This window comes from Enhydra lutris, unplaced genomic scaffold (genome assembly GCF_002288905.1).
Source record: "Enhydra lutris kenyoni isolate GAN:26980312 unplaced genomic scaffold, ASM228890v2 scaffoldscaffold13, whole genome shotgun sequence".
Taxonomy (NCBI): Eukaryota; Metazoa; Chordata; class Mammalia; order Carnivora; family Mustelidae; genus Enhydra; species Enhydra lutris.
The window spans coordinates 1,489,232-1,633,410 of NW_019154097.1; the positions used below are offsets into that span (position 1 = coordinate 1,489,232).

Below are 144,179 nucleotides of genomic sequence, written 5' to 3' on the forward strand. Positions count from 1 at the left end.
ACTTACCCTTTGACCCATGAATACCTCTTTTAGTACTCCATGCAAAAAGATACATGGTCTAGGATTTTCTTCGAAGTGCTATCAGTAACAGCAAAGACTGGAAACAAAAATGTGTGCCAATCGTACATGCACATAACAGAGTATTAGATAATCATAAAAAGAAACGGGAAAGGCTCTGTGTACTGCTACAGAGTGATCTCCATGGTAAGTGGTTAGGTTAAAAAAAATGGGGGAGAAAATAGGCATAAGAAACACCCCTGTTTGTCTACAAAAGAAAAAATTAAAAGCATATTCACATATTTCCTTTTGTTAAATTAAACTGATGGATAAACAAAAAAAAAAATACAGGATGCCTGTGTGGCTGTTAAGCATCTGCCTTCAGTTCAGGTCATGATCCCAGGGTCCTGGTATCTAGTCCCACATCAGGCTCCTTGCTTAGTGGGGAGTCTGCTTCTCCTTCTCCTTCTGCCCCTCCCCCTAGCTTGTGCTCTCTCTTGCTCACTCTCTCAAATAAATAAATAAAATCTTTGAAAAATAATACATAAGAGGTAGGAAAAAACAGGATGAAGATTGGGATAGAAGCTAGACATCTCTGAATATACTTTGTTTTACAGATTTGACTTTGAAAGGTTCTGATACCAATTCCAACATGGGATGGTGTGTGTGGTAGTTGGGGAGGGAGGTTCCCACACCAGCAAACAATTTTCAGACAACAGCTGGGTATCCCACAATTTAACTCAATTCTGACACTAACTACCTGGAGATAACATCAAACCTCACAGGTTAAGGGCTGAGTCCAACAAGACTGCCCTTCACCCCCATTTCAGATGCCGGTCACAAGTCCAGGTTGTCACCTGTGCTTCTGACTGGCTAGCTATATAGACTGGAGGTTCTAACAACCCCCTTCTTGGGTTCAATTAATTTGCTAGAGCACATAAAATTTAAAGAAAAATTTGACTTGCTAGATCACTGGTTTATTATAAAAGGATATTAATAATACCCTCAGGAAGAGCCAGATGGAATAAAACATAGAACAAGTTATGTGGAAAGGCTGCAGAGCTTCCATGTCCTTTCCAGACATACCACTCTTTCCAAATCTCCACACTTCACCAACTCTGAAGCTCTCCGAACCCTTCCTTTGGGGTTTTATAGAGGCTACATTATACCGGCATGACTGATTAAACCACTGGTGGAAATTGATTCAACCTTCAGTCCCTCTCCTGCTCCCAGGCCTGCAAGTTCCAACCTTAATCACAAGGTTGGCTCCTCTGGCAACCAACTCCCATCCTTAGCTGCTTTCCAAAAGCTGCCTCATTAACATAACAAAAGACACCTTTATTGCTCTTATCGTCCCGTATATTCCAAGGGTATTAGGAGCTCCGTGCCAAAAACTGGACAAAGACCAAATACATATTCCTCATCTCAAATCACAATATCACAGCTTTGAAACTAAAAATAATTTACACAATTGGGACACCTGGGTGGCTCAGTGGGTTAAGCCTCTGCCTTCAGCTCAGGTCATGATCTCAAAGTCCTGGGATCGAGCCCCACATTGGGCTCTCTGCCCAGCAGGGAGCCTGCTTCCTCGTCTCTCTCTGCCTGCCTCTGCCTACTTGTGATCTCTCTCTCTCTGTCAAATAAATAAATAAAATCTTAAAAAAAAATAATTTACACAATTGTAAATCACATTCACAAATAAAATTAGAAATTTCTAAATGATGTATTTTATAAACAAAAACTCCATTCACTGAAAAGACATTGTTTCTACTAAGACCAACTCCACAGCCATGAGCATCCCTATGGGCAGATTATGTCTCTAAATACAACTTCATAATAACAGGAACCGGGTTCTAGGTCTGGGACAGAAAATATACAAAGTGAATGAGGAATCTCTTACTATAACAGATTATATATTCTGGTGTATGCTTATACCAGAAAGCAAGGAAGCTATCAAAGACAGCTAGGTTATGTCAAAAAAAAAGGCTCAAGAGCCAACCTGAAGATACTCTATTAGAATATCTTCATTTCCATCTCCTAATGATTAGTGAGTCTAGGAAATAATCATCAGTGCCTGCTAACATAAAAAAAAAAAAAAAAGAAAAGAGAGAAACAGATGTTATGTACCTTCTAATAAGAGTATAGAACATCATCTATGAAGCGTTCTCATGCAAAACACACAAGCATCATCTAATCAAGCTTCAAGATACATGTACCTATTTGCAGAGGATAGAAGAACATATTAAATGACACCAAGGAAATGCAATTAGCAAAATCCAGGCCGTAGAACACTACAGGACAATTATTTCCTCAACAAATCAACTACAAGAAAAAAAGAGAATGTGTATATTTGTAAATTAATAGAGAACAAGTAGTAAGCCCAGTTTAAACAAATAAACCATTTAAAAATTTTATGAGACAGGGTGCCTGAGTGGCTCAGTGGGTTAAGCCTCTGCCTTCAGCTCAGGTCCTGATCCCAGGGTCCTGAGATCCAGCCCCACATTGGGCTCTCTGCTCAGCGGGGAGCCTGCTTCCCCCACCCCCCTGCCTGTTTCTCTGCCTACTTGTGATCTCTGTCAAATAAATAAATAAAATTTTTTAAAAAAATTTTTATGAAACAATTGGGGAAATTTTAATATAGGCAGCATATTTATGATATTTTGGGAGTAGTGTATTGTTAACCTTGTTAACATAATAGTGACATTGTGGTTACATTTTTAAAACAAAATATATGACATATGAAATTGTATAAAGTCAGGTATTTGCTTCCAAATTATCAACTGTGGGAAGAATTAGGTGAGGATATAGTAAAAACAATATTGCCCAAGACTTTATAATTGGAGAGTCTGGGTCATAGGTACATGGGGTTCATTATATAATTCTTTTTACTTTTTCATATGATACTTCCATAATAAAAAGTCCATTTAAATTCAAAATTAGGGGTGCCGGGGTCGCTCCCTCAGTTAAATGTCTACCTTCAATTCAAGTCATTATCAGTCCCAGGCCAGTCTCCCTGCTGGGGGCGGGGGAGAGCCTGAGCTAACATTTTTGGATCTAATTCTTCGATAACTTTTCCTATTACTTGCATGATTATTGCACTAGCTTAGTTTTCCATTTTTTCTAGAGTCCATTTTTGGTAATTTATATGTGATGTTGTGAACAAAAAATTTACTCATTAGAATTTTTCTTAGAGAATAAAATAAGTAAGACTACTCTGAAGAGTGTACGACTACAGGCAAACCTGACCTTGAGAAGTACAGTCATGCCTGATAAGAAAAGAAAGGAAAGGAAAGGAAAGGAAAAAGAAAAGAAAAGAAAAAAAAATGAAGAAGAAGAAGAAGAGGAAGAAGAAGAAGAAGAAGAAGAAGAAGAAGAAGAAGAAGAAGAAGAAGAAAGAAGAAGAAGAAGAAGAAGAAAAGGAAAGGAAGAAGAAAAGGTGAGGAATTTCTTGGTTACATCTGAAAGAACATGAGGAGAAGAGAGAAAAAAGAGAGTAGGGGTAAAAAGGAGAAAGCAGATGGCTAAGCAATATGTGATTGAATCCAATGAACAGAAATAGTCTATATGAAATTAAACGCTTAATAATAACATCCAACAACCAGTGAGTGTGCACAATGTGCCAGTTTTCTAAGCACGGTACACATATTAGCTAGTTCCATTTTCATCACAACTCTGAAGACTATAACTCTGTTATTACCACTGTTTTCAAAATGAGGAAAATGAGGCATGGAGAGATTCAATACTTTTCCCATGTTGACACAACCAGGAAAAGGTAGAGTCGGGATTAAACCCAGAAGCGAAGGCAATATGGCTACCCGGCCTGCATTCTGTAGCCATTATACTTCAGGGCAGGGTTGAGAAAACTACCGACTACGGCCAAACACAACCAGTAGCCAGATTTTGTACCTCTTCCCCTCCCCCGACGGGGGGGTGTGGGGTGGCCGCAGGGATGCAGAGTGCCCACCGCGCCCTCCGTGCCTGGCTGGCTGGTAAGCCAGGGTGGCGGGGTTCACCCGGGGAGCTGCTGGGTGACGCCAGGGCTCACCTGCAACAGAAGGGCCATCCTCCACAGCCACTGGTGGCCGTCCAAGCAATGGGCCGCTGTCAGGGTCCCCTACGCAGGGAAAAGGCGATGATTCACTGCTCAGAAGGAACAGGAGGAGGAAGCGGGACTTTAAGCCCCGCCCCGTGCTGCCTGCAGCCCCGCCCACCGCACCCTTGCCCTAGGAGCCGGGGTAACTCCAAGGTCTGAACACTGGGTACACTGGGTACAGGTGACCCGACCATCCAGCCTCTCGTCTGTCCGCCAGGGAAGCCATAATAAGTGCAACTCCCCCCACCCCCCATACACCTTGAGAGCTAAGAAAAGTTATGCGGTTTTTTCAAAGGTTGTAAACTAAGAGGAGGAAGAAGGACAAGGAGAAGTAATGTATGCGCCCACGAAGACTGAAATATTTGCTGTCTAGCCTGTTACAGAAAAACTGACCAACCCTTTCTGTGATCTGAATGGTTTCCATGTGGAAAATTGAAAGGGCAGATTGACTCATGTTAGATGATGCTGGGAAAAGAGGTACAGTCTACGTGGATGCAGGAGTAAGGATATTTAGCAAACTACGGAGCAGTAGCCAAATCCCAAAGTATGAGCAGGTTTTTGGACTATTTGAACCAAAGTCAAACATATCTCTGAGGGATGGAAGCTACAACTGTTACAGATTTTATATATTTGGTCAGAAGTTTTCTTTATGAGTTTCAAAATTATTGGCATAGAATATCTTACAGTATTATATTATTTTAATATCTCTATTTGTAGTTATGTATCTTAATAAATATTTGCATATTTTATCTCATTTTTTTAATTTGTCAGAGATTTGTATTTTTATTTTTTCAAAGATACAGTTCTCCCAAGTATTCAGTTCTAAATATTATAAAACTCATTAATATTTTGTTACTCACTTATATTTTCTTTATTTTCTTTTTCTAACTTCACTAATTTCTTTCGTTGTTGTTGTTGTTGTTGTTTTAAAATATTTTATTTGTTTATTTTTCAGGGAAAGAGTGCACAAGCTGGGGGAGTAACAGGCAAAGGCAGAAGCAGACTCCCCACTGACAAGGAGCCAGATGTAGGTAGGACTCCATCAGGACTCTGGGATCATGATCTGAGCTGAAGGCAGACACTTAATCGACTGAGCCACCCAGGCATTCCCCTTTTTTACTGTTTTAATAACAACAGACCTTAGGTTGTATATTTGGTACTCTGTATAGCTTTGGTTACATCCAAAGTATTTCAGGGTCAGGGAGAGAGAGAGTTGTGATGCCTTTTAAAAAATTATTATTGGGTTAGGGATAGGGTGGCTGGGTGATGGACATTGGGGAGGGTATGTGCTATTGTGAGTGCTGTGAATTGTGTAAGACTGATGATTCACAGACCCATACCTGAAGCAAATAATACATTATATGTTAATAAAAAATAAAAATAAAAATAAATAAATAAATAATCATTATTAATGGAACAATATACTCTCCATTCACGAAATAGTTCTTTACAAATAAAACAAATATGCTATAAAACAAAGCAAATTCCAGTCAATGATTTTAAATCGGAATATATTACAAAGGGAATCATATAATTTTATAAATGTGCTACAAAATCATTGGGAATGGGAGGCAGATATAGAAGTAACAAGGTCAAGGTGGCTCCGTGGCGCAATGGATAGCGCATTGGACTTCTAGAGGCTGAGGACATTCATAGAAGTAACAAGGTCAGCCATGAGTTGATAATTGCTGAAGCTAAGTGATGTCTATGTGGGAGCTCATTACACTAGTCTCATTAATTTTGTAACTGGATGACATTATTCATAATTTTAAAATTTTAAATAAATCTTAAAAAGTGACTAATGAAAATGTTCCAAATTTCCAGCTTGGCACAATCTGGAGCAGATTGTCTTGTCTTGTCGCAAGACAAGTCTACCAAACTGATTTTTTTTTCTCTCAATATGAAAACAAAATTATACAACTGAATTTGTGCCTGGTGATGTCAACCAGACATCATAGCATCCCCCACTCCCTACAAAACCATATAGATACTGACAGGGTCTGGAGATTTATTCTACTTTCAAGCTCATAGGATCCTGTTACTATTTTATAAATACTGGAGGATGACACAAAATTCCTAAGTCCCAGAAAAGGACTTTATTACTCGTGGCACGGTAAGCAGCATGAGCATTGCCCCAGATCCCATGGGGGTAAGTGGAGTACCCAGAGGACATACTACATACAATGGGTTTGGATTGCTGATGAGGAACACAGCTTGGGAATCCACTGTTTTTTGGGTTTTGGGTTTTTTTTTAAGATTTTGTTTATTTATTTGAGAGAGAAAGAGAGAGAGAGAGAATGAGAGGGGAGAGGTCAGTGGGAGAAGCAGACTCCCTGCTGAGCAGGGAGCCTGATGTGGGACTTGATCCTGGGACTCCAGGATAATGACCTGAGCCAAAGGCAGTTGCTTAATCAACTGAGCCACCCAGGCACCCAAGAATCTACCGTTTTTAAAGTAAGTGGTAAGAAAGCCTGTACTCTGAACCCACATGGACCTGTGACCCAGATTCAACAATTATAATCTTTTAGATGATACGGTTCATTTATATTCTCACTCAATTCCTCCCCCAACCCAATCAGTTTGAAGCAATATCTGACCTACATGTAATTTCAACCCACAAAGCTGTACACTATAAACACAACCCTGGGAAATGGCATTAGGAAACAACAGTCAGGAAGGAACTTAACATTCTTGGCATACCCAACAAACAGGTGCGGGGATGTTCAGGGTCTGTAGAAGATTGTTTTCCCCATCAATCCACTTTTGTCCCTACCTGTCCTGGCTTCTGGCAAACTGTCACCGAAATATTTCACTCTGTTGGCCACTCTGATTAATTTAACCAACAGAAGCTAGAACTAAATCTGTTCAATTGGTCTCCCACAGCACCTAATTAAGGCTACTATCATCAGGACTCCAAACAATGAGATGAAGTTAACCTTCAGTACTGACCTCAAATAGGTCTTCCGGGGTCCTGACCAGGCAACTGTCCCAGGGGAGAACAGAGGACTTAATTTCAGACAGTCGGGTTATAGTCTAGCCTAAGGCCCATTCATTATCCATTTCACTAACCTGCTCATCTTTGGCGTCATCGCCAGTAATTACAGGAGGCAATAGAGGGGCTAAAAACCCACCTCTTTCCCTAACAAAAGAGATATTTCATGGCCCGTTTCCCGCCATTGACAAGCATATAACCCAAACAGGCACATGTAACTCCTATCAGGATTTGTCATTAAACTTGATTTGGATCAGCCTCAGATTGGTTTGATTAGATCACATGGGCAGTGTCCCGGAATGGTTCTAACTTCCTTTCCTATCTGTGGCATATCCCTCTCAAACGTCAGAGAAGCATGTGAATCTGTAACCTTGTAAACGAATGGGGTGAGATGGTGCCAGTCCCTGGGTTTGTGCCTGTTTAAAGGGGCTCCGGGTTGAGAGCGGCTACTGATGGTGGCTCAGGCACCACAGTGTAATTTACCACCAGCCACGCTGACGGATTGTCTGCTGCCTTTTCTGTTTGCCTTGTGACGGTGTTGGATCCAGGCGACAAAGAGAATATTTATTGCCTCCACCCTTGTACATCTAGAGTCTAAGGTGTTCCTACCACAGCTGCCAGGGCTGTTTAATCCCAAGGTCTATGGTCTTCCAAGGGGTGGACCAGATAACGGACCAGACAGCTAAGTCATTGGTACTATCCCAAGAGTCATAATCAGCATAGGGAATGTTGATCAGAGTTGTGAACGTGGCCTTGAATTCTGTGCACTGAGTGAACAAGGCCAATTTTTAGTACGGCATATATGGAGGAATTGTTGAACAGCCACAAGACCCCAGGGGACACTAACAGGTTTGCACTTAGCCAAACCCATCCCATGAACCAGGCCCCAACGTTAAGGGGAGCCTGGGTGAAGAGAGGGCCCCATCACACCAGTGGCTTTACTTCAGGGGCTATAATGTGAATCTAGTTTCCCCACAGTAGCAGCTGCCGCTTTTCCGTATCAACGGAGATGCTGCTGGAGCCAGGCTACTAGGTCCTTGAAGATCCAATTTCCAAGTGTGGGGAAAAAATTTCCAGTTTGACAAGTGAGGTATATCGGGGCTTTTCCTTATTCGTTGTCAAGCCCGCTCTAACTCAAGCCCAAATGGGGACATTTTGCAAAGACACACGTCTTTATGGGTCAGGCTTTCCTGTAACAGGTCAGTAGCCATACACCCTCCCCAACCTTCAACCTCCCACCTCCCCTCCGGCAAGCCGTTTTTATAAAAGAGCACTTGGAGCCTGGAACAGCAGGTGGCGATGTTGCACTAGGGAATTGCCTCTTTGACTTTTGAAATTGTTAACTAAAGCTGTGATTTCCATTTCTTCTCAGATTTTATATTCTTTTTTCTAGACCACCACTAAGAGGACAGAGATTACCTCTCTACATGCCACCGTCCTTGAATGAAAGAATCCTTTCTGGACTTCACACAAGTATTCATATATAACAAGCACGTAGAACGTAAATATCAATTATACAGTTGGCAGTAACAGACAGTAGTACATTGAATCAGTCCAAAAAGCCCTCCCTACCAGATCACTTGAATTTTCCTACTTCACAGAAAATGTTACCCAAACCACATCAGCTGATTTTTGGATGCCCCCCACCCGTCCTCCAGCAAGGATCCCATCCTTGGCATTACTAACATTTGGGGCTCGATAATTATTTGTTTGGGGAGCTCTCCGTGCACTCTAAGATGTTTAGCAGCATGTCCTTGCTTCTACCCACTACATGCCAGTAGAACACACCCTCCCTCCTCCAGTTATGACAACCCAAGGTATCTCTAGACATTGTCAAATGCCACAGAGTTGGAAGCGAGGACTAAATCACCTGGTTGAGAACCACCAGCCCATGGAACATGGACCAATGGACCAATGAGTCTAATAGGCATATAAAGGGTTACAGCTGTTGGAAGTCTAGAAGGTGGGAGGACAGAGGAGGAGGAAGGTAAGCTTTGGAGGATGGCTTTTTTTTTTTTTTTTTTTTTTAATCCTTTGTCTCTTCAAGCCAGGCTCCACCATATTCTTGCACATATTCTTGCAGCTTTCTCCTGAGTCCTGGGTGCCTTCAGCTACCCTGGCACCTAGCACCCCAACCCCCTCCACTAACTGGGAAGGATTCCAGCCTGGGCACCTGGATACAACAAAGCTAAAAATATTTGAGTTTCTTTGTCCTTGAAGTTCCTCAAACACACTTAGCTTTCTCCTTAAAGCAGCTAAAGTTGGGGTGTGGGGGAAGGGAGGAATCAGGAAGTTCGAGGAACAGAGCAATCCCTCGCCAGTAAGCAAGGCTTCTTACCAACCTCCAGGTTCAAGCGGCTGCCAGCAGCCTGGGCTCATCCAAACCAACGCCCGTTTCAGATCCACTTAAGTTTCCATCCCCATACTGCCGACATCATTAATCTAAACTTTGGGAATCCCCTGACTCAGCCGCTTTTGACTGCCCCACTGTCATATAACATCCCATTCTATTCCTACTCTTGAGGAGAGAGAGCACAATCAAAACATCATTAGGGTAAATTGGGTTGTTTTTTTTTTTAATTTTTATCTATTCATTTGACAGAGATCACAAGTAGGCAGAGAGACAGGCAGGGGGGCATGGGAAGCAGGCTCCCTGCTGAGCAGACCGCCTGATACGGGGCTGGATCCCAGGACGCTGGGATCATGATCTGCGCCAAAGGCAGAGGCTTTAACCCACTGAGCCACCCAGGTGCCGCTGGGTAAGTTGTTTCAATCCTGCTTTTTATCACTTATCCTCTAAATGTACATTAACAGGGTCAGGGGAGGGCATACTTTGCACCTTGTTCACAATTTGAGTAAAACCATCTGCTACTAGATCCTGGAGGGTCTTCTCTTGCCCACTAACACAGCCCATAGGGTCTTCCAGAAAGGCATATCTCTGCCAGCATCCCATCCTGTCACCAAAACTGTCAGAAACTAAGATTTTACCTTACATATGCTAATAATTTAGCCTGTTACTGTTTTCGTGGATGTTGGCAGAAGACACAAGATTCTTGGGCCAGAGATAAAGTACTTTATTACTCACACACAGCAAGTAGCATGAAAATAATGTCACATCAGTTGCCTGTGGGGACAAGGTGTAGAGGGCCCAGGTGTTGCTATGCATACATGGAGTCTGCTTTGTAGCTTAGGAAAAATGAGTTTGGGGAATCCAGTGCTTTTAGAGTAACTGCAAGACAGGCAGAAAGAAATACCCAGAATGAACAAAGAGAATGAGGAGACCATAGGAGCATAGAGGCTGTAGTAAGATTTTTGAAAAGTGGTTACCCTAATATACGAAAACAGTATCCTCATAAACTGGAAATGAAATGAGTCCAATTAGTGACAAATTTGCTATTTTTCTAACTCTCATTTGTCAATGTTAGCAAATAAGTTTCTTGGAAAAAAATGAAATAAGTCAGTAGCAGCTGTCTCAGAATAACGATGTTACTGGTCCTGACTTCCAACATCTCCATCCCCCAGGACGAGGAGCATTTTTACCTGTGTACACCTAAGTTATAGGGCTGTATCAGGGATCTTTGGACTATAATCAGGGAGAAGTCTTGAAAATAAATGAATAAGGAATTCTGGACTAAATGGTGTTGGACCAAAGTTCCCTCCCAGAACACGCAAGTTCCTCTTCTTTTCTGAGAAGGATAATTTATAACCTCAGATCATCCAATGATTTCACTTAAATAAAATTATACTTCGTTGCATAGAGGTTAAAAGCACAGGCTCTAGAGTTAAATCAGCCTTTGTTCAACCCCAACATCACAATTTGTCAGTTTGGGCACCAGAAGTAAGTTATAAAATCACTCTGGATCTGTTTCCTTATTGGTGAAATGGTAACAATGTCACCAAGCCTCAAAGGGTGGTTGTGAAGATTCAGTGGGACATTTAATCACATTTGGCTTTTATCAGTAGTTATGTTGAGGGGGTGATGTTTAAAGCAGATGACCCGTTGTTCCTAGTTCCTTGGGAAAGCAGCTTAAGGATTCAGGCACTGAGGCAATAAGAAAGGGAGCACAAAAACTAAGTATATGACAGGTGTGGAAGGGGGTGACAGTTGGGTATTTGTGGGGGGCCAAGATAAGGCTAATCACTACCTTTCTTTACTATGAATAGAGCTTTTTTTTTTTAAGATTTTATTTATTTATTTGACAGAGAGACAGCAAGAGAGGGAACACAAGCAGGGAGGCTGGGAGAGGGAGAAGCAGGCTCCCTGTAGAATAGGGAGCCCGATGCAGGGCTTGATGGATGGGGGGGCTCAATCCCAGGGCCTGAGTAGAAAGCGTAGACGCACTGAGCCACCCAGGTGCCCCTGAATAGAGCATTTTTTAAAGGAACGGAAAACATTTCATTTCAAACTTCCTCAAGTATGAGGAAGATATACATTTAGTGATGAACACAGGTATTCTAGAGTTCCCTCAAAAAAGAATTTCAGGAAGGACCACCTTATACTTTATGCATTGCCAAGCAATGTTTCTGCTGTGTGCCATGCTAGAGAACATGGAACAAAGTATAATAAAGGGGGCAGGAAGAAAGTGACATGGTCTCATCCTCATGGGCATATATTTCAGACAGCTGCTCCCTGGTGCCAATCTGCGGACATGCTAAAGTGGAATCACCTGCAGGGTTTAGATTCCTCTGACCCTGAGCACTGATCCCACCCCTGACCTGATGAATCAACATTTTAGGTGGTGGGAGACATAGGAGGCGGTGTTCTTTTCTTTTGGGGGGTGGGGAGGGGCAGAAGGAGACAATGAGAGAGAGAGAGACTCTTAAGTAGGCTCCACACCCAGGATAGAGTCTCATGCGGGGCTTAATTTCAACACCCTGAGATCAATTTCATCAGCCTCAGCTGAAATCCAGGGTCAGACGCTTAACCAACTGAGCCACCCAGGTGTCGCAAGGAGGCACTATTCTTAATAAGTGCCCTCTCGTGATTCCAAGTAACAGTCTGGGAACCACCACTGGTGTTTCTCAAAAGATGGTCAGACTCTCAAATTCAATCTGCAAGAGAATGGCATGTGAATGTATGTTTTCAATGCACCAGGAGATATGAGAGATGTGCTCTCAGACTGCCTTTCTCTGACACCATTTCCTTTTTATTAAATGATATGTGTTAAAGTACATTATAAATTCAAAAGTGTGATACTAAGTTAGTTGGGTACAGTTTTTAGGACCTTTCTATAAACTGAGGAAGACCAGTTTACACAAGTAACTGAAGTCAGTGTAGAGTACAACAGGGCACTTCTCAGAACCTAACAGGTCTCTGACCACATCTTCATGGTTCTTCTTATGGCAGCAGAAACTTCTGGCAGGTGAGACTGCTAGAACAGTGCAGTGGCCTCAACTGAAGAACCTTCTGCACTAGCCCCTGGAGTCATCTGCGGTCCCTGAGCAGCTCCACACCTGGATGACTTCTTCGCAGAAGGTCCATAAAGTCTATATACTCCTCTAGGCCACTTGCAGTCTTTTGTGCCACGACAGAAATATTTATCAGGCGAACCCTGTATCAGTCTAGTAACATGGTTCTAAACCCCATCAATGTTTAGCTTTCTTAATGCACCATGAGATCCAAGTTCAAGAAGTGAGATTCAGAATGAGGAAGACACTAGACAGGAAGGAGAGGACAGATTGAGGGTTAGAGAAGACACTAAATTCCCATTTTAGATGCGAAGAATGGCAGGTGCCTTTGGAATATCTGGGTGGTGCTACCCCACAAATGGCTGAAAATAAAGTATATGGAGATCTGAAGACGGGTAAGAACAGTGACAGAGACCTGACAGGCTTCCACTAGATGTTGCACGGAGTTTGCGTGGAGAGAAAATAAATTAAGAAAAACTCACCAGCATATGGAGTCACATGTAAAAGGAGAGGAGAATAAGTGCTGTAAAGGAGCCTATGAAAGAGGGATCAAAGACAGATGCAGTGATCACCAGAGCCAAGAGCTCTGAAGCCAAAAGGAGGTTAAAATTTCAAGGAAAGACTAGTCACCAGTGTCAAATAACACGGAGCAGTCAGTGAGGACAAGAACAAAAGACAGGCCAAGTGGATTTGCAATCTGCATGTCACTGGTGACTTTCCTGAGAGCAATGGAGCCCCGTGATATGGGTACTACAGGTTTCTCCCTCTCCTAAAGTGGAGCGTTCCTAGGAAACAGAAATGGCAGAAAGCAAAGAAGCAATCACCATTAACTTCTGTGGAAAATTTTTTGAGCGTTCTGAGACTTAAAAAAATAACTTCTTGGGTGCCTGGGTGGCTCAGCGGGTTGAGCCTCTGTCTTCAGCTCAGGTCATGGTCCCAGAGTCCTGGGATCGAGTCCCGCATCGGGCTCTCTGCTCAGCGGGGAGCCTGCTTCCCCTTCCCTCTCTGTCTCTCTGCCTACTTGTGATCTCTCTCTCTGTCAAATAAATAAATAAAATCTTAAAAAAAAATAACTTCTTTTAAGCTTTTCTGGTACCTTAGGACACATCTTGCTAAGGGATGCACAAAATCAATCGAGATAAAGCACAGATGCTCACAGACACGGTCCAAAGTTATGGTGGCTTGATGTTGGGTAGCTGACTGAGTGTAGTTCTGGGAGAAGGAGCTTGGCAGGGCCACTCTCCTCATATAACAGCTTGCTGCAAAACAAACATTGGGGGCACCTGGGTGGCTCAGTGGGTAAAGCCTCTGCCTTCGGCTCAGGTTATGATCCCAGGGTCCTGGGATCGAGCCCCACATCGGGCTCTCTGCTCTGCATGGAGCCTGCTTCCCCCCTCTCTCTCTGCCTGCCTCTCTGCCTACTTGTGATCTCTCTCTCTCTGTCAAATAAATAAGTAATTAATTTTTTAAAAAATGAATGCTATTTTCACTTTTGTCTTTTTTGTAAAATTCATTTAAGATTTCTTTCAGTTAGCGAAAAAAGGTAGGAATATAGGTCTTTCATAAAATTGAAGTGGTGGAATACCGACTCTTAAAAAGTAAGAGATATCTGAATTTTCTTCATGGTTTGGGCCAATGTTTTACTAATAAATTCCAATTTCCTTTAGAGTTTTGATTTTATTATTTTCTGTCAAGGATTATCAGTTATCATATTAGATGTCTGTTATCATTGAACATTATCACCCTAACTTCCAAGGGAACTCTATTATTATTTTTCAGGGTTTGTGGTGGAACTCTGGCATACGGTAGACACTCAGGAAAGTTTGTTCAATGAATGTCCATAAGAAGAACGGGTGAATGCGAATTTAGGAAGCATGTGGGAAGAAAGTCTTCCATATTGGAAATACAGTAAATATCTCATCTTTCAAAGTTAAATATAACCCTTTATATTTAAAAATTAGATGCAGGGCACCTGGCTGGCTCATTCGTCGGACATCTGCCTTCGGCTCAGGTCATGATCACAAGGTCCTAGGATCGAGCACCACATGGGGCTCCCTGCTCAGCAGGAAGCCTGCATCTCCCTCTCCCACTCCCCCTGCTTGCGTTCCCTCTCCCGCTCTGTCAGATAAATGAATAAAATCCTTAAAAAAAAAATTAGATGCAATTAGGGGATAGCTGTAGCTTGGAAGACAGACAGGCATGAAGACTGAATCCCAGCTATGGGGCATTCTGTATCTGCAAAATGGGGTAATACTCTTCACTTCACAGGACAGATGGAGGAGTTTAATTAAATAAGACACGTAAAGATCCAACCATAGGATCCTGCACAGAGGAGCAGAGTGGTAACTAACCGGTAGCAGTGTTAGTATTAGCTATTAGCTATTAGTCCTACAGGCTGTTTATTCAGACGCTCAAGACAGAAAACTACAGTAATCTTCGATATAAGTTGGCAGGAAAACCTCGCCACTTTCGACCTAAAGGTCTAATCACTTCTTTGTACTTATATTTGCTGAAGAAGAAGGCAACCCCAACCAACCTATCGATTGATAAAAAGCGGATCTTGTGACGAAGGCGCACACAGTGTCAACTCTCAGCCATTTCTCTGATATCCGACCAGTGATCAGCCTGCATTATAAAGTGTTGTCACACGTTTAAAAAAATTTTTTTTACACTAGAAATTCTGCATTCATAACCATGGAAACGTCGAAGTCCTATGATGTTAGCATAATTCTGATGCCCATCTGGTACGTTTTGCAAGGAATTCAGGAGGGAGTAGGCGTAGGGGGTGGACACGAGAAGGTGAAAGGGGGCGAGTCGGTGGGGAGAGGGGTAACGTGACTACAAGTACCAGAGCAGCCAAAGAATAAAGTCTCCAACCTTTACGGCCAAGTCATTTTTAAAAGCAAAAAAAGAAAAATGACTGCATTTCTTCCCCACCCCTTCGGCTCACTTCCTAGCGGGAACCGGACAGTCGCACCCTATATCTCAGAGTGAGCGAAAGCCACCCGCGTCCCAGGCTGTGGGCCCGCAGGGGTGGACCTAGCCGAGCACGCGGCGGCCCGCTTCCTGCTGCGGAGCCCTTAGCCACCGCCCCCTGCCGCCGAGGGCGAGGTCGCCGGAGCCGGGAGGGGCGGGGCAGCCGGGACAGACTCCGCCCCGCCCCTCCAGCCGTGGCCGGGCTGCGCCCGAGCCCGGCATCCCCCGCTCCGCCCCTGCTCCGCCCACCCGCCGGTGGCCCCGGGGGACGCAGGGGGAGGGGCGCGGAGGTGGCGGCCCCTGGAACCGCGCAGCGTAGGGAAGCGCGCTCTGCACTTGGAGCCTGCCCGCGGGTCAGATCCTGGCTGTGCATTCAGCGGTGAGTACCGGCCCGGCCCGACGGATGTCCCGGGGCGGGAGCGCCCGCCGCCCTGTCCCTGGGGCAGTCGGCGCGAGCCTCTTCCGCCGCGCCCGAGGCTCCCTCCCCGAGAGGGACTGACGTGCGCAGAGCCGCCCGGGGCTGGAGAGAAGCCGGGAAGGCCCAGGGGAGAATCGGGGAGGGGACTAGCTCCGGGCAATCGACCTCTCCGCTCGTCTCCAGCCTGTGCCGCGCGGGCGACAGGATTCAGGGACTGGAAATGGCTTTCCTCGTCCCTCCTTGCCTTGACTGTGCATGCCGCTGGAGAGTCCTCGCCGAGGTTGTGCGGGCCTCAGAGGGAGTCCTCACCCAGGCTCTGCAGGCCGGCCGAACTGGCGAATCCTAACCTAGAAGAGGGTGTGCGGGCCTCGCTGGGGTGTCCTAACCCCAGGAGGGTGTGCGGGCCTCACTAAGGAGTTCCCACCGCGCCCGGGCTTACGGAATAGGGAAATCCTCACTGAGCCGGCAGGTCGGGGAATCCACACCGAGTGATAAGGGGCAAATGGGGTGAGGTGGAAGGGTTGAGCACAGAGCCTACCTTCATAGATTCAGAGATCCCGGAAGGAGCATGGGCTGCCTTTCCTAATTGAGCCAGACATCAGAATGGAACATCTTTCCTGCAACACACATAACCCTCCTCACAGGCTTGGGGGCGGGGAGACACAGCCTCTAGGACAGCAGTGCTTAAACTTTTGGGGCGCTCAAAAACCCCTTTACACTCATGAAAATTCCTATACCAAAGAGCTTTTGTTTATGTGGGCTGTATTTTTTATATTTACCATATATATAAAACAAAATTTACCGTATTTAATAATCCATTTTTTAAAATAGTGGACCTATTATATATTAACATAGCATTTTATGAAAATATCCGTATTTTCCAAAACAGAATGTTACTGAGAAGAGTGGCATTGTTTTATATTTTTACGCATATCTTTGATGTCAGGTTTATTAGAAGGCACCTGGATTCTTATATCTGCTTCTTCATTCAGTCTTGCAATATCCCATCATGTTGCTTCTGGAAAACTCTACTGTATACTCCTGAACACATGATGGTGAAAAAGACAAATTGCATCTTGGTGTTATAATGAAAGTTGTTTTGATCTTGTGGATACCAGCTCCACACTTTGAGAACCACTGGTGTAGGAAATGCTTTGGAGGCTTAAGTCATTTGTCCTCCCTCTTGCTTGGGTTGCTTGCTCTAAATGGAAACACACACCACCCCATGCATGGACAATGTTAACCTCTGGAATTTGGGACCAAGCTTGATCTCACTTTGGAAACTAAGTACTAGGTTCCCACAAAAGAGATGATGAACCCCAGTAGCCTCCTGAAAACTCAGCAAGGCTCACAGATGGCTTTGGTTGTTACTGTGCCCATAGAGCTGGCCTGTCTGTGTGCCCCGATTGCAGCAGTGATATGGCAGAAAGGACCTGTGGTTTCAGAGAAGTGGCCACGGGGAGCCCATGCCAAGTGTGTAGGCATTGGTGTGAAGTTACCAAGTAGTCAAAAAGTCATTTCCAAAAGAACATTGCCTTCCTTTCCTCCATGGTCAATGCTGTTTGTACTTGTGTAGCCTAAGAGCTTATTGAAGTAGTATCAGGATTCCCCAATCTTGGTGCTCTTCCACTTTCCACTTTTAGAGGTGTTCCACCTGGACCAGCCCTGCCTCAGCCCCTTCCAGAAAGCCATGTTCAATGCCCTGGTGTGTGGTGGGTGGGATCCCTCTCTGGTTTCTTTCCTCGGCTTCATGCTCTGTGAAAATAAGTTGCAGATAGAAATTACATACATGTGTACACCAAAGGAAAATGATTCCCTGACTCTCCTCCCTTTTGCTCCGCCATCCACAGAGCCTCTCCTGCTCTGATGAAGCAGCTTGGATACTGAGAAATGTTGAGAAATGTTAAAGCACATAAGTGGGTTGCATCTGTTGTTGCCCTGGCCCCAGGTGGGAGAAGGGAATGGGATCACTGTGCACCGGCTGTGTTCTTGGAGTAAAACTCCACTTTGGTGGTAGGGGGTCTCTTATCCCTTCCGCACTTGTTTATTGACTGCCTGCTTTACCAAGGGCCCAGTCCCTACTGGACACTTGAGAGTAGTGAGCACAAATAGATGCAGTCCCGGTCTTTCTGGAGTTACGGTCTGGTAGCTTAGGTAACTGCTGGTTAAGGGAGCCAGTTCACTGTTGAGTGTTTGCATGAAACCTGGTCCTGCGGGAAGAACACTACCGCTACCAGTTGTGTGATCTGAAGCACATGCTGAAAAAGCCAGAGTCCCAAGCCGTGACGATAAAGATAAAACCAACACTTACTACCATATGCCTTCTTTTCTCTGTTCTTCCTTTTACGGAGGAGGTGACTCCCTGGGGGGCAGCCAGACCCTGTATTGGGAAATGAGCTCTAGTCCGTTCCAGTCACTGGGGCAGCCTTGGGCAAGACACTCTCTCTGGGCCTCAGTGTCTACATCTTTAAAGTGGGTGGTTGGGCCACTGATAACCAAGGAGCCAGTGGTTTGCATTGGCATTTGTGCATCTCTTCCCAGCTCCATGTTCAAGGGCATCACTTTTTTTTAGCTTTAAGTTGGCCGTTATGGGAATATCCACACCACGGAAATCAGGAGATGGCAGAATCAGGGCTACCGCACCACAGAGAGCAAGTAGCTAGAGGTTTCCTGGCACACCGGTGCTGTCGTGACAGCCCGCGTGCTTTTCGTGTGTTTGTGCAGTTGACCCTTGAACAGCATAGCAGACAGGTCAGGGTACTGACTTCCTGCGCAGTAGAAGATCCAGGTATAACTTTTGATTCCCCAAAAACTTCACTACTAATAGCCTACTGCTGATCGGAAGCCTTAGCAGATACAAACCATTACAACACAGTTTGTCTGTATGTGTATGATATGCTGCATTCTTATAGTAAAGCTAGAGAAAATAAAATGTGAAGAAAATCATAAGGAAAATAACATTTACTTTACTGTACTTTGTGGATCAGTGGACCCATGTAGTTCAAATCCTTATTGTTCAAGGGTCACCTGTATTTTTTAAAAAAGAAACTCTTTAAGGGTACCGGGGTGACCCAGTCAGTTAGGTGTCTGTCTTTGGCTCAAGTCTTGGTCTCAAGGCCGGAGGATAGAGCCCTGTGTTAGCAGGGAGCCTGCTTCTCCTTCTCCTTCTGCCTCCCCCACCTTCCCGCTTGTGCTCTCTCTCTCTCTGCCTTAAATAAATAAACAAGATCTTTAAAAATAATTATAATAATAAAATAAATTCTTTCGCTTGGACAAAGACACTGAATATGGGGTATGTGATTCAGTTCCTCCAGAACTTTTCACAGGAAACAGTCTGTTTTCTATCATATCCTAGAAGATGAATCAACAGACTTTTCTTTAGGCTTTGTGGGCTCTACAGTCTCTTACTGTCCTTGCACCTTTTCAGCTCTGTTGTTGTTGTGTGAAAACAACCACAGACAATATGCAAATGAATAGGCACAGCTGGGTTCCAATAAAGTTTAATTTATAAAAACAGGGGCTGGGCCATAGTTTACAGACCCATCTTAGAATGTCAGAACAGGAGCCACGCTTTGAGGAGATGATTTCATGGAAAGGGACATTCTTTAGGACTTTATCCATGAATACCACAGATTTGGTGCTCGAGGACACACAACTGGAAGAGCCAACTGCAAAGGATTTGGAGTCGATTGAAAAAGAATCCATAGTAGGTTGTTTAAATCAAGGCCAAGTATGTTCCCATTTTGAGGACACAGCCATGGATGGTGAGGAGGGAAGATGTCTTTATTCCCAACTGCCTCTCTCTTAGGAGCCAGCTCAGATATTATACTGGGACTGATAGACCTGCAGTCTAAACCAGCATGTGAATTTTGGGCGTTCTTGGGCAAAAATCAATAGTGTTTCTAACAGGTATTCTGATTCCTGGGAGAGGGACAAAAGTGTTAAAAACAGGAGGGGAAATCATCATTACATGTGTTTATATTATATACACTGTGGATTACATTGTGTGTGTGTACCTATACGTGCATATTTGTCTATATATGAATCTAAGATATGTGGCTGTGCAATTATTGTTCCATGTATTTAAAAGAGTCTTAGGAATGTTTAGAAGACAGACATACCAAGCTGTTACCAGTAGCCAGTTCTGGGCAGTGAAATGGGGTAGAAGAAAGACGGGAACTCTTCACTTACTACTCTTTGTAATACTGTGTGTTTGCCTACCATGCAACATTCAAGTATTGCTTTTATAACCTAAAAATAAAAAACTAAAATCCCAACAACCGATACTTTTTGAAAGAAAATAGGATTATTTCTCTGGTAAGAATATTACTACCACCCCTTCTCCCCTAATAAAACAAATTATTTTAACTGTCACATCACAATTCTGAACTAGCATATATACTACTATATATATTAATTCAAAATAATATTGGAAGAGAGGCCTCTCAGATCAAAACATGTTAGTAGATGACTTAAACCCCTGTCCAAGATTACAAGAACCAGACGAGTGTTCTTTTATGGACTATTATGCATCCCTTAGATTACTGTTGTAAAATATTTTTTCATGAACCTGTCATAAAGTATAGTTTTTAGATTAAAACCAGGTTATCCAAGAATAGTTTCCTGTGGTCCTGTTTTCATGAGGAGAGAAAGCACATGCATGCGTATATGGGCTGCACACACATGCACAAAGGCAAATGATATGCCAAAGGCTCCGTGGTTTTCTCTTGCTGATGGGGTGAAGTTGCTTTTTAAATTTTCTTCACTTTGCTAATCAGTATTTTCTAGCATGTATTAAACAAGTATTAAATTTAATAGAAGTAGTAAATTCAAACAGCTATTAAATTTGATAGGACCAAAAATAACCACCCAGTTACTTGTATCTTGGGGACAGCACAGTTGCCTTCATTTTCTCCTGACTTGTCTCATAGCAGATGCCTGCCTACTCCCTTTCTCCAGTGGGAAATAGAGAAAAAGTATGGAGCAAGAGGCATGGGGAACCAAAAACGGGCCCACGGACAGACCTCAGTCAGGCTGTGCTTGTCCACTTCCCTGTGGAGTTGGCTCCAACCTCAGCCCCTCCCTCTTCCTCCAGGTGACCCAGAGGTTAGAAAGTGCATAGGATTAGTGCCATTACCTGAGAAGCTATCAGCTGACCATCTTCCTAGAATAAATGGCCTTTGTTTCGTTTTGTTTCTTTTCTTTTTTCAAGTAGGCTGTATGCCCAATGTGGAGTCCAATATGGAGCTTGAACTCAGGACCTTGAGATGAAGATATCAAAAGTCAGACATTTAACCAACTCAGCCACCCAAGCACCCCCCTTTTTAAGCTATTTTTATTTTTTTTTAAAGGTTTTTTGCTTTGTTTTGTTTTTTATAAATGCTAGCTGCTTTTTTTTTTTTTTTTTTTTTTTACAGATTTTATTTTTTTATTTCATAGACAGAGATCACAAGTAGGCAGAGAAGCAGGCGGGGGCGGGGGGGGGGTGGGGAAGCAGGCTCCCTGCCAAGCAGAGAGCCGGATGCGGGGCTCGATCCCAGGACCCTGGGATCATGACCTGAGCCAAAGGCAGAGGCTTTAACCCACTGAGCCACCCCGGCGCCCCTTTAAGCTATCTTTAATGGAAAATTTCAGATATATAAAGAAGTAGAGAGTATAAACTCAGCTTCAACAATTGTGAACATTTGGCCAATCTTGGTCCATCTATACCTTTCCCCAAATTCACTTCTTTTCTTCCCTCTTTGAGGAATTAGCATCTTACTTTCAACTGTATAAATTAACAAAAACTTATTATTTATGGTGTCTTTTTTAAAAAGCATGCACTGATACTGTAGGAAAATTCTTCATATTCTACCCTAATGTCAGCCCAAATGAACAACTGCCCAGCCCTTGAGCCCTTGCTGTTTCCTGCTTCCCTGTGTTTGCATTCATTCTTCTCTCTGCCTACGAGTCTAAATCAGTCTGCTCTCATTTCTTCTCCCAGTGCTCTGTAAAGCCTTTCTCAGTTCTCCAGGCTATAGCTGTCTCTTTCCTGGACCTTCTTTATGACCCTTATTTAGCATATCATAGTTATTTGTGTCCTTATCTTGGATAAGCACTGTTAGACTGTACTGTTCTTATGAAACAAGGAGTATTTTCCTGACCTCCCTCTCCAGTGGTACTTCACAGTGCTTAATGCAGAGAAGGTGCTCAGAAATATGTGCTTAATTAATTTGACTTAATTACATTCACTGAAGAAAATTTTTGATTATATAAGAAACGCATCACACTTAAAGGAAAATGTTCAGATACAGCCTGGGACCGAAAACATTTGATCTCACCTGCAAGGATTTTATTTTATTTTTCTAAAGATTTATTTATTTATTAGAGAGAGGGGGAGAGCAGAGGGAGAGGGATAAGCAGACTCCACACTGAGCATAGAGTCCAATGTGGGGCTCTGACCCAAGACCCCGAGACCATAACCTGAACCGAAATCAAGAGTCGGGAGTCCTAACCAACTGAGCCACCCAGGTGCCCCTCACCTACAAGGATTTTAAGACTTTAAAGAATTGTAATGAAAAGAATTTTCAATTTGAGCCAATATAGAAAGGCAACTTTTTTTGAGGAAAATAATTTTTGTTTATGGTCACTTGTCAGTTTTTCACATATATATCTGGAACCTATAGCTCTTCTCTGCTTTTTTAGAATGTTTTTTTACCCCAGCTAGGTAAGAGTGACTCTGACTTTTTAGAATATCCATTGTGTTTTAAAACGTAGAATATCCATTGTGTTTTAAAACGTAGATTTAAATCTTCAGTAACAGAAACAGGCTACACGTCGGACGCACAGGCCACATGAAGTAAGTTGATACCGATCTCATGGATGCTGGTAGCTCACAGGTATAGAGTTCCCTGTGCACACCGTGCTGCACTGTTGCCGTGTGTAACTATCAGAGCAGCCCTTGGGAGGTGGGCAGAGCAGCCCAGGGCAGGTATGGTTACCTTAAATCTGCAAGGATACAAACCTGGGTTCAGGGAGATGGAGTGAATCTTGCCAAAGGCAGAAAGAAGGGGAGTGTGATTTTTAGGCTTGGACTGGAAACCTGAGGGCTTTGGGATTAGGTGTTGCAAATGTGCAAAGATAGGAAACTGTCTTTTTCAATATCCTATGTCTTTGGGAGACAGACCAGGTTGCTGAGGTAAGTTATGTATCCCTTAAGGCCATAGAACCACCGAAGTGATCTGGTACTTTTTGAAGCAGTCATTTCTCAGATCCCTCATGTTCTGCCTTAGTCTTTTGCCATAAGAATGAATCCACTTTCTGATGAATTAGCAAGGCTGCTATGGCTAAGTGCCGGTGTGGTTCTGTCTCATTGTCTTTTCTTGGCTTAAGGAGAGCTCTGAGCAGGCCCATCTTTGGATAGTGTGACTTGCCTAGGCTCTTGCTCAAACAGATGTGTATGGAGGACTTCGTTACTCCTTTGCCTCATCATCCTTTTATAACCATTTTTTTTTAAGATTATTTATTTATTTATTTAACAGAGAGAGAGAGACACCACAAGTAGGCAGAGAAGCAGGCAGGGGGGCAGTGGGGGGCGGGGAGCAGGGCAGAGGCTTAACCTACTGAGGTAGTCAGGCACCCCCTTTTATAACCATTATTGTAAAATTACAAAGCAAAATATGTACACTGTAGTGTAGTTCATGAAGAGGTTTTGTCAGCCTAAGGGAATCCTCCTACATGATCACCAGGTTTGAATTTTGGTTTGAGAAGAGGAGAGGGGAATATACCATTGCTGATGGTCTCTTATATGCAAGAGCTATGCTAGGAGAGGCATACAGAAAGTACAGTTCTGTAATAGTGGTGGCAGAAGGACGAGTCTCAGGATTGGTTTTAAGGGTGGTAGGTTTCATAAAAGCTTTATTTGTTCAGTGAAGTAATCAGTTGCATTTTTTTTTTAAGTAAGCTCCACATGCAGCATGGAACCCAGTGCAGGGCTTGAACCCACGACCCTGAGATCAAGATCTGGACTGAGAGTAAGAGTCAGATGCTTAACCGAATGAGCCACCCAGGTGCCCCATCAGTTGCATCTTAAATGCTGGTGTTGTCTGTATTACTGACATCAGCTCATCCTTTCAAAGTTACCTATCATGCCAATTTTGCCAAAGTCAAGGATATTTTAGGGGAAATAGAGATTAACTTTCTAGTCTTGACACATGTCCCTTGGAGTGTGAAGATTGTTTTAATATGAGATTTCATTTTTTACATCCATTTGATTAACTTGGGTTTTCGTATGAGGAGTGACCATAAGTTCCATCACTTGTGCCGCTGACTTGAGGCAACACAGTGCTAGAGTCAGCCCAGCATCACAGGGCCTGGTTTGACCCCCAGCTTAGCCACTTACCAAGGCTTAACAGCCTTGGCATATTACTTAACCCATCTAGTCCTCAGTCTTACTGCTTATAAAATGGGATGGTGATGCCGTTCTCACAGGGTCGCTAACAGACCACGTGAGACAACGTAGCTGAGGTGCCTGGCACCCCCAGGCACCCAGCACCCTACAGTGCTCACAGACGGATGGAGAACTTATGGCACAGTGCCTACATGCTGCTTCCATTCTCCCGAACTTTTGTCCCAGCCCAGAGCTCCTGAGCTCCAGACCCACGTAGGCAGCCACCTGCCAGATGTCTTCATCCCAAAGCCGCCACCACTAAAACCAGTATCTTGGCTCCGGTCTTGGTAATTGGCTCTGCCAGTTTGCCCAGAAGAGTTACATGGGAACTGTCCTAGACTTCTTCCTCATCTCTCTTCTTCAGTCCATTCTGCTTGCTTTACTCTCGCCGAGATCACTTGCCTCTGACCTCATTTTCTGACTTGGTGACAGTAACATCGCGGTAACCTGCCTCCCCAATACCAGTCAGCATCCTTCCCCTGAGGCAGTCCCTGTGACTCCCAAGTGATCTCAGAAAATCAAATCAGGTCTGTGGGAGTTCAGCCTCGAATCCTTTCACGGTGCCTCCTGTCTTCAGGATAAATCTGAGCCTTTTTGTGATGTAGACCCTGCCCTTCACTTTTCGCTCCTCTCTTAGCTCTGTCCCCATGAACCCTGTACCTCATCCACCTGGGACTTTCTGACTTCCATGAGGTCACACTTGCGTGCCTTCGCAAGTCCTATTTTCTCTGCCCAGAATATTCTTTCAGCCTCCTTCTGTGTAGTTCTGGGAGGCTTGTGGCTGGTGTTGCCTATCCCTGGAGGCCTTCCTGTGCCACCCTCCATCCTACGCTGCTCTCCCTAGAGGCTTCTTTATCACCATTCACCCCTGCTGCAGCTGTCATTAATGCCTCACCAGTCTATATGTGACTGAAGAGCAATGGGGACTAGTATCCCTTTATCCCAGTGGTTTGTAAAAGTCCTGTGTGTGAATGAACTTGCTTCCCTTCCCTAAGACAACCCAGAGAGGCTCAGACGCCAGGTGTGTCTAATGCTATTTTATTGCTTGTCACATCTTTGAGGCAGTGAAGTGGCAATTGCATACAGATGCCATGTCACTGTGTGGACCACCAATGGAACTGGGGCAGAGCTGCCTGATAGGTGGGCTCTAGGGTCTGATGCACTGGATTTTGAGTTCTAGTTCCGTCTCTCGACAAGCCTGCCATCTAGCTTCGGATTTCCAGCTCCTGACCACATCGCTGTACTGCTAATGGGGGAAGAATGTGATGCTCCAAAAACAGGAGCATTGGGTCCTCCTGGCAGTTGCCTTGCTTCTGGAAAATCAGCAAATATTGGGTTTATACCTCAAGCTTCTGGGAACTCTACTAGCGTGAGTCATCCTTCTCTGGTCCAAGCAGTTCCGAGGTGGGTGGGGGTAGATGACCTCAGATAGTGGGTGCATTTGTGGGGATAGATGCTGCCCTGTGAGACCCTAGCAGCCTGACACCTTGCCTTTTGCGGTGACACTGTTTCTATTTCCTAAAATTTGGGTTAGAAAAGTTCATTACCAAGCATCTACAAAATTAGTTCAGAAGCTTGAGGAAATCAGGCAGCTTTCTTAAAGAATGGATATCAACTAGACCTGCTCCATAATGCTTTTAAAAGTATAGTTGTCTGCCCCTATCCCACTCCTCCTGCTCTCAGAAGTTAGATCCAATAGGATGTGATTCTGCAAATGTCATTTCTGGGTTGTCTGCAGGTGTCATTTTTGAAGCCCCACTGATCGCTGTGGGTTACTACAGAGTAGGGGACCCACATTCCGAGAAGGGGCTGAGGACTGACCTTAATGAGGAGAGGATGAGGTCAGGAGCGGAGGCCTGGGTCAGGATGACTGTGGGGGGGGGGGGCTGCCCCGCTTCTTCCTTCCTTTCTGGCCAAATGTTTTATGACCTCACAATGACTTTCTCTTCCCAGTGCAGCTTAGGAATTATAAACTCTGAAGTTCACAAAACTTTTTGTGAAATTGCTTGTATTAGCCTGCAGTGATTTCAGAAATTAAAACTATTTCTGTTCTTTCGAGTTTGTGCTATTGCGGTTAATATGAAATGAGCTTAAGGGATGTGTCGGGGAAGTCTTCTTTGGGAATCAGCAAGCCTAGAACTGGGAGTCTTAATGAGACAGGGGCTGTTGGATGAGACAGCACAGTGGCCATGGCCATGGCCATGGTCCCCCAAATCCTCACTGTTGCCTTTGGCAGTGGCTGTATACATCTGCCAAGTGAGTCATGATCATTTTTATGACACATCATTAAAAATTTCCAGAGTTACTTAATAATGAAGTTTAAGGAAACAGAAGGGTTAGATTTCAGGAGGTAGCTACTTTTTAAATGCCATCTAGTATTTTCATGCTATGACTTAATTTCACATCAAACTTTAACAAATTCTGACATTGGGAATCTATAATTTAAACCAAGTGTAAAGCTAGGACGGTGCATTGTAGTTGGTCTTTAGTCACAGTTCCTAGAGTGGCCAATTCTGTGGCCTCCCCACCTTGTCTCCTCCTTTTCTGCCCTCACTCACCCTCTTCAGGCCTACTTGCCTTCTTCAGACCCACCTCAGGGCCTTTGCACATGATCTCACCCCTCCTCCAAATAGTAGCTTTTCCCCTCACTTTCTTCAAGGCTCTGCTCAAGTGGTTGCGTATCAGTGAGATCCTCCTTTCATCTCCCAGTATCCTTCGCGGCCCAACATTCCTTACTACCTTCATCCTGCTTATCCACAGAGCTGGTCACGCTCTGACATTCTGTGTCTTTATTTAGCTGTGTAGTCTTTCTCCTGCCCCTACTTCCCTCCCTTCTCATGGAAGCACCACCAGGGCAGGGACTTTGTCACTTCTGCTCCTGGGTATATCCCCAGTGTCTAAAACAGTTTCTGGCACATATTAGAGGGTTAATATAAATACGTGTTGAATACATGAATGAATGAATCATGGAATTTTTTCACTTAGGAGGGACTTTTTAGGATCATTGTTATGTTATGTTACAGATTGGGAAACTGAGGCACAGAAAGATTGTGTGGCTCATTCGAAATGGAGCTCAATCATTTCACCACTGTTAACAGCTCTTTTTAAAAATCCAGGAATATATGTGGAGCCTTCTGGTCAGTTGTCCAGGATGAGACAGGAGAATAAGTGAAAACAGACTGATAGTTTAAAAATTTAACAAAAATAAGACAGGTCATTGTGTAATGGCAAAATTTTCTAATACAGAAAGCAGAGTCTTGTTTATGTTCACACCGTAGAATGCACCTCGCATATAATTAGTGCTCAGGAGATATGTGTTCATGGATTTGGTTACATTTTTATAAAGCCATTCCTTTCTGTAAGACCCTGCTTCTGTGCTCTTTTTCTTTTTTTATTCTCTCCCCAAATAGACGATTGTTCTTAGGGCTTCTCATTCAAACTTCTTTCAGTTACAAGTGTCCAATTTATGCACGCTCTCTCTCTCTCTCTCTCTCTCTCTCTCTCTCTCTCTGTGTGTGTGTGTGTTTAATTTCTTCTACGAGTAGCTAGCAGGATCAAAGAAGTGACCTGGTCTCTGGGAAGATCGAGAGATATTTAGTTATTCCCGTTTTCCAGATGCAACTACCTCAGATAAAGCAAAGAACTAATCTTTCTAGTTCTCCACTATGTGGAAAAAATCCAGCTGACAAGCCATGGTGGTTTGCTGGCCTGCATGGTTCTGACCTCAGTCTTATTTATGCTTACATAGACATCCTTGGAATCTCACTTTTGACAAAAAGTTGTTTATAAGTAGCATGATGTTTAGATACACAACAGTCAGTTTGGGAAGTGGGACCAATTAATTTCTCTTTAAATAGAAAAGAAATGAAGCATAGCCAATCCTTATAGTGACCTGAAGTGAACTTCAGATGCAGTGACCTTAACTTTAAGAGTTGGAAGCCATGAAAATTCAGGATGGGTATATTTAGGAAAAGTGAGAAGAGAAATGGGCAGCCACATGAAATAGAAACCTCTTTATGTTGTCAGCATAGATTTTAAAAATCCACTCTTGTGTGTCTTTAGATATCCTAAATAAATAAACAATTCGGAGGATGTATTGTCTGCACTTTAGACCATTCTCGACTAATCACCTGCAAACTCTTTCAAACTATACAAGCTCTCCGATATGCACACTCCCCACCCCTCCCCAAAACAAACAAAACCTCTGTCCTCCACGCCCTACCACTGGCAGGAGATGACTCTCCTCAGCTCCTTCCTACTGGTCCGCGGAAATCCTGCAGTTGGTTGTGGGGCCCATTCATATCTGTGCCTCTTTCTCTATCATAAGATAACCGAAGAGGATTCAACTCTGATAACAGAAGCAGCTAAATCTTGGATTTATATACTCCACTGGCTGGAAAGTGACTCCAAGAGCTAAATCTTACTGTATCTGTCACCGGCATTTAGCCAAAGTCGCCTTTTTCCATGCGTTTCCACAAATCTGACTGTGCGGGATAGCCCCGTGGTGCGGCATTCCCTGCCATCTGGGTGCGTGGTCCAAGATGTGCTTCTAGCAAGAGTGATGGTTTAGCAGTGCGCTGCCCAGACCCCAGACTCAGTCTCCCACACAAAACCTCATGTAGGAAAGACATTAGGGTTGGAAGCTGACAGGGACAGGACCCATGGGCAGAAAAAGCTGCATGGCCCATTATATACCTCCAAGTTGGGAGGGGGTAGGGATAGTGTAGGCCTCCCAGGTATTTTGGAAACAAGGTTCTCAGGATCCTGAGGGGACTTATCTATTTTTGGGAAAGGTCATTTAATATTGTTTAGTAAAAACACAGTCATGGGACCTTTCAGATGTATACCGGTGAGTCATATGCTTGGAGGGTGATTTCTAACATGTATATGGGGGGGAGGGGGAAGAGATAAAGGAAGTTCCCAAAGGAATTTTTTTATGTTAAAGTAGACCGACAGGATCTTGGGGCTTGGGCTAAGATTCCCTTCTGCCCTTAGCAAACAATTCAACATCAAGGGAGCTGAGTCCCTAGAAGAATGTCACTCTGCCTGTTTCAAAAACTTGTCAATGGGCTGGAATTAGTAAGGAAATTTAATAATCTTTCTTCTGCCTTTGTTTCCCACATCAAAACCCATCTGCAAGATTGTTGTCTGGGCTTGGAAGTTAAGTCTGCCTAACAGATAGCAAAGCTCACTGAACCAAATGGGGATTTTGCCCATGATTTAAGGTAAAGGGGCCACCTACCTTGCTCTAACCAGCTAGGTTCATGACATACCCCAGCGTGGAATCAAACTGTCTAAAGATTTTAGGGCCCCATCAGAGTTTTGGGCTCCGTTCTTGACTTTACAGGGTTACAGAGCCGTGTCTTAGCCACATTAATAGCTCAGTCAAGTCCCCCACAGAGATGAGAACATTTGGTCACCAGAGGCCATCTCGGTTTGGCCTGTCCCGCAGACAGTTCACAAAAGAAGAAATTCACATGGTGAAGGGGCAGATGAAAAAATATTCACCTTCACTCACTAGCAATTAAAGAAATGCCCAAGATTAGCTTTTTAATCTCTCAATTTGTCCAAAGAAAGAAAGAATTACATTACCTGGTTGAGGCACTTGCATTCGCTGCCTCAGAGAAGGGTCCTGAGTGGGAACAGTCTTTCCCAGGCCACGTGGTGACGTTGAACAGAATCCAGACATGCAAATCCTTTCTCCCAGCTGCCCTACTTCTAGGAACCAAAAGCTAGGAATTTATATGGAGGAAATGGGTTGAGGACCTACTCAAAGAAGAGTGTACAAAGGTTGCAGCATTGTTTGAATGTTAATACTTGGAAACAAACTACGTATTTTAATAATAAGAGATTTAAGTAAATTGTTGTATATCTGGGTGATAGATTTTTATAGTGTATTTAAAAGTGATATGAAATATCACATGCTGGCCTGATAAAGAGATATTGCTGAGTGAAAAAAAAAAGCAATTTATAAAACAACGTGAGGTCTAATCCATTCTTTAAAGAGATCCAAATCCATTTAAAAAAGTCATGTTAGGGGGCGCCTGGGTGGCATAGTCATTAAGCGTCTGCCTTCCGCTCAGGTCATGATCCCAGGGTCCTGGGGTCGAGCTCCGCATTGGGTTCCCTACTCGGTGGGGAGCCTGCTTCTCCCTCTCCCACTCCTTCTGCTTGTATTCCCTTTCTCACTATGTCGCTATCAAATAAATAAATAAAATCTTTAAAAAAAAAAAAAGTCATGTTAGGTGAAACTCCAAACCCCTATGGTGACTTTTATTTACTTCTTTTTGTTTATCTGCACTTTCTAATGTTTCTGCAATGATCATCTATTTCTTACTGTGATATTTTTGATAACTGCGCAGGCTTGGTCTCCTGCTGGGATTGCTGGTGGAGGGAGGAAGTGGAGATGGGGCTAGGGAGGGTGGTGAGTAGGAAGGGGTCCCACCTGGATTGATAACGTTCGACGGATACGAGGTATGCAAGAAGTCCGTCTAAAGTTAGATGTGAACCATTCACAGATTCTCTTCAGAACCAGTGCACTGCATCAGAGGTGACAAAGGACAGCATTTGGGGAGCAGAATGGGTTTACTTTTAAATAAATTCTCATCATTTTTTTATTTTATTTTTTTTAAAGATTTTATATATTTATTTGACAGAGATCACAAGTAGGCAGAGAGGCAGGTGAGAGAGAGGGGGCAGCAGGCTCCCTGCTGAGCAGAGGGCCCGATGCAGGGCTCGATCCCAGGACCCGGGGACCACGACCTGAGTGGACAATAGAGGCTTAACCCACTGAGCCACCCAGGTGCCCCCGCCCCAGCTTTTTTAAAGTAAGTGACAAAGAAAACATGCTTGCAGAAAATAGAGCCTGGATTCTGTTCAGAAGTTAAAAGTCCTCCCCACCCCGCCCCGCCCTGCCCTTTAAACCATGTATTCTTTCTTCTATCTAGGGATAATCAATGTTAACTTTATTCTAGATCTTTCTTTTTGTATTCATTTACATATACAATGGTATGTGTATGGATGAATATATACTAATAGTCTTGCGTTTTTAACTTAAGTTAGATTCTAATATACATATTATTCTGCAATTTTTTCTATTCCACTTACATTACTTGATGTGTCTTAGCTCACATTTCTTATGTTGAATCTGAGTAAGGAATTGTATGTTCGATATTTGTATCAGTAAAATTTATTTGCCCTTACTCCTCTGCCTCTCGGAATAAACTCAGTCACCCAGGGCAGATTGTTAAAAACTTAGCCCTAAGTTGGGAAAGCTACACTTTCCCAAAGTGTAGCTCAGTCAGTTCTCTGCAGTTTGGAACCCCATGGAAGGCTCAGTCAGTGCTTAGAGAACTAGCTCACAAAAGCTCCAGAAGATTGTGATATGTGAAAGTGCTTTGAGTGGTACTTTTTCAACTTTACTTTTGAAGGATTTTAAGCATTCTTTTTCCCCCTGCCAGAAATTTGCATTTCACTGGAGAGAAAGTCATCTGTATGTTCTTCCTAGGTCTACTACTCATAAATCCACAGACCCCGCTTTCTTCCTGGGGGCCTGTTTTCTGGTCAGGAACATGCTACTGCATGTCTAAGGTTCTTTCCAGAAGGCTCAACATTCTCTGATCCTGTCTCATCACCTTCGAAGCACCTAGGACAAGGTGTCCCGGGGCATGGGGGTGGGGGGGATCAGTTAATGCCATACCACGTAAGCACAAATGGTAGTGCTCTCCGAGTCACGTGCAGGCATCCAGAATTGGGACCAAAGGTTGACTGGCAGCAAGACTGTGGTTGGGGTGGAGCCATGGCTCTGAACTCCCTGTACCTTTTTTACCGACAGCATGGTTCATTCGTTAAATGTCTCAGATCTGTCTGCCTGTGTCTAATGTTTAGTTAGTTGGTTTTTTTTTTTTTTTTTAGAAATTAACAAAAAAAATTTTTTACCTTAAAAATCTGACGTTCAGCACTCTCTCCCCACTCCCGCTCTTCTTTGTATCCATGCACAAGATGGACCCGAGGGCGTCATGACATTGGACACGTCACCCAGCTGGTATTTCAGGATGGGTTACCTTCCAAAGACACTGTTTCTCAACCAAGTAATTCTTCTGATTTTAAAGAGTGTGAGCTAGGTGTAGTGAAGGGTTTCAGATACAGTGCAAGTGTCTCTTTTTAAAATTCCTTTTTGCATAAGCACTGGTCACGGGTCCTACCTGATTCACACTCGGGGTGGGTACTGTTGAGCCCTCCCAATGGTTCTGTTCATGAAGCACAAGCTCCAAATGAGCTCAGTGTCACTGCTTCAAAGATATCACTTCCCCTTCTTAACTTTCTTCTTTTTAAAAAAATTTCTTTTCTCTTTTCTCTTTTCCTTTTTTCTTTTCCTCTTCTTTTTTCCTTAGCCTCCATGCAATCCTGTTCTTAATCTGTGGAACAGAAAACGGTAGCTCCCAAGCAGATTTCCATGCACACGAACCCTTCCCCGCTAAAAGAAAAAACAAAACAAAAACAAAAAAAACTAGGATAACACTCCACCCTCTCCCAAAAAATCCACAGTGGCTCCCTCTGTTCACGCCTTCCTTTTATGAGCATTGAATGGGGATTAGGTAGAACAGAAAAAAGGCAGGAACAAAGCAGAGGGGAGGCAGGGTGGGGAAATAAGAAAAGAAAGGCGTTGAAACAGTGGGGTGTGGGCTTTACGTGGATGTGGGAGGTAAGAGGGCAGGTTTCTAGATGAAACCCAGACCACAGGTAGTTTTGGAGTCTGCAGGATTTGCAGTACTTCTTGAGGTTTGAGGATGAGGTACGATTCTGGCCAGGGGAAGGCAGACCTGGGAAGCATTCATGATGCCCAGATTCTACTTTGGGTCTGGACTGTTCCCAAGCCAAAGATCTCTCCCTCCGACCCTCCTTGGAACATGATTGATTTTGGCTTTCTCTTGGGATCGCTGAAGCACGGGGAGCTCCTGTAAAGCGATTTAAGACAGGAGTGATAGCTTGAGTGAAACTGGGAGGGATTTCCAGAGCCCTCCAGGTGGTGTGAAAGGACTGTTTCCCAACTTGGAAGCAAAACCAGTTTTTGGTCGCCAGAACACAACTCCTGTTGCTTTCCATTGACCTGTGGCTCAGTGAAGAGTGCAAGGGACATGTGACAACGCTGAGCTCAGACCGACCTACTGGGATGACCCTGGGAAGAAGGAAAGGCAACTCCAGGATTCCAAAGTGAGTTCCAGGAGGAGGAGTTCTCAGGTCCCTGAGCCTCTTCTGGCATTTTCTTTTTAACCTGTGGGGCTGGTTGGTGACCTCTAGCCAGCATGCCCCTTTAAGAACAGGAGTTGTGGGGCGCCTGGGTGGCTCAGTGGGTTAAGGCCTCTGCCTTCTGCTCGGGTCGTGATCTCAGAGTCCTGGGATCGAGCCCCACGTCGGGCTCTCTGCTCAGCGGGGAGCCTGCTTCCTCCTCTCTCTCTGCCTGCCTCTCTGCCTACTTGTGATCTCTGTCTGTCAAATGAATCAATAAAATCTTAAAAAAAAAAAAAAAGAACAGGAGTTGTTTCTCAGAGGGAGGATTTAAAACCCAGCTCTGCCTCTTGCTAGGTGTATGTCCTTAGGCAAGTTCTTCTATCTCTCTGAGCTGCAGTTTCCTCAGGGGTAAAATGGAAATAATGACATGCTTTTACTTACAGAGATGTCGCCAAAATTAGAGAGGATGGTGTAAAGCCCTGGGTATTTATGTTTCCGTACCCATGTACTTACATGCTGCTACTGAGTAACTAGGGACTGATTTCTTTCTCTTTTAGCTTCTGCAAGGAGAATTTGGTTCATTAATATAGTGAAATTAGACAATTATCTAGTTTCTAAGGAAAAAGGGAAGCAGACGGTAGAACACTTTACAAAGCCATTTTCTATAAACGCTGTGACGGTCTCTATGTCTGTCCTGGAACACTGGCTGGCTCTGTGGTGGGAGGAGCGGGAATGGACTGAGTCTTCGGAAGTTCTGTCCCAGGGCATTTATAGGCTCCGGGGAAGCGGATGGACGGACACATTTCAGCCTCGCTGATTCATGGTCAACATGGGTACAACTTAGCGGTTGATTTCACCACAGAATTTTGGCAAACTGGAGGCGCCTGGCCTCTTTAGGGTTTGACACAGAGAGAGAGAGGAATGATTCAGAGCCTTGAGGCTTTTTAAAGATGTGAATGACCCACCCTGCCCGGTTCTGCGACCGTCCCCCACGTCTTTTGTGTCTGCAGAGATTCTCATGGGTCCCGCGGCCTCTGCGGAGACACTGTTCTCTTGATCCATCTCCCTGGGAGGCAAAGAGCAGTTTTACTCTTGCATTTGCTGCTGTTTAGAGTGGTTAAGTCTAGGGGCAATGATAGCAAATCCAAGGGAAAATAAGATGATTGCCTTTTTCAGTTTACACCTTTAAAATTCCAATTAGTCTTGTTTTCTGAGCCCACAGATTTGTAAACTCCTGCACACGGGCGAACACATTTCTTACTAAACAGCGTATTTCTAGGTTTTTTGTCCTCTTGCCTGGCTCCTCATTTAGTGGGGAGGGGTGGGAAGTCTCTCGAATCTGTGTGGCACTGAGAGCGCTCTTCCCTCAAAGGGGCCGATTCGGTGACTCCGCGGCCACCCTTTCTCCAGCCTCTGCCTCTTCTTCCATTGCAGCAGCCATCCTCCAGCGGCTCACGCAGGTCACCTCTCGCCTCCTCCCTTCCCGCAGTCCCCTACCCGAGTTTTCTCTCTCTGGTGACCCTGCAGTCCTCCAGTCCCCGGGTCACGTGGCGCCCGCAGGCATGTTCAGTTTGGCCATCATGCAGCAAACCCACACAGTCATTTAGAAACCTTTCCTTACCAACACTTCTAAACCAAGGGAGTCCATGTGGAAATCCACACTGCCAGACTTGCTTGACAAATAGGATGATCTTTCCCCACGGGGAATTAGGGGACAAAAGCAGTTCCCAGCACAGCACTGGCAGAAAGACACTCTCCCCGGCGTTCTCTGGAGCCCGTGACAGGCGTCTGGCTTGTCCTCCGGCCTCCACAGAGGCAGGGGCTGCTTCTCAGCCAGCGCTTCTCTCCACAATCACCTAGCACCAGCCTTAGTACATGCACAAAGAGCTATTTCTCTAAAACTTGTGCTTGTTTTCAAACAGTGGCATGTGCACACTGGTAAGGATGCACACGATATGAAAGGATGTACGGTGGACACTGAGTCTTACTCCTAGTCTTGACTTCCCCGCCCCAGTTGCAGCAGCCCGTCCCTTTTGTGTTTTAATGAAGAAACGGGCCTGTCTGTGGAGACAAGAACCACTTGTCACTTTTCATCCCCCCAAACAGTCATTTCCTGTACAGGCAGACCTCATTTTATTGTGCTGTGCAAACACTACAGTTTGGACAGATTGAAGGTTTGTGGCAACCCTGCATTGAGGAAGTCTCCTGCCACCATTTTCCCGACAGCATTTGTTCTCGTGTATGTGTGTCACATTGTGACAATGTTCATGATACATCCAGCTTCTTCACTGTTGCATTTGGCATGGTGCTCTGTGGTCCGAGATGATGACTACCTGGAAGCTCAGATGATGGTTAGCATTTTTTAGCAATAAAGGTTTTCTTCATTAAAATCGGTACATTATTTTTTTAGACATGATACTGTTGCGTACTTGCTAGATTACAGTATAGTGTCAGCGTTTAAATGCGCTGGGACGGAACCCGCGTTATCCCCCGAGGCATGCCCACACGTGTTTTTTCGTTTTACAGTAATATGTTGATCACGCCACATCAGTCGTCCCCAGAATATGTTGAATATTTAAGTATTCATAAAACTCCTGGGTTAATTGGGTAATGTTACTATTTTTTATTTAAGATTTTCTCTTTAAGTAATCTCTACATCCAGTGTGGGGCTTGAACTCACAACTCCGAGATCCAGAGCTGCACACTCCACTGACCGAGCCAGCCAGGCACCCCAGAAATGTTACTGTTCTTATCTCAAAATTAAGACTGTTTTCCCAAGGGGTAGGACTGGAAAGCAGGTCTTCCAACTCTTTCTCCAGTGCATCTGCTCTCAGTTGTACAGTTACTTGAAATTGCCATTTATCTGTGTGGTGGAGTCCAGGAACAGTGTCCTCCTATGTTCACTGCTTACAGTTTATACAAAGATACGTGAGTCCTGGCTGAAGCTGGGGCAGAGGGTCTCCTCCACACATATCTGGGCAGTTTGGGCCTTTATGCCCCTCTGCAGGAACAGAGATTCCCCGATTGAACACTGCGTTGCCACCACATGCAAAAGTGAATCAGGAAGACTTCAAACTAATGCATTAACGTCAAATGCTGCAGAGACGGTTACAACAGAAAATAGCTGCTTCTGAGCCCCTACTTCCAAAGTTCAAGTTTTATACAATTGCATGTCATCTGTATGGACCTTTTACCTCCTGTCAAGAAAGACAGGAGTCCAGCTCAGAAGTTTGTTTCATGTATTCGGGATTTACCATGAGACACAGCATACCTTATCAGCGGAAGAAGGTTGGAAAGTTGTAGCCATCAGACAAAAGAAGTTTGGGATTTTATGCTCTCTTTAGAGGTGAATGCTAGCTTTCGCAATAGCTTCACAGAAGCCCATTTTATTTGCTAAGATGCCATTCTTGGAGTCATGTATGTCCCGCCCTCCTCCTACTTTGAAAAGATAAGTGATGTCTTGAAGTGGATGTGTACCATAATCATTAAAGAGGGCAAATACGCCTCAGAATCAATGAAATCCAGCTTTGAAAGTAGAAATTAAGTGTTCTCTTTTTTTTTCTTTTTTCTTTTCTCAGGAACACGTGGCCATCAAGAATCATGAGCAACCCATTTGCACACCTTGTTGAGCCTTTGGATCTTGCACAACCAGGAAAGAAATTCTTCAATTTGAATAAATTGAAGGATTCAAGATATGGTAGGTCCATGGCTCTCTGACGTAATTGTTATCAGAGCAGTTAGACTCTTGTTTACATAATAATTAAGCTATATAACTAATTAGCCTTTAGGAGAGTTGAAAGAGGGAGTAGCAGAAGTGTCTGAATGATCTTGGATTAAGCGCACAAACTCACACACACACATATCTTTCTTACGTTGCCCATTTTCAAGTAAGTAATAATAATTATAATCATGTGATATTTATGTAACATTTATAGTATATAGAGTGTTTGTACATACATATTATATTATTTAATCTGTATAACAGCCCTGTGAGGTCACATTTATAAAACATAAGAAGACCTGAGGATGCTGAGGCCCAGAGACGGTCAGTGATATGATCAAAAAACAACTATGTGGGTAGTAGAATTAGACAAAAACAGGTCTCTTTTATTCCAAACCCTCTACTTTCTACCTGAGCACTCTAATCTTTTCCAAATAGTATTGGTGAATAATTTTCATAGATCAGGATAGAACATTTCTTTTATAAATAAACAAAATAGTTTTTCTTATGAATTACCATTGTCTTATCCTTAGACCCATTACCAGGGCCGTCCTGTGTGGTATTCAGGCTTGTATTTCCTTTGAAAGGTGCATGTGACTGTCTTTGGTCTTAATTACAACAGTTGTAAAGGAGTTATTTTCTATTTTCTTAAACACTAGTTTTCATAAGAAATATTACTTTGCATGGGTGTTACTTGCCAACATATAATACAGTAAATATCTAGATTGACTTCTTTCATGATAACTTAAGGGAAACTCTGTTTTTGGAATCCAAGATAGGGCAATAATTTATTATGAAAGAATTAACTATAAATATATATATATTTATTTTTGCTTAGTCTGTGGGTATTTTCAAGTACCAAATGTCTCTTAAACCCATTCGATATGCTTATATTTTAAACTGTGGAAATCCCAATTTAAACTTGCCCTCTTTCCCTGTTGGAAGAAGTAGTCTGATGCCTTATATCGAGTTTATATAGAGATTGGCTTTAACTGGCTCTTATGAGAAGGTGTCTCGTGGCTTTTGTTTGTTTTGTTACGCCTTCTCCTTTTTCCCCTAGAACGCTTACCATTTTCAATCAGAGTCCTCCTGGAGGCAGCCGTTCGGAACTGCGATCAGTTTTTGGTGAAGAAAAATGACATCGAAAATATCCTAAATTGGAATGTCATGCAGCATAAGAACATAGAAGTGCCATTTAAGCCTGCCCGTGTCATCCTGCAGGACTTCACGTGAGCCTAATGTCACTCCACTCCCCTCTTCACCACCTCCCTTGTCAGCCTTTAGATCAAGCTTCACACACGTGCGCGCACACACACAGAGTACCTGTATAATTTATCACCCAATATCCAGACACTTTCGAAAACGTAAGCGGTGTGTTATCCTGGACAGCAAGAGATTGTCTTGGACACACTGGGATGTGTAGTCACGCCACCTCTTCCAGTGGCGAAGGTCAGCATCTTTGGTCTGGGAGATCCTAGTTTTAGGTACACTAGAAGAAGGTGGAAGAAGTAGCATTAGGTAGGGCTATCTTAGAATCTTCTCTCCCTCACATCCTGTTACCCACATAGCCAGTTTCAAACAGCTGACTTTAGAACAGTGATGTGCTGTCCCCTTAGCCGTTAAGCCTCAGCTCACATCCTGCTATTCCCAGGAGTCTTTACTCCTCATCATGGCCTATTTTTTTAGACACTGCCTTTCCTTTTTTTTTTTTTTAAAGATTTTATTTATTTGACACAGAGAGAGAGAGAGATCACAAGTAGGCAGAGAGGCAGGCAGAAGAGGAAGGAAAGCAGGCTCCCCGCTGAGCAGAGAGCCTGATGCGGGGCTCGATCCCAGGACCCTGAGATTATGACCTGAGCCAAAGGCAGAGGCTTAACCCACTGAGCTACCCAGGTGCCCCTGCCTTTCCATTTTTTTTTTTTTAAAGATTTTATTTATTTATTTGACAGAGAGAGATCACAAGTAGGCAGAGAGGCAGGCAGAGAGAGAGAGAGAGGGAAGCAGGCTCCCCGCCGAGCAGAGAGCCCGATGTGGGACTCGATCCCAGGACCCTGAGTTCATGACCTGAGCCGAAGGCAGCGGCTTAACCCACTGAGCCACCCAGGCGCCCCCGCCTTTCCATTTTTAAATGATGATTTTTTATTCCTTCTAGAGACCAAATTTCATTTTTCTAGAAGACAGTCTAGAGAACAAATTTTACACTCTAAAATAATAAAATGGAATGATTCGACCTAGTCTCAATTTGATTCATAGCATACTTCTCTGAATTACATCCATTTCTTGAAATTTGGTCTGAAGTTGGAGGTCAGATCCATGGATCTTCTCTAGGCTTTTGTCTCCCCATCATATGAATGGGAATCAGCCATGGCAGTAACGTTCCCAGAGTTTTTTAAGTGCCTGCTTTCCCAAAGTCTCTGGTTAAACCCTACTTGTTGTTAACTTTAATGCAATGACAAAACTTCATGTAGAGATACCACCCAGTCATGGCACTTACTACCAATGTCTGCTCAAGGAAAGGTGTTTAGCAGCTTCCACTTTTCTGAGTCATCCATTGCTCACCCCACTGATGAAACTGGCTCATGGCCAGTGTTGTCAGTAGAGGCCAAAGCTGACCATTCCAAGGACACTTGTTCAACAGTTTTGTCTTCTGCTTAACGCTCTGTTTTCTTAGGGGTGTGCCAGCTGTGGTTGACTTTGCTGCCATGCGTGATGCCGTGAAGAAGTTAGGAGGAGATCCGGAGAAAATAAACCCCGTCTGTCCCGCCGATCTTGTAATTGATCATTCCATCCAGGTGGACTTCAACAGAAGGTGAGAGATTAGGATCAATACTTGGGTTTTCTGTTTTGTGCAGAGTCTTCCAGTTCAAGTCTTCCTTGTTGGTCTATGTAGATAAACAGAAGAAAATCTTTAAAAGATGTGTTCAGAAAAACTCAAACTTACTATAGATTTTCCAGTGAAGATTTTTTATTTTTTTTTTTAATGTATTTTTGTTTTTCTTTTTACTTCTTCTGGGGCCCAGGCTGAAGGAGAAAGCAGCTATCTGGTGATCATCACAGAGTCTCAAGAGGGCAAGTAGGAACCCACAGTATCTCTTGAGGCTTATTAGATCAGGGCAGGCATAGAATCAATTCTCTTCACAGTGACATTAATCGAAGCAAGTCCAGCCCTAAATTAGGGGTGGGGAATACACTCCATCTGTTGTAGGAGTAACTGCCGGATTATACAGGGAGGGCAACCAGGTACTGCTAGAAGAATAACTGAATAGTTATTATCAACTATGAGTGGGGAAAGAGGGAGTTTTACCACACTCAGTGCTGGGGAAATTAATTATTTGGGAGAGAGAGCGATGCCTGTGAATTAAAGCTTTAATATTTTTTAAGTTAAATCATCAAAAAACTTAGAAGAAAATTATGTATATGTCAAATGTCTTGAGGAGACCTTTCTAAATTTAAAAACAAAGAATGAAGCAAAAAAGAAAAAGGACTATAGTTTTAATGACTTCAAAATTAACAGTAAATATCTTTAAAAAGATTTGCCACAAATATGACAGAGGGTTAATATTCTTAATATATAAACAGTGTGCATAATCCATTCAAAAATAGTAAAACTCAGCAGATAAATGGGTAAAGGAAAGTGGAAATTTCACAATAAAAGGAAAAGCAAGTGAACACTATATAAATCCTTTTCAACTTCAGAAGTAATAAAAAAGTAGATTAAATTCTTGAGATACCATTTTCTCTTATCAATATAATTAAGGTTAGAAAATAAACTTATTAATTATAAAGGTGTCATGAAGGAGACACTTTTATGCACTGCTAATAATAAATTAGGAATGATGAAAGCAGTGTGTATGAAGATTATTAGAAATTGTCATATCCTTTGTGCTGGAATTTCCACTTCAGAGCATTACCCCTTCATAGATAATCTAGAAATTCAGGAGTAGCTTAATCACTAAATAGTGTTCATTAAATCATTATTTATAATAATGGAAACCTAGAAGCATTCTTAATGTCCAACAAAGGAGAATGATTTATTAAATTATGGTATGTGCTTAAAGTGAATTATTAGTTAACATTTACTGTTATAATCATAAAGTGTTTAATAACACTTGGAACATGCTCATGTCAGAGCTCAATGAGCCAGATATAAATTGCATGTATAGTGTGATCTCAGCTAGATGAAAAGTTATACAGAGATTAAAAGATTAGAAAAACTTGTAAATGATTTATTTCTGGGATTGTAAGAAGCTATTGTTTTTATAATAAAAACTCATTTAACAGTATGAAACAAACCATTCACAGAGGAAAAAAAAAAACTTGCTTTCTTGGAGATTTAAATGGGTTCCATACAGCTTCAAGAGAACTGGGGTAACTGGCCATTCTCAGATTAAGGTTGCCATTGTAAAAACCAGATAAATTCAGGATAAAGAAAAATGTGCTTTGTCCTCTGAATTGACGATTCTTGGAACAAACGGATCCTTAGCAGCTGTTCCCTTTCCTTTGGACTCTAACCTCATTCTTAGGCAACTTGTCTTTTTTTTTTTTTTTGTCCCTTAAATCACGTGAGCTCAATTTAATGGTTTGGGGTCAAAGGGAAGAATTAAAAATACATCCACAAAATGTTATTCAATTTGAGAAAAAGATATTTCCCAACACCCCACTGCAGAATTTATACAAGTAGCCTCACAAAATCATGGGCAACTTTATCTTTCTTGGAAATTCTCATTGGCATTGATGATTTACCTTGATTTCACTGCCTGGAAGGTGAAAGGACTGGTGGGGACAGAATTGTAATTGTTTTAATGTCTGAAGTCTTTTGACTCAAAATTCAAAGAGTTCCTGACTGTTGATTAAGCAGTATGAATCTGGGGCATCACAAAGTTTGCTGTAATTTATTTTTCCTCTTTAAACCTTGAAATCTATCAACTCCAGTTTCAGTTTTTTTATGGACCCTTTTCATTTATACTGCACTACTGAAAACATTTTATGAAAACAGCAAAGTCCAGTGGGGAGCTAGGGGGAAGGACTTTGATCCAAACTGATACCCAAATCTGGGAACACTTTTTTTTTTTTTTTTTTTTTTTAATGAAAGACAACATTTTTGTTAGAAGTATTTTCATTGGTGGTGTTTTGTTTTTATTGCTTGAATCTGGTTTTGCAATTTGACCTCCCAGTCTCTTTCTTCATTTTTGTAAGGAATTAAATGTGATATGTCCCAAATTTTGTGGAACTGTGTCTATGGGCTGATTTCCAGGTATTTCCAGACATGAACTAGAAAAACTGTGGATGGAGTGCTCAGATGATAAGTATTCCCATTTAAGTATTTCTGAGCTCTTTGCCTGGTTTGAATAAAAATAATTGGCCTCAACATTTTTAGGAATGAAAGGTCTAGCTAACTCATTATTGTAAAGTTTTTCAAAGTTACCTCAAAAATAACCTTTAAAAAAAAAACCAACAAGATATCATAACAATTTCTGGCTAGATTTTATGGGTATGGAAACTATCTCCTCTGTAAATACTGTTTTTGAATTTCTGGAGTACCATTAAATGTAATGCTCAGAAAATTTGAAATACATCCAAATCTGAATTCAAACTATGTAATTAAGGAGAAATTCCCTCTTTAGTCTGTGAGGCCATTCATATTCAGAGACCTTATTAAAAGCTCAGTTGATTGGTAAATTTAGGGAAGTCCTGAGTGGTGGAAAAATCTGAATTATAGGTCTGTTTACTCATTCATTCCAGGAACTAGCACTGTTAATTTGAGCCAAAAAAGGTGTTTTGTTTTAATGAGTAAATAGGCTTTCACCTGGAATTAACCTGTCTTAAAACAGCCTAAGCATTACTGGCTTCTGCTTGTCCTGTGAATATGCTATTTATGTCAGGCTGACGTGCCAGCATTCTCCGGCATTAATGTCACCCTTCCAAACCTGCTTTTCTGCTGTCCTTCTAGTGCTGGGAAGGATCAGTGAGGGAAAGAGACCGTGACTGGTCATCCACAAGTGTTCCAAGTAGGAGAGCTAGAACCTGGGGATCCGGGGTGGCTCAGTGGGTTAATCCTCTGCCTTCAGCTCAGGTCATGATCTCGGGGTCCTGGGATCAAGCCCTGCATCTGGCTCTCTGCTCAGCGGGGAGCCTGCTTCCCCCTCTTTCTCTGCCTGGTGTTCTGCCTACTTATGATCGCACTCTCTCTCTCTGTGTCAAATAAATAAATTAAATCTTAAAAAAAAAAAAAAAGAAGAAGAGCTAGAGCCAGAGAAGAGCAGAGCCAGAGGCATATGATTAAGGGCCCCATATGATTAAGAGCAATGTTCCAAGATAGCTTCCTTAAATCTATTTAAGACCTACTGTGTATTTGTTTAAGAAACAGGTTAGTTTAGAAGAGAGAAAATTAAAGAACACATAACTTCAGTGCAGTTGCTAGGTAGGATAATCACGGAGAAGGAAGCAAATCATCCTGACCTGAGGAGTCCAGAGGGTTCTGCCGGGAGCATCAGGTGCTCCAGGTCCTGAAGGAGCTTTACAAGGAGGGAAGCGCTGGAAAAGGCACTCGGCACAGAAAGTATGGAGTGTGAGGGAAGTGAAGTTTGGGAGAGTATGAGGGCTTCAATGTGGCTAAAGCTGAACAAGGTTTGGACCAGGTGATAGGAGAGGGCATATAAAGGAAGCTTGAGGTCACACGGAAGGACTTCATTTTTTAAGGCAAGGGATTCGTACTTTATGTAGAAATGGAAAGCCATTGGCAGGTTCCAGGTGGGTCATGATGATCTGTGCTTTAGAGAATGGATTCTGGCAAAGGTACAAAGGTAGGCCAAACAGACTGACAGGAGCCAGTTAGGCTTTTTCTGGAATAAATGCTTTGATAGTTGCAGAAACTAAGTGGTGGGAGGGGAGGTCATTAGATGATGTAGAAAAGTGAGAGTGGGGATGAGATGCGGGAAGGAAACTCATGCATTAGGGTTTGACCCATTGACAGTGTGGTGTCACAGTATTTCTAATACAGGAAATGTGGATGTGGATGGAGCCCTCAGTGGACTAGTGAGAAGGAGATGAGTGCCTGGAGGAGTAGCCACCCTGGTCCAGAGACTCTGCTGTTCCAGGAACAGCATTCTTGTCCTGCCTCTTCCTCCTGTGCTGGCATCTCTCCTTTCTCTCTCTGCCTTTTGCTTTTCTTTAACACATACACTCACAGGCATTCATACTCTACATCAGGGATCAGCACATCTTTTTAAGGACCAGTAGTAAATATTATAGGTTTTGCTGGCTGCATACTGTCTCTGCTCACATACCCTTTTTTCTTTTTTACAACCTTTACAAATATAAAAATTATTGCTTGCTTGAGGGCCAAACATGGACAGGTATTGGGCCAGATTTGGCCTGTGGAGCTAGAATTTATGGCTGCCTGCTCTAAGGCACCCTCAGGAACTGATTCCATCAAAGCAACTCACACGGGGGCCTGGGTGGCTCGGTGAGTCAAGCATCTGCCTTCAGCTGAGGTCATGATCCTGGAGTCCTGGGACGGAGTCCTGCATCGGGCTCCTTGCTCAGCAGTAACTGAATGTGCTCTTTGTCAATGCTAAGTGCTTCCAGTCCTTTTTTGCCCAAGGAGCACCTGCCTATCTTTATCTGGTTGATGCCACATGTCCTTCAGACTGCCCCAATGACACTTCTTCTGGAAGGTATCCCCACCCCCAGTCTGAATCTGCGACCTTTTCTGAGTGTTCCCCCCGTACCATGGCAGTGACAGTCACACTCTTACAGTTGCCTGCCTGCTTCTCTGCATCGCCCAGCAGGCTCTGAGCAGTGCACGCACTGCTCTTACACCCTTGTGTTCCCAGCAGGGGGCACAGAGTAGGCTCTCTGGGTCATTTATAAGTAAAGGAAGAGCGTGGATGCGATGTAGAGAACAGCGGTCAGGGGACAGGCCCCAGGGCCGTCAGACTTGGGCTCAGACGACGGCTCGATCATCGACAAATGTCTGGCCTTGGACAGGTGAGCTCAGCTCTCTGTGCCTCGGCTCCTCTTCTGCACACAGGGCTAAGAGTGGAACCTCTGTGAAGGATGGTTGTGCACACTGATGAGTTCATGTGTGCAAAACACATGAAGCCTGTGACACGACTGTGTGCTGCGGCTGCCAGCGTTCCAATTCCGGTTCCAGCATATACTAGCTGCATGGTCTTGAGCAAGTCTCTTAACCTCTCTGTATCTCAGTTGCCTCTTTTGGAAAAATGTGGGTGTTTGTGGCATCTAATTTAAAGGGTTGCCATGGAGACTAGATGAGAAAATAAATTTTAAATATTTAGAAGAGTGGCTCATGCCCAGTGAAGTCGGTAAGCGTTAACTACTAATTAATGAAGTCTGACTTAGGTCTCAGCTATTAATTCTACTATCCTTTCCTGGGTGCACGCAATCCATGGTTTGGTTTATGAGTGTGTTCTGAGTGCCCGACCTGCCAAGTCGTAACTCTGGTTTATTCTACCTTAACTCAAAACAATAGATGTGATTTGATTATAAAAATCCTGGAGAGGCTTCTTGATGCCCTGCTCTGCCTGCGTCATTCCTGATGGACTGAATGACTTTGAGTAAACCTCAGCATGTAATCTGCCCTTCACAGATGCTCTTGGGTAGCACCATCCTCCTCGGAAACCTCTGTCCAAGAGCTAGGAGATCGTGATTCTATAAATGCCCGTGCCTCCTGGCACTGCTGATCCCTGTCTCCCAAGAGAAGCAGATGAAAATGCCGCCCGGACCCGGCTCAGCTCAGAGAGGTGTTGTAACGAAGTCACGCATGGGAAAGGAGTACAGAAACAACAGTCCTTTCGATATCAAAGCTGCTGTTGTCATCATAATTGTCTGGAGTCTGTTCCTAAAAGTCAGGCTTTGTGAATCTTAGATTAGTTTCAACTTAAATTCCCTTAATGTTCGCTACTCACCGTGTATTGTAGGATCACTCGACCCAAATAATAATTATTCTTTCTACTTTTGGCAATTCCCTCTCGTTTCCCATGTGAATGAATGCATCAGCACCACCCAGCAAGCCTGTGGATGAAATTGCCGGTGCGTTTGTTTATCACCAATAAATTCGACTGGTAACATTTCAAGCCTTAAAATGTATATATTTACCTTTTGTCTCTGACAGGACAGACAGTTTACAGAAGAATCAAGACCTGGAATTTGAAAGAAATAGAGAACGATTTGAATTTTTAAAGGTATGGGCGGAGTTTGGTTCCACTGGTTGTTTCTTTATATACGTGGGTACAAGGAGAGGTGCCAGGGAGGTGGGATGCACAGAAACACATCAGGTTTTCATGGTGTTCTTTCCGTTCTCAATCCTAGTGGGGTTCTCAGGCTTTTCACAACATGCGGATCATCCCCCCTGGCTCAGGAATCATCCACCAGGTGAATCTGGAGTATTTGGCGAGAGTGGTATTCGATCACGATGGCTATTATTACCCAGACAGCCTCGTGGGCACGGATTCGCACACTACCATGATCGATGGTTTGGGTGTCCTCGGTTGGGGTGAGCATCGTTCCAGGTTCCTCTTCCATATAAGCTCTTCTCTAGTGTGTAGCTTGATTTCCACTCTTACCGTGACATCCCAGGAGCATGACTTTGCACGATCTTTTGTCTGTTTTGTTTACTGCTGGATTTCTAGTGCCTAGAAGACTATCTCATGTCTCCTAAGCACTCAGTAATAATGTTTGGAAGAATGAACTGGCATAAAGGTTAGGGACATTTAGAATAAATGCAGATCACCTCTGTTTGTTAAAAAATGGAGACTCCTGAACCCCATTTCTTTTTCTTTTTTTTTTTAAGATTTTATTTATTTATTTGACAGAGATCACAAGTAGGCAGAGAGGCAGGCAGAGAGAGAGGAGGAAGCAGGCTCCCCGCTGAGCAGATAGCCTGATGTGGGGCTCGATCCCAGAACTCTAGGATCATGACCCGATCGGAAGGCAGAGGCTTTAACCCACTGAGCCACCCAGGTTCCCCCTGAACCCCATTTCTTCACTTGCTGTAGAATCAAGGGGATTTTGATGCAGGTGTCCCGTGGACCACACTCTGAGAAATAGTTGTTAAAAATTCCGTAGAGGGAAATAGGGAAAAGATAACTGTTCTTGGGGCGCCTGGGTGGCTCAGTGGGTTAAGCCGCTGCCTTCGGCTCCGGTCATGATCTCAGGGTCCTGGGATCGAGCCCCGCATCAGGCTCTCTGCTCAGCAGGGAGCCTGCTTCCTCCTCTCTCTCTCTGCCCGCTTGTGATCTCTCTCTGTCAAATAAATAAATAAAATCTTTAAAAAAAAAAAAAAGATAACTGTTCTTTACAGAACCCAGATCTGCACTAGTAAAGCCCTGTAAGGGGATTGGATTATGCTTGCGGGATATAGTAAGGCACAGTGAGAGCGCTCCTCCGTCATGCCTTTCTTGCAGGCGTAGGTGGAATCGAAGCCGAAGCCGTCATGCTGGGCCAGCCCATCAGCATGGTGCTTCCGCAGGTGATTGGCTACAAGCTGGTGGGAAATCCCCACCCCCTGGTGACATCCACGGACATCGTGCTCACCATTACCAAGGTAACCATACGCTGCCTCTTCCTGGCCATGGCCGGTTTGGGGGACACACAGGGAGCGAATGCACGATGGAGTCCTCTTGGTTTCCATGCGCTCTAGGAAATAGGATGTTGATGATTTTTAAAAAGAGATAAGGGGAGAGTTCTGCGGTTAAGTGTTAGTTAATGTTCATTTTACTCTTCCGTGGCTGCATGGATCCTTTTCTTTAAAACAATATTTTGAAAGTGTGAAAGAGTTCAGATACACAGAAGTTAAAATGACATGCGTATGCGCCACCACAGAGAGTTAACAGATGGTAACATTTCCCACGTTTGCTTCGGAGCTCTCCCTGTGTGCATATTTTTTAAGAAGTAGAATGAAATATTTATGGCTAAAGCCGTCCTCCGCATTCCTAGAAATAACCGCTATCCCAAGGTTGTAAAACTTGTTCCCAAGCGTGTTTATACTTAGGCTACCTTTTTCCACATGGTTCGTCTTTATTTGTAAATAACAAACTGCTTCTGTGGATTTAATGTCGGACTCTTTTAATTCCCTTCTCTGTATTCGAACTTTCATTGTTGTAACGGAAGTTTCTCCAAGCCGGAAATAGTACTTTCTTTTTCCTTTTCTTTAGCTTTTGCAAGAAATTATTTTATTTTATTTTATTTTACGATTTGCTTGCTTTGCAAAAGGAGAGGAGCATTTTGCAAGATTATTAGAAAAGAGTGTTTTGTTTTGTTTTTATTATCACAAACCTATTTTTGTCTGGTTGTATAGTTAGGAGGCTTGGAATGTTAGGGATAACTACTCTCCTGTTAACAGACAAAAACTATTTCTCTTTGATTTAATCTTTATGGAATTTGGAATTGCATTTATTTGAATGCTATAGGTTATCATAGATGTCTGTGCATTTTTCTTCAAATGCAGAATTACGTAGGACTTTCCCACCGAATTTAGCAGAAGCCCACGTAACCCGAAGAGCCTGTCCGTGTGGCTGTCCACACCACTGGTGAGACTGGCTTAATGCAGGCCAAGTGAACCACGGAGGCCCCAGCCCTGACTGATGGCATGTCTGGGAAAGAGATGGGAGTCAGACTGGCTGATCTTTTGGTTACAATGAACTTGTACTTGTGTTCAGGAAATTTTTTCATTATACCCTTGAAAATAAGCCTGTTACTTAATTACTAAACTAATGTAAGACTATTTAGGGTGGAAGAATTCATTTGATTTTTTTGCACTTGTAGGTACTTCCAGAGATCTTATAAGAGAGGAAAAGTTCTTCTCATCATGTAAAACTTTTATTAATGTTATTTGTGTTTTGGGCATTACTTTTTCTTTCTTTCTCTCTCTCTCTCTCTTTTTTGGGGGATAGAAATTGTTTTTGACATAATTTTAGATTTATAGGATAGCTGATGTAAATACAGATCAAACAGGAGAGTTCTGTTAGCTTTCTCCCAACTTCCCCAAACATTAACATCTCACATAACCACGGTACATTAATCAAAATAAAGAACGTTAGTATGACACTATTAACTAAACTAGAAACTTCTCCAGTTTTTTCAATAATGACTCTTTTCTGTTCCAGGATCCAGTCCAAGATTCCCCATATTTAGTTAACATTGCTTTTTAAATTCTGTTTTTTAAAGTAATTAAAAATATGTTGGGCCAGTTTATGTTTTATGTTTACTCACCAGGCTAGCTGATAAGAATTACAAAGTGCTAGTTCTGCATCTTAAAGATGGGCTCTTGAGTCTCAAGCTTTCTCTTACTCTGCTGCTCAGCACCTGCGCCAGGTGGGGGTCGTGGGCAAATTTGTGGAGTTCTTTGGGCCGGGAGTAGCCCAGTTGTCCATTGCTGACCGAGCTACCATTGCGAACATGTGTCCAGAGTATGGAGCCACTGCTGCCTTCTTCCCGGTTGATGACGTTAGCATCAAGTACCTGGTGCAGACAGGTGAGTGCGGACAGCCCTGGGTCAGGCTTCCTGGAACTCCAAGGATCAGAGCACTGCCTTCTGCCTCTGCCCCTTGGGAGTGCACAGGTTCTCACTTATAGGTTATTTTTTCCTTTTATCAATGGAATCAAAATGGTTGTTGGGAATTCAGAAGATACGACAAAGACACGGTGTAGCCAGCCGCAGGGGCTCAGGTATTTGGAAGCCTAAGTGTTTGTACTGGTCTTCTACTACTGGTTATTTGATGGGAAGCAAGTGATCTTAGTAATGAAGGTGTGCTCTGACAATTAACTAAGCCTGAGGTCCTCTGAATGGACGATGATAACCAAAGAGAGGGGGAGTATTTACAGACAGGACCAGAATCTGCTTCAGAAAAGAGTCCAGATCAGTTAATGACCCCTAGTAAAGAGCACCATCAGCCAGAGAGTCAGAGTATTAGATAGAAAGTTGAAATATCAGCAAAGGTTTTGGTGTGTGTGTGTAAGCAGAATGCACCTTACTTGTGTAATTACCGGTGGAGACGTTCGTTTCACCAGGAAATCTTTTACTTATTTACTTATTTGTCAGAGAGAACATGAGTAGAGGGAGTCGCAGGCAGAGGGAGAAGCAGGCTTCCCGCTGAGCAGGGAGCCCGGGATCATGACCTGACCCAAAGGCAGATGCTTAACCAACTGAGCCACCCAGACATCCCTTCAGCAGGAAATCTTAACCTCTGTTACTTGTTATTTCTTAAAATACCTATTTAGGTCGTGATGAAGAAAAAGTAAAGCAAATGAAAAAGTATCTTCAAGCTGTAGGAATGTTTCGGGATTTCAGTGACCCCTCTCAAGACCCAGACTTTGCCCAGGTATGAGAGAGTGCATTTCCTTTTCCTCTAGGCAGTGATTTTAGTTGTGTATGTTTTTTTCTGAGGGGGCATACTTGTAGGAAATTAGTCACTGCCAAGTCATCACAGAAGAACAAGGTTTTAAAAGACTAAAACAATTAAGAAGATAAGGAATTATAAACCTAAAATGACTTCTTCCTTTTTTCTTGGCCATTAGGTTGAATGTGTGTCCCCTTTCTGACCTACTGATTGACTCCCCTAATGTGGAAGACCTTTGGAGAAGGGCTTCACCAGAGAGAGTAGGGCTGTTTAAGGGGCTCATCTCATCACTATAGATGGAAAAGAAATGGAGGTCAAGCATAGCAGTTAGTTCTGGTTTATCCAGTGACTTACCTTCATTCATTCTCCAGGGGGCAAACTGTCTCCACATTTTTCTGGATTGGCAAGCCTGGATGGTCACCAGGTCACCCTGGTTATGTTTCACAGTATACCTGAGGGAAGGAAATACACAGTCAGACCCAGACCCATTGCCTGGCATTGATGACTGAATGGCAGCATCCTATCAAATCAATTAGGAAAAAGTACAATGGTTTTTGTATCATTTTAGTAGAAAACCCATCTGAAACTAAGCTAAGCATTAAAAAGGATGCATCGGCTGCTTTGCAAAAATGCATGCATAGAAGATGCTGGCCAGCAGCTATGCACACCCTCTGGTCTTTCTGAGAGGTGACAAGGCTTCCTGCCTGTCCCATGCCACTTACGTGCCCATCCTGAACTTTGGAAATTCATTCCTTAGGGATTAAGAAGAACGTTGAGTCCTTGTTTATGAATGTGATGGCTTAGGTGTTGTTTTTTTTTCTTAAAGATTTTATTTGACAGAGCAAGAGAGAGCACAAGCAGAGGGAACAGGAGAATGGAGAAGCGGTCTCCCTGCTGAGTAGGGAGCCTGATGCGGGGCTCAATCCCAGGACCCTGGGATCATGACCTGAGCTAAAAGCAGAGGCTTAATCAACTGAACCACCAGGCGCCCCTTGTTTTTGTGGTTGTGGTGTTTTCAGTTCTCTGGCCCAGCTTGCATTTTTGCTCTGAGGGTACAATGTCAGCTCTTGACTTCCTTCTCTTTTGGGGAGACAGGTTGTGGAATTAAATTTAGGAACGGTTGTGCCTTGCTGCAGTGGACCAAAAAGGCCTCAGGACAAAGTCGCCGTTACTGACATGAAAAAGGACTTTGAGAGCTGCCTCGGAGCCAAGGTAGGGGAGAGACAGGTGGAAGTCCCCCCTCCCCACCCAGCCCTATGCCCCATGTCTTAGAGCCACACTGCTTTCCACTCCCCCCCACCATGACGAAGGCTCCCAAAGCCTGATGCTGATGGCATTTCTTCTCCATCCTGAAGTCTTCAGTGCCTGTCCCATTGGCCAAGAGCCACACAGCTTCCTTAGAGCCCATTACCGTCTGTGAACACAACCCAGCCTGAACATCTACTTTTCCTATGACTCTCATCACACTGTGCACTCGACTTGCCCTGGCTTTTCTGGCCATTGTACTTCTGTTCATGCCCCCCCTTCACCCACCTGCCTGGCTCCTCCCCCTCCCTTCATGTCCATGTCCCTCAGCCTCCACAGCATGGCCTCACATCTCACAGCAGAAAGTCATTGGTCCCTCATTTGAACCTTCCATGGCACTTGGTCTGAAACCTTTGGATGGCATCCATGTTCTTGAACTTACATTGCTGGTCCTTTATATTATTTGTAGGTCTGATTTCCCTTATTGGACCATATGTTTGAGTGAGGGTTTGTGTCAGCATCACCTTTGTATTCCACAAAGTACCTAGTGTCTTGTATGCAGATGTTCAATGAACATCTCCCCAAATGATGATTAAGATATGTGATACGTTTTATCGTGGGGCCATCAGCATGACACCAAATGTTCAGCTGTACTTGATTTGCCTTATTGACCACGATTAGTTGAATCTGGCCAAAAGGACACCTTTTTCTAAATTTCCATCATGTTAGAATCAGTGACTGTGGTTCATATCCATGAAACTCTACAATAATGTCATCTGGTTTAATTAGACTAACTTGGAACTGAATTTGTAGTTGTAAGCAAGTCATTGTTAATAGGACCTCAAAGCAGAGTGAGAGTCAGAAATTATGACTGTCTTTTATAAAGATTTAAAAACAATAAAGAGGCTTTCATTTTTCTGTAGCATTTCAGAGTTCATTGGCCGAGATATTTGTTTTGCTAAAAATTGGCTTTTGAAATTATACGTACAAGGTATTTCTTTTTCTCCTAAAGTGAGAACATTTCACAGTGTTTTTTCTTCCATTTTTTTTTTTCTTTCCCATAGCAAGGGTTTAAAGGATTCCAGGTTGCTCTGGACCATCATAATGACCACAAGATGTTTATCTACAATAATAGCGAATTCACCCTTACTCATGGTTCTGTGGTCATCGCTGCCATTACTAGCTGCACAAACACCAGTAACCCATCTGTGATGTTAGGGGCAGGTGAGTGTCGGCCTCCCTCCCCGAGGTCATGGGGACACGTGGGCAGGAATCTTTCAAGACGCTACCTTGGGGCTTACCTGAATCTACCTGCAATTCCCCAAACCTTTTCTTTTCCTGATGCAGAAATGTGTTGGTCCAAAAGTGTTTACACAGGGGCGCCTGGGTGGCTCAGTGGGTTAAGCCGCTGCCTTCGGCTCTGGTCATGATCTCAGGGTCCTGGGATCGAGTCCCGCATCGGGTTCTCTGCTCGGCGGAGATCCTGCTTCCCTCTCTCGCTCTCTGCCTGCCTCTCCATCTACTTGTGATCTCTCTCTGTCAAATAAATGAATAAAATCTTTAAAAAAAAAAAAAAAAAAAGTGTTTACACAATAATGAGTGTCCAAAGCAAAGTATGCAAAGTAGAATACATAATGCATACTTGTCTTTAGAATTAATGCAGAAAATAAGTAGAAGAAAGCAAAAAAAAAAAAAAAATTTTTTTTCTGGTAAGCTTAAACTCTTGTGTCAGACTCTAAAAGAAAAAAAAACTATTTTCCTATCACAGATTAGTGTCTGTAAAAACCCTGATAGGCCTTTTTGTACACCGGACTTCAGTCTGTCTCAGAAGTATTTTAAGTATCTCTGAATTGGGGCACAGGGAGCTTACTTGGCTCTAAGCAATTCTGGTCAAGTAGTTGATATTATATACAGAGTTTTATTAATAGAAGTCTCTTTAGTGTCAAGATTTTTTTGTCATTCCCAAGAGTTCCTTTTGTGTCCATAAACCAAAGATCATCAAAGAGTTCTTTCTTTAAAAAGTGTACACGTACATATGGAACACCTTTGCCCAAGAATTCATGCGTTGATCCCTAAGCTTTTTGTGTCTGGAGCAAACGAGTTTCCTTAAGACTAGTCAGTAGCTTGTCTGTAGATTCTTGTGCCTTTTTACCCCCACTCATTTCTTTCCAAATTCTCTGATATGTCATAAGAAAGCACCCAGCGTCTCTGCAGTAGTCTCTATATTTGCCAAAATTCCAGCGGCCGAGAGCTCTTGATTTTCTCCTTTAAAAGAATACCTGGGGACTAGATTTTTACTCTACCCTGACCGTACTTCTCACTAACCCGTACACAGTTTATATCCTTTAAGAAAGAGCCCTACCAGTTATAATCTTCATCCAAATAAAACGTAATCAGAAAGATTATTTTTCCTCCAAAAGTTAAAATCTTAATTCTATAATATATTCCTTAATATTTTTAGGTTTATATCTTCAAAAGAAAAAGCCTCTTTCTTCATTTCCCTTACTAATTTTGAGTTTACTGTGTATGTGCAAATACCTTTGGGTCAGTGAGTTGTTGATTTGTGCTAGGTAGCAGAAGGAACAATCAGCACAGTGATCAGGGCTTTGTTGGGCGGTGGCAGGCGACACGGACGGAGGGGCCGGTCTCTCTCCTAAAACCGCCCCGGCACCGAGGGGCCGGTCTCTCTCCTAAAACCGCCCCGGCACCGAGAGCGGGCGGCCACCCAACACTATGTCGGTGTTTACCATTTCACAGGACTGTTAGCAAAGAAAGCTGTGAATGCTGGCCTGAACGTGAAGCCTTACATCAAAACTAGCCTGTCTCCTGGAAGCGGTGTGGTCACCTACTACCTGCGGGAGAGCGGGGTCATGCCGTATCTGTCCCAGCTTGGGTGAGGAGGCATTTTCTTTTATACTTTTCTTTTTATGTTGTATTTTATTCCACACGTATCACGCTGCATCACCTTCTCTGATGGTATCTGATGAGTCTCATCAGCCAGTGAGCAGACTTCCACCCTCACATTCCCACAGAGTCAGGCCCTCCTGTGGACAGTTGTGCTTGTTGTTCATCAGACAAGCATGCCCTTGAAGGGCAAAGCAGGGCTGAAATCAAGCCTGTGCTTTGATGTGGCGCCGCAGCCTTCTGGAGGGGGGGATGTCTCTTCTCAATTGGCAGAGGTCATGAGACGGGCTAGTGCTGGCTCAGCAGCTGAGAGGCTGCCGTTTGGCATGAAAATAACTGGCTAAACATGTTTTAATTCCTGGGTTTAAACAAGTCGTTTGTTACCGAATACAATTCCTCCAGTTTCCCCACTATTCCTGATTTGGATGAGAAAGATTTTATTTGGATGTCTCATAAAAGTCAAAGTCCTTATTGATTATACAATCAAAGTAGTGAATAGAGAAATTAAATGGTGATGTGATTTCAACTTTTAAAAAGCCTAGATAGGCCCCTTTTTACAATTTACTCAGAAAAGACTAACTGAGTGATGTAGAATGGATGAGTAGTATATTAAAATGATCTACCTGGCTGGCTCAGGTCGTAGAACATGCGATTCTTGATCTTAGGGTTGTGGGTTCAAACCCCACATTGGGGGATAGATAGTACTTAAAATTAAAAAATCTTTACAGCACTCCTGAGAATGAAAGCTTTGTAGAAACAAGACTACACTTATTCCACATGCCTCCGTTCTCTGTGAATCAGCTGTCTCTAGAACTGTCCCCAGCAGAGCAGCTCGCTGGGACTCACTCTCCATCTCGCTTCTCTTCCGGCGGCTAGGTTTGATGTGGTGGGCTACGGTTGCATGACCTGTATCGGCAACAGCGGGCCCTTACCTGACCCTGTGGTCGAAGCCATCACGCAGGTAATGACCGAGGAGCCTGTGGGACTCTTTTCATGTGATGTGTGACCTGAATGCTGGTCATCTCAGGAAGTCCCATGGCAGCAGGGGGTGTGTTCAGACATAGGGTTTTTGAAGTCAAGCTAACCCGACTAGCTATCGACCTTGTACCTCAGTTTTCACACCTGTAAATTGGGGGTGATGATAGGACCTGTTTCACAGAATTGTGAGCGTGGAGACGACAGTGGATGTAAAGGACTTGGCACAGTGCCCACACACATGGGCTCTTGGACTACACACGGCTCCAGGACTCTGTGTGCCTGGCCATCTGCAGCCTGGCTCAAAGTCAGGTGTGTCTCCACACAGACAGTGCAGTCAAAACTGCATTGCATGGCCTTGATTTCTGTCCCATAAATTCTGTAGCATTGAGAAGCACCGTTTGGTTTGCATGAATTACAGAACCCATGGAGGTCAGTGTGGCTTCCTTTAGCTTTCAACTATTGTACTTTCCCTCCGGTTCTCAGGCCCTGGGCGGCAAAATCACGAGTATGCTGCCTTCTGACACACCTGGGATTTCATGTCTCTTGGTGTCCTTCACCACAGTCTCCCCAGGGACACCCATGCATGCTCTTCTCCCCACAGGCAGAGGACCAAGGCAAAGGGAGGTTAAAGAACTCCCCCTGTGATGGGAGCGTTCTGCAGGTGGTCTAAGACAGAAAGCCTGGCCCCCTTCTCCGTGTCACCAGATCTTTCTCTTGCCGGACACAGGGAGACCTGGTTGCTGTTGGAGTACTCTCTGGGAACAGGAATTTCGAAGGTCGAGTCCACCCCAATACCCGCGCCAACTACTTAGCCTCTCCTCCCTTGGTGATAGCCTATGCAATTGCTGGGACCATCAGGATCAACTTTGAGAAAGAGCCGCTGGGTAAGATGTCATTTGTGGGGCTGCCCTTGTTTGTTTTCGGGTGAATTCAAAAATATTACTGGAGGGAGAGTAACCACTTTTGTTAATAGATAATGAGGCATAGGTAGGTGGTCGGTTAGTTCAGCTGGTTAGAGCATGGTGCTAATAAATAATGAGGCATAGAACTGACAAAGATGAGAAGAATATTTTCTTTTCTCCCCATACACAGCCAAGACAGAACTGGAACAGACAAAAATCGACTGAAGGATAAGGGATGACAAAAGGAAATCTGAAAAGTCAGAGAGAGCGTACTATTCTGGCTTCATCCCCAATTCTTCTCTTTCTAGCTCCGATTTTTTTTTAATTTTTTATTTTTTTAATTACTTTTCAGTGTACTAGATTTCATTGTTTATGCACCACACCCAGGGCTCCGTGCAATACGTGCCCTCCTTAATACCCACCACCAGGCTGGCCCAACCTCCCACCCCCCGCCCCTTCAAAACCGTCAGGTTGTTTTTCAGAGTCCATAGTCTCTCATGGTTTATCTCCCCCTCCAATTTCTAGCTCTGATTTTATCTAACATGGGGCACTGTTTTAACATATCCAGTGTAGGAACATGTCTCAAATAGTTCAGCCTCCCCAAATCCAGAGAAATGATGCTTTTTGTTTCCTTTCCTCTGGAGGTCTTGCTGTGTCCTCCTCTGTCCGGTCTCAGCAGATTCAATAATATGACAACGGTGTCCCTTCAGTTTACTGTTAGGAGATCACCACTAGAGCTAGAGTCGATCCTCATGTGTGGATTCGGTATTTGCAAATTTGCCTCTTCAATAAATGTAATTGAGCCCCCAAATCAAGACTCGTCTTGCCTCCGTAGTAATTGGCAGACGTGCACAGAGGGGTAAAGCTTTTGAGTCACTTCAGCTACGGCCGAACGAGGCAGGGCCCTGCCTTCTCCTTTCAGCTCGCATATCCTGTTCGTGCTTTGTGTAGTGCCATGTTTTTCCACATTTTTGTGGTTTTGGTGATTTCACTTTTTAAAAATAGCCCCCAAGCATAGTGCCGAAGTGCTCTCTACCTTGCGGAAGCCCAAGAAGGTTGGGGGTGCCTCATGGGACGTAGACTTTGTTCAGGCATGAGTTGTAGTGCTGATGTCCTTGTAAACGCTTCAGCAAGATGTCCTGGATGAGTGTCTTTAAGCAGAAGCACACGTGAAGCAAGATTACATATTGGTTGGGTGCTGAAAGTGTTGTGACGAGAGGCTGTCGGGAGCCTGACCCACGTCCTCCAGTGCTGGCAATTCACACTTCACCACACGGTGTTGGCATGGACTTTACAGAACGCTTCTACCACAGCGAATGGGATTTGACTGGTTGGGATCATGAAAATGGGCTATTAAATGCAGTTTTTCTCCTTAATAAACTTATTTTCCCCAGGGGTCAATGCAAAGGGACAGCAGGTATTTCTGAAAGACATCTGGCCAACCCGAGACGAGATCCAGGCAGTGGAGCGTCAGTACGTGATCCCGGGCATGTTTAAGGAGGTCTACCAAAAGATAGAGGTGAGGTCCCCGTCCGCTCTGCCCTCTTGTGGCCAGGGGACAGCCCTTCCTCTGTGGCGTCTGCAGATCCCAAGGCCGATGGTGGTGGAAACTAGAGGAAGTCACATTTCTTTCTTCAGATAACCAAGGAGGTAGTTCTCAGTCATTTTCTCCTGTGACTTCCATTTTTACACACCCCACACCCTGCAGATCTTCCCAGATTTGGACAAGGTCCCAGACTTGGCAGCAGCCTCAAGAAGAGAGGTTGTAGGTTGTGTGTGATTCCTACCCAGCTCGCCAGAACCTCCCCGCCTCAGACCCTGGGTGCTATGCCGGCTGTGGTTAGGGATCCCTGATGTCACTATAGAGTCTCGCTGACGTAGAGTTCATGGGTTGGATGCCCCTCCCAGAATTATTTGGATGCTTAAAAAAAATTTAAAAAGCCACTGAGGAAAAAGCACTGAACTACTGAATTAAATAAACCTTTCTGTGCATTTGATAAATAGGGAGAAAATGTGTGGGGCTCAGTATCGTTTTCTGAGACTCTTGGATGTTATTCCTTTCTCTGCTTTCTGTGTTAGGCTCACCCAAGGAATGCTGACTGGGTCTTGGGTTTGAAATACAAGAGCAGACTCTCTGGGAAAGAGGGTCAAATTGGGATCACATTCATGGACCATGATCTCCCTCAGGGTGCTCACTGGGAAGTGGTATGAACAAGTTTGCTAGGCACTGGGTTAAATGCATTTCTCCAAAGACTGAAGTTATGGCCCCATGGAAACAGTTGAAGCTGACTTTAATGCATAGCAGCTGTCATTTGCTGTCCCATGTCCCTGTGACCTGGACATCTACTTCCCCAAATCTTCAGAGAGTAAATAATTTCCCCTTGGGTACAATCTGGATTACTATTTCATAAATTATATTATGTATATGGCTTAGTTATCTCTTGCTGTGCAACGAATTATCCCAAAACTTGGAAACCACTTTCATTAAATCTCATGGTTTCTGTGGATTAGAAATCCACGTGTGGCTTACCTGGGTGCCTCTGCCTTCATAAGGCACCAGCCGAGCTGAAGGCTCAGCTGGGGGAGGATCCACTTCCAGGGCAACTCGAGTGGTTGTTGGCAGGACAATACACCTCATAGGCTGTCGGACTGAGGGTCTCCGTTCCCTTCTGATGGTTCCCTAGAGGCTCTTCCCCATTGCCTTGCTCAGGGGTCTCTTCACAGCTCACAGCATGGTCCTGGCTTCCATCAGAGCAGGCCAGAAAGGGAGAGACAGACAGAAGGCAGTCTCTTTATAACCCAGTCTTGGAAATGAGTCACCAGGTTCAGCACACACTCAGCAGGAGCCAATCGCTTAAGGGTGTGCAGCGGGTGGGGGCAGGTCCTTGGGGCCATCTTCGAGGCTGCCTGTTGCAGTGTTTGTGTATTTTGAAGTCATCTGGCATGACAGTGTCTTAGTGTCAAGGAGCTCTTTTATGTGACTAGAATAAGAACTATTTTGGTCTGGGTTTTATTGAAGTACAGTTGACACACGGTGTTACATTGGCTTCAGGTGTACAACATGGTGACCGGACAACTCTGTGCGTTACCCAAGCGTAGCCACCATCTGTCACCATTCAACACTATTACGATACCATTGACTGAATTCCCAACACTGTACCTTCATCCCCGTGACTTACTCATTCCGTAACTGGAAGCATGTACCTCCCCCTCCCCTGTGCCCCTTTTTGCCCATCCTCACACCTCCCCTCCCCTCTGGCAACCATCAGTTAGTTCTCTGTGTTTATGGATCTGTTTCTGCTTTGTTTGTTCACTTTGTTTTTTAGATTCCCCCTAGCAAGGAAATCATAGTATCTGTCTTTGACTATTTCACTTTCATACCTAGAGGGTATTATGCTAAGAATGGTTTTTATTGTACTCTTAGGATATATAGTTTCTGGTTTCATGTCACACTTAACTTTGAATGCAGTGTAATTAGATTTGCTTTTCTTTCTTCTGTCTTTTTTGTTGGTAAGACCGTGAATGAAAGCTGGAATGCCTTAGTAGCCCCATCGGACAAGCTGTATTGCTGGAATCCCAAATCTACATACATTAAGTCACCACCATTCTTTGAAAACCTGGTATGACTTTTTTATTTTTAACAAAATGAGTTTTTCAAAATTCTCTTTCCTTATAAAGTCTATCTGATTACCTTCTACCCTTACTCTAACTATGCATTCCAGTGAAACCTTTACCAACACGAGCAGACAGTACTGGGGAGAGTTCTGAGACACTGGGGTACTTGGCTCTAGGGCCCTACAGTGTCTCTGTCCAGGGGTTCTGCGTGTCTGAGCAGACACGCCCTGGCCATCCCGTACCACCTGGACAGAGACTCAGAAAAGCCCGAGGACTGACTGTTTCAGCAAAACATCCCCGGGCCTGCTATATTTAAACTTTATACTCAAAAAAAAAAAACAAGGGAAATCTTACCTATAACTGATGATCAAGGAGTTTACGCACTGCTGGTGGGAAGAGGAGGGGAGTAGAAGCCAGGGTTCTGGTTGTCCTCAGCATCTCCGTTCCCTGGATGTGGAGACACAGAAGGTCATTTGCAGCTGCATTCCTGTTGCTTTCAAGGGAATAGTCCCAATACTTTGCCTCCCTTCAGGGGTGGAATGTGAATATTTGGAGTAAATTCACCTTACTTTTGGAAGCATCTCTGATAAAACCAAAAACCTAGAATTTTCTGTACAGCAACGTAGGGCTGTCACCCAATTCAGGTCCACCCTGGTGACTGGAGAAAACCTGAACTGGCACTGACTGGCGTATTCTTTGCTAGACTTTGGCTCTTCAGCCGCCCAAATCTATAGTGGATGCCTACGTGCTGTTAAACTTGGGAGATTCCGTAACAACTGACCACATCTCTCCGGCTGGAAATATCGCAAGAAACAGCCCCGCTGCTCGCTACTTGACTAACAGAGGGTAAGTGTGAGCGAGGGGAAGAAAGACTAAGCAGCAAAAATGGAGAGAATGAGGCCGGTGTTTCTGTTGACATGTTCTCTTTTCAATCAAACTCTGGTTTTTCACCAAACCTTGAGGCTTGAAAACCAGTCACGTTTTCTGTTTGCTGCTTTGCAGCTTCCTTGGGAGATTCCATGAGCGAGGAAACCCTAGCACAGGGACCTTCTTTCTGTGCCAGTGTTCCCACTGGAGTCCAGGCTCTGCTCTCAGCCTGCAGGGCACTCAATGGGGTGTCCTCTGCACTGCTGCCCCCTGGCTGAGACATGTCTGACTGTGATTTGCCACTGACACATCCATTGATGGATTCATCAATCACAGACTGACGTCAGCAGGTACCAAACCAGTATTACCCACTGTCCTCTAATACGCCAAGAGTGGTTAGAGTCTGTCCCAGAGCTGACTTTCCCTGAGAATTATCTGGGGAGAAAAACATTCTGGCTCTGCTAGCACCTCCCATTTCCACATCTTCAGGGATGGGCCCAGAGCTAATCTAAGAACAAAATTCAACACTTACTCATTTTTTTTTTCCTTTTTTTTTTTTTAAGTCAGTGCCAGAGGAAAATGGCCTTGACCCCATCTCGCTTTCCTGGTGGCTGAGGTGTTTTCTTCATGCCTCTCCATCCTGCTGAGCCCCACTCAGCCTCTGCCTCCTCCTGGTGCATCCTATAGGACAGTCATGTTCAGAGCAAAAGTAGTCCACGTTCCCCAGAGACGGGAGTGCTGTAAGCATCAGAACCTAGCCCGCCTCTAGAGTAAGGGATGCACAGGAGTCTATCTCAAGATTTTTTTTTTAACGTGGGGCAACTATTGTATTAAATGTACAGGAACTTGCTACACACAGACACAAAGGATAAGATTCTGAAGGGAGGGATTGTGCTTTGAATGGGAGACCTAAGTGCATCACTGAGCAGAGAAGGGCAGGGGATATTTGAGAGGGGTCAGCGAATTCCTGCTCTTTTCCCTCCCCACACTGCTCTGACTACACTGGTGGGTGCCTCAGTTGTTGAATATTCCAGGTAAGTTCAAATACCCTTCTTCCAGAGAGTCTTTGGTTGGGCTGGCTGTTTTTTCCTCCTGGATGCTCTTCCCCAACTCCCTTGCCACTTCAAGTCTTCCTCCATGAGGTCACCCCCACTGTACCCCTGTTTTCATCTTGATCTACTTTTTTTCCCCCTCAGTTATTAACCACAATGTAGTAACACTTAGGTAAGATGCTCATTTTAAAATTATGATTATTTGTCTCTACCTTTTAAAGATTTTTATTTATTTATTTGACAGAGAGAGAGATCACAAGTAGGCAGAGAGAGGGGGGAAGCAGGCTTTCTGCCGAGCAGAGAGCCCGATGTGGGGCTCGATCCCAGGACCCTGAGATCATGACCCAAGCCGAAGGCAGAGGCTTAACCCACTGAGCCACCCAGGCGCCCCTGTCTCTACCTTTTAGAAGTAAGCCCTGCAAGGGCAGGAATCCTCATCTGTGTTGTTCCTTGATCCACCTCAAGCCCTGAGAATAGTTCTTGGCATGTAGCTGGGGCTCAGTAGTTGCTGAATGAATGACTGAATGAATGGGAGAAAAGGATTCACCAATAAACAGAGAGACACGGCGGTTGAGGCTGGAGAAAGAAACTAAGGAAAGAAGCAGTGACCACTACTTTTTTTGATTGGTGATGGTTGACACTTTTGAGATATGGACTCTAGGGAATTGAATGAAAAGAATCCTACCTTCCTAGAAAAGTGCACATATCCCCAACATTCTGGATACAATTTCAGGAGTTTGTAGACATGCTCACCTGCTCCTGAATCCCATTCACAGACTCTCTCATCACATCTCACGGTGAGATCAAACTACCACTCACACACACGTCCTAGCATTTTTAAAGAAACCCAGTGAGCCGATCACTGTGTTATTGTAAAATGTTCCTGTTGTCACAAAGTGTCCTTTCACTGGGGCCCCCAGACAGAATTTTTCTTTGATTTCAGGACCAGGAAGAGCTGTTCTGCCTCTTTGGCAACACTCTGACTTATATCTTATGAAAATTGTAAATCCTGTTGCCTGTCCTGTGTTCTTGTAAATCATGTTGCCTGTCTGAGTTCTTGATGACTTGAGGACAAATGTATACCTCCTTCCAGTTAGTTTACAGAGCATATTTTGTGTTTCCCTAATTCTTGGCTCCACCCGACTGGCCCTTGCTGATTAGTCTTTTGCTTTCCTTTTTCTTACCCATTTTTAATATTTTATCTTTTTTTTTTTTAAAGATTTATTTATTTATTTATTTATTTGAGAGAGACACCGTAAGAGAGAGCATGAGAGGGGAGAAGGTCAGAGGGAGAAGCAGACTCCCCTTGGAGGTGGGAGCCTAATGTGGGACTCGATCCCAGGACTCCAGGATCATGACCTGAGCGGAAGGCAGTTGCTTAACCATTGAGCCACCCAGGCGCCCTCATATTTTATCTTTTGTGACACTTTCTAGGCTACCCTATTGAATCGGTAAAATGAATACTCATTAGAGTTCCTCCTGGTTTTTCTATTCAGATTAAAAGACTAGAAGTTGATCCTGAGACAATGTTGATTTCCTCCTTTCACTGTCCCACCTCTAATCTCTGACTCTACCCTCAGCAGAAGATACAAGAACCAGCTTTTCTGCCTTGGAGAGTGATGCTTAGTAGACTTAGATATCTAGGTCGGTGGTTTTTCCTTTTTCTTGATGGAAGCTAAGTTTTGTCTTTGCACCGTTCACTAACCTAGCTCCTCTCCTGCTTGCATTATTAGCTTGACTCCACGAGAATTTAACTCCTATGGCTCCCGCCGAGGGAATGATGCCATCATGGCACGGGGGACGTTTGCCAACATTCGCTTATTAAACAAATTTTTGAACAAGCAGGCACCACAGACTATACATCTGCCTTCTGGAGAAATTGTGAGTACTATCCCTTTGTCAGGCTCTGGGTGACTGGACATTTACGTAGTCGCTTTCCTTTGGGCCTTGTTTTTTCTTCATAGCCCCGTGGTACCTCGTTTTGAGAAAGTTCATCATGGATAGAGATGCCCTTTAAAGTTTTACAACTTTCTCTTCCTGCTTAGAGATTCTGCTTCATGGTTTCCTGGGAGTTGAGTTTATGAAGCCTCTGAGTGAAATGTCGTCAGTTCAGAGTATTTGAAGGGGAACTTCAGGTTAAGATAGAGGATATTTATCAACAGGTGCTATTGTATGACTTTATTAGCATTTAATTAAGTCCCCATAGAGGAACATAGAGTCCCACTGAGGCCTGCATGTGTCCTGACGGAATCCCTTTGCAGTTGGCCTGTTACAGCAGGAACTGTTCGTTCCCACGGGAGGGAGGCGTGTGACAGGCGGGAGAGTCTGCGCTTTGAGTCTGACAGACCGGCTATGGAGGCTTCAGCAAGTTATTGCCCTCTCTGAGCTTCATTCTTCTGACCTTCGAAGCAGGATATCCACCCTGTGAGGCTCTGAGGCCTAAGCTTAAATAGAATGATGTGTATTAAATACAGAGCAGAGGATCTGGCACATGTTGTGGGTCCTCGGTGTTGCTTCCCTCTCCAGCGGGAGCTGCCAAGCTGCTTGAGAACTGTTTAAGTTACTTGAGAAATCACCCTCCTGACTTACTTAAAAATAATAACAGCTAGGATTTCTATAGAACTTATTACATCCCACATACTGTTCTAAGCTCTTTGCCTATATTGACTTCTTTAGTCCTCATAACCACCCTTTGAGGGAGGTACCATACTTGTCCATTAAGGTAATAAAAATGGAGATTAAAACCCAAGGAGTCTGGGGGCACCTGGGTGGCTCAGTCAGTGGGGCATCCGACTCTCGGTTTTGGCTTAGGTTGAGATCTCAGGGTCACGAGATCAAGCCCCACAACAGTCTCCACACTAAGTCCGGAGTCTGCTTAATTTTCTCTCTTTTCCTCCGCTCCTCCCTGCCTGAAATCAATCAATCAATAAATCTTCAAAACAAAACCCAGGGAGTCTGGCTCCAATGTCAGTGTGGTTTACCACCACCCATACTACCTCACTTATAACAGATTTTGGTAAAGCAAACTCTTCATAGGTCATCAATGATCACCAGGACCCAACAGAAGTCAGTGCCCGGTAGGTAGTTGTTCAGGAAGGAGCAGGGATGATAAGCAGGCTATTAAATGGAAAAGATACAGTTAGGTGGTGGAATGTCCAAGAGACAAGGGTAAAAACGGGCAGTATAGACACTGGCTGGGTGGGGGGAGGGGGAGGGGCTCCAGTATACTGAATGTCATAGTGAACCTCACATATTTACAAACCCGCCATGACACAGGACTTCTCTTCAGATGTTCAGGGCCTCCTCTTACACAAGGAGACCAGAATCAGAGATGAACAGCCATTTGAGCCAAGACTTGAACTTGAAAGATAGACCTAGACAAAAAACAGAGGGGGAAGGGAAAAGAACAGAGATAATGCAAAGAGTACAAGAAAATGAAAAAATGATTATCTTCTCAGAGTGAAGAAATGATTTTCTGTTGGCATAAAGTAATCAAAGGACAAGAAAGGGCTCTTGGTAAAAAATAGTAATTAAAAAAGAAAGAAAATGCTGTTTAAAAAAAAAAAAAGCTCCTTAAAAAAGTCACAGGAAAAGCTGATTAGTTGAGAAAATCTCTCCGAGTATAGAACAGAAAGACAAAGGAAAAATTAGAGAAAATATAAAAAAATTAAAGACTGAAATGAGGAGGCTCAGCATCTGACTAAACAGAGATGCCGAGAAGAGAAGAGAGGTTATTATCCGGGAAGTAATGCAAGGAAAACTCCCCCACTGCCAGATCCGACTCCACAGAACAGCCACTGCATACCTACATGATTATGGAAGACCAGCTCCAAATCGCTTTGGTGTGAAGTTAAGAACAGCAGCGATGAGGACAAGATCTAGAAACTTACAAAGAGGGAAAAACAGCTTCTGTGCCATGTGCTGGGGATCAGAAGTGCTCAAACCAACACTGGAAACTTAGACTGGTTGCACCCCAAAATTCTGTGTCCCATGTTAAAGTAATAACACATTCAGATTCAAAAACTTTAAAAATACTCCTCAGGAAGATACTTGGTGAATGTTTTTTACCAAAATAATGAAATAAGGCAAAAAGAGGGAAGATGGAGGATCCAGGAAAAAGAAATGCAGGGAATCCCCAAGATGTTGGTGAAGGAAGATTCTTCCATCACAGGAATGCACCACCTCTAGAGGAGAATCAGTCCAAATTAGGACTGAAGCTCCTGGAGAGAGATCTCCGTGGAAAAGAATTTTACTTCCTTTTTTATTTTTAATTTTTTTTAAAGATTTTATTTATTTGAGAGAGAGAGCTTGAGTGAAGTGAGGGGCAGAGGGAGAAGCAGACTCCCCGCTGAGCAGGGAGCTAGACTGACGGGATCATGACCTGAGGCAAAGGCAGATGCTTCACACTTTACCTACTGAGCCACCCAGGCATCCCCATGGAAGAGATTTTTAAATGACAGACTTCCTGGGGCCCCTGGGTGGCTCAGTGGGTTGGGCCGCTGCCTTCGGCTCAGGTCATGATCTCAGGTCCGTGGGATCGAGTCCCGCGTCGGGCTCTCTGTTCGGCGGGGAGCCTGCTTCCCTCTCTCTCTCTCTTTCTCTGCCTGCCTCTCCGTCTACTTGTGGTCTCTTTCTGTCAAATACATAAATAAAATCTTAAAAAAAAAAAAAAATGACAGACTTCCTGATACAGTTGAATGTCTTTAGAGAATTATCCTTTAGGCAGAGTGGGGATTAACTGATGGGTTGGGACATAGAAACAGGTGAGCACACATACAAAAAGGAAATTATTAATTCCAGTGGAAATTTTTCTTAATTACCAAGAAAAGGAATCAGAGTACATTACTTGACTCAGCTATAAATAACATTCACATGGTTAAAGTAGTACAAACACCAAATATTGACTTACCCAAAATGTATGACATAATTATATTGGGAGGCTGGGGAGAGGGTACCCAGGGGAATGGTAGTCACAAGAACTAAATCCCTGGGGTGTCTGGGTGGCTCAGTCCTTTAAGCATCTTGATTTCAGCTCAGGTCATGATCTCAGGGTCCTGGAATCAAGCTCTCCCTCGGGCTCTGTGCTCAGCGAGGAGTCTGATTTAGGATTCTCTCCCTTTCCCTCTGTCCCTCCTTCTGCTCGCACACACTGTCTCTTTCAAATAAATAAATAAAATCTTTTTAAAAGGAGAGAGAACTAAATACCCATCAAAGCAGGAAATTGATAACAAAAACGGAGACATAGAGAACTGGCAGTTTAAATATAATACTGAAGACACAGAGGCACAGTAACGGAAGAAACCACCAAATTTTACATCCTCTTCTTTAGAAGAGAGGGCATGTGCAGGGAGCTGTTGCTTTATAAGCTCCCCAGATTTGGGTAACGCCATGTGGAACTAACCACAGGCTCCATCAGCCCACTGAAATAGTAATTTGTGAAAGCTTACTTGAAAGGTTGATTATACACCTTTCTAGAGCTTCTTTTGAAGGAAACCCTCTCTTGGGGATTTTTTTCTTTCTTTCTTTTTTTTTTTTTTTTTTAATTTTTTTTACTTAAGTAGTCAGGAAGAACAGTTGTTTCCTGTCACCAGCAATGATATCCAATGTCTTTGTGAAGTCTTGGCACAGCAGAACAGAGTTCTTGAGAGAAACAAATGAAGACATTTGTGGAAGATGTTTCTCATATATACCAAAATATTAGTTAATCCTCTTCTGTCCCGTATTGATCTGTGCTTCCACCTGTGTTTCTGCTGTCTCTGCCTTGACCTCCTTATAGAAAGGTGAATAATACAAGTTCGCATTTGGGGGCACTGGGTGACCCAGTCGGTTAAGTGGCTCACTTTTGATTTTGGCTCAGGTCATGGTCTCAGGGTCCTGGAATCAAGCCCCGCCCCAGGCCCTGTGCTCAGCAGGGAGTCTGCTTGAAGATCCTCTCTCCCCCTCTGCCTCTCCCTCGACTCACTTTATCTAAAATAAATACATGTATGTATGTTTGCATTTTATGTCATTTCAGAACATGTCACCTTCTTTGTGGTTGCTACCCTACATAAGTGACCATCACTGAGTCCCTGAGAATGAGTCAAAACCCAGGTTTAGGTGGGATTCTCTGTTTTCTAAGCTGCAAAACAGTTAAATCAGTGGAAGAGGGGGAAAAAAATCTGATCTACTTTATTTTTTTTCCCTTGATGCCTTAGGATTTGATGCCTTAGGTTTTCTAAAACTAGGACAAAAACTAGGCATTTCAGTTAAAAGAATATAAAGCTCATGGGAGGGGTGAATAGATGGGAGCTAGTTGGAGATCTGTAGAGCAGGCCACTGATTGGTTGAGTGTTGGCTGTTGGCTTCGTGTTGACTTGGGCCCCTGAAGACCCTGTCCTTCCCACCAGGTCCCCCTGGCCTGTGTCCACACTGCTGCATGTGTAAACCTTGCTTTTCTCTTCCTCAGCTTGACGTGTTCGATGCCGCCGAGCAGTACCAGCAGGCAGGCCTGCCCCTGATCATTCTGGCTGGCAAAGAGTACGGCTCAGGCAGCTCCCGAGACTGGGCGGCCAAGGGCCCTTTCCTCCTGGTGAGTGTGACGTGGAGGGAGCCCACAGGCACGCTCAGGAAAGCAGGTGCTGTTTGTTCAGCTCCTGCTTCTTGGCAGATCTGCCTTTACCCCCCTCAGTGAAGGGTAACGTAGAGTTGAACCGGTTCCTCAGATCAGATACTCGTATTCTACGAACCGTGGATCTTTGGGGGTGTCTGTGGAGCAGTTGGGAGGAGGGTCTGTGAAGTCTCTGAAATTATTTTCAAATATGTGTAAACATGACTTTTTTTATGGGGAAAAATGGCACGGTTTTCCTGTTATTCAGGTTGAGGACCCGCAGTGTATTTTAGGCTGTTGTTCCAGGAAGCAGTAAGCCTAGGCCGCTGCTCCCGTGTTGTCTCTCAGGAGGTTCACGGGAGGGTAAAAGTAAGGAGCCTGTGCTCTGGACAGACTTGTGGAGTGCACTTCTCACAGTGGCTTTCCACTGCCTCTGAGTCAGCTTACAGACTCTCTAGAAAAGGCAGCTCTCTCTGGACGCAGACAGGCAGCTCCTCAGAGGCCTGAGCCTCATGAGGTGTCCCCTTGGAGGGGCCATGCAGGGAGCAGACGGTTGTTACCTCTTGAGCATCGTCCGGCCCCAAAAGCAGGGAAGAGTCCTGCTCAGCTTCTATTCTCAGGGTAGGGTAAGATGACCTAGCTGGTGCCAATCTCTGATTTATGACTTGAGCAAATTAAACCTTGGGAAACACCTCATACAGTGATTTCCACACATACGGTAAAGAAGGCAGGGTCTGGCAGGCAGCCCTCCGGGGATCCAGGCTTCAGTAAATCTCTGTGAACATCACACTTATTGCTTTGTTTTGTTTTTTATCAATCATTTTGCTCTGTGGAGGGAACAAAAGATGTTCTTTGATTACTTGGTAAGGTATCAAAAGCCTGCCTTTTCTAGAAGCTGCTGAAAAGAACCAGAGAAATTACGGAAGAGGAAAGAGTTTTAGGGATGGGGCTGGAAGCTGGCAGTGCAGCCGCTGGGGGCTGTAAGAGCTGAAGGAGGCTGAGAGGACTGGTGCATGAGGGGTCCCCTGGGCTCTAGGCTTCTGTACAGAACAGCTCCGAGTTCCGGCCTCCCCGGCCAGGCTGCTCAACAGTGCTGGGCTCTCCTCACGGCAGATGGGGCTGGACACCTGGTCTGCAGCCCTGCGCAGCCCTCACCCAGCCTAGGGACGTGCATAGTATGTGTTTACAAAGCTGCCACTCCCCCCAAAGTGAACACATGTGTACACAGATCCATACGGAAGACCTCCTGTTCTTGAAACAGGAATCACAAAAGCAGCACATCAGTTCCTTCCTCTGTAGTTTGTTCTGAAAGTTGTTTTCCATTAAAACTTTTCGTGTCTGCACCTATTCAAGGGAGAGAAGAGAAAAAATTTTTATGTTGTTTTGCAGTGTGGATTCTAGATACGGTGGAAGTGTGCTAAGAGATGTTGTATCACAAAGCAGCTAAGTATGTGGTCGAGCTGCATGGGTTAAATACCAGCTACCACCGCTGACTGTGTGGGTGATGAGACAGCAGTTGCCTCTATCTCCTAGGGCTGGTGGGGATGGGATGAGAGAAGCCACTTTATTTTACTGCCTGTACATTGTAGGCAGTCCGTGCAGCTGCGGTGTTATTTACTAGAGTAATTGTTTATGTAAATGACTCATTGGTACTTAGAATTTAGGTGTGAGAGGAGTTTTGACTGAAGAAGCCTTTTGTCAAGTTTCTGTGTATCTAAAGAAAATGGAAACTGTGTCCAAAGCACTGTCTTGGCTCCTCAGGGAATCAAAGCTGTCCTGGCTGAGAGCTACGAGCGCATTCACCGCAGTAACTTGGTGGGAATGGGGGTGATTCCCCTCGAATACCTCCCTGGGGAGACTGCAGACACCCTGGGACTCACGGGGCGGGAACGATACACCATCATCATTCCAGAAAACCTCACACCACGAATGAAAGTGCAGGTCAAGGTAAGCTGGAGCTCCTCCCCCCCATGCCACGCCCAAGTAACAGGACCTTGTGTTCATCTCAATGTAAGAAGGAAATGAGTGGATTTGGAAGGAAAACAATCACTCAGTAGGAGTGCATTAGACCTAGGAGTTCTGCTGTCACCTGCTCTGTCTTCACAACACAGTGAGGAGGAAACCTGTTGATTACCTATTTCCGTTTACTCACAAAATTACCATCAGTTCCTTTCTTACTCCCCAACCCCACCAGCCCCACTGTCTCCTCTGACTCCCAATCTCTCTTGAACCCAGAGAAGAGTGCGGGAAGCTCGGAGACAGGACATTTTCACATGATCTAAAAAACATCTTTTTATAATCAAAACGTGGACATACCCCATTCTTGAGCCTCACCTCAGGTGCCAGGTTTTGGTTAGCCCAAAGGTAGAGGTGAGGCAAAGCAGGTGCCCAGCGCTGACATCCCAGGGTCAGCAGCTGGACCAGCTGCCTAAGGGACCACCTCAGTGAGACCTCTGCTGACACATGGCTCCCAGAGGAGGTCTAATGTCAGTAGGAGCTGCTGCCCCGAGAGACTTGGCCCTTGGGTGTCCGTCATCTCCATCATTCATACCCCGAGGTGCTTTGCTGCACAGAGGAGTCGGCTCGGGGGCTGGTCCAAATATAGCCCCTGATTCACTGGGTCTGGGCTAGAGCCAGGACAGCACGTGCCCCCATGTGCCACTGGCTCTGCTGGTGTGCAGATCATGCTTTGAGGGGCAGCTCTGAGGGCAGAGGGGGCGTACCTCCTGACACAGCTGCCCGGCCTCCTCCCCCACTGGTTCTCCTCTGCTTCTTTGTCGTCACAGCTGGATACTGGGAAGACCTTCCAGGCCATCATGAGGTTCGACACAGACGTGGAGCTCACTTATTTCCACAATGGGGGCATCCTCAACTACATGATCCGCAAGATGGCCAAGTAGGCGAGCTGCGCTCAGAGCCCCAGGCTTGGAGCTGCACCAGGGGAGCAAAGCGCCACTAGCCAGCCGGGTCCTTGGCGCAGAGCATCCCCGCATGGAGGCGTGTGAGCACTGAAGTACCGGTGCCATTCCTCCAGGCACAGAATGAGCAGTTTCTACATTCTCTATTTTTGTGGATCTTTTTCTCTTTTTCTAGAATTTGGAAGCTAGAATGGTGGGAATGTCAGTAGTGCCAGAAAGAGAGAACTTGGGCTTGTCTGTAAAGTCAGTGATCACAGAATGTTGATTTTTCACTCTTGGCCTGTTAATGTTCAGCTGGACACTAGTCAGTCTTCTCAGAAGCCATCCCTTGTCCTCGTTTCTGTTCCTCTCTCTTCTCCTCTGCTCCATGAAGCCTTCCCTTGAGGTCCACTGGTCCTTGCCTGTTATACCAGTATGAACTGACATGGTAGATGAAAACATTCTCACACCGCAAATCACGGTGGGGATTGTGATTCTCCCCTCCGCCTTTTTCCTTCAGATGGAATGATCCAGGCACCTCGTGGACAGGTCAGACACTGACATTTTTTGATTATGTACCTTTTGATGGATCAACACTAAAAAAAAAAAAAATGTGATGTTTTCTTTCACTCTCTTCAGAACTTTTCCCTAGAAAACTTTTCATTTCTCCAGAGGAGAACTTTGGAGGTGGTTTTGGAGAGAGACATAGAACATTTGTAATTTGGATAAGATTAAATCTATTTTCAAGGAAAACTTGTTGACTTTGGAACTGAATTGTGTTGTGTGTAAAGCTCTCGTCTGTAATATTTCGAGCAGAGCAAGTCTCAGACTACAGTATCCTGAAGCCGGAGACCTTCAAGTTCTGCTTTTACAACATCTGTACTGTGGAGGGGGGAGGGGTAGGGGGAGTGGAAGAGCTGAGGAACAGGATTTCTCTGCCCTGCTTGGGAGCAGACAAGAAGGTAGCAGTAGCAAATATGGTGAGCAGATCATTTTTTTTTTTTTTCATTTTACGTTCTATAGTTTACCTAACCTGCTTATGTTCATCATAGTCTGCTCCAGCTACCATAACAAAATATCATAGACTGGGTAGTGTAAACATCAAAAATGTATTTTCTCCTAGTTCTGGAGGCCAGAAGTCCGGGCTCAAGTTTCTAGTCAATTCATTTTCTGGTGAGAACTTTTTTCCTGGCTTATAGACAGCCACCTCCTCCCTGTCCTCTCACATGTCTTTCCTTCATGCACGTATGAAGAGAAAGAGGAGGAGTTGGCTCTCTGGTGTCTTCTAAGGACACTAATTGGATCAGATCGGGGCCCCACTTTTATGACCTTATTTAACCTTAATCACTTCCTTAGAGGTCCCATCTCCAAAGAGATGCCCTGGGGGTTATGGCTCATAACAGGTCACCTTATAGCTCCCAGGTTCATCTCTTTGTAACAAATTTTAAATCTCAAATTTAGCACTCAGCGAATGTGGCCTGGCCATCTGAACACCCAGGACTGAGTCCTCTCTCTGCCTCTCCTGAGATGAGGAACAAGACAGGTTATTGAGCAACCCTGCCCCCGAGGTTCCTGGGGCCCAGCTTGCGTTCCTAAGATTACAGACAGAACCTTGTTGTATAAAAAAGCCCATGACCTTTAAATAAAGATCAGTCCTAACATAAAAACACAAAGAAGGGCTGAGAAAACAGACCTCTACCGCCTTAGTTCTCCATTACTGTGCTCCTGGGGAGCTGTCTAGCTCCTCACATTCCGTGGTTATGTGGAGACAGAGTCTTGTGTCTATGTCGTCTAGAAGAGGATCCCTTCACTTCTGGACTCCTCTGCCTCCAAACGCATCCCATATCCTGTTCATTAATAAAATGTCTTGCCCAGTGTCACACCCTGGCCCATGACAAAACCAAACAAATAAGTTCCTTTGGCCTAGTTTCTCAAGAAGGCACTAGTCCTCTCGTTCCAAACTAAATGTTTGCTGCTTTTGTTCAAGGTGCCTGCCAGTCCTCTTCTTCTCCTTGGAATTCTCTTCTCCTTTGTTAACAGTTTTCCAAATCCATTACGCCTGACCCGTCCTAGGAAAGCAGGCATTCTTCGGTGCGCACAGTCTTAACCAACAGACTTATTTAATGCAGCAAATAAGCACGTATGTCTTGGGCTGTGGGACAGCCATTAGCAGATGAGAGTCGCCTCCAGGAGGGGTGTAGTAGTAATGACTCACAGTGATTTTAGAAGCACAACTCAAACTGGTTAAGCAAAAATGTTAATAATAACAATTGGCTTGGGACGCCTGAGTGGCTCAGTGGGTTGAGCCTCTGCCTTCAGTTCAGGTCATGATTCCAGGGTCCTGGTATCAAGCCCCACATCGGGCTCTCTGCTCAGCAGAGAGCCTGCTTCTCTCTCTCCCTCTGCCTGCCACTGTGCTTACTTGTGCTCTCTGTCAAATAAATAAAATTTAAAAACCACCAATAATTGGCTCATAGAATGAAAAACAGAGGTAGCCACAGCCATAGGCTTGACTGGATCTAGTGACTCAAACTCAGCTTCCCTCCCTATCATTTCTCCTCTCATCTTACCTCATTCTAGGCTGTTCCTTGTGCCTGGGGAATGTAGCCACCAGCAGCTCTGGTATAATAGCTAGTAGTTCATAATCTTAGAGATTTATCTCCCAGTATTCTCTATGCTAAAGTTGGGAGTTTCCAGATCACCAAAATGAAGAACCATATCTTGAGCCCAGTTTCCCTTTCAGGGTTATGTGAGGACAGTGGAGTACCCGGCAGGGTTACGTAGAAGCAATGCAGACTTACTTCCAGAAAAACAGTAAGCTTCCCTGGCTGCTTTCTGAGGAAGCTGTTAAATGTCATGACCACAAACAGAGTTTAACACCCAAGTAGTTTTTGTTCACCCAGACAGCCTAATTATCATAAGCGACAATTATATAATTATAGCTGATAGTTTTAATAGTTCGCATCCCAAGAACAGAGGTCTACATATTAGGAGCAGATTTGCTGAGTGAGATGTGTAGTTTTACTACGTATGATAAAAGAGTACCTGATATGATCCTGAAATTAACATTCCAGTTGGGCTCTATCTGCTCTGTGGCAAGACTGCTCACCTGCTGTGGGACTTCCACAGGATGGGAGTGGTGTCCCTTGGAGAACAGGGTTCCAGGGTCAGCATCTTTGGGAACCACTGAGTTAAAGGGGTCTTGTTAGCACACATGACAGTCATGGTGTAAATCATTCATTTGAAGGGCGGGCTGGCAGCATTTGTTTCAGAAGCCTGTCTTGACCACAAGAATGTTTTCATCAGAGCATCTCACAGAGTGTATGTTTCACAGGACTTGCTGGAGGAAATGCTGACCTGATGGTTTGTCTTTTAAATTCAAGTAATAATATCAGTTTTACCCCCACCCCGAAACTAATAATACACTACAGGTTAACCAAATTGAATTTAAATTTTAAAAAAGTTTTAAATAAATTCAAGTAATAATACCAGTTGTAAAAACAGGAATCAGAGTTTCCTTATTACACAATCAGGCATTTGACTGAAGGCAACTTCTCATTTCAGGTGAAAAACCCATCACAATGTCAGCACTAGCAGGAACCATAGAGAAACAAGGTCCTGCGGGTGTGAAATGGGTTGTATCTGAACCACCTGAGGAACCTCACTAAGTACACATGGCTGGACACCCTGCCAAGATGTCCTAATGGGGGTGGGGCACGTGCCCATGAAGACTCCCCACTTGGTTCTGACATACAGCTTTTGACCGAGAAATCTTATGACCAGCATTTAGGCATCAGTCAAGAGTCTGCATTCTATCTACCTTTTTTCCTTCAGTTTTTTCCTTCAGTAAATAGTAACCGAGTGCCTAACTCTGTTCCAGGCTCTGTGCCTGGCAGTGGCTTGACTCAGGGCAAAAATCCAATTAGGAAATTCTAAGATTTTTTTTGTTTCACCTTCAGTCTGCCTTCTGTTGGCTGAAGAGAGGACCATTCACCTTCAAACAAATTGGACCATTTAGATACTTGAAAGAACTTTTCTCAAATCTCCAGTAGGTGTTTTAAACATCCTATTAGGGTTCTTTAACAACAGCATCCAAAAAAGGCAATCACATATAAAAAGAGATACTTGTGAGATAGTGATTTACATAATAAATATCTCTGGCTTTCATCCCCAGCTCTGGCACTGAGCTCCGAAAACCCTTGGAATTTCCTAAGTGACACAAGTGACAAGGGGTCTCTTGTTATGCTAATGACATGGCTTTTGGACCACACCTAAGGATGGAGCTGGTTGCCAGAACAACCAATTCAGATTCTAGGGCTGGAACTCTCAGTCCAGCCCCCTAACAACCGGGGAGTGAAGTTGGAGGTTGAATCAATCACCAAAGGCCAATGATTTAATCAGTCATGCTTACATAAGAAAGCCTCCATAAAATCCCAAAGGATAGGGTTTGGAGAGCTTCCACCTGCTGAACAGGTGGAGATCTGGAAAGGACATGGGAACTCCTTGTCCCTTCCCACACCTTGTCCTATGCATGTCTCCCATCTGGCTGTTCCTGAGTTATATCCTTTTCTAGTCAACTGGTGATTAAGAAAATACAATGTTTCTCGGAGTTCTGTGAGCTCCTCTAGCAGATTAATCAAATTCAAGGAGGAGGTCGGGGGAACCTCTGATCTATGCCGTCAATGAGAGGCTCAGGTGATTCCCTGGATTTGCAACTAGTCCCTGAAGTCGGAGGAGGTGGGACAGTCTTACAGGACTGAACAAGAACAATTTCAGTATGTTAAGGGCAAAAGTCAGTTTATGGTAGAAACACTTTCAACATTTCCTTCCTTCCTTCCTTCCTTCCTTCGTTCCAGTGTGTACTGAGTGGCTACACTGGCAGTCAGTTGTGAAAGGAAAGATCAGAAAAGAAGTTAAGGCTTTTTAATTTTTCCCAAGTACTTAGAGCTCCATTGGCCTACAGAACATTAGTGCTGTTATCACTTGTGTTGTACGTATGTGATACAGTTCAAACTGCTAAAAACAATAAAAAGAGGGTGAAGTTAAGTGACATATTCAGTTTGATACAAGTTTGGGTAAAGTGTCTTCACAGTGGTATACAAGCAATCCATGACTGTACCCACTGGGGCTAATTTCTTCAGTTAAGGTTACCCATTGCCTGTAGCTAAAGACTGAGGACCCAAGGTCATTTGGACATTTCTGTAGCATCAAAGGGTATCTTCTCAAAAGGAAAATCCTTCCACTTTGCATATAGCTTCTGAGCTCCAGTTGCAATATCCTCCACCACAAAGCTTTCTATTTTTATAACTGGAATCTCAAATGTCTTATACTTCACATGGATTCCCCAGTCATGGCAGCAGTTCTCCCTGGCACAGAAGATCTTTGCTTTCTTCTCAAAATGCCCAAAGGTCTTTGGTTTGGGGTGTAATTTGCTCACATAGCACTTCCTGAAAGCATCTCCAACCACAGGGTAATGGCAGTCCTACAGACAAAGGGATTGAATAAAACACAAAACAGAACATTAGAACCAGGACCGAACTGTGATTTTCATGAACTCCACAACAATCTGAGATGAAAAGCAGGTAGGATCCCACTTATGTGACAGATGGGGTAAGAAGGAAATATGCATTCACTGAAGGCCAGACTAGAATTCATGCAACTTAACTCCCAGTTCCAAGGGTGGAAGTGAGCGTGGGGATGCCAAGTGAGGAGATAGGGGCCATCTCATGAAAACGAGGACTAAGAAGTTTCTGGGCAACCGAGCTTCTGAAAGTAGATACTCTTTATTAGTTCGGAAACAAAAGCGGATATTTCTTGAAGATCTCCAATGCCTGAGTTTACCTGACAGGCACAATCCAAAGGATACAGAGAACAACGAAGGGTCAATGCAGATCTGCAGAGGGTCACAGACTAATGTGTCCAGAGGCTCCAACTACAGTCAACTTTAGAGTAAATCTGAGAAACGCCACTCTGTACAGAGCAAATGCAGACCCAATATACGGGCCCCTGGGAGGGTGGCGGGGAGGGTGGGAGGAAAACAGTCACAAAGGGCCTTTGCAATAGAAAACTCACTCAAATTGGAGCTGAAAGGACATTTTCTAGCTAAAGAAGCGATTTACAAAGGCATGGGAATTTGCTAGTATCACCCTTAATATTACGCTTCTTGCTCCATTGGACTGATGAGAGACCAGCTTTCCAAAGACCAAAGAGAATCCTAATAACTCATCATCGGAATCAGCCTCTCTTCTATCAGGAGCATTGGAGTTACAGGCAGTTTTTGTCTTTGGAGATTATTCTATCCAAAAAATTTTTTTTCAATTTTATTTATTTATTTGACGGAGAGAGAGAGATCACAAGTAGGTAGAGAGAGAGGGGTAAGCAGGCTCTCTGCTGAGCAGAGAGTCCGATGTGGGGCTTGATCCCAGGACCCTGAGATCATGACCTGAGCCGAAGGCAGAGGCTTAACCCACTGAGCCACCCAGGTGCCCCTCTATCCAAAATTTTTAAGGAGGAAAAAAAAAAAAACAAAAAACAACTAACCAGCAGTTTTTCTAAAATAAGGAGATATTTTGTTTTCATTATAAAAGTGATCTATGGGGCACCTGGGTGGCTCAGTGGGTTGAGCCTCTGCCTTTGGCTCAGGTCATGATCTCAGGGTCCTGGGATCGGTCTGCATCGGGCTCTCCGCTCAGCAGGGAGCCTGCTTCCCCCTCTTTCTCTGCCTGCCTCTCTGCCTACTTGTGATCTCTCTCTGTGTCAAATAAATAAATAAATTCTTCAAAAAAAAAAAATAAAGTGATCTATATCCCAAAAAGAAAGTTTAGAAAACATAAAATAGGAAAAATCATGGAGTCTCACTGTAAAATATATATTTAGTATATTTCCTCTAGTCTTTTTCTGGACAAAGAAAATGTCTTTGTTACAGTTGAGAGTGATGCGGGTATTGTCACTATTATTTCACACCCCAAAACTCACAGCATATTAACAACTTTGTTTCCTTGTTATTTTTTCTACTTCACCACAGTCTGTAAGAAGTTTTTCATTATACATAAGCTTTATGTTCATTTCGTTTAATAAACTCTACTTTGGAGTCCCATTAGATTTATAGAAAAGGGCAAAGTTGTCCAGGCATTTCCTGTATCACATTCACCCAGCTTCCCTGAATGATAACATCTAACATACCACAGTGTATTTGTCAAAACTAAGAAATTAGGATTGAAACGTTACTGTTAATGGCACTACATATATTTACTTTTTCTAATTAATATTCTTTATTAGGATTTAACCCCAGATACCCCATTCATTTAGCATGACCATTATTATTTTTAATGGTTACGTCATATTTAATTAAATGCCTTCTTTTTCTTCTTCATTGTTATAGGTTTCCTTTCAAAAATTTTGGCTTTTTAAAATATCATGGCCATGATAACAACAAAAATAATTATATTCTTCCACAAACATCTCACCAATAATAAGTTTAATTAGTGCTAAAAAATGACCCAGTGCTCTTTGCTCAAAGTTCGCTTACCTCTACCACTCTGATGTCAGCCGTGTAACATGCAAAGCCCTTACACTTTCTGCAAAGCAGTTTTTTATTCTCCTTATCGGGTACAGGTTCTACTTTTGCTTGACTATCCCTGATGAATTTTTCTTGCATCTGTATCTGGAGAATCTACACGCAAAAGTCCAAAAAAACCAAAAATAAAACCCACCTTGTCAGTACAATGGTATAACTAGGAGGTATTTATGCACGTGTGCATGCAAATACACACACACACACACACACACACACACACATATTATCATTCATTCATTTACAACTTCCATGAACATACAGTACCTGACTTTGTTTATAAAAATCCCATAGATAATTTTATTGGGTTCTCCTAATTCTTTATTTAGTCAGTGTTTAACTGTGACCTCCAATGAGCCTTTAAATTTTTGCATCAAAGATACCCATAAAGGGAGCACCTGGGTGGTTCAGTTGGTTAAGCAGCTGGCTCTTGGTTTCACCTCAGGTCATGATCTCAGCGTCCTGGGACTGACCCCCATATCAGGCTTAGTGCTCAGCAGGGAGTCTGCTTAAGGATTCTCTCTCCCTCTCCCTCTTCATCTGTCCCTTCACTCTCTTACTCTCTTGCTTTTCACAAGAAATAATCTTAAAAAAAAAAAAAAAGATGCCCATGAAATACTAAAGATGTTCATAAAACAATCATGTGACCCCTGCTTTCTACTTTAGTAGTTGCCAAAAATTTTTAAATCATTCATAAATATAAACATATGTATTGACTGTTTCAGGTATAGTTACACCCACTTCTAGGACAGAGACCCATTAAATGGAACAGCAGGTAGAAGAGTCCCCGTCCCCTAAATCATTTTTCTCTCTCCCCTTCTGACCACAGAGAGTTACAGTAAAGTTAAATGCTTGTATATAGTATGACTGCATTCTACTTCAAAACTTAGGGCATGCCTACGTACAACTAAGAACCTGGACATTATAGGGTGCCTGGGTGGCTCAGATGGTTAAGCATCTGCCTTTGGCTCAAGTCATGATCCCAGGGGTCCTGAGATCAAGTCCCACGTCAGGCTCCCTGCTCAATGGGGAGTGTCTGCTTGTCCCTCTCCCTCTGCGCCTCCCCCCACTCTCTTTCACTCTCTCTCTCTCTCAAATAAACAAAGTTGTTTGTTTGTTTTTTTTAAGCCTGGACATTATAGATAAAATAAACCTAAGAAGATTTAGAAGGAAGGAAGACAGCTAGAAAACACAAAACCCTAAGAACAAAATGGTACTGAGTAACCTGCGTTTTCTTTTCATCTCCTATTACCCCAGATTTGAGACTGAAGGAACTGGCAACCGGAAATGCCTATAGACACAGATAAAAAAGTATCTCAAAAAAAAAAAAAAAAAAAGGTGTCTCAACAGAAGCCTACTTTACTCTCTCTAGTCAAAGGACCAGGAAAGAGGCAGCCTAGCAAGACAAAAAACTTTTAGACAATGGCTGTTCTACTTCTGCCAAACATCACAGAATGGAACAAACAGCTATGGTCTAACCCCAGCCCATGCCAGCAAAGACTGAGTGGGCACCTAGATTTCCACTTTAACAAAGCGTCTGCACACTCCCACCTAGCAGTGTCAGAGAAGGCCAAGGAGGGAGCCATGCTCTGCCCTGCCACACGGTAGCCACCCTTGCCTGTGATGTCAGGGCAGACCCTGCGGGGAGCCAGAACGCCCAGCCCCACCCACGGAATGACCAGCCACCAAAAGGTCCTGGCTACACTGGTTCTGGGCTCCCTCTCATCCCTTCCCACCTCTGCCCATTTTCTATGGCTGTTAGGGGAATCCCAGATGCTCTTCAACAGATGTTTAACCTGTTCTCTCTTCATCCCACTCCTCGTCCTGGTGAGCTGGCTACAAAAGAGTCTGGGTATAACTGAGCCTCCGTCTCCCTCAACAGGCTTTTACTCTTTCTCCCCTGCCACACATGAGTCTATGTCATTGATCACCCAGTGGAAGAGACAAAAATTATGTCATGGGTAGTAAAGCTATTACTGTTTTAAAGATTTTACTGCCAACATCAACATATGCTACAAAAGGGGAAGATGACTCAGTGAAAAGCCTCTATTCTCAGTAAAGTTAAGGAGGAAAATTAAAGAGGAACTAAAAAATTTCCCTGCAATTCTCCTCAATTAAAATATGGAAGAAGTATTTTTAAATATTTTAGTCTCTAAACTTAGGTAGAAATTTTCTAAAAATGAGTGAATACTGACATAAAGCTGTCCTTTTATGTCCTAAAATAAGTGTTAATTTGCTTTAGACCACTGCTTCTCAAAACTATTTTTGAGCAAAGAGATTATGACTTTTCAAAATTATGGACACTATGGAGTTGGTCTACTGAATTGTAAGGTTCATCTCTGTGAAGTTAAAGTCTGCCTCATGCCTCAGTCCATAACAGTTCTCATTTTTTGAGCACTTACTTGATTCCAGGTACTGTGCTGAGCAATGCATATACCCCCATTTTATCCCTAAAACTGCCCTGTGAATTAAATACCACTACTTTCCCAACTTTACGAATGAGGAGACAGATTTAAGAGACAGAGTAACTACCTGAGGTCACACTTCTTCTAAGTGGCAGAGATCCCAAGATGAAAGTCTCTGCAAAGGGTCTAGAGAAAGTGTGGGGGTTCTTGTATGTGCATGCACGTAAGCCTGTGTGTGCGTGTATTTGCGTGTTTCTGTTTCTTGACCTTCCCCAGTCTGGTTCCATGCTTCTGTGTTATAGAGGAAATTGAAGTAAAATGAAGGTCACTACCAAGAGGCTGAACTAAACAGATACACCACTCCACAGTGTGCGTTCCTACCCACACCTACAAACAGGCATTCTAACGTGCACTGTGCATGGGGAGCTTTTCTCCAAGGACTCCGGATGTTAGCGACAGATTTGAAGGCTGTGTTTTGCCATGTTAGGGTGCAGTCCTCAGGATGAGCTACCAACTTGAGGGCCATCTAACTCAGTTTGCCCTTTTATAACTAAAAACCTCACTCCAAGTATTAGCGCTAATAACATATATTTTAATCTCACTGAGACCCAAAGCAGAATGAATCTGATGTTTACTGCAGGACAAAATTTTAAGCATAAACTTAGTGTTCTCATGTAACAGAGCAATACGATAAAAGGCACCAACTACCCTCACATTCTGTTTGTTACTCATGGTCAGATTCTGCAAGAGTGACACAGATTAAAAGACTTACCTTTTCTTTAAATACTGCTTCATTCCACGTCTGAAGCCTTAAAATGGATTCATTCATCATGTTTTCCTTGTATATGTTTATTTTTTCTTTTTCGATTACATCAGCATTGCTGGTCAGAAGGAAGCACTTGCTCCCTCTTGCTCTTCCTCTGCCTATCAGAAAATAAGTATTTGGTGTCTTTGACTTAAAACTCTGATAAATTTGAGAAGAGGTAAACAAAGGGGTACTCCTAAAATTCAATTCTGATTCACTGATACCCGCTTTCATAGGAAAGCTGAGCTGTTAGAGCACAAACCCCAATGCAAGTGTGTGCCTCCATATTAAACTACATGTTAAGCCAGGGGCGCGGCTTAGGCTGGCTTCCTTGGGGGGTCGGTCTCCAGGCAGTGTAACAGGACAGCTATATTATCAGAGACACTGCCTTAAAGACAATCCAACTTGAACACTCAGGAGGACACCGTGAGCACTCCAAGATGAATAATGAATAGATACCCCCTCAAGACCCTTTAAGCAGGTGGGGAAATAGATATGTTCACAGTCACCAGAATACAGGTAGAAATACTAAGTAAAATAAGGAAGATAAATGTAAAGAAATATGGGCATTCAAGTTTATTGCCAGCTGGGGGATCAGGGACAGGTGATACAGAAGCAGGGGGAGAGGGAGGAAGTAAAACAAAGGTTATGAGTAGCAGTACACGAGCGCTTTCTTCGACAAGAAAGTTATCCAGAAGTGGATAACGAACAAAGGGGAAGAATGGGAAATAGGTTGGAAAGATAATTTGGTGCTGGATTGTGAGCTTTTTAACACCATGTAAATTGGGAAATACTGGAGTCTCTATACAGGGAAGTGACATGCCCAGACATGCCCAGTGACATGCCCAGCCCCAGAGCTGTTTTTCAGGAAGTAAAATGCAGGTGTTGTTACAGAAATTGGAAAAAGGAAGAGAGGCTAGTTGGGAGACTACCTAGTTCAAGTGAGAAGAATTCTATGGAGTATCTCTTCTAGAATACAAGGGCCCATCATTACCATAAGCACAACCATGAAGGGTCCACACGTTGGATGCCAAAGTCTCAATCCAAGTGGGAATTATCTTTCCATAAATATGTCAGTCAATGTTGGTCAAGTAAACAGTACTCATCATAAACAAGAATTAAAATGGGGCATATATTAGTGGGCAAAACTGTACCCACACAATCCTGATCAAGTAAGCTGCCTTTGGGGCCAAAGACGCCAGAGTCCATGGTGCCAATGGTCCTACAGTCACAATGGCTCAGTAAAGGAGAAAAAGCCAGAAGCACAATGACTAGGACAGAGTATGTTTCTAAATGACAGACACACTCACAAATCAGAGAAATCACCAGCCGTTTAGTAATGGAATCAAAGCTCTTCTCACCTCTGGTTTGAATCATTCTGATGACATTGCCCACATACTCATACGAGATGACCAAATTACACTCAGCAATGTCGATGCCTTCATCAGCTACTGAAGTGGCAATCAGAATCTTTTTATCTTTTTATCTCCATCGGTTCTAAATGCGTCCAATGCACACTTCTGTGCTGAGTCATGCCTGAGTCAGAGTCAGAGGGCATTCATTACACAACTTATCAAAGAGGGAACTTTACCCTTGAAAAGTAGCCATTAATAATGGAGTGCTATTACGTGCCAAATACTGTGATAAGTGCTTTATATTCATGATGTCAAAACAACCCTAGGCAGTAGGGTCTATTCCTATCCTTGTTTTAGAGAGGACATTAGGGTGATGTTCAACAATTTGGACTCTGCCACAGACTGCCTGAGTTCAAATCCCAGCTGTGGTACTAACCAGCTGTACAACTCTATCGCAAAACAAATACGGATTTTTTTTTTTTTTTTGCAAAACTATCAACAACTATCAACAATTCATAGTTTTTTGCAAAACAATTCATTGTAATGCCTTTGCATGTGTATAGGACTTTACAGCTGGCAAAACAGTATCACAACTACTTAATGGAATTTCACAAAGCCCTTTGAGGCTGATGTGGCAAGTATTACAATTCTCCTTTACAGATGAAGACCTTGAGGTTTTGGAAGTATGATAAACTCACAGGCTAGTTAGTGGCAGAACCAGGCCTTGAATTTAAGTCTGAAACCCTAACAGTGTGCAGTCCTCAGCCAGTGATATACTGAGAAGGAAAAGAATTTCAGTGGTCTCCACCTCCGAGTTAAGAGAATTTATAAAAGTTCTAGTTTTTTCCTGTACGTTGGCAGCCAAAATCTTCAGATATATTTTGTTAAGGCCAAAACAATTTCTTTTTACCATCATTTTCTAGTGAATAATGAGCATGCCCAAGACAGACACCATACTTCATGAATTTCTAAACTTAGTCATCTACTTGTTCATCATTTATTCAGCAATTATAGTTTGTCAGATACAAATACAATGGTTAAAAGGTCATTTTTATCTACAAGGATCTCATGGAAGAAGGAGATCAATAGGAAGCTACTGATAAAATTGGTATAATATTGATATCATAGGAACTGCATCTGTGGGACTCTACCAGTCTTGGGGTTGGGGAAGGCTATTTGGCAGAAGCACAATAACTGGTACAGAATAAGTTTCTAAATAAATGTGGATGGATGGGTGATGGATGGATAAACGAACAAACAAGAAACTATCTTGAATGCTTATCTGTAAAGAAATAACAAAGTTTGAAAATCAACTCATGTTAGAGTCAGACGGCAGAGCTTTGAATTCCAACTGCAGTAATGTGGTATTGGACTTCATTTGGTAAGCCAAACTTTCGAAATCTGAATATACTTATTATATTCCCAAAGTTTAAAATCTGCATAAGGGGAAAGTGCAAGAGTGATGCCTGCGGACTGACAGGATGGGGACTGCTTATTAGACACAAAACTGAACAGGAGGAACAGAATGAGTATCTGTCCCGGCTGGTCACTGAGGGTTGGGGAGCACGGCTACGGGAATGTCAGGTGAGGGCTGGCCACCCGGGGATCCTCCTGGAGGATTATAGAGGCACCCCTTCATCCTTCAACCACTGTAGCTAAACTGCAGGATTTTGTGCCTGAACTTTTTTTTTACATTAAAAAATATATAATACACATAAAAGCATCTCTAGCTTAAAAAACAATAAAATAGAAACAGAACATTTTTATTTCCAGCTAATCTAAATTTACTGGTTGAAAATTAAAGAAAAAGAGTGACATGCTCAAACAATATTTTAAAAAATAACTGGTTTCATCCGAAGAACCTATGGGAAGAGGAGATGTCTATAAGTTTTTGTATTTGAGCACTGTGATGGCTTTTTGTTGTGGCTAGGCTGAACTACAGTACCCGGTTATTGATCTAGGTGCTTCTGTGAAGGGAATTCACAGACGTAATTAAAGTTCCTAATCACTTGACATTTAAGTTACAAAAGGGATTCATCCTTGGATGACTTGACATAATCAATCAACCCTTTGAAAGAGGGCTTAGGCATTAGTCCAAGACCTCAGAGACTCCAAATAGCTCACACCTGTGGGTTTCAGACCTGCTCCTGTCCACCTACCCCATGTATTTTGGACTTCCTTTGCCAGACCAGTTGTGCATGCTAATTCCCAAATCCCTACAAGTTTGTGTGTGTGTGTGTCTACACACAAGCAACATATATATGTATATATATATGAGTGTATAATCACTTAATGGTTTTGCTTCTCTAGTTGAACCCTGACTGATGCAAGCATTAAAAAAGAATTTGAATATATTATAAATAATCTTATAGTATCCTAAATCTAATTCACTAATATAGTACCTGTGTTCTGATTTGTTTTGCCACGTCCAGTCAATATGCCAGGGTTTAGAAAGCTGTTCTCAGAATTTTCTTCAATCCACTTCTTCAAAGCCTGAAAATCAAAAGCAATTATCAGTTGGACAGTATTTGTTGGTTTTTTTTTGTTGTTGTTGTTGTTTAAGATTTTTTATTTATTTATTTGACAGAGAGATCACAAGTAGGCAGAGAGGCAGGTAGAAAGAGAGGGGGAAGCAGGCTCCCCGCTGAGCAGAGAACCTGATGCGGGGCTCGATCCCAGGACCCTGAGATCATGACCTGAGCGGAAGGCAGAGGTTTAACCCACTGAGCCACCCAGGTGCCCCTGGACACTATTTGTAGACCACATTTGTGTAACTATTAATTCGATATTGATATATTGCAAGAAGGAAAAACTTTTAGTAAGTAGTTCTCTGACTGACAAACCTGAGAAAAAAAGTTTTTTGGAATTGAATTCTATGCAATTAAATATAATGGTTAAGATTTTTGTGATCTGATATAATTTAATCTCTGAGACCTTTTTTAAATGAAAAAAGCAATGTTCAGGGGCACCTGGGTGGCTCAGTTTTTAACTGTCTGCCTTCGGCTCAGGTCATGGTCTCAGGATCCTGGGATCAAGCCCCACATCGGGCTCCCTGCTCAGCCAGGAGCCTGCTTCTCCCTCTCCCACTCCCCCTGCTTGTGTTCCTTCTCTGACTGTCTCGGTCTGTCAAGTAAATTAAAAAAATCTTAAAAAAAAAAAAAAAAAAGCAATGTTCAGAATAGTGATTGTGTAGAATAAGTGAGTTTTAGCAAGATCCCAGGACATAAGATAATGTACAGAAGTCAGTTGTATTTTTTCTCACCAGCAACAAGCAACTACAAGCACAATTTACAATAGCATTAAAAAATTGACACTTAGGTATAAGTCTAATAAAATACGCGCAGAATCTGTATGCTGCAAACGACAAAACGGTGATAAAAGAAACCAAAGAAGATGTGGTAGATGGCCTCTCGGGTGGCTCCCAGTGATCTCCACCCGCTGGTCTTCAGATTCTTGTGTAATCCCCTCCCTTCAAATGTGAACTGAACTTACTGACCTGCTTCTAATAAATAAAAAATGGAAGATGTGATCACTTCCAAGTCGAAGTTACAAAATGACTATGACCTCCATATTAGGCATACTCTCTCAATCTCTCTTGGATCACTCACTCTAGAGAAGGCCAGCGGCCATGCTCTGAGGCAGCCCTGTGGAGAAGGCCCCATGAGTGAGCTCAGAAGCACATCTTCTGAGGCCTTCCACAGCCAGGCAGATATGGTTGGAAGTTAAGCCTTTCAAGTAGGATCCTTGAGGTGACTATAGCCTGCTGAGAGATCCTGAGCCAGAATCATCCAGTTAAGTTGTTCCCAGATTCCTGATCTATAGATGTTGTAAGATAATAGTTTGTTGTTTCCAGCCACTAAGTTTCAAAGTAATTTGTTACCAGCAATACATAACTAATACAGAAGAGATAAAGATATACTATGGTCATGGATTGGAAGACTCCATACTATTTTGTTTTGTTTCGTTTTTTAAAAGATTTTATTTATTTATTTGACAGAAGGAAAGACAGTGAGAGAGGGAACACAAGCAAAGGGAGTGTAAGAGGAAGAAGCAGGCTTCCTGATGAGCAAGGGCCCTGAGGCAGGGTTTGATCCCAGGACCCTGGGATTATGACCTGAGCCGAGGGCAGATGCTTAACGACTGAGCCACCCAGGCACCTCCAAGACTCCATATTGTTAAGATGTCACTTTCCCCCGGTTTTATCTCTCTCTTTTTTTTTTAAGATTTTATTTATTTATTTGACAGAGATCACAAGTAGGCAGAGAGGGAGGCAGAGAGAGAGGAGGAAGCAGGCTCCCCGCTGAGCAGAGAGCCCGACAGGGGGCTCGATCCCAGGACCCTGGGATCATGACCCTAGCCGAAGGCAGAGGCTTTAACCCACTGAGCCACCCAGGCGCCCCCCAGTTTTATCTCTTGATTCAATGCAATCCCAAACAAAATCCCAGAAGATTTTTCATATATGTGAATGAGCTGATTCTAAAATATAAATGGAAAGGCAAAGGAAGATAGCTAAAAAAATTTTGAAAAAAGGAAAAAAGTTGGAGGACTCATACCATAAAGCTAATCAAAGCAGTATAGGAAGGGTGAAAGGATAAATAGATGTAGATGAATGTAACAGAATAGAGAATCCAGAAATAGACCTACGTAAAAAGGCCAACTGATTTTTCGAAAAGTTATAAAGACAATTCAATGGAGAAAGGACAATCTTTTCAACATACAGTCCTCCAGCAAGTGGACAGCCACATGAAAAAGATAAAAAGCATCTCAACCCATACCTCAAAATAGATTGTAACTGTAAATTGTAAATTGCAGAACTATAAAACTTGGAGAAGCTAACAAAGCAAATCTTTGTGATCTTGGGTAAGCAAAGGGTTCTTATATACAACACCAAAAGCACAATCTCCAAAAAGAAAAAAAATTGGTAAAATAGAATTTATGGAAAGTTAAAATTTTCAATCAGTAAAAGATATTGTTCAGAGAATTAAAAGATCAGAAGAAAATATTTAAAAATCACATTGCTGACAGAGGACTTTTGTCAGAATATATAAAAAAATATTTTAAACACTCAACAATATCATGATAAACAAATCAATCAAATCCTATTTTTATTTATTTATTTATTTTTAAATTTTTATTTATTTGACAGAAATCACAAGTAGCCAGAGAGGCAGGCAGAGAGAGAGAGAGAGAGAGAGAGAGGAGGAAGCAGGCTCCCTGCTAAGCAGAGAGCCTGATGCAGGGCTCAATCCCAGGACCCTGAGATCATGACCTGAGCTAAAGACAGAGGCTTTAACCCACTGAGCCACTCAGGTGCCCCTCAAATCCTATTTTTAAATGGACAAAAGAGGGGCGCCTGGGTGGCTCAGTCAGTTAAGCATCTACCTTCAGCTCAGGTCATGATCTCAGGGTCCTAGGATCGAGCCCCACTGCTCAACAGTGAGTCTGCTTCTCCCTTTCCTTCTGTGATCTCTCTGGCTCTCACTCTGTCTTATATAAATAAATAAAATCTTTAAAAAAATAAAAATAAAATAAAATGGGCAAAAGATATGAACAGACACTTCACCAAGGAAGATATATGGATGGCTTATAAGTTTATGAAAAATGCTCAAATGTATTAGTTGAAACGCAAATATAGTAAAATGAATTTTAAAACCCTAGGGAGATACCATTACATGCTCAGAGGATGGCTAAAATTGTTTTTAGTTAACAAAAAATTTTTAAAAGTATGAAGTCCTTGCTCTACAGGTACCAAGACTTACTATAAACTAGAGTGATGAAAGTGATGAAGATAGTAAGGTATTCGTATAAGGATAAACAAACGGATAATCAGAACAGAATAGGAAGCCCAGAAACAGACCCACACTTAAATGGGTGAGTGCCTGATTGCAGAGCAGTGAGGAAAGGAATGTCTTTTCGTACTGGGTCGATTTATTATCGACAAGAAGAAAGAAGCTTACATCCACAAGTGCTCTGGTTTTCACAAAGAGGATGGTTCTACTCTCTGGGTTTAAGTGGTACTCTTCTTGCAAGATGAAGGAGAGATCTTTTAGTTTAGGGTTCTCGTTGCTGAAATCCATGGAAACACTTTCCAGTTCCTTCAGTTTTTCTGCAAAAAGGGAACATTCCGTAAATGGCTTATAAAGTCTAGAAATTTAGAACACATGACCTTATCTATAGTTCAGTTAATCTCTCAATCTTTGACCAGAATCCCAAGAGTAATAACCACTGCTTTAATGCATATATTAAAAATGCAGCAATAAATGCATCCTTATTTTTCCCCAGACAGCTGGGTGCTCAAAGCATAGCAGCACACCACTGGGCTACACTTATGTATACTTAATACTTTGATATAAGCCAAACAAATTTATTAGCAGTAATTACCTTCAGGAAAAGGATTTGGAGAGAGGGAGAAGAAGGACTTACTTTTTATTTCAAATCTTCCTATATACTTCTTAATCCAAGAACAATAGGATTATGGGCCATCTCGGTTTTCTTCTATATATAAATTTATATATAGTATATATAAATTATAATCTCTTTAAATCATTAAAACACTTTTAAAAATATTTTTAAAGCTTTGTAAAATTACTAAAAGTTGAACAAAAAAATGCCACCACCTCTCAACAATGAGAGACTCTGGACTCTGGGAAACAAATTGAGGGTTGAAGAAGGGACAGGGAGGGGTGGGGGGGGGAGTAGCTGGTGATGGGCATTTGAGGAGGACACATGATCTGATGAGCCCTGGGTGATGTACGCAACTAATGAATCATTAAATACTACATCAAAAACCAATGATGTATGTTGGCTAATTTAACTGAAAAAAATAGAGTCTCTTACAGATGGAAAAAAAATTGCCACTACCTATTATAATTTCTATGGGATGTGTCCTTTGCAAATCCCATTTTTCCTTTTTCAAATTAAGAAATAGTGAAAGCAGCATATTTTTTCCATTAGTACCATATTTCACTGAAGCTTAATAGTCCTGGTGTCTATAGTTGTCTTCTTAAGCCCAGGACAACTCCCTGAGCATCATCATAAACTAAATGCAATACAATATAAGTATCCTGCCCTGGAGTCGCCAGGTTCCATTGACTTTTTCCTCTAACACCACCCACCTTCGAATCTACGAGTGAGGTCCTGCTCAGTCTCATCAAATCCTGCACTTCGGACATCAGCGAAGAAGTCTTTTAAGTAATCCAGAGCATCTTTCATCCGTGCATGCTCATTGATAATGAGGGCATTGTTATATTTCTGTTTGAAATGAAAACAGAGTTTTCAATGTTTCCAGTGTCCAATGCATTTGCTATACTCACATTCAATTAGCTGTACTTAGCATGGAATTAATTTTTAAAATAAGCTCTTCTTAAATCTATTCCAACTTAGTTTTTTAGGATGAGTGGTTTCTAATGGTACTGCAATAAAACCTTTGAACCAAATACTATTTTAAATACCTTTATTAGCTAGGATCATTAATCAATTCGGATCATTTTGGAGTCTAGAATTCCACCCTGGACGGGAAAGAGAAAATTTACAAGAAAAATGCATGTCAAAGATTAAAAAACAAAAAACAAAAGCAAATCAACTTCCACATCAACTTGCCTCTTGATTCAGACACTGAATTTAATCTCTTCATTCATCCAGAGCCATCAGTGAATTGCAACAGCACCTGTTCCAACTGCTGGCGCTGACCGCCTACCCCAAACATGCAACTAAGTTCGTTAAAATTCTATAAACGCATGCTGACTGAGTGCATTTTTAAATACTCTGAACAGCATGATAAGCAGAGATGATGGTTATTGTTTCTTAACTTCTTGGTTAACCAGAAAACAACCAAAGACCCTGGATTTCTGAGCATGTGGCTTTGCCAAAGGTAAGAGCACCCATGCTTCAAAATAGGGCAAAAGCAGTCGCTTACTGAACTCTCAAGATGGCTGTCACCAACCGCATATCTACAATCATGTTCATCATCCCCCAACTTTTTCCAGTCGTGTCAATCATGGGAATGCTAGAGGCACATGGTATAGAGCCCCAGCATCTGTTTCTATGCTGTGGCTACTAGTGTTACGTTTCAGTAAGCAGACAGAGAAGATGCTGAATGGGATAATTTTAAAGTTTGCTTCAGAAGAACCCCTCGGAAAGTCCCTAAGTGAGCTCTTGGAACAGGGTGAGAAGTTGATGTTCTCCTGGCTCCCAGAGCCAACCTCCCAGGAGGTGCTACAACTAAAATATGTCGCTACAAAGAACCCACATACCCGCAAGTGGGAAGTGTACAAATACAGGGCTTTACAAATCCTGCTCTCTTCATCTTTGTCGGGCAACTGAAACACCATGCACGCTTTCTGAACGGAAACGATCCACTGCTCATATTTCTGTGTTCCAAAACTCCTATTTTGAATTTGAGATACATTTTCTGGAAAAAAGAAAAAAGTGTTTCATTGTGCCATGTGGTCAGTCATTTAAAGTTCTAAGCAAGCCTCACCCTCTGATTTTCTTCCTTCCTCTCAGTAAGCAGAGTACTTCTCCTGAAATAGGCGGTTTTCTGTAGTGAATCTGGTTGGCACAGGGCTGCTTACTGAATACTTACTCTGCACCAAGAATCAAAGTGTCTTACACTCATAATTTCATTCATTTTCACAAACCTCTGAGGTGGATATTATATTTTACACGTGAGGAAACCAAAGCTCAGAAAAGCAAAGTAATTCACCCAAAGTGACATAGCTAGCATGGGGCAGGGGGTGCAGGAATGCAGATCCAGGTGTGTCCGATACTGAAGGCTTGCCAGCTCTGTGAGCTGATGAGCAAAGCAGCCCACAGGTAAAATGATGGACATGATAAAAATATCTAACTTTGCCTTTAACAACAAAGCAGCGAATAAAAGTAATAGGTCTCAAGAGATTCATGAGGAAGGCATCTAAAAGCAAGAGAGACAGAACTCAACACAGTCTCCTCTGTCTTGGTGTGAACTCAAGCTCTCTGATCTCCACAGCATCATTCACAGGGCCCAGCAAAGAACAGGCACTCCAAAGATGCTTGTCATGGGTGCTTCTGTGTGTGTGCATCTCCTAAGCTATGCCTCAGTTGCTCGGTCCAAAAATTGAGCATCAGCTCTGGTCCAGGCTGTGTGCAGGGTGCTGGTGGTAAAAGGATGCAGAAGACAGAAGAATCCTATTCTCAAGCGGCTCAGATCTCCAGGGCTCCCTGGGAAGAGCACAGTTTAGTAAAACTCACAGGCAAGAGCTCTGTTTCTGGGTTAAATTGCTCCTCTTACCCATTCGTGTTTGACAGGAGGAACCAAGGAGGCTATTCAGACAAGTAGCATTGACATGCTTCTTTCCCAGCTCCAACTACAGACAAGGTGGCCAGCAGTAAACCAGATGAATTAACAAGTATTTCTTGAATGTGAGTAGGTGTGAAAATGAGCTAAGCAATCTGGAAATGAACAGCTGACAGGATGTAGACTGGAGAAAGGCGGAGATAGGGAATTAGAAGTGGGAAGAATAAGAAGGTAGAAATTCATGTCTTCCACCCTTCTGCCACTCCCTAGTTCAGACCACATCATAATGCTCCTGGATAATATGACAGCCTCCTAAGTGGTCTCCCTACTTCTTGCCTTGGCCCCCCCCAATTCACTGCCCACTCAGCAGAGAGAGTTTCCAATATTACAGATAAAACATTTTGTTACCCTACCACTTAAACGCTTTTAGGGGAGTCTTCTAATCAAAGTCCTACCTAACTCCCAGGATCCTCTGTGATCTAGCCTCTGCTTCTGATTCTCACCTCCAGCTTCACTGCTTCCTTCATTTGACAGGACTAATGGATGTCTTCCTACTCTCTCCACTTTCCTGGCCTTTGCACATGCTGTTCCCTCTGCCTGAAACACACCTGATCACCCCCACCCACCTACCGTTATCCCATTGTTTCATTATTCCTTATCTAACTTTGGCTTTACCGTTGGATTGGAAATGCCACAAGGACAGGAGCTTGTCTCAGGGTCCATGCTATCTCCCCATCAGCGATCATACTGCTGAGCACCAAGTGGATGACAAGAGAATGAACGTGTTTAAGGAACCGCTAAATCAAAGGACTGGAGTAGGGAAGGATTGGAATGTAAAACTGGAAAGAGAAGTAGAACCAGACTGCGCAGGCAGGGCCCAGACTGGCAGGTTAGAGGCTTAGAGAGCTTTGCTTGTAAGGCAGAGAGATTCAAGCAGGATACTGACATGACAAAACTGGTATTTCAGAAAGCTCAACCAGGTAACGGGGGGGCTGAATGGAAAAATGAGTGGGGGCGGGCAAACTAGCCAGATAGCCGTTAGCGTAAGTCCTAAAGAAAGCTGTGAAAGAGGAGAAGAGAAAAACCAAAGTACATGTGAGGAAAGGTGAATTCACAAACTCAATGTCTCCAAAGTTGCTCCCCGTTCTGGAACCAGCACTCCCCACTGCTATACCAACAAGTGTGCAAGACGGAAGCCTGGTGCAAGTCACCCCCCCACTCCCACCCTAAACCAGCTGGCCGTGAAATCGGAACACTTCCTGTTTGCAGCGCTTGGTACAAGGCTCCTCCCTCCACTAGCTGTCTCGACTGCCTCTGGCCCTCTTTGTTCACTGGTATCCTCATCACATCATGGATCGGGTTAAAGTCTTTAGATGCTTCTCCCTGCTTTTAGGACAAAGTCAAACTCAGTTTGGCCTCCCAGGCCTTTCCTGGTCTGGTCCCTGCCTCTGTAGCATCATTCCTTTCTGCTACTCATGTGTTAGGAGTACCCAAAATGCTTGCAGTTCCTGAAACTCTTCCTTCAATGCTTGATGCCTCACTTGGTTGTCTCTCCTTAACTTGGCTGACTTCAAGACTGCCTCAGACACCACTCCACCCCAAGAAGCTTTCCCTGCAGACCATTCCAGGCCAAAGTTCCCATGAGCTCCCGGGGCACCCAGGGTGTACCTCTTCCCTGCTGTGTGGAGGCTGCTCACATCTGATTCTCATTATTTGACTGAGAGTTCCCCGAGGATAGGACTTTGTCTTTAACCTTGTTCTTTCCATTAAATGGCAAAATGAGTATCTGGTTAATGAATGAAGGAACAAAAGAGAGAAGAATAGAACTTGGTAACTTCACAAGAGAGTCTCAAAAGAAGAAAGAATCGAAGATCTCTGCCTGTTTCAATCTGAGCCATCAGGGAAACGGTGGTTTCATTCACATAAACAGGGAAGTCAGAACAGAAAGCTAATTTGGAGGATTAAGAAAGCCATGAACCAATTTAGATTTGGTATTTTTCAGTTATGTATGTCTACAGAGATTTACTTTGAATTTGAAAAGAAAAAAAGAAAAGGAGATTTATCTCACCAAGAGTTACGGTACCGAGTTCGTCAAAGATACTCTTTGCCAGACTCTCTGTCTCCCTCATCAGCTGAGATATGATGCATTTAAATCTGTCAGTAGTCCGGGATTCTACTTTCCTGAAAACTAGAGCCATCAAAACAAAGTGAGTATTTTTCAGGAAGAACACATTATAGTTCAAAGTAGGCATCTGCACACCTTTCTCTGCCTCTGTTATTTCTTCTGCAAGACCTGAGGCCCCAACCTCAAAGGCAGGTAGTCTAAATGATGTATCAAATGCTCAAAAACCTTGCAATAGCTCCCTAGGGCTTACTGCACAGATTCTAACATCTCCATCTTTCATGGTCTATGTTGAATCCAACTTCTCTTTCTGGCTTTCCTGTTACTCAACATAGAGCCTCTATCCTGACAACGCTGGTATCCATCCTGTCTCTGCAAATACAACACTTTCTAACCCTCTCTCTTCTCTGATTTTCTCCTTTCCCACCCAACCCCCAGAAGTGCTCACACTGTTCCTAAAATTCATTACTGCATTGCTTCAGCAGAAACGTAATAACTGCCTACCACCTGCTGTGTTCTGGTGATGAACAGTTGAAAAGAACACAGCCTGCGCTCCAGACAGGTCTGTGCTCTCAGGGGAGAGAAAGATACACAGCCAAATAACCACAGTAAAGAGCTGTGCCAGGTGACATGGAGCACAAGGAAACACATCTCTGGTTCTTCCAAAGGAGATGTTGTGGGATAAACAGGGGGAGAGGAATGGAGGAAGGACAAGATGCACTTGAGGAGCTCAGAGGAATGCAACATGGTTGGGCTTATAGGGAGGGGGCAGAGGGGACTGGATTACAAAGAAATTTGTACTTAATACTAAAAAGCTTAGATTGGGTACCTTCCTTAAACTCCTTATAGGAAGCTCCCAGATAAGAACTGAACTGTCTCTATTTCATGTGTGTTTACTCTGCCTTATACAATCCTACACTATCCCCAGAGCAAGGAGGAAGGCAAGTTATGTCTCCTTTTCCATTCTCCCTCAATGGGTTAATACAGCATTGAAATTTAATATATATTTGCAAGCCAATTTTTTAAAAAATCATATTCTGATCTGAGGAAAAACATGATTTCAACCCAAATCATCAGATACATATTCAAATAATGAATGAGCACACAGCATCCTCCTCAAGCTTGCAACACACAGAAGGACTAAGCCAGCTCTTGGCCATTTACATGCTTTGATTTTCTCATCATGTCTCTCTCATTGTTAGTATCCTTATAAGAACTTTATCAGAAACAGAACAAAAACAAAACAAAACAAAAAAAATCATCAAACCAAGAGTAAGAATGTTTGCTTTTGACAGTCCACTCCTGAGGTTCATCCATTTACTGAGGATAGAGCTCGGTTGAGAGAACCATGAAGTGTAATTATTTCCTAAGTTTGGAGTTAAATATTTTCTACTAAAAAGAAAAAGTAAAAATTCAGTATTCATTCAAATGTCTCTGAGCTAAGAAAAGCAGAGGATAACAAAGTTCTAAAGGTCTTGTTATGGGATTCCACTTACACTTCTGGGGCTTATAAGCAACTTCTTCCAGTTCCTCCAAGTTGTCTTTGACTGTTGCTATCACCGCCGTGTCAAGAGAGGCACACAGTTTGCAGATATATTCCATGGCTTCATTTGTGTTTTTGGCATCTCCAGTGCCAACCGAGGCAGTCAGCCCAATGACCTGTGAGAAGCATTGCAAATTGTCAGATCTCTGGAAAACAGCATGCCATTTCCACAATCCCCCATGCAACCCTTTCCTGCTAAAGTAGGGTTTGGGTTTTTTTGTTTTTTTTTTTTTAAATAATTTCAGATAAAGAGCAAGAACACAGTTTTTTTTCCCCCTGATATTCTCTATGACATTGCAAATGGAAAGGTCCCTATTAGGCAAAGCACTAAATAGATGCAGGAATCACAACTTAACAAACATGAATTAGCAAAGAAACTAATGGCAGAAACCCTTTCAAGGCAGGACTTCTCTCTTCTCTATCCTTGTGTCCCCCAAGATGTGTAGAACTAAAAGGAAAGGGACTGAAATCAGACACAACTCCATTCTAAAGGCAACCATGTCACACTGGCTAGGATCCAAGAACAAGTACCTTCAGCTCTCTTTAAAGCTGGGAAACAATAGCTATTCAGAATGGTAGGTGTGTGAATTCAGCAAGGTAACATTTGTAGGAAAAAAATATATAAATTTTATACATGTATATATGTATATATGTATAAAATTTATATTTTTATATACTATGTATATTTTATATATTATATATATTATATATATTTATATATATTATATATATTTATTTATACACACACCACACACACACACACACGTGTGTGAGTGTGTGTGTGTGTATTAGCTTAATGGTCACGTAATAATTTTTATCTTACTTGAATAGCAACTCAGTAAATACTGAATAATTGACTCATTAGCAAGGAATCTAATTAACCACCAATTTTTTTCTAGAAGAAGAAGCTGTTAAAAATGTGACTGCTACTAAATTTTATCTACGGGTACCATGCTGAATTTCTTCTAACCTATGCTCCCTAAACAGACAGTTATTAGGGCGAGAGAACTTCATGCGCTGCACTACTGGTGTACTATAGCTCTTCTGAGAAATCCATGTGGCTCTGGAGATACCTGAGGCAGTGGGTCTGAAGATCCTCCAAGTTTCTGATCTATATAATTAAACATGATCATATTGTAAGGATGGTTTTTACCGGTGTTGTGACATTCATCAAATATCATCAAAGTAAAGACAGAGAGTGATGGAATGGTCCCATTTCTAAGGCTATTCAAAAGAATCTGTGGAGTTAAAATGATGATGTCATTGTTCTCAACAATCTGTTCCACCGACACAGTCTCAGCTGTTACTCCAGAAACACCTGCAACTTTATACCTGAGAAATGACAGAAAATTCCCTATTACTAACCATGATGTGAATGAGGAGCCATGAAGACATGAAACAGTAGCTCAGAGCATCAACTGATTAAGTTCCCCCTACCTCCAAAAGGAATATAACTGGAGACAAGTATTTAGTTTAGCACAGAGTCATACATACAGTTAAAGGTCAATAAATGCAAACAAATTTGGTTTTTTATGCAAATAAAAAAATACAAACAAAATGCAAAATTGCTAGCAAGTATGTTAATTTCTTCAAGTCTTAAGAAAGAAAGTAGTACTTAAAAGAGTAATATTGAAGAAGTTATAAAATCATTAAAAAGTTAAATGTGTCACTGAAATGTAAAATTGATCTCAAGTCATTGACTTACAAAACAAGAGCTAACCAAAGGAGTTTAGGATTTCAAGCATACCTACCCAAGCATACTTGCATCCATGAAAAATTAATTACATCTAAATTATATAAAAGCTAAATCTATTATAAATTTTTGAATCCTAGCTTTCCAAATATTAAACAAAGCTGAGTACACACCAGTTACATGAAGCCAGAGAAAAAGAAATGGATCAACTGTTATGCCTACCCAAGTTTTTCAAAATAATCGGAGAACGTGGATTTCTGCTGTTCATACAGTGGGAGTTGAATAGCAAAAAAGACAACTTTCCCCTTTTGTCCTTGTGGAAATTTTTTAAGATGATGTTCACATATAAGAAGGGAAACAAGGGTTTTTCCACATCCTTTTAACATACAAAGAAAAAGAAAACATGTAACTGATATTATACTAAAATATTTCTACAGAAAGGTAATTAGTTTTGGCTCCCCTAAAACCACTGCTCCAACTAATAAACTAGGAATGTCGATGGGTTAACTGCAGCAGAATTTGTACCAGGACAGAAAAAGACCAAGCTACTTCCTAGGTAACATGCAAATAAAATAGTCAAAGCATTGAGTAAGCTAAAAGAGGGCATTCTTCTTTCCCTCCTCGGGTTCCTTAAAAAACCTGGAGACTATGTTAGTGGGAAAGTTTTCTCAAAAGATATATGGAACAAGGAAAAAATGGAAATTTGCCCGTTTTGTCCCAGTATTCAAATAAAGAAAAAAAAAGCGGGGGGGGGGGGAGCAAACACAGAAACAAACCACATAAGTAGTGGCAATCAGCTTACCAGTAGGAGCACATATTAATGTGTTTTTTCCTTCCTTAGCAGGCAAAGCGAGCTCTAGTTGGTAATTTCTTGGCTTCAGAGGCGTGCAGGTAGGAGAGGCTGCTATAATACAAAAGGGACAAAATTACCAAATAGTTACAGCTCTGAGGAATCAAGGAAAGAGCTATCTATCACCAAATAGACAGGAATTCCGACTTTAGCAAAAAGGGCGTTGTTTAAGAAACTTTAGAATCCTTGTCTCTTGTTAACCTTTCCAGCCTCTGCACTGATGTGAAGTACAAACTTCTCCCTCAGTGACTAAGTATCAATGGCAAGAATTCTTTTAAAAAGCCACAAAGATTTCTTTCTTAAATAATCTTGGAGGTCTAGTAAGGAGAAACTAAAGCAAAAATGGCCTAATTCAGGGCAAGACAGATGGCCGCTGGTTAAAAGGAAATGGTATATGGAACCAAATAACAAATCCCTCCTAGATCTATGAAAAGCAAAAACTATCAACATTGAATTCCCAGAGCCATGGAAATAGTGGACAGCAACCATGCTTCCAATTCTGCAGGCTCTCGCAGGGTATCTTCTCTCAAAATGACCAGAAGTTTAAAAAAATAACCAGAGGCTTTTTTTCACTAACAGATAAGCATATAGAACGTTACTGCTAGAAAAGACTTTAGAAATCATCTATTGACCCCAACCTATTTTAAAGAAAAGGAACATTTCTAAAAGGGTAAGTGAGCTCACTAAGGTCCCTTACATGTCAGAAAAATTTAAAGCAATTTACATTCAGTGATTTTACTCTGAAGTGGAAAAAAAAAAAAAAAACTTGTATCATTTGGTTGCAGAAGTAATCTGTAGATCTTCTTCTTGCGGTGTTATTACCAAATCAGATTTTTCTTGCGGTGTTATCACCAAATCAGATAATCACCACAGATTCTTGCGGTGTTATCACCAAATCACACTTTTCTTCTCACACTACTCAGTATTAGTCAGAATGTCTTCCCTGATGTCCTTCTGTAAAAAAAAAAACTTTTTACTGTGGCTTGTTATGCAACTTTCTGGTCCCCTCATGATAACATGCTTCTAGAAACAGAAGGTGGGCCTTATAACTAAGTTATTCAGTGCCTTTGTGTGAAATTAGAAAAAGGAGATCCTCTGGGAGGGTACAGCCCCTCCGTGCCCTATTTGGCAAAGAGCACAGGCTGGATCTCAGTCCCCACTCAAACTCAGCTGGGCACATTTGTTTAGTTCACAAACTTCATCAGCTTACAGGCCAGTCCTGGGATAATAAAAGGAAAGTGAGCAAGTGACTCAGAAACATTAGTGTTTCTTTAGAGAGCAGGGCTGACTTTGAATTGCATAGACACTAAGTTTCCAGGAGGACCCTATTTGCATTTTCAATATAGACATGCACATATGTCTTAGTGACAAAAGAAAATAAAAGAGGCTGACAATAGCTTTAGAAGTGAGAAAACAATATTTTTAATCATAGAAAAAGTATCTATTTTAATATAAATTATATTTTCTTTAAAGAAAAATAAATGATCTTTTCTTACTTTTTCTTTAAAACCTTTTATAACACTATGACTTTGCGTACTGCAAGCCATGTTCCCACACAAAATACCTGAGGAATATCATTATGGAAAGAACAGTGCTGGGTACCTGAGGGTGGAGATGAGTTCTGACTAAGATTCTGGCATTCTGGTTCTTCCTTATAGAAAATCTGTATGTCAGAAGTTTCCATTTCATCATCCTCAAGAACTTTCGGTTCAACATTTTTTGCATCTGTATGAGACCAAAAGACACCTTAGAATTTTGATCTAATCTGATGATTGTCTTGAGAGCACAAGTCCTACAAAGAGGTCATAATCCTAAAATTCTCAAATTCCGTTAAAATTTCTCACAACCACACCCTTCACCTTCTAAAACAATGAAAAAACCTTTTTTTAAAAAGATTTTATTTATTTATTTCACAAAGAAAGACACGGCGAGAGAAAGAACACAAGTGGGAGGAGTGGGTGAGGGAGAAGCAGGCTTCCAGCCAAGCAGGGAGCCCAATCTGGGGCTCAATCCCAGGACCCTGGATCATGACCTGAGTTGAAGGCAGATGCTCACCGACTGAGCCACCCAGGTGTCTGGAGAAGAATTTTTTCGAGTGTGATGTCTCAATCTGGAGTCTGAACTCCAATATCATTTAGGACTTAATTATTCAAACTGTGGAACATGGGCCAGCAACTTCCTGAGCTTGTTAGAAATGCAGGCTCTTGCATCCCTGCTAAGTCAGAATCTGCATTTTAACAAAATCCCCAGGTGATTCTCACATAAAGTGAACAAGAGAAATACCACTTTGCAGACATTTATGGCTTCCATTCCTGACCTAATCCAAGAAATCAGATGGGTATTTATATAGACATTTTCTAGAACAACTTGTGATCTAAAGCAGCCTAGACAAGTGAAGACCAAACAGTTGCTTTACCAGATTTTAAAACAATGCTCTGAGCAGATTAGCTACAGGAAATCACATGACAGCACAGATATCTAATCACAACACATTCCTTTTTCAATCCTGTTCTGGCTTAGTTCCCAATGGCGCAGGCAAGAGGAGTAGGCTGTCTCTATTACAATTCTAATCTGAACAGGGGGCAAATTCTGGAGTTTGAACCTTCCACTCAAGAATTTTAAAGCTAGGGACGCCTGGGTGGCTCAGTTGGTTAAGCTGCTGCCTTCGGTTCAGGTCATGATCCCAGCGTCCTGGGATTGAGTCCCCCATCAGGCTCCTTACTCTACAGGGAGGATGCCTCTCTTCTCAGCCTCTGCCTGCTGTGCTCGCTCACTCTCTTGCGTGCGCTATTTTTCTCTCTGACAAATAAATAAAATCTTAAAAAAAAAAAAAAAGAATTTTAAAGCTATTTCTCTGATGAGTGAGCTCAGATTCTGCCTTCCCCAAATCCTTTGAGCCAGATGGGCTAATTCTGGATGAGAGCAGTTTGCCCTGGTCCATTTTAGGGGTTACACACAACCATATTACTTCTGTAGGCAAGTAGCCACTTGCTTCCGAGAACTCAATTTCATGCTGCTCTCTCACTAGAGACTAGAGAATGTAGTCACCATGTAGCCATGGGTGTCTGAAGGACAAAATGACTCTGACACTGAGTGATGGACAGGCAGGAATGAAAGAGGCCCTAAGTAGAACTATGAGAAAAGCAGAGCATGTTTTCAGACCCTCCCAACCCTTCAGGGCCCTTTGCTGGAATATTCTACCCACCTTTGTCTACAATCCACAGTTCACTGAACTTGCTCTCTTCCATCTCCAAAGCAAGTTTCAAAGTTTTGGGCCAGTTTTCCTTGTCTGATCTGAGAAGGCATTCAACCATTTTCTCTGCACCTGCCATCAGCCCCTTGTTGGAACACACCTAAGCAAGACAACTGGAGTTGATCAATCATTCTAAAAGTTTTCAAAAACTAAAGATGTACTGTATGGTGATTCACATTACACAGTTAAAAAAAAAAAGTTTTCCTTTTGTGAGTTTTTATTGAAGAAATAGCAATTCGAGCACTATCTGATTTAAATTAATTGTATACTGTGATACTATGGTTCAATAGGTCTTATTCATGACCATTTTTTGCCCCATCCAACACAGTGTCTTTTAAGACACCCTTTCCTTTGTCTTTGTCTTTCCATGTGGCAATGCTAGGTCAAGCCAGGTGCTCCCAATCCTCTGAGACCGTTTATCTATCTCTATCATCATCAGCAATATTAGGAAACAATCCATTTGACAACCATTCAGACTATGGGTGTATTGGTACAGAGAGATATTTGGGAGAATATAACAAAATACTAACGATATTTTTTTTCAGGGTAATGGGACCTACATGATTTTTATTATTCATTATAAAAACTAGAATTAATCAAGCACTTATAATTATGTCAGGCATATGTAAGCACCTTACATACATTATCTCATTTAATCCTTCTAAAAATATCGTGTTAATAAGGTACTATTATTATTTCCATTTTACATGAAGAAATAGGTTTAAAGAAACTAACTTGCCTAAGATCATACTACCAGTAAATGGATGAACTAGGATTCTAACAAAATTTGTGTGCAGAGCCTGAATGTTCAACCATGAGAGTCTATAGCATTTGTTCTTTTTTATGTGCTAACTTGTTCAACTTTGCTTAAATTTGTATAAAACATTATTCACAAAAGTAATAATAATTTTAACTGAAAATAGGCCAAACCTGAAAAAAACTCATGACATTAAAAATTACTCAATTCACAACTAAAAATACTATTCCAGGTAATTATGCCTTAGATTTAAGGACTTCTGTGGATTCAATGATCGTTCTTGGGTCTAAATCAGTGGAGAAAACAGAAGACATTTCCCATGTTCAAATTACCTCCCCCGAATTTAGTATTTTATATTAAATTATAATTAATTGTGTTAAATACATTAATTAAATTACCTGTATAATTTCTTCGCACTCCTGACTAATTAAACATTGGGATATTTTAGGAAGGATATCTTTTGGATTAACTGTGGTTTTAAATTCTGGTTGTAAACGCTTTAGAAGCGATCTGTACTCCTCTAGACTTTCAATTTTTTGGAAATCCCAAGTTTCAATGGCTTCATAAAGTCCAGAATAACCTGGAAAGAAAGAAGAAAACAGGGGCTTTTATGAAACCAACTAAAAGATATTTTAAGATTGTTATCATAGAAATTATGTTTGAATGTATAGTAAGAGAAGTCAAAAGATATCCGTATAGCACCTCAATAATTAATGATCTTTCAAAAAAGAAAACAACATTTATTATAAGCACCCAACATTTTAGGTCCTCTAACAATGTTTATCATCTCTTAGGAAAAAGTAACAAGGATAATGTGAACTCTTACTTTTGGTCTCAGTATAAAATTTTCCTTCCAAAGTACCCCATGGACTTTGCTACAACCTCTGACTTGTCCTCCAGTGAGTCAAATCATCATGCAATTCAGTATCTTCCCAGTGCAAAGTAGCAAAACCGGCAAAACGAAATATAAATCTTAATTCCTGTCCCATAGGAATTTAACCTTCTACATTACTCCCAGAAAAGAATATTAAGTATAATGGGAAACTTGAGGAGAAAAAAAATGATTTCCAACCGTAATAATTCAAGAATGCTTCTTCAATCTAAGGTTCTCAAACAAAATCACCAGATTTGTCTGACTACACAGCCCACACTCTTCATTTGGCTATAAAGAGCATACCAACAAAATGAACACATGGGACTCCATTACCTAACTTAACAACTAGAATTTCCCAATACTTTTGTGGGAGTGTGCTTCCTTTTTTCCCAACCTTCCATCTCCCTGCAGAGAGACTACCATCCTGTGTTTGATGTATTACTCCCTTCATTTTTTTGAATAGTTACATGGGATACACTCATTACCTCAACAATGTATCTTCAGGAGCACCTGGGTGGTTCACTCAGTTAAGTGCCTGCCTTCTGCTCAGGTCATGATCTCATGGGTCCTGGAATGGAGTCCCAGGTAGGAGCTCCCTGCTCAGCGGGAAGTCGGCTTCTGCCTCTGCCTTTGCCCCCACTCCCCACCCCTCACACCCCCCCCATTCATGTGCGCGCTTTCTTTCAACTAAATAATCTAAAAAAAATTTTTTTAAACAAAGACTTAAAAAAAAAAATATATATATATATATATATATATATTTAGTTTGGTTTGTTTGGAACTTCATAATGACATCCTACTAAATGTAATTTTCTCTGCTTTTTAAAAAGTTTAATATTACATTTCAAAGCTTCACCTGTGTTGTCATACATTTTCATCGCAGTACAGTGGACGATCATGTGACTATTATAGAATTTTATTATCCATTTTCTTCTTGAAGGATACTGGATTGCTTCCAGTTTTATTTGGTCGCTTGCTTGCTTCTGTTATTACAATTATTCTATGAATATTCTTTAATCAGTATGCTGCAATATATGTGTTAAGAGTTTTTCTAGGGCACATACTTAGAGTGAAACTGTTGGACAGGGGAATACAAGAGTTCAGTTGAACTATGTAAGATGATGACACATTGGTTTTTTGTTGTTGTTGTTAAGATTTTATTTATTTATTTGACAGACAGAGATCACAAGTAGGCAGAGAGGCAGGCAGAGAGAGAGGAAGGGAAGCAGGCTCTCTGCTGAGCAGAGAGCCAGATGCGGGGCTCGATCCCGGGACCGTGGGGTAATGCCTGAGCTGAAGGCAGAGGCCTTAACCCACTGAGCCACCCAGGTGCCCAGACACATTGTTTTTCAAAGAAATTGTCTTAATTTACACTCTGTATAATGACACTTAAGATTTCCCATGATTAAATAACCTCTTCAAGCCTTAGCATTGTTGGACTTCCTAAGTTTTGCTGTCTAGTAGTTAATAAAATGCTACCTCATTGAATTCCTAATTCACAATTCCCTAATTGCTATTTGGGCTGACAATCTTTTCATATGTTTATCAACCTTTCTTATTTCCTATTCTTTATTATGTAAGTTCACACTTTTGCCCTGTAGACGTTTTCTTTCTTTTTCTAACTGATTTTAAAGCCTTTTTAATATATTCTAGATATTAATCTTTTTGGTGATTATATATTTTGCAAATATCCTCTTCCAGTTTGTGCCTTGTTTTTTCATTTTCTTTCATTTTTGACAAAGAGATGTTTTTAATTTTAATGTCAACAAATATATCAGTTTGTCTTTTATGAATAATGCTTTAATGTTTGTTTCACAAATCCTGACACACCCCAAGGTCATAAAATATTATATTCTTTTTTTAAAATTGCTAAATTCTGGCTTTTAGAATTAAGTCTTTAATTCTTGTGAATTCATTTTGTGGCTATGTGTGAATGGAATGAGCTAAGGAATACAAATTTATTTTACATGGATATGTAATTTAGGGTTTGTTTGGGTTTTAACATTATCCTGTTTATAATGGCCCACTGAAATTTATTAAAACCCCTCCATTCCTTTTTTAATTTTTTTTAAGATTTTATTTATTTGAGAGAGAGAGAGTGCGGGAGAAGTAGAGAGTCAGAGGGAGAAGTAGACTCCCGGCTGAGCAGGGAGCCTGATGCGGGACTTGATCCTGCGACTCCAGGATCATGACCTGAGCCAAAGGCAGTCGCTCAACCAACTGAGCCACCCAGGCATCCAAAACTCCTCCATTCCTAATGATCCTCCTTTCCCGGTGATCTCAAATATATCAAGTTTTCATAAATATATGAGTTTAATTGAAGGCTCTATATTCTGTATCATTGGTCAGTTGGTTGACACCAAGACCAACCTTATGCTGTTTCAATGCCTAGCATAAATTTTGCTATTTATAAGTGGAAACCCCAGCCTACTTAATTCTTCTTCTTTAGGAAATGTCCTGACTATTCTTGGATCATAATTCTTCCATTTACCTTTTAGAATCGTTTAGAAATTTGTCAAGCACATGAAAAAGCATGTAGGATTTTTATTAAAATTGTATTGAATATAGAAATCAATGTTGGAAGAGCAGTTATTCTTAGGGTATCAAGTCTTTCTCTCCATGTACATGGGTCTATATCTCCACTTAGATAGGACTTCTTTAATATCTTTCAATGACATTTTATCATTTGCTCCATTTGAACTTTACACATCTTTTGCAAGGTTTTTCCTAACTATATTACAACTTCTGTGACTATTCTAAGTGGTAGTCATTTTGGACTACATTTTCTATTTGCTTCCAGTGGCTAGAAATACAACTAATTTTTGTGCTTTATTTATTTTTATTACAGTATAATTAACGTACAATGTTATATTAGTTTCAGGTGTGCAACACGATTGAACAATTCTATATATTACTCAGTGCTCATCACAAAAGTGCAACCCTTCACCTGTTGCACACATCTTTCTACCTACTTCCCTTCTGGCAGTCACCAATTTGGTCCCTATATCTAGGAGTCTGTTTTTCATTTGTCTCTTTTTTATTTTGTTCATTTTGTTTCTTAAATTCCCCATATAAGTTTATCTTTCTCTAACTTATTTCACTTAGCATCATACCCTCTAGATCAATCCATGTTAGTACAAATGGCAAGATTTCATTCACTTTTATGGCTGAGTAATATTCCACTGTATATATATATACCACATCTTTATCCATTTTTCTATGGGTGGACATTTGGGCTACTTCCATATCTTGACTGCTGTAAATAGTATTGCGATAAACATAGAGGCACCTGCATCCCTTTGAATTAGTATTTTCATTCTCTTTGGGTAAATATCCAATAGTGGAATTACTAGATCATATGGTAATTCTATTTTTAATGTCTGGGGAACCTCCATACTGTTTTCCACAGTGGCTGTAGCAGTTTGCACTCCCACCAACAGTGCATGAGGGTTCTTTTTTCTCTACATCCTCTCCAACACTTACTGGTTCTTGTGTTGGCCATTCTGACAGGTGTGAGGTGATATATCATTGTGCTATCTCAATATCTCATTGTGGTTCTTGTTTGTATTCCCTGACGATGAGTGATGTTGAGCATCTTTCCATGTGTCTGTTGGCCATCTGTATGCCTTCTTTGGAAAAATGTCTATTCATGTTTTCTGCCCATTTTTTAATCAGATCATTTGATTTTTTGGTGTTGAGTTGTATAAGTTCTTTATATATTTTGGATGTTAACCCTTTATTGGTATGTCATTTGCAAATATCTTCTCCTACTCAGTAGGTGTCTTGTTTTGTTGATGGTTTCCTTTGCTGTGCAAAAGCTTTTTATTTGGTGTAGTTCTAATAGTTTAATTTTGCTTTTATTTCCCTTATTGAAGGAGATAAATCTAGAAAAATGTTTCTATGTCTGATGTCAAAGATATTACTGCCTATTTCTTCTAGGAATGTTATGGTTTCTGTTCTTACATTTAAGTTTTTAATCTATTTTGAGTTTATTTTTGTGTATGGTGCAGAAATGCAACTAATTTTTGTATACTGATCTTATACCTGATAAACTTGTTAAGTACTTCCAATAATCTCTCTGCAGATTCCTTTGGATATTTCAGGTAGACAATCATATTATGTGACTAAGAGTAATCTTAAATTGCCTCAGATTAAGAGACATGAGACACATGAGGATAGCTCAAAATTAATAGCATTTCACTTTTACAGCATTCTGAAACAGTTAAGTAATATCCTCTGATTCATGAGTAAGAAGAATGAACTAACCTGCATGACCGAGGGCATCCAAAAAGCCACGGAACCAGCCTTCTTCCTGGAGCTCCAATAGAAACTTAAGAAAAAGTGAGGCAGCCTCCATTGTGCCCTTATTGTTTTTCTCAGCCTGAATACGCTGCACTTCATCTACAAACAGAAGCAAGAGGGGCTCATCAAACTGCTCAACTAATCACTGGAAGACAAACCTGAAAAGGGCTGTCAGACTTTCTCAAACAGGGATGGCAACTGTAACATATTCCACTGTGGGATAGGAACTGCAAGAAGCTAGCAAATTCTCTGTTCAGACAGATGATGCCTATTCTTCACCAACCATCCTTCCCTCCCATCCCCCATCCTCTCTAGAAACTTCTCTTACTTTGGTGTGGAAGTCTGGGAACATATTTCAGGGCAATCCTTTAAAAAGGGAGCTTCTTAATGGTGTATGAAAAGGTACCCCCATAACAAGTCACTATTAACACTGTATTAGGTAAAAGAACAATGGCTTCCTCCAACACTTTTTTTTAAAGACTTTATTTATTTATTTGACAGACAGAGATCACAAGTATGCAGAGAGACAGGAGGAAACAGGCTCCCTGCCGAGCAGAGAGCCCAACTCGGGGCTCGATCCCAGGACCTCAGGACCACGATCCCAGGATCCCAGGAACACGACCTAAGCCAAAGGCAGAAGCTTTAACCAACTGAGCAACCCAGGTGCCCCTTCCTCCAACATTTTGATACTCCCTTGTTCAAAAGTCTAAATTAATTGCAGGACTACAAGATTGTGAGGACAGGACTACCTCCATGGCATCTTTAATTACACCAGACTCAAAATGAAGAGTTAGAAATAAAAAGATACTTTCGTGGTCCTCTTTCCAGGTTTTTGCTTAGACAGTATGAAATATAGGAGAAAAGAAAAAGCAAGAGGAGTTAAAAAGAAACATAAGGTCAGGGAGCAGAAAACTATCCACCCAGCTGCGGATGGTCACACGACTTTGTGTGTGTGTATCTCCATGTCTGGGGCAGTGGTTGCCTACACATGATCTGACATTTAACAGTGTTCCTTTTTTTCCCCCTTATTGTCAGTGGAGTGTAAATTCCAAGGAATAAGCCAGTTGTCTAGTTAATTGCTGTATCCTCAGAGATTAGAATAGGACCTTCTAGTACATAACACTCAACAAAGGTATACTGAATGGATGAAGAAAGGAAGGGATAGTGTCCTTCTCTGCCAAGGTCTCTGTCTTGGGAACAATAACATTTTACTGTGTAAAATCCAATAGTTTTTAGAGTTGCGGATCCATCACCACTATCTAATTTTAGTACACTGTCATTACTGTAGAAAGAAATCTTGTAGCCCTTAGTAGTCACTTCCATCTCCCTTTCCCTTAAACCCAGGCAACCATTAATCCACTTGGGCCTCTACAGATTTGCCTGCTTTGGACATTTCATACAAGTAAAATTATACAATATGTGGTTTTTGTAACTGGGTTCTTTCACTTAGCATCATGTTTTCAAGGTTCATCCACAGTTGTAGCTAGTAACATTCCATTATATGGATGCACTACAGGTTGTCTACCCATTGACCAGTTAATGAGCATTTAGATTGTTTCCACATTTTGGCTATTATGAATAGCAATGCTATGAATAGCCATGTACAAGTGTTTCTGTGAACATATGTATTCACTTCTCTTGAATTTGTGCCTAACTGTGAGATTGCTAGGTCATATGGTCACTCCATTTAATACTGTCAGGAATTATCAAACTGCTGTCCAAGGGAGCTGCACCATTTTACATTCCCCCCAGCAATTAACGAGAATTCCAATTTCCAAACATCCTGGCCAACACTTCTTTTTATTTTTTTTAGCTATCTATATTGGTTTTCCGTGCCTGCAGTAACAAATTAGCACTAAACAGTGGCCTTAAAATGACAGGAACTTATTCTCTCCCAGTTCTAGAGACCAGAAGTCTGAAATCAAAATGTTGGTGGGCTACACTTCCTTTGAAGGTTCTGTGGGACAATACAACCCTTCCTGCTTCCAGTGGTTATTGGCATGTCTTGATTTGTGGCCACATCAAATCTTTGCCTCTTTCTTCACATTATTTTCTCCTCTGTTTGTCTGTCTTGTGGCTGCATCACTACAACCTCTGCTTCTGTTTCCACATGACCTTCCCTTTGTGTCTTTGCATGGCTATCTTCTTTTAAACACACCAATCACACTGATTAGGATCCCACCCTACTCCAGTATGATATCATCTTAACTAATTACCTCCATATAAAGATCCTATTTCCAAATAAGGTCACATTCTGAGGTCCTGGGGCTTAGGACTTCAATGTATCTTTTTTGGGGAGGACACAATTCAACCCATAATAGCAACCTATCTTGTCACCTATCCCAACTCTTCTGGGCACACAACTCTATTCCTTTGAGAGAGTTAATTCTGTTCCTAAACCCCATCCTCAGAGCTGGGTTCTTAGTCCCAGGTCTCCCTGCTATTTGTTCTTTCCTTACACATGCTACCAGCCATTACTGACACTCCACCTAAAGGTTCAGACATATCCCAGTCACAGCTGAACCCTTCCCAGTTGAACTGTCTTGCTGTATCGGGGCAGTTTAGCTTTTCTCTGCACATGGTCAGGCCTGTCCTGGTGCTACCTGGCCCAATAACTGCTCCTAAGTAGTGCTACTTTCCTCAAAAGCACTGGGAGACCAATGCAGGAAAAATTCTATTTTTGGCTGTCAGTATTTCCCACTACCTTTGCCATGCTGGCCACTCTGTGATGCCATCCTCAGCTTCCCAAGGTAGAATTTCTTCATTTCTTCATCTCTTTTCTGTGCTTTCTTGGTCTCTTTACATGCTTCTGACTAGAGCACTGACAATGCTCTATATAGTTTTATACACACACACACACACACACACACATAGTATATAGTACCCTGTATGTGTGTGTGTGTGTGTGTATACTCTCTATATACTGTATACACAGTATATACTATATATACTCTATAAATACAGTATATATATATATATATATACAGTATATATACTCTATATATACAGTTATATAGTAACTGAGTGTCTGTCTTTCCCCATTGACTGTGATCATTTACATGTTATATTCATTTTTGCCTTCATCTTTGTATTCTAATCATCAACAAAGTGCCTGGTTCATACATGTATCCAGAGAATGTTACTAAAGAAATGGATAAATACTCAGAATACTGCTCCCTCCCAGAATACTACCCAGGATCCCTCCAGGATAAGGGTAAGCTTTTGAATCCAAAGGGATACTGCAAAAAATTTGGAGCCCACAACCTGGTCTACCTTGAAACATCCTGAATAACCTATGAACAAGCAAAGCCGGCAGTACCCTAGTCGCCATGCAAGCTCTCCAGAAGACATATGGCTTCAATTCTCCTTTCCCAAGATTCAACTAGAGCACAATACCCAACACGTGGAGACGATTATGGTAAAAGACATACTGGATATTGCTGGTGTAATTTAAACATATTGGTGTACTTGCGTGTGCATGGGGGAATGTGTATGGGCATAAGGAGAGTGTGGATAAGCTCCCACTTATAAAAGCAAAAAAAATGAATCAAAATATTTATATCCAGCCATAACTCTCATGTCTCAGCTCCCTGACTGAATACTGACTGCTAGAATATACTTGTCACAATTAAGGTTAACTAATAGAATCCTGAGATTCCAAAGCATCCAAAAACAAAAGAAAAAGAAAAAGGGGACAGAGAAACTTTATCAATCTAACAGAAAACAGAAAAAGATGGGAAGAAAGAAAAAAGTTTATTGATACATGTACACATGATAAAGTATGAAGAAATGAACAGGAAAGATATAAGCCAGCTAAATGATAACAGCTTCCTCTGGGAAGGAGCTAGAAATAAAAACTCTATGGTGTCTTTAACATTAAAAAATAAGACAGTATCACACAGTGTTCTTCAGTTTGCTGTCTCTATTTACCTTTTGGTATTTTTATTGTGATTGCTTTATAACTACAAATTAAAACTATATATTAAAAACTATGCCACCTTTGCACACTATAGTTTTCCAGCAGAGCACTTACCACATTTTGTCATCTATGGTTTACTTAGTAACTTGCCTTCACATATGCATTCTGATCTCTATTAGGGGCCATTTCTATCACACTCACCATGGATTTCTCAGTTCTTAACAGGACACTTCTTATTAGATAATATGTGTAGTAATATGAGTCAATTCTCTCCAATGCAAACACAATGTCTAAAACATTTGAGTTGCTTGAATCACACATGAGCCCAAGAAAGAATGGGATTCACACCAGTTTGTTAGCGTTTCATTTATGGCAAGATTTCTAAAAGAGATGTCCTGAAGGGGCTTACACTCTTCAGGGGCCCAAGCTACTCTGTGGTCATCAGGATGTTACTTTGTTACCTCTCTCTGAGCACAAACAAAGCAGAAGCCCACTTTTGTTGGTGGTATTCTTTCACTCCTCACTCCTCACTCCACAACCTGTGCCTTTGCAGAGCAATTAGCATTCAAATTACCTTTCTTTCACTCAATTTCCCAAAACTACCTCACACTGGGAAAGATTTTTAGGCACTTGGAGCATGAAAAGGAGTTGCCAGATCCCCTCTCTCATTTCAACTCCTTCCAGGTACTACCTCCTTTTTCCTCTTTGCTCAAAGCCTCTGCTCATCTCCAGCATAGTGCTCCTGGATTCAGATTTAAAGTGGCATTCATCCATCACCAGGTGTCTCAAAAGCTAGACAAAAACACCAGAAGTGAAACCTGCAGCCATTCAGTCCACAAAGCCTTGCCCCTCTCAAGCTTCCAGTTACTCCTAAGTACAATTCAGACCTGGCAAGAGTAACTGTCAATTACCTTGGAGCTCTGAGAGCATTTTATAGTCATTTATGTACATCCGTCCTCACTAGTAAATCTTGGGCTAGAAAGTATGTGAAGAAGGGCTTATATCTCACTCCTGAATCTCTGTCAGTAGAAAGCTGAAGACATCCTAGACATAATCATTAGAGAAAATAAATGAAATACAATGGTTTGCTTCCCCAGCTTTCAACCTCAATAGATGCGCAATCCTACACAAGTCATTTCACTTCTCTGGGACTGTTTCTCCATTTGGACCTCCAAAGGCTCCTCAAATTCGCCTGGCAATCTCCAGTCTAAAAATGCCGTTAGGATCTTGCCTCAACACCAACGTTCCTAGCGGGCTACCTGACGTTAATTAAAAGGGGAAAAATGAGTCCTGAGTTGTTCCCTTGCTCCAAGGAGCAGGTGTCACTGGGGCCCACTCACCGTCCTTAAACCAGGGGGCCATGTAGCTTAGGATATAGGTAGGGTCCAGAGTCTTCATAACATAATCCCGGAAGGCGTGCAGATTCCGCCGATCCTCGGCCGACATGCCGGCGGGTGGCTCCCTTGCCAGGGCAGCACTACCTTCAAAGGCCTGGAGACCGCCGGCTTGCGCGGCTTGCGCGGATCTTCTGAGAAGCAGACCCAGTGCTGAGAGGCGGAGCTGCTGGGAAACCTCAGCCGCAGACTGGAAATCGAAACTGCAACTAGCAGCCTGCGGGATGGGGCGAGTCACAAATGCTGGACGGCAGCAGGTCCCCGCCTCCCCAAATGCATTTTTCCGAGCTTTCGTGTTCTCTGGCGGCCTGGTTTGCCAACCCGTGCGCACTTGCTCACCCAGAGGGACTACTTTTTTCATTTTGCTTTTATATCAGGAAAGGTTAGACTCAATAAAATGCACAGATTATAGGTGTATTATTCCATGAGCTCTGAAAAATATGTCTGGGTGTAATTGCTTCCTCCAGGTCATGTAGGTCATATGGTTAAGTGCATGTTTAACTTCACAGAAACCTGCCACCTGTTTTCCAACATACATGTACTACTTTGTATTCCCACCGGTAAAAATAAGAGCTCCAGTAGATACGCATTGGTCAATTTGCCATTTTGGTCAGTGTGGAATAGTGTTTCACTGTGGTTTTAACTTTAACTCCTGTTAATGATGTGAGCACATTTACATCTATTTATTGGCCATTCATTCATCTATCTTCTTTTGTGAGGCATTTGTTCCCATCTTTTGCATGATAAGAGTTTTCTTTGTACTACAAATTTACAACTTATTTACACTGGATATGAGCCCATTGTCAAATACATGTATTCTAAATACCTTCTCCTAGTCTGATTTACAGCTTAATTTTCTTAAAAGTGTCTTTCAAGCAAATATGAAATGATACAAAGAAAGCAAATGGAGTCATAAGACAAAATAATGGACATTGGGTTGGGGCGTCTGGGTGGCTCAGTGGATTAAGCCGCTGTCTTCGGCTCGGGTCATGATCTCAGGGTCCTGGGATCGAGCCCCGCATCGGGCTCTTTGCTCAGCGGGAAGCCTGCTTCTCTCTCTCTCTGCCTGACTCTCTGCCTACTTGTGATCTCTCTCTCTGTCAAATAAATAAATAAAACCTTTAAAAAAAAATAATGGAAGTTGGAAAAAACTATTTTAACACAGTGGTAAGGGCATATCTCTCTGGGTCAGTTACATTTTAGCTGAGTCCTTAGGAATGAGAAGGAATGAACTATTCAAAAAAGTAGGGAGAGGGGGCTTCCTTGCAGGGGGACAGAAAGCACGAGTGAGTCAAAGAGAAAAAGTGAACAAGGGATACCCCTTCTTGAACAAGGGATAAATGGCATGCAGTGCTGAAATGGTAAACAGGGCCTTGTAAGGAGATGGATAAAGGAACACACTGCAGGATTTTAAGCAAGGAGTAACATAATTTGATGACTTTTTTTTTTTTTTAAGACTTTCTCTCTGGCTCTTATGCAGAACAAGTAGATGGATGAGAGGTGACTCAAGAGATGATGAGAGCACAGATAAGCACAGTGGTGGTGGAGAGTATAAGAAATGAAATGTTTCAGATATAGATAGAAGTGAGTGAACAGCAGTGGAAAGGAAGAGGGGAAAAAAATACGCATCAAGGATACATTCCAGGCATCTGGTTTGAGCAACTAGAATGGCAGCACCATGACTAAAATGGAGAAGACAGGTTTACAACTTATTATATCCTAGTGTGGAAGATAGGCAAGAAAGTAAGTAACAGTTAAGTTCAGGAAGGAGAAATAAAGCAGGATAAGGGAATAAACAGTAATGAGGGCTGTTTATAGAAGATGAGCTAATCAGGGAAGGCCTAAAGGAAACGAGAAAGAATGTCATTTGGGTGAAGAGCATTCTACTAAACAAGCAAAGCACAAAGGAGAAAGAAAAGAAAAGTACCAAAAAACAGGAGTGAACCAGCCCTGCCACAGAAAAAGGAGGTGAGCAGAGTCGCTAGAGTGAAGTGGGCTGGGGGAAAGAGAGGAAGGTGGCTTAGGCACTTCACATACAGCCTGACCAACCTCAAAAAGGACTTTGGCTTTGATTTTAAACATGATGGGAAACCATGGCAGGATTTGAGAGGAGTGTAAGATCTATTTTTAAAGGATCACTGTGGTTGACTGGAAGAAAACATGCTGCCGGAGGACAAGCTGGAAGCCAAGTAACGAGGTAAGAAGCTGGTACCAACACTAGCCCAACTGAAAAATGATGGCATCTTGGATCAAGATCAAAGCTGTGGAAGTGGTAAAGTTGCAGGATATATAATCTTAAATCACATACAATTTGGTAATTGGACATGTGAGAATGAAGTCAAGGAAAATTCCCATTTGTTTAGCCTGAACAGTTGCACGAATGGGGGTGCCATCCATTAACATGGGATACTGGAAGATGGGCAGGCTTGGAGGAGGAAATCAAGAATATGCTCGCTTGCTTGCTGATGAGAATTACCCACAGGCAGTGCTTCCCAAACATGAACCTCCACACAGGTCTTTAAAGTACAGATTCTGACCTAGTAGGTCTGAGACTGCATTTCTTACAAACTGACATTTGTGATGCTGATGTTGCTGGTCCACAGATCCTGTTCTAAGTAGCAAAGTCATTAAAAAACATGAGACAAAGGAAAAGGGAGGGTAATTTAAATATAATATTCCCACTACAGTGGGTGTAAGTGAAAACCTGAGCAGATGTGGAGGGTATGTCCTAGAACAGTGGTTCTCAAACTCTGGTTTATAGGACAGTAGCATTAGACCACCTGGAAACTCAGAAAAGCAAATTCTTGGCCAGATGTTCTGAATCAGAAACTGTGGGTTTGGGCCTCAGCCATCTGTTTTAACAAACCTTCCAAATGATACTGATGCATGCAAAAGTGTGAGAACTAAAGGCCTAGAGGAGGAGCACTTCATTCATTAATGGAGTGAAGAGGGGTGCTATGGTAGGTTGAATGCAAAATTTACAATTCTTCACTTTTCCCAGTATTTACACCACTTGCTACAGAGGCATTGTTTAGATAAACAAGTAGGGTTTATGTTTGCCCAAACCTGGCCCTGGCTAGAACTACCCAGCCACTATGGAAACCATGTGGTAGAGACAAGTGGGAGGTTTGAGGAAGAAAAAGGTGTGAAAAATATCCATTATACCAATGAGCAAGAACACTAAAGAAACTTGTCCACTAACATATCATATGAACTGGAACCTGAGGACTGTGTTTTCATGGTGACACCAATCTGCAGTTACTCATTTCCTTCAAAAACCCAGCAGGATGCATGCAGGCACAACGGTATAGTTGGGTTGATCCAGACTGAGGTCTTGCTGGGTGAACTATTGCTGTGGAATCTGGCATACGACAAGTTTTTAAACAGGCCAAAGCGTAAAACTGTTTTAACATTTTTAAAGTGTTGCAAACAACAACAACAATAAAAGACTATATAACAGGGACTACATATGGCCCATAATATTTACTATCTGGCCTTTACAGGAAAAGGTTGCTGACCCCTAAACTAAGTGAATGAGGAGAGACATAAATAAGGGCAAGAGAGTTGGAGGGTATTGCAAGGGAGTGATTTAAATATAATCTGGAAAATCACAGCTAAGCAAGAAAGCAAGCATAGAGAAGGGGGGGTAATTGATAGAGTAGGGTAGAATAGGATAAAGAAGATTATACTTTCTAGTTCTGTATTCTAAAAAATGGCCTTAGATATTGTTGTAGGTAGCCTAATCTGCTCCATCCACAGCAGAATTCCCTGATTCAATGACCACATGAAGGTGACAGTGACATGCTCCCAACAATTTAAAATGAAGATTAACCTCTTGGAAATTCTGTTTATGTCCTACTGCATGCAGGGCACGCGTTTGATACAGTAAATAGAACATAAAATTGAAGAGGCAAGAAAGTATATGGAACTAGAGGGAACACTTTTTGGTCTCTTTTGAAAGCTGTCTTCCTTTTGCCAGCCTCCTTAATCTTGTATTCTCTAGAATCTTCTCTTATGCCTGCTCTTCTTGTTCTACTCTCTCTGGGAGAGCTCATCCACTTCTATAACCTCACTAGTACTCTCTAGTTTCTTCAGTGACTTCTAAGTCACTAGTCCCTAACCTCCCTAGGCCCAATCTCTCCTTCAAGATTCATTCTATTTCCAGCTACCCATTGGAAATCTTCATCTGCCTGGGTGTCTTCCATTCTGTCCAACAGAATTTTCTGTGATGACGGAAATGCTCTCTACCTGTATTGGCCAATATTGCAGCCATAAGCCTCATTAAACAAAATTTAAAATTCAGCTCCTCAGTTTTACCAGCCACATTTCAAGTAATCAATATCCATGTGTGCTTAGTAGTTATTATATTGGACAGTGCAGCTCTAGGCAGCTGACTCTCAAACTGAAATCACTGTTCTCCCTAAACTATCTCTATTACTCTATTTCCTACCTTGAATATTATCACCAGGCATCTAATTCTCACGTGGGAGAAGAAGAATCTCATCAGGGGCACCTGGGTGGCTCAGTGGGTTAAGCCTCTGCCTTCGGCTCAGGTCATGATCTCAGGGTCCTGGGATCGAGACCCACACCGGGCTCTCTGCTCAGCGTGGAGCCTGCTTCCCTCTCTGTGCCTGCTTCTCTGCCTACTTGGGATGTCTCTATCAAATAAATAAATCTTAAAAAAAAAGAAAAATCTCATCATACCAGACTTTTCCCTCTTCCTCACAGCCCATCCTCATCTAAATGGTACCCAAAATTGTGTCTAGTCTGCCGCAGAAATATACTGACTCCAGCCTCTGCACTGGATCTCTATTCTTCTACAGGCCCTTGATTTCTGGTTTGAGCTACTGCAAAGCTTCTTAAGCAGTCTTTCACTGAGGCTTTCCCTCTCCAAACTTTCTTCTACATTACTGCTGATTGTTAGGAACAAATCTAGTTGTTCCATTCCCACCTTTAAAATTCCTGTTGGTTCCACCCTATTCATCATCATACCTCTAACATTTAGCACAGACTTGGACCACATGTACTTGGTGTTTGATGAATCGAGTTGATGAACGAGTTTTACAGCCAGAAAAGCAAAGAGATATCCTTTTCCCTAGGAGAGAACTGTTTATCTATTTAAAGTGCAGATGGTCAGAGAAGCAGCCTACTCCAGGCAAATACTAGATACCCAATTCTGCTCCCTCGTGTCTACATAAAAGTACATCATCTAATGTTGTGGCAAACATCACAGCTGCAGCTTCTATGGGGATAAATTAATCGACTCAGACCTTGGCCTAACTGGACTTCCACTTTCCTTGCCTATTGCTTTTCTCAGGCACAGATCCAATGGATTTACCATTCCCCAATACCCTTGTAGGTAAAGTAAGAATTTCCTAATTTTCATGACATTGTTAACAATCTTACTGTACTTTTTAAAATGGTCATATTGCACTGTTTTCTAATACCTAAATGGGCCATGCATTGACCAGAAACTCAGAATGAGGGAATAATTATTTACCAAGTTTTTATCATCTTCTCTGTACTTGTGCCAGCTGCTATAGCAGAACACAAGCCCTGTTTAAAGGACAAGCTATAATACCCATGACACAACTCCCCTTTCCTTCTCTACCCTTTACCTGCTGTCATCACCCACAGCATCTTCCATGTGTACTTCCAGCCTCACTGATCATTATCCCTTCCAGTCACCTTAACACCTACCCATTCTAGGTACTTTCAATCATGCCTAGAATTAGGCACTTTCTAAAGTATTCCTTCAGTCTTCTTATACCTACCTCCACTATATCTACTTGAAACTCACTGGAAAACAAATTCTTTGGTATCTCCCTGTTCTTGAAGTCTAACAGTCACTTCAGAGTTTCATTTCCTTCCCCACACAGCCCAGGTACCAGAATGCATCAATTCAACTATACTCACCAGTATCTCTCTCAACTCTCTTACCCCTGCTGTTTCACTAGTCATCCAGCAGAACTCCAACCATAAGTCACCCATTCATTCATTCACTGTATAAATACTGCACACACACTAAATCTCCAACATTAGTTTCTGCTTCTGCTCCCACAGCGCTGAATGCTACCAGACAAAATCACAAATCTTGGTTGTCCCATACAATATCCCATGCCTCAGGTCTCAGCACTCACCAGCAATTCTTAGCTAACCTTCTCTCCATGGCCCTTAGTGGCCATTTTCTTATTCCTTTCCTCAAGCCCTTTATTTATGACCCATCTTTCTCACAAGTTGGCACTGCTTCCTACTTCATGGAGAAAAGACAGCCTTTACAATATGAACCACCTCATCTCAACGTTCTACTCACATACATTTCTTTGCACATTACCCTCTTCTGCCACTTTGGACTAAGACTCGCCTCTGCTTCTGCCCATTACCAATTCACTTACCTGTGTTCTGTGCTCTGCCGTTCAGGAACTCTGCTGCATCCTTTACCTCTCTCATTTGCCTTTAACTTTTCCTGCTCCAAGGTCTCCTTCCCAGAAAGCTTGTCTTCCCTCCATCCTAAATTTAAGAAAAAAAAACTCTCCTTCGATTTGATACCCAAGCTTGCTTCTGAGCATGGAACCAAAAGCAGTTCTGTATCTCTAAGATCTCAACAGGCCAGGCCTTAGAAGTGGGACCAGAATACCTCTCTAATGACTCTTCCTCACAAATCAGCTTTAGTATTTACTGCTTGTTTGCCTTTGTGACTTTTCCTTTTGCTGGGTATACATGACTGAAAACTCTGATTGACATATTCATACAGGTAAAACTGCAGGCCTATACAGGCAATTTTATTAGCTTGTTTTGGAATTATTTCAAACTTACAGAAAACCTACAAAAATAGACTTCTTGTATTTGTACCCTCAACTTTTTAACATTTTGCCAGTTTACTTCATAACTGTCCCCAACTACATTATGTAGTATTTTTTTCTGATCCATTTGAGAGTAGGCTACATACTCGATAATCATTATTTAGCTTCCCATGCAGGTTTTTCTAAAGGTATAAATCCCTGAACAGGTCTTTATAGTAGTGCCCTCCCCCCACCCTTATCTGCAGTTTTGCTTCTCGTGTTTCAGTTATCTGCAGTCAACTATGATTTGGAAGCCTTTTGAAGTATCTTGAGGTCAATCAATGGTAGCCAAATGCTGCATCACAATGCCCAAGTCATTCACCTCATTACACAGGCATTTTACCACCCCACATCACAAGGGTCAGTACAAAGCTATTTTGAGAGACCACATTCACGAAACTTTTACCACAGTGTATTGTTAGAATTGTCCAATTCTTATTATTGTTAATCTCTTATTGTGCCTAATTTATAAACTTTATCATAGTTACGTACATACAGAAAACACTACGTGCAGGGTTGAATACTATCTAGTTGCGGGCATTCACTGGGGCATCTTGGAATTTATCCACTGCAAGTATGAGGATACTAAGTTCTGGTCTCAGTGATCGCACATTATAGAAATTTAATCAGTTAATATTTCAGTTGTAGCCTTAATGAGCTTAATGTTAGAAACAGACCCATCGTCTACGGCCATACCACCCTGAACGTGCCCGATCTCGTCTGATCTCGGAAGCTAAGCAGGGTCGGGCCTGGTTAGTACTTGGATGGGAGAAACAGACCCATCCTCAGAATTCTGATGAAATCTGGTTTGTGAAGAGGAACTCTTCTCCTTTACTTCCCACCCCCTGCCCCTAAAGGTGGGAACACCAGGGCTGGCAACAACCCAAACCAGGTTATACATGGTTTCTGGTATCCTGAAGAACCTTCTGAAAAATTTTCTGAGTCCAGGGATGTGCTGACTGGCTCAGGGTGTCCATACTCACCGGCAGAGGACTGCAATTATTCCCCACGATGGAAGAACTCCCAGTAAGAATGGGCCATCACCTTACCCTGAATAAGCTATTGCCCCTTTGTACACATAGCCCATCATTATTACACATTAAATGGGTGGGGGAGGCCTTGGGATTGGCTCCCAAAGAACTTCCTGAGAATGGGAAGTGAAAGTAAGAAAAACTTTTCCCATCATGAACCTGAGGATTGATGAAGAAGTGCAAGTGCAAACGGCTGGCTGCTTTTCCTTTAAACAAAAAAGTCACAAAAGTCACAAAAAACACTGAAAACCCGAGGTAAGATAAAATACCTCCTGGACACTGAATTCAGACGAACAGGTTAAAAGAAAATAGTGTTAGGCTAAAAGTTGACAGACATGGAAGCCCTCTGAAAGCAGAAGCAGGTCTTAGCCAATTTTTAAAAGCCCTACCACCTGGTCATCCATCCAGTATGTGCTTTAAGCACTTCCTATGTGAAAGATAACAGAAGGTATTTACCAGTACACACGCATACACAGTTGCCGTAATCAATTACTACAGAAGAGTCCAGGGTTATTAAGAGAGCAAGTAATTGGGGGGAAATAATGGAAGAGGGCACACTTTACCAGAAGCCTCCTTTAGCTAGGATGGAATTCAGTTCCCAGCAGAAGAAAAATCCACATATGAAGGCTCTGGAGTAGCAGGTAGCAGCACCTCCATAGACCTGAAGCAGGTTAGGATGGCCAGAGCACAAGTGAGGTGAGAGAAAAGCTGTAACAGGAGCTAGAAACTGACTAGGCAAAGGTATGTAAACCATATTATGCTGTTTGTTTTTTTCCCATTTTGTTTATTTGACAGACAGAGATCACAAGTAGGTAGAGTGGCAGGCAGAGAGAGGGGGTGGGGGGAAGCAGGGTCCCCACCAAGCAGAGAGCCCAATGTGGGCTCTCTGAGCCGAAGGCAGAGGCTTTAACCCACTGAGCCACCCAGGTGCCCCTATGCTGGATTTTTGTTTGCTTTTATTAAGTACCCTAAGAATAACAGGAAGTTACTGAAGGATTTTAAATAGGGGAATGAAAAAAAAAAACAATTTAAAAATATATATATCTTTTGAATGCTACATCGAGAATGGCTGGAGGCAAATGGGTAAGTGTAGAGCAAAATGGAAAGGTGTGGATGCAGGCAGACCCATTATCAGAGCACAGGTGAGAGATCATGGCTGCCTGGATTGGACGGTACTTACACACTAGAAATATTTAGTGATCAGGATCTGGGGATTGAATGAGAGGGCTGAAGGAGGAAAATCGAAGACTGGGAAATTTTTGGCCTGAACACCATCAAGAGGATGATGTGATGGTCCCTGTATTAAGAGGAGTTTCATGTGTTTGACAGAAAACATTAAGATAGGTTTTCACTAAAATGTTTTACTAGAAGTATCATGTAAAATCAGAAAATAACATTGTTTTTAAAGCTTAAGAAAAAACTACAAATCATGTCATAATTTCAAAGTATATTCCTTGATCAACTACCCTATAGCCTTCCCATAATTTCTCAGTGTCTGAGCTTACTAAAAATTGCCAACATCAATTTAGATGGTCACTTTAAAACAATTTCCTACTGCCATTAGGACAAATACAAACATGATCTACAAAGCTTGGTCCCACACACTTTATCCTTTGGTTAACTTTGCCTTCTTTTTTTTTTTTCTTTTAAGATTTTATTTATTTATTTGACAGACAGTGATCACAAGTAGGCAGAGAAAAAGGTAGAGAGAGAGGGAGAAGCAGGCTCCCTGCTGAGCAAAGAGCCCAATGCAGGGATGCAGGGCTCGATCCCAGAACCCTGAGATCATGACCTGAGCTGAAAGCAGAGGCTTAACCCAATGAGCCACCCAGGTGTCCCAACCTGCCTTCTTTTAGTTCTTGAATATGCTAGACTACCCTTCTGCTTTTGGATCTTTGGACATCTCTTCCTTTGCTAAGAACACCTCCACTCCTAGCTAACATCTACTTGTTTTCTGAATCTCAATTCAGCCATCACGTCCACATGAGTTTAGGTCCCCACTGAATGCTTATAGGAAATTATATTTTCTCTTCAGAGAACTTATGGTTTATAATGTTTACATTATGTCCCACGAGGCAAGGAGCAGATACGCTTTGTTCTATCACTGAAATCCTAAAAACATAGTCTAGATCCTGTCACACTGCAGGCATCCCAACTTCTGTTGAACAATGAATGAATATGGTAGCAAGGCAATCTGAAGGCTGAATTAGACTTAATCCAAGTTCTGTTCTTCCCTGGCAATTTTACTTTAGGCTAGATGGAGAGCACTTTGTCATCTCTAAAACAGAACAAAACATAAACGTAACCACTTTGTGTACAAGAATTACCAATGTAAAAGATGTCTGGCAAGCTGTTTTTAGTAAGTTAAAAGCTACATAGCTGCATTTTGTTGAAAACAGACATACCTTATACTCAGATTAAAGAACTCAAATAATTAAAGCTGTGCAGTTAAACGCAGATCACCTGAAATTTAGTATTTACGACAAGTATATTCTTAACTATTTTAAAGATTTTAGCTCCTCTAAAACAGTTTGATTTTTTTTTAAAGGTAATACTGCATAGGAAAATTTCTGGATTCATGTTTTAAAGTGTTATTATTTTATTTATTTTGTTGAATACACATTTCTTTCACTGGCAGTCCAGATGAACAAGTATATAAAGGAAATATTTAAATTTTGCTTTTGGCAGAGGTCAAGATAAACTGTGCAGATTAAAATGCCTCAATTTAACCCGAAGAAATGGTTTTGAATCATACAAATTTTTAAGAAGAAAAATAAAGACTGTCCAAAGGGATTCTCCTAGCTTATAACACATTTCCAGAATAACTCTCAAAAAAAAAAAAAAATTCAAAAATACTCATTGACTACTTTAAAAATAGGTCAATACCATATGGCTTTATGAAATAACTTCTAAAATTTATATTTTTTTATTTAAAAAGGACCCCAAGTTTTAAATAAACTGCTAGCAATATCATTTTCCTCACTTAAAAGTGCATATCTCTGAGGGTGGGACATACATACTTTTCGACAAATAATGATTTTTACAAATTTTTAACATACACACACAAAAAAAATCACTTAAAATATTTTTAAGGGGGAAAAGAGTTTTCACCAAAAGACATCTTTAAATAGACTGCAGTAGATGACACTGTTCCTTTTTTTTTTTTTTTTTTTTTTTTTTTTTTTTAATACCATCAGAATTCTCAATGAGATGCTTTGGGAGTTTTAAGACATATCACGGTCTCTACCAAGTGACACTGACATTAATGATGTCCGTGGAGATGGCAACTGCCTTGATGGCTCAGTTTGAATAGACACGTTACTGGGCTGACTCTCCAAATCAGAGGCAAAAGTACTCTCTTCTCTTACATCAAGAGTTTGTTCAACTGAAGCTGGCTGGTGTGGAATATTATCCACAGTTTTGTTGGCATTATTCAAGTTGTTATTAAGTGTGGTAATATTACACTCCTTGTCTAGGATGCCAAATTCATCTTCTATTGTAACTACATCTTTAGCTTCAAATGGTTCCAAGGGAGGAGGCAAAAACTCATTTTGTAGACAGTCCTGAGGACCACTATTGTCACATTCTGTATCCTCCTTTACTTCAGAATCCTTATCACTATCACTGTCAATGGTAATTACAACTGGCGAACGTGAAGGATTGTCCCCGTGATGTTTCTTATGCTTCTTCTTGTGCTTCTTCTTTTTCTTTTTATGATGTCTAGTTGAATCAGTAGCTTTCCCTTCATAAACTATCTCTACACTTAGGCTCCGGGTCCTCCTTTTTTTCCTCTTATGTTTTGTCTCTCTGTCTGATGACCGGCTGTCTGAAAAGCTGTCACTCTCATTTTTGTGGCTGCCATCAAATTTTGATGAAGATTTTTGGTAATGACTTTCCTTTACTTTAGAAGCAAATTCACGAGAAGGTTGAGCCACTTCGTTAGTACCCTCCAAATGCCGTGTCTTGTATTTTCGTTTCCCTCCAGGCTTTTCATTTCTTACCCAGTCAGGCCCTGTAGATGCAGTCTTTGATCTATTACTGGATAGGCTCCTTGATCTGTGCCGTTCATAGTAGTAATACTTCCTTTCACTGTGATTATTTTTTTTCCTAGCATTTGTTCTTTCAGAAAAGGACTGAATTCTAAATTCTGGACTTGAGGATTGTCTGGAATAATGAGCTCTGGACAGAGTCCTCCTCCTGTAAGATGATTCATAGCCATCCCTGTCCTTGTTTCTACTATAGTAAGTATACTCCCACTTGTATCTGCTTCCATAATTATTTCTTAAATAATAACGATCTCTATTTCTGCTCCGTGATCTTCTTTTACCATGATCACTGCTACGAGATCTTGATCTGCTTGTGCTCTCACTACTGAGAGAAAGAGTTTGGCTTCTTCTTGACCAACTGCTATCTCTAGTTCTTGATCTCTTTTTGTCTCTTCTACCTCTAGGTCTGCTACTCTCCCTGCTTCTAGATCTTTTGCTTTTCATCCTTTTCTTCCCATGATGCTTTCTACGATTTTTCTGGTCATGCCCACTTCTGCTCTGGGAACGTGAATCTGAACTTCTTGATCTTCCCCTCCTCCTGTGTCTACGGTTATATGGGGAATATACTCTGTCTCCTCTGACAGATGAGCTCAGGTCTCTGGGAGATGACAAGGATGTAGAGTGTTTCTCTTCCTTCTTTGACTTGATTCTTTTACCAGAACCACAATGACCTTTATTTATTTGCTCATCCTTTCCAAGGACAGAGTGTGGAGATGAACATCTACTAACATCACTATCACCAGAACTGTAAGACTGTTCTTGTGTCTTCACAGTCTCCATTTTTTCATAAGACCCTAACTCCTCAGAATCAGAGGATAGTTCGACAAGTTCTGGGGTCCTCTCAGCTAGTGGTTTAACAAACCCAACAATGACACAATTATCTGAAGAAGAATCACTGTCATTATTTAGGTCTTCATTAGTTTGTACTCCTTGTATCTGAGATGTGGCTCTTCCTGTTACAAGTTCTTCATCTGAACTATCAGAAGTATTTAAAAGGGAAGACATGGCAGCATGCACCTGCTCTGAGCTTGAGTAAGATGGTCCTGGAGTTTCATCATCCCACGGTGCCTGACTAACAGTGGTCACATTGATATCCAGCTCTTGAGTCTCAGCTTCATCAGGAGATATTGTTATGACTGAAGAATCAGAATGGCTACCTTCTTCATATGAAGGAGCAGGGCAATCATAATTAGCATGCTGGTCAAAAGCTGCCATGTTAAAAGGAGATCGTGCAAAACTGATAAATTCATGTATAAAATGCTCAGTCCGATTAAGCAGAAAGGGTCTTAAGTCAGACACAAATTCCCGACTTTCCAAGTCATAGCGAGTGACATTACTCATGATGATGTGCTGGACAATATTCACTAAAGATCCATGAGCTCCAAAAAGAACTGTAAGTTCACGTTTTAACCAGGGAACTAATCTGTGAAGGCAAGCTGGATTTCTACGGAAAAATTCAGCTGAAATATCCCTGCAGCGGCCACCATCTTCAATATTTCTAACACGGGCACCAGCACGGTAGAGAGTTCGTCTAAAATTAATAATATCCTGTTCCTGAATTTTCCGCAAAGATCTTTCATCTGCAGTTGGCCTCCTAATTGCAATCTGTCTCATAAGTTGAGGAACTTCACCATTTCTAGGTCTTGTTGAAATGCCTAAACCTTCAAATAGTACTCCACTATCTGGTGGAGTTGTTGTTCTTCTATTCATGGTATTATTAGGTGAATAAACAGAAGCACTTCGATCCCTTGTCATAGTTGTACGATAGCGAAATCTTGGAACATCAGGGGTTGCAAAAGAACCATTATATGAAGGCCTTAGGACATACTCCTTGAAGTCATCTTCTGCCCTCACAGAATGGAAAATAGAATCAAAGGGCTGTTTACACAGTGGACACTCAGCTTTGTTTTTTGACCACTCCTGTACACAGCGAAAACAGAACTTATGTAAACAGCGATCTAAGTAAGACACATTATCAAACCTATCCAAACATATAGGACACTTAGAATCAGGAGATGCATCAGCTGGTACTGTCTGTTGCAATTTGCTAGTACCAGCTTTAGGTGAAAAGTTGTCCATTTTAAATTCCTTAGCAGCTGATGCCATTATCTGTAAAAGGGAAAAAAATACATCAGTAACCGGATAAAAAAAAAGACAAGACTAAATCTGAAAAAAAAAAAAAAAAAATGCAAATAATGACTGTGAAATATACTTTGGTGAAACAGTTGAGTAGCTCATTATCCTTGTAATATGAAGGAGCAGGGTAGCATAGTAATATAGTACTTATAATACAAACCCTAAAGTCAGATACTTCCTGGCTTTGAATCCTGGTTCTACACCAGCAGTGTGACTACGGAGATCAGCAATAATAGAACCTGCATCACAGGATTTATGAAGATAAAAAAAGGGGCCTGGTATACAGTAAGCTCTCAACTATTTTATATCATTCTGTTCTTTTAAAAGAGAATTAAATTGAGAAATATTTAACTGAAATATTAACTGAAAATAACTGAGGACAGAAAATCCACCAACTACCCAAGTATCCACCACTCAGATTTAACAACTTAACATTTTCTCATGGCTATTCCCCACTTTTTAAAATGCCCCTTATCTTCCCTTCTCCTATTCCTCTCTAGAAAACAAAAACCCAGAACCCCACAGTCCTCAGTGGGTGTTATTTCTATGTATGGTTTTAGATCTTTCATACATATGCCCTGAACAATATACACTATCACTACTTATTTGTGGAAAGCATTATATATGCACCTTTAAAAATAACTGTAGCGAGATAATCTGCATACCAAAAAGTTCACCTTTTTAAACCAATTCTGTAGTTTTTAGTGGAAGATTCTTGCACACACACAAAAAATACCTTTTAGTGAAGATTAAATGAAATAATAACTGTAAAAGCATTAAAAGATAGTTCCTGACTTCCAGCAACTACTGTGTACATGTTAGTTGCTGTTATTACTATACTACTGTTACACTACCACATTCCGTTCCTGATTCCTTACAGCATCCCTAAAAAGCCTTGCTTAGCTTAGCCTTTTAATCCAAAGTCAGCCACAAAGTTTCTTGAAATCATGCTTCCAGTGCCCTTACCTCATTTTTTCCCACAGGGATCACTAAAATGTTAACAATTAGTTTTGTCTGCTTTAAATTTATCAGTTTATGTTGACCCATAACTTTCAAAATGAATTTGCCAGAGCTGAAATTTGGTGTGCATCACATTTTTGGCCTTCATACCTTGTAAAATCACTCTTTAGCTGCATTCTATACTAATCATTGAGTATATATTAAATATTTGCTTCTTTCTTTATGTTTTCTGGGCTATTAATCTTTTCCCATCTCCTCTATCACAGGTAGTTTCATCAGTGATCAACTGCTACCAGGTTAGTCAAACAACAGATTTTTAACTTTCTAAACTATGGCCATACCGAACTCTAACAAAAACAAAATCCACAACAAAAATTCATGACTGTGAAATGTAACTATTTCATCATGGTTTTCATATTAAACTTAAGAGCTCATCTAGGGCCTCTTAACTTTCCCAGAGATATAACTTAATCAGAAATCAATTAATGCTGAACTAATGCTTCTTCAGGGATCCAAGTACTTCTAGTTTTCCATTTTCTAGACTAGAAATACGGAAATCACTACTATTCTTGAACAGCATATAATGATAAACTTCTTGCTAATATACTGAACTATATATAATACTAATTGTTAATATACTTAAACCTTAATATTACATAAATTTCTCAGCATTTGCCCCTACTTCTAACACTTTTACTCTTCCTCTGAAGGAAAAAAAAAAAAGCCTAAAAATAAAAATTCTTAGGATCACAGAATATTAGGGGAAGGAATGAAGAGTGGAGAAGGAACTGAATAGGTTATCAGAGAACCTGGACTGAAGACCAGGTTTCCCCTAAAACTAACTCTATAAACTGCAGCCATCTGATGAGATCTAGATTTCAGTTTGCACCTCTATGTAATACTTTTTTAAAAAAACTAGTGAATATAAGTTAATAATTGTATCTTAATTTGTATCTTGGAAATTAGAATTTTAGTGCTTACTGAACACTTGCAGTTCACATAAAAACTGAATGCATTTTATTAAAGGAAATTAGTAGGTAGTAATCTTGAAGTTCAAATAAAATCTCACAAGCAGAATTTAAAAAAAAAAAATGCAATCTTATGGGCACGTGAGTGGCTAAATCAGTTAAGCATCTATCTTCGGCTCAGGTCATAATCCCAGGCTCTTGGGATTTAGCCTCACCTCAGAGTCCCTCTCCCTCTGCCCCTGCTCATGCATGTACTCTCTCTTACTCTCTCAAATAAACAAAATCTTAAAAAAAGAAAAAAAAAAAAAAGGAATATTAGTCTTCCCTTTCCTAGTTTTATAAGTCTGTCAACCACTTTGGCAGCACAGCATAAAGCTAAAGAATGATGAGTAATGTCCATAACAAATAAAAAGAATAAACTAGATTTGTATTGTATTTCTCACAGCAATTATCTGTAGCTATAAAGAACACCATTCATCAGAAACATCAAACAATGACAATGGACATACATAATCAAAGAAAGAGATTTACTCCTTCAAAAGCATCACTAATGCTAAAATTAAAACATCTGCTAATGGAGCATCAGGCGGGCTCAGTCAGTGGAGCACGTGACTCTTGATTTCAGGGTCATGAGTTCAAGCCCCACACTGGGTACAGACATTACTTTAAAAAAAAAATTTCTTCAAATATTTGCTGAGATACAAATGAAGCAGAATTACCATATGACTCAAGGACTCAAAACCTTAATTTAATTTCCAAAAGAAATTAAAACATATGTCCACACAAAAACTTGCCTGGGAATGTTCATAGCTGCATTTGTCCTAACAGTTCAAAAGCAGAAACAATCCTATCAACTGATGGAAAGATAAATAAAATGTGGATACAATGGAATGTAAATGGGAAATAAAAAGGATGAAACACTGATACATGTTACAATAAGGATGAAACTTTTCATTAGGCTAAATGAAAAAAAAAATTAGGGGCGCCTGGGTGGCTCAGTGGGTTAAAGCCTCTAACTTCGGCTCAGGTCATAATCCCAGGTCCTGAGATCAAGCCCCACATCAGACTTTATGCTCAGCAGGGAGCCTGCTTCCTCCTCTCTCTCTGCCTACTTGTGATCTCTGTTAAATTAAAAAAAAAAAAAAAAAAAAAGTCACAAAAGACATGTTGTATGATGCCATTCATATGAAATGTCCAGAACAGGCAAATCTATGGATGGAAATAGACTGGTGGTTGCTGGAGGACGGAGAGGGATTACAAAGTTTATTTCTGGAATGATAAAAATGTTCAATTACAGTTGCACAACTCTTTAAATATACTAAAACCCGCTGGATTATGTACTTTAAACAGGTGAATTTTATGGATGGAATATAAATTATATCTCAACAAACCCGTTTTAAAAATACAAATCAAGGCATAAAATAGGAATGGCTAAGAGTCGGATTAAAATCTGTAGGTTTATAAATTCTGGGTTTGGGTAGTAAAGGTGGACCTGATGGTGGATTTAGTGCTCAGGTTCTAGAAGCCTGCAATAAAGGTTTCTCTATCCTAACACTATAGGAATTGGGACTTCAAGTTAATTTCCCCATAGACATATAAAGATGACATCAATTCTTCTGATCCCATATCCTTAACCATCTCCCAAATTCTAAATAAAGTTTACCATCTTTAGGATACAATAATTAAGTCAAACCTTCCCCAAATTTTCACATCTACTGGCGGTAACAGAGGTAAAAATCCTTCCTGTCACATTTTGGGGGAATTCTAGGTAATTAAGAACCATACTTACCTAGGGAAATGGATGAGAGGGGGTAAAGAATCAAGAGGCTGGACATTACAGACTGGACATTTAAAGATTGTGCTGATTATATACAGGGGAATGACATTAATTCTAATGCAGAGCCAGGGTTGAAAATCAAAACCACTTAATGATGTGATCTGGAGGAAATTATTTAATTTCTCAAAACCTTAAATTTTCTCAATTCTAAAGTGGGTTAAGTACTAGTACCCACGTGAAAAGGTGGTTGTGTGAAGGCATATATTCTATGTAAACCCTTAGCATAGTGATTACCACGCAGTAAAAATTTAATAGTGTTTCCCTGTGTTATGTGAAAATAAAGTTAACATTAGTCCTTTTCATCACTTGCAACTGATTATAAAGACCCAGAAAGATGATAGCCTATAACAAATCATCTTTTCTTAATATAATTACTGTATATAAAATATCCAAGGGGCTAAAAAGGGTTTACAAGCAGATGAACTAGAATAAGCCCCAAGTATTAAAAATATCTGGCTTCTAACTCTTACAACCTTTCTGAAATTACTGTACCTCCCTCAACTGCAATTTAATCACCAGTTCCAAAGGATCATACGGATCTTACAGGATCTATTAACGAGATCCTATAAATGTTGATTCCAATTTCAACCATAAAAAGAACTGCTTGGGAACCATGCTGCGCTAAAGCCACTCATTCCAGCTAAGCCTGATTGTTTTTGACTAACTACAGCTTTGAATTTCATTGACTAAAAGCAAAACAAAACCCAACCTTCACCATTAACTTAAATCTTGGGTAACTCTTAATTTATCTTAAATAATACTGAAAATTACCTACCAAAAATTCTGCTCACTCCTGCCCTTAAAACATTGTTTGCTCCATCTCAGCACTGCCCCCTGCCAGTCTAGGAATCAGCAGCCCACGAGGAAAGCCGCAGTAACTGGATGGATGGAGAAACCACAGGCAAGCGAGCCCAGCCCACAATGTGTAACACAGCAGACAACTCCAAGAGTCACGGTGATAGTGGCTTTCTTGGGTTGAGAATGGCCATCGGCCAAGATCGCAGATAAGGCCCCCGTGCATTACATAATCACAACCAACTAAAACACTGTTACTCCCATTTTACCGGCAGGCAGTTAGATTAGGGCACCTCAACTAACCTCTGGCACACCTCTGAGAGAGGCGATGCCACGAATGAGACGCGAACGTTTTGTTTTCTGGGGTTCCCCCCACCCCAAAGAGACCAAGCTCTTTCCAGTACACCGCTACGCTCGCGCCCCACGGGAAAGGTTCTAGGAAACGCAACTCTACCCCGCCCACCCGCACAAATCCACAGGTGCGCCACCGGACCGCCAGCCCGCCCGCTGGGAGCCCAGCCCCGCATCGCCCCGACCCGCCGAGGCCCGGACGGCCCCTCAGGCCCAGACCGCAGCTCCCAGGTCTTTGGGCCCCGTTCCAGGCCGGGAGCTACAGCTCGCCCAGCCCTTCCGACCCCCGCGCCCCATTGTTCGGGATCTCACTCACCTGGGAGGATACCGACGCAGTCCCGGCTGGGGCGCCCGTGCCAAGCTCCCGGCGGCCCAGAAAGCTGGGTCGGTGACGGCAGGATCCGCGAAGGCGTACCCGGCGACTTCTCCGCCGGCCCTCAGGAGCGGGAGCAGGCGGGGGCGCTTCACCCTCCTCGCGAGACAGCGGAGACCCCGGCGGCTGCTGCGAACCCTGTGACGTAAGGAGCTCATCACCAAAGGCAGCTTGGGGTACGGCAGCAGAAAGCGAGACCCACTCCGCAGCCCCCCGCGCGTCAAAACACAACACCCACGTGCGTAGCGCATGCGCAGTAGAAGGGCGCCGGCTCAGAGGGCGGGGCTTAGAGCGCTCGGCCAAGCACGGGCCCTTCCCCCACCTGTCCCTTCCGTTCCTGGAACAAGAACGACAGGACCTTCCCGGGCACAAATCACTACCATCACCATCATTCTTGTTACCATTAGTTTCTGGGGGGTACAGGCGCAATACTTAATGTTCGCTCCTAACTTAACCGGAAAACACGGTAACTAGCTTGGTCTCATTTAAACCTCACCGAACTCCGCGAGAAGCTACTAAAATTATCTCTAGTGTATAAAGAAACTGAATTACAGAAGGTGAAGTGACCGCCTCCAGTTGCACATCTGGAGCATAACACGGGCATTCGGATGGAATCCAAAGCCAGAGCCCAACCAGTGTCCTATGCAGTCTTCATAAAGAAATCTACTCCAGTCTAGGGATAAACAGGGATTACCTAAGAGAACAGGGCCTTAAAATCTTCCCAAGACAGACGACATTTTTCTCTCAAAGAATACTTTTCCCCTTCCCCATTCCCCTCAATCTGGATTAAAAACTTCTTTAGGTGATATCTGAGATGTACAGAGCCAAAGTCTGAGCCTAAAGTGGCCCACTGCCCCATTCTACCCACAGGCCTCAGATGTGAGCGTCCCAAACATTCTCGAGCTTAACTAGGTATAAACCGCCCGCGTACAAAATGCCTTCTCTGGCTTACTATCTGATACGCGCTACCGTTCTAAGCACATCACAAACGCTCAAAACACACTTGCTGATTGGCAGGTACATTATGCCAAGTAATTCGTGCTACGTTATTTCGTCTTAGAAGTACCATTTACATCCACAAGCCATTGCGTTCTCAAAGATTTTTGATGATGAATATACGAACCTCTCTATTATGTGGAAACAAGTGCGGGAGGAAACGTTAATCCCTCCAGTGTCAGAAGCCCGTGTAATATCTAAAATGAAGATTTTTTTCAAATAAATTTTTAAATGCACACGACGGTACATTATCTTTCATGAATACTGCACTCCAAATGAAAGAAAACCGGATGACAATGCACGCCCATGTAAGTAGCAAAAAAGGCCATTTTTTTTTTTTAAAGATTTTTTTTATTTACTTGTCAGAGAGAGTGAGCACAGGCAGACAGAGTGGCAGGCAGAGGCAGAGGGAGAAGCAGGCTCCCTGCTGAGCAAGGAGCCCCATGTGGGACTCGATCCCAGAACGCTGGGATCATGACCTGAGCCGAAGGCAGTCGCTTAACCAACTGAGCCACCCAGGAGTCCCAAAAAAGGCCATTTTTAACGTGTTTTCTCCTTTATTTCATCCCCTCCCTCCACCACGAACTAAGCCCCCACGTCACGTGAGCCCACCCCAGCTCCGGGCGGAAGAGGCCGGCCCCGCGGATGGGAAACGCGCCCGGAGGCGAGGGGCGGGCCCTTGTGCCCGGCTGAAAGATGGCCGCCGCCGCTCGGCAGCCGCCGCCCCGGAGGTTACTCTAGGGCCTGCAGTTTCCCTCCGTTCCCGCGGGCAGCCGCCGCCTCCTTACCATGAAGCCAGTGAGTCGCCACACCCTGGACTGGATTTATTCAGCGGTAGGTCCCTGGTCTGGCGAGGCTCCACGGGGTCCACTCTGTAGGCCCGCAGGCGGAAGGCCCCCTATTTCTTCAGCGCCCAGAAACTCCAAAATCCATTCCTGTGTTAAGGCTTTCACTCTCTCACCTCGACTCCGCCTCTTCCTGGAAGACACGCTCTTCCGCTTCTTACGTAAGGGCGGCTGGGTGTACTCGCCTCCAGAACCCCATTTTTTCGAGTCTTTAACTGTAATTCCCAGCTTAGCAACGTACACGGCAACCTATTGGGGCAAGGGGAGGGAGGGAAGTATCGTTTACAGTATATATATATATTTTTTTGCTTGTATTCCCCTTCTTGCATTTTTTTAGTTGCTCCTCGCCATCGTATTGCTCTCCTGGGGATATGTCATCTATGCATCAACAGTAGCCGCACGACGACAGCTCAGCAAGGAATACCCAGACAAAATCTCGGGGATGAATGAAAATTTGTAATTCCTCTGGATTTAATTTTGTGCACACAGTTCTTTACCTGATGTTTGTCTGGCATGTGTCTCGATTTAAAGTAAAATTCATTATGCAAAGTTTCCAAATTTATTTTTTGCATAGTCCTTTATAGTAACCACTGATCTGCTAATTTTCGCAGAGGTTTGTCTTCCACATTCTTATATAAAACAAATCAAGCTAGATCTGACTGCATGTGAGTACTGAATCATAGATGGAATGACATGCTTTTCAACCTAGAGTTCCTAAATAACCTCTTAAAATGCCTCAGTCTTCTCTAAAACAGTGTGTGGAATTGCTGTTCTTTTATAATTCTTTATTGCAACATTTCATTCTGTTACATACCTTAACATAAGATCAGATTAAGTACTGCATAAGAAAAAAAAAATCTATCATGTGACTACTTTTCTATCCTGTTTTTCAAGTTGAGAATGGCCAAGAAAAGGTGATCACTCATCTTTTAAAGCTTATCCAATTTTTACTTACTGTTAAATAATTCAAAGAGTTGCAAATTGATCGATATTTGTGAAGAAACAAACAACACGTATCTCAGAGTAAACTTTATTAAAGTTACTTTTCCAGAAAATATATTCAGTAAATACACTAATACAGCAACAAACTTGGCTTTATATGCCTTTGAAATTTTAAAGTAATCTTCAATGATGTTGATCAGGAAATTCTTTCATTGGTGGAATTACTTCTCCAGTCTCCAGAATTGTATCACCCTAAAAAAACAAAGATGCATTAGTAGAAAAATCTTTGTCTGCAGAGATGATAGTTCCACTTGATCAGATCTCACATGGAAAATCTAGTTCAATTCTGGCATTGACATTTTGAAAGGGACTTAGACAAAGTAGAAGCTGTCTAAAGATGAGCAATATTCAGAATCTTAAGGTTTACATGAAGGAAGTATAAGGGGGAAGTTTCATTCAAACAAAATGTTCAGAAAGGGCATGAAAATGGTCTTCATAAAGTGATAAAGAGATAATGTTTATTTTGCATGGCCCCAAAAAATAGGAAAAGCCCTAAAAAGAAGTTACAGGGAGACATCTTCAGTCCAATATAAGGAGGTAATGTATTCCTAGCAACTGAAAAATGTGTTAGGCAATCATGTTTACCACTTGGCTCAGATGTGAGAGACAGAATACAAACTTTGGGTAGCTGATTCAGGTTATCTTTTCAAACGTAGATACAGTGTGTGTTGTAGAAAGGGCATGGACTAAAAAAAAAAAAAAAAAAAAGAAAGGGCATGGACTTTGGAGCCAGAAATAAGAGGGGAGAATCCTAGAACCTTCACTAAGAAGCTGTATTATTTTAGGCAAATTACTTAGCTTTAGTTTCAGCTTTGTGTTTAAGAGAGCAGATTTTGTAAGCCTAACAGTCCATGAATGACTGGGTAGAGCAGAATTATCCCCATCCCCACACTTGCCATTCCTGACCCTGGTAGTGTTCAGGAGTTATCTGATGAAGAAATAAATTTTTATTATGTTTAAGCCATTATACATTTGGGGGGTAATTTATTACTCAGTTTGCATTACCCTAACAGAGCAATTAGTACTCTAAAGTGGTACTAATACTGCTGTAATAAAAATTGAACCAATGGCACTGGCTTAACAGTGGAGACAAGGACACTGGCACTGGAGGCTAAAAGATGGGGCAGCTATGTCTTGGAAGCAGAGTGTCTAATGCATTGAGGTTCTAGGAGAAGTAGCTGAAAAAAAGTTACAGTTATCTGTTTGACTACTACTAGCTGCCTTGGGAATGTACTTTAAGAAAAATAAGTTCAGGCAGAAGATGCTGATTTAAAAGGAGAAATAAAAATGGAAAGAATAAAAGAAATTCAGGACCTTGCAATATTGAAAATCAGGTTGCTTCTGGTTCTCTAAATACTGAGTTAACAATGAAGAGATCCTTAGATACAGAAGCCCAATAAAACTAAAACAGAGGGACTCTGTCCCATGGCAAAGATCAGACTGATGTTGAACCAGTTTTTCAAATGTCTTCCATGTAGTTACAGAGGCAGTTGAGCACAAAGAAATGCGAGAACATGGTAACTACACAAAACAGATGCATATGGGACTGACTAGAAGCAAATAGACTCCCATCAAGTATTTTTCTTTCCATAACTACCAACTGTTGTGGAAACTAGGTGGTCAAAGAAACCAAACATATAGGCAACAAAAGCCTGTGAATGTTTGAGCTTAAAACAAGCTCTGGCACTCAACATATGAGGAGGAGGCAAATTTTAAAGGCTATACAACCCTAAAAAGGGCATGCTTCCTAGTACCCATTTTAAACATGGTCTAGGTTGAAAATGGAAAAGAAAAAAAAAAAAAAAAAATCCCATGACGGACCCAGGGGCCAGGAAGAACAAGGAACAAAGGCATTCCAGAAAACAAAATCAGTGCCCATTCAAATAACATACTGCACGCGGGGGTTAGGAATCTTTATATTTGACCACTGGGATTTAAGAATTGCCAAGAACTAATAACTGAATTCCACCACTGAGCAACAGGTGTGTTTGGGGGTGGTGTGCGGGAGACAAGGCATATAGTTAACTGGCCTTAGTTCACTGATGCTTAGATCCCACGGGAAGTCACATCTAAACCTGTACAAACTGTACAATATCTGGAGGTCCTACATTTGGGGCTGGTTGCAGTGAAGGTATGGGACTCTGGAATTTCTCCCTAGGGAAGGAACGATGTTATATGTGTGGGGAGAAGAAAGCAAAGAGCTATTTGGTAATTAGAAGGATGGACTGTGGCACAGACTCCAGGCATGGTAGACTGGGAAATATAATAAAGCATATAGATATGTGGGACAATGACAATGAGTTCTGGCCAACAGGATCTGAAGAGAAGTGATGTAAGCTAGTTCCAAGCTTAGACCTTAAAATCCTTCTGAGATGTCCATCCCTCTCTTTCCCTTAACATGATCTTTAGAAGCCTCATATTCCAGATGGTGTAACTATAAGACTGTGGAAAACACATGATGCATATCAGTCTATGATGTCAATTAAGAAACCTTTGTTTTGTTAAGCCGCTAAGGTCTGGGGTTTGTTACTGTCTATCCTATTCTAGTAAGTATACAAATGAGCATTCTTCAGGTCCACACAGGGGAAGTTTCTTAAAGGGTCAATGGCACAGAAACAGAACCACAGTGGCAAAAAACAAAACAAAAACCAACAAACAAAAAAAAAAACAGAACTAGGCAAAATGCCATAGAATCACTGTGGTCTTCTAAAGAGCCTCACCCTTCTTTCCCTTTGAACAGCAATGGCAAAAAAAAAAAAAAAAAAAAGTGATAAATATGTCAATGGAAGATTAAATAAATTACCCAACTAGTGAAACCAGTTAAGATAATTTCTTATTTTGGGACTACCCAAACCCTGACACATACACACAGTTATTATACACAACAAAATACAGAAGAAATACCCTGTTTCTTAAAGCTAAGTTTCAACCAAAGGGTTAGTTAATTTTGGTGGTTCACCCTTAAGTTCCCTTCTGTTGCAGACAATTATGGATTACTGTGACGATGTCATTTGATTGACGCAAGAACCAACAGAGTTCTGTTTTTTAAAATTATAGAACTTAGAGACTGATGGTAGTTCATTATCTAAGACTAGAAATAGAACAAGAACATAATCTGCATTTTGCTATGCTTAAATAATAACCTCGCAAAACCAGTAAAAATACCAACTGATAACTAAGTAATCTTTTAATACTTTAAAGACCCAATTTTAAATTAGGATAATAGCTTACGTAGTCACATCACAAAAATTAAAGTACATATTAACAGATTTTGAATTCACAGATGGACTGGTTAAGGTCAAACTGCCATAAGAAATGACAGTTTGGAATTAATAACAGAGGAATTCAGTCGCTGTTTTTATGCTCAAGTGTCTGCTCAGGCTAGTGCCCTAAGTCCTTAACCCTACATGAGAACAGGGGAACCAGTGAAAAACTGTTGGTATCTTCAATTCACTTCAGGACTACAAAGGTCATCAAGTTTTACAGCCGGCTTCAAAAGAAATATGCTCACCTCCCATTTTCAACTATAGCTGCTGCCTCACAATATTTCCTTTTTTTTTTTAAAGAATATACAAATCAGGTACTTAAAATGACAATGAGAAGAAAGGAGCACTTTAGTGATCACTTAGGGACATAAAGGAGAGAGAAAACTAATAAAAGAAAAATCAGACATATTAAGACTTACTGGGAATATCCTGGGCTTCCTTTCAACAATGCCATATGGTTTTGTCTGCAATAAAAGTAATGCTCTATTAATTATGGTTTGAGAGTTTCTTCTAAAATAAAATACATCATATCCCAAGTTTTTAACTTAAGCTCCAAACTTTCACCAAATTCAACTCATACATTTAACTGTTCACTCAAGATCTTTACTTGGCTCTCTCTACTACTCATCTCAAACTTAACCAGGTCCAACTTATAACATCCCCTCAGCCCCAAATGGTTCCCTACTGTAGCAAATGGCACTTTTTTCTCCTAGTTAACAAAGGCCGAAAACCTTGATTCCTCAGCAGATCCCTTTGGTTCTGTCTTAAGATTATATCATGAATCCGACTTTCTCACAACCTAGTACTACTACCCTTGTTCAAGCCTCTGGCATTTTTGTTTTACCTGTATTAGTGTCCGCCATCCACCCATGCCTTCTTACTCTATTATCCACAACAGCAGAGGTGACTTTTTTTTTTTTTTTTTTAAGATTTTATTTATTTGAGAGAAAGAGAGAACAAGCACGAGAGGGGGAAGGTCAGAGTGAGGAGCAGACACCGTCCCCCCACCCCCACCCCACCCCACCGCTGAGCAGGGAGCTGGATGCGGGACTCCATCCCCAGACTCCAGGACCATGTCCTGAGCTGAAGGCACTCGCTCAACCAACTGAGCCACCCCAGCTGGACCACTCCTCTGCTCAAAGTTTCATAACTCGTAAAGCAAAGGCCAAAGTCCTTGCTGTGATCTCTAAAACCCTATACAATTCGGCCCTTGGCCACCGCTCTGATCTCTCTCTTTCTCTCTCTGTATTGTACCCACAGTGTTCCTTTACTATTAGTCTAATCAGTTGGGCCTGCTTATGCCTCATATGTAATGATTCCTCTACCTGAAATGCTCTTCTAGGTATCTGCTTGATCTGTATCATCATTTTATTTATGTGTCTCTTCAAACAGCACTTCCCCAGAGAGAACTAGTCTTTTACCCTGTTTAGTTTTCCTTCCATAGATTATCATTTCCTGTAACACCATTATATGCCTCTTTATTTATTACCAGTCTCCAAGACTAAAATACACACTTCATGAGGGCAGAGACTCAATCTGCTTTGCTTACTTCTATATCCCTGTGTTAGAACAGTGCTTTGCACACAAGAGGTGCTAAAAATGTTTGTTAAATAAATGTATTTATTAAGCATATACATTTGCACAAGATACCACATGAATAAAATTTTATTAAAAGATGACTGGCATAATGTAAGACTCAAACTGGAGCCAAAAGCAGGAGATAAAGTCAGAATACAATGTAAATACATTAAACTGTCTCTTAAGTACTGGGGCCAGTGACAAGAAGACACTGAAATGTCCTTAGAGAGAACATAAAATTTAATTAGTCAGGAAAGGTGTTAGCTGAAGCAAGCTGGCTGCAATAGTAATGAGGATGCAGCCCGGGATGCCTGGGTGGCTCAGTCGGTTAAGCCACTGCCTTAGTGGCACTAAGCAGTGGCACTGTTCAGGTCATGATCCCAGGGTCCTGGGACTGAGTCCCGCATCAGGCTCCTTACTCGGCAGGGAGCCTGCTTCTCTCTCTGCCTCTGCCTGCCACTCTGCCTGCTTGTGCATGCACGCGCTCTCTCTCACTCTCTCTCTCTGACAAATAAATAAATAAATAAAATCTTAAAAAAAAAAAAAAAAAAGAGGATGCAGACCTACCCGAATCCAGAGAAAAAGCAAGGTAAGGAAGAGGCCTTGGGACCTCTACTGACACAAAACCTTTAATTACATCCATCTGTGGCTTAGCAAAAAAATCATCTGGAAGTATGACTCTCTCAGATAAGCAACTAGATTAAAGTCTTGAATTGTCAAACCAGTAACTGCAGTTATTGAATCTGCCTAGAAAAATTCAGTTAAATACAGATATAACAAAGATTAAAACTACAGAATAAATAAATGTCAAATTTAGTTAAGTTCTTAAAACACAGGCATAATCCATATATTCTGTTATTTAGAGCATTTGTAATGTTTAAGGTAATCAATCTGGCTATGAGAGGTTCTAAGAGATTAGTTTTAGGATTCTGGTTACAAAGCCTAATTGATTTAGGCTTGTGACTATAAGTTTAAAAAGATTTTGCTTCTTAGGTTCATTAATTTGCCTTATAAATACTTAAAAAATAAAAATTAACATGTAAATATAAAATGTATAAATGCAGCTTAAAACATAAAGGAATATGATTATGTTTGTAAGTGGAATTGTTTTAGGGGAGTTCAACCTGAAATAACCCAAAGACAATAAGAACAAAGGAGATCGTTCATATTTTACTAGATGTTTAAGTAGTTTAAAAGAATTTTAAAACTGAATATAAAGAATTAGGAAAAAAGGAGGTTTCTAAATTTGAAACTAACAAAATGAATTTTAATTTATATTCCAGGTAACTGTGAACAGTTCTTCTGCACGTAAAAACCAGTCTTGGATGTTAAAAAAAACTTGCAGACAGAAAGTAGTAACATATTTTTCTCCTCTAGAGTCTTGCATGTTAAGCGAGTAAAAAATAACAGACATGATGATATGAAATGGCCTGTGGACTTGCAGATGGATATAAATATAAAATTTTGTTTAAGCCCATCAACAAGACAAACAAACTATATTCTGACCCTTAGACATATAAACTGTTAGCCTCTTTTAATGGTTGTGGGAAAATTTTCTGGTGGTTTATGAAGTGAAAACACTAAACTACAATTCTAATTCCTACTAGCCTCCACTAATTTCATGTTTTTAACACATAAGACAGGCCATGTCCACTTGGACATGCCCAAAACATATTAACAACACATGCTACTACACAAATTTACCCCATTGCAAAACCCTATTTATAACTTCCAAGGCTAGAAATTTTAGAGTCATAAGTACTTTTGGTTTCATCCCCAACTTGAGCTATGACTTCCTTAAATAATATCTTCTGGCTTAATTTTCCTTTCCATTTCTGCCATCTTCACCCTAACCAGATTCTCATCAACAAACATCTACTACAGTACAACAGCCTGTAGCTGATTTACCTGATGTCAGTACTTTCCTCCCTCCAATTACCCCTATTATATGAATTTTTTAATGTATTCCTAAATATAGTACTTTCATCAACTCACTCACTTATTGAAAAATGGAAAGATTCCCATTGCCTACCAGATAAGCGTCAACCTCCTCTGCCTAGCTTTCAAGACCTTCCATTAAATGGTCCTAGCCCACTGCGCCAAGAGACATGCTATTCTAGTCACTTCCTCAGTCTTGGGTAGATATGATATGCACATTACTGACTCCTTATCTTTCCTCCTAGCTGGAATAACTTTTCTCCTCCATACTCTTACCCACATCATACCCATCTTCCAACTTTCTACAAACTCCAGGAATTTTATCTTGCCTATTTTTTCCAGAGCAATAAAGGAAGATGACATACTAGGCACTCTATATATAATTTATTGATGAACGAACATAATCTGCTTAGTGAAGAACAAGAATGATGTCAGCAATCAGAATTTTAAAAAGAGTTCTGGATCCTTTCAGTGGAGAATTGGATAAGACCAGGCTGCTAGATATGCTAATTACCATACAGTGGCACTGCTCCCAGGCCTGTCAGTGGACAGACCTAGACTATCCACATTTACATCTATAACAAATTCTATATCAGTACATATTAAAAACCATATGTTCATACCAAATTCCAATTCCACTCCAGTACCACAAGGTTCTCCCAGTCCATGTGGAATTCCCTTTTCTGACAATGAGAATTCTCGGTCTGTTACCATCAATACATGTACTTATTTGATCAATCTTCCTATATGTAACCAATCTCCTGTCATTACCATCACACACCAGTATAAATAACCTCACCTCATTCAGGTCCTGATATCTTACTGTAATGTAGATTGCCACCTTCATCACTGCCCCAAACCACCCTTCTTGAAGATGTTCTCCTCCCCTTCCTTAGGTTCCAATATCCTACCCCAGGTTACCACCATTGCTGCTCTCCAAACAGGTATATTCACCAACCCCAACCTCACCCCAAGTTCCCCCCTCTCCCTGAGACCTAATATCCTCACTGGGTACCAGAATGCCCTCTTCAATCTGTTTGGGTCATGACACTCCATGCCAGGCAGCCACCACTGCTCTCCCTTCTATACCATTCCCTGAAACGCACTCCTTTCTCATATTGCCTTGAATCCAACACCTATACCAGACTATCCCTTGGCTTTAAAATATGGCAACTGCCTCAGCTCAATCACCACATGCAAGATCTTTCCATCACAAAGTTCAAGCTTTTGGACATCCTGGATTCTAAAGAAAGAAAATGGTAAAAAATCAGACATAATGAAAGAAAGGGAAATGGGATGATGACAAAGACAACCTTTGTCTAATTTGAATTTATCTTATATCTTTGCTCCCTTCTTATTTAGAACCCCAAGTTTATGTTAGTATTATTGGGTCAGCTTCATTCTGATTATTTAAACATTGTTTT

The 144,179-nt window shown here is 42.0% G+C and overlaps 4 protein-coding genes and 1 long non-coding RNA gene across 8 annotated transcripts in view; 2 read left to right on the forward strand and 3 right to left on the reverse strand.

Moving 5' to 3' along the window:
• Positions 1–15,736: 15,736 nt before the first annotated feature.
• On the forward strand, positions 15,737–72,419 carry LOC111145972 (aconitase 1). Its single transcript, XM_022501317.1, has 21 exons — positions 15,737–15,846; positions 37,123–37,241; positions 38,326–38,494; positions 39,937–40,074; positions 46,402–46,471; positions 46,599–46,782; positions 47,693–47,832; positions 49,590–49,761; positions 50,508–50,608; positions 51,722–51,838; positions 52,936–53,095; positions 54,629–54,764; positions 55,652–55,736; positions 56,481–56,637; positions 58,050–58,174; positions 60,171–60,275; positions 60,974–61,116; positions 63,923–64,070; positions 68,635–68,757; positions 70,537–70,722; positions 71,562–72,419. Exons 2-21 carry the CDS (start codon positions 37,145–37,147, stop codon positions 71,673–71,675), a joined length of 2,670 nt encoding a protein of 889 aa, XP_022357025.1. The 5' UTR covers positions 15,737–15,846; positions 37,123–37,144; the 3' UTR covers positions 71,676–72,419.
• A 4,161-nt stretch (positions 72,420–76,580) lies between these two features.
• Positions 76,581–113,936, reverse strand: LOC111146203 (DExD/H-box helicase 58). Its single transcript, XM_022501640.1, is given in 20 exon segments — positions 76,581–77,154; positions 79,201–79,344; positions 82,423–82,574; positions 83,817–83,934; positions 83,937–83,980; positions 84,343–84,357; positions 86,213–86,303; positions 89,768–89,916; positions 90,926–91,061; positions 92,063–92,220; positions 95,168–95,272; positions 96,703–96,865; positions 97,823–98,081; positions 98,665–98,818; positions 99,245–99,346; positions 100,895–101,017; positions 102,498–102,645; positions 103,701–103,882; positions 108,443–108,577; positions 113,738–113,936. Coding segments are annotated over 20 exon segments (2,781 nt in total). The 5' UTR covers positions 113,844–113,936; the 3' UTR covers positions 76,581–76,857.
• Positions 113,937–124,818: 10,882 nt separating this feature from the next.
• LOC111146292 (TOP1 binding arginine/serine rich protein) lies at positions 124,819–135,075 on the reverse strand. The gene is made up of 3 exons (XM_022501782.1): positions 134,915–135,075; positions 133,074–133,268; positions 124,819–127,819 (listed from the first exon to the last, which is right to left on the reverse strand). The coding sequence occupies exons 1-3, from the start codon at positions 134,915–134,917 to the stop codon at positions 124,889–124,891; spliced, it is 3,129 nt and encodes a 1,042-aa protein (XP_022357490.1). The 5' UTR covers positions 134,918–135,075; the 3' UTR covers positions 124,819–124,888.
• On the forward strand, positions 134,810–135,533 carry LOC111146293. The gene is made up of 2 exons (XR_002640527.1): positions 134,810–134,960; positions 135,309–135,533. It is a non-coding gene; the product is annotated as an uncharacterized LOC111146293 (long non-coding RNA).
• A 452-nt stretch (positions 135,534–135,985) lies between these two features.
• LOC111146284 (NADH:ubiquinone oxidoreductase subunit B6) overlaps positions 135,986–144,179 on the reverse strand; it is an 11,115-nt gene continuing 2,921 nt past the window's right edge. For 3 of the 4 annotated variants that reach the window (XM_022501766.1, XM_022501768.1, XM_022501770.1), the window contains 2 exons: positions 139,659–139,703; positions 135,986–136,165 (listed from right to left, as the gene is read on the reverse strand). In XM_022501766.1, the coding sequence (XP_022357474.1) occupies positions 136,097–136,165; positions 139,659–139,703 (114 nt within the window). In that variant the 3' untranslated portion in view covers positions 135,986–136,096. The remainder of the gene's footprint in view (positions 136,166–139,658; positions 139,704–144,179) is intronic. The other variant, XM_022501769.1, reaches the window with a different exon arrangement.

Bases quoted from the DNA above. Each gene is read 5' to 3' on its own strand.
- LOC111145972 (XM_022501317.1), top strand. From the start codon at position 37,145: ATGAGCAACCCATTTGCACACCTTGTTGAGCCTTTGGATCTTGCACAA. The intron at 51,839-52,935 runs GTAGGGGAGAGA...TCTTTCCCATAG, and splicing joins AGAGCTGCCTCGGAGCCAAG to CAAGGGTTTAAAGGATTCCA. The intron at 61,117-63,922 runs GTAAGTGTGAGC...TTGCATTATTAG, and splicing joins CGCTACTTGACTAACAGAGG to CTTGACTCCACGAGAATTTA.
- LOC111146292 (XM_022501782.1), bottom strand. The intron at 127,820-133,073 runs GTGAGTGAGATC...TCCCTTTTACAG, and splicing joins CTGCGTCGGTATCCTCCCAG to ATAATGGCATCAGCTGCTAA.